The sequence below is a fragment of the Schistocerca piceifrons genome, chromosome 1, assembly GCF_021461385.2.
Source record: "Schistocerca piceifrons isolate TAMUIC-IGC-003096 chromosome 1, iqSchPice1.1, whole genome shotgun sequence".
NCBI lineage: Eukaryota > Metazoa > Arthropoda > Insecta > Orthoptera > Acrididae > Schistocerca > Schistocerca piceifrons.
The window spans coordinates 100,475,212-100,619,390 of record NC_060138.1 but is presented as its reverse complement, the minus strand read 5'-3'; the positions used below and the strand labels follow the sequence as shown (position 1 = coordinate 100,619,390).

The 144,179-nt window shown below is 43.3% G+C and overlaps 1 protein-coding gene across 1 annotated transcript; it reads right to left on the bottom strand.

The window, feature by feature from the left end:
* Positions 1-67,694: 67,694 nt before the first annotated feature.
* On the bottom strand, positions 67,695-114,730 carry LOC124798003 (class A basic helix-loop-helix protein 9-like). The gene is made up of 3 exons (XM_047261194.1): positions 114,064-114,730; positions 88,379-89,289; positions 67,695-68,028 (listed from the first exon to the last, which is right to left on the bottom strand). Exon 2 carries the CDS (start codon positions 89,182-89,184, stop codon positions 88,402-88,404), a length of 783 nt encoding a protein of 260 aa, XP_047117150.1. The 5' UTR covers positions 89,185-89,289; positions 114,064-114,730; the 3' UTR covers positions 67,695-68,028; positions 88,379-88,401.
* Between the last annotated feature and the right edge of the window lie 29,449 nt (positions 114,731-144,179).

Below are 144,179 nucleotides of genomic sequence, written 5' to 3'. Positions count from 1 at the left end.
GATGGACAGCAGTCGGCAATGGCGATCGAACCAGGTGCCTGTTGCGGAGGTCCATACGCAGCAATGTTCACTGAACGGTCATTGAAATACGCGGTTGGAAGTACGTTGGTTCGACTGGGCGGTCAGTTGCTCAACAGTTGCACGTTTATTTACCCGTATACGTCTCCACAGCTGTCATTCACTCCTGCCTTGTATGGCCTGTGGGTGCACCACAGTTGTCTTGGCGCCGGCTGTGTATAGCGCCATTGTGCCGTGCACAGTATACTTTAACTACTGCGGCGTGCGAACGGCTTACCAACTTAGCTGTTCCGAAAACTGTTTCATCCTTCACCCGAAAGCCAATGACCATATCCTATATATGCCCTTCTGAGCATATAACAACTTCCACATAAACTTCGTGTTCAACATTCTCACTTCCTGCTTCTTTGACTGACATGATTAGCGAAGGCATCAAGAAGCTGTAAGAGAGAACTTCCTGGAAGATTAAAAAGTGACTGAAACTCGAACCCGGAACCTTGCCTTTCGTTGGCAGCGCTCTTACCTGGAGAGCTACCAAGACATACCATGACACACCCTCACTGCTGTACTTCAGCTCCCTTTCAAATAGAGTTCTTCGTAGCTTCTGTTCCAGATACGGTTCAAAAAGACGTCTGCCGGCGGAGGTAAAGTTGTGATGGCATGTCATGAATTGCGACTAGATAATTCAGTAGCTAAGAGCACTGTTCCAGGGTTCGAATACCGATCTGGTATACGATTTTAATTTGCCAGCAAGTTTAAAAATAGCACACACACTCTTCTGCAGAATAGAAGATCATTCTCGACTGTAAAATAGTCCTCCAAAGATGCGAATGCATTGTCAAGTTGAACACTACCTATCGGCTTGCACGTGTCAAGAATCAACCCCATTGATATACACCGCAGAAAAAAGAAAAGTGGTACACCCTTTTGGAGGTTCCCATTTCATTCAAGATTTCTTATTACAACAGTGCGTATGGTGAACATGAAATGATTACATTTTCAGAGTCGTGGCACAAGCTGTTCTGAGGTACCAAGCATCGACCCATGCTGGCACTCCCATATTAGTGCATGTGTAGCCTCTATGGTCGGCAGTGGCTGCACTGACTCTGACATCCAGTCGATCGCACAGATGGCGAACACTGTCCTCGGATACCTTATGCCACACATGCTTTGTGTGTTGACATAGTGCTATAGGAGTTGTTGGTTGACAATCACACGAGTCACTCCTCGCCTGATAACTTCCCACATGTGCTCGGTTGGAGACAATGCTGGCTAGCATACTGGTGAAACTTTCCCGTCTCCTCTATATCTCTTTTGTTATGCAACCTTCCCTTCTACAATAACCTATGAAACCTTCCCTTAGGATTTCTATCTGTTGCTTAATAATAACAAATGAAATCTTTCCTTTGAAATTAATTCTCTTTCTCAATAATAATAAGAGCAATCTTTGCATACAAACTTAAATGCTGCTTATTAAAAGTGATTTGCTGATTATTTCGACGAAACATAGAATGTGTCGTCGTCGTAGCCCTCAGTCGTTATCTCCAATAAGCCAAAACTGTTCCTTACCTTTTTTACTGTTACTGGATCGCCATCTGACTGCTACATCGAACTGCGACATAAATATACTTATTCTGTTTTACTATACTCTATTAGCTGCTGGTGGGCTTTCATAATAAGTGGCTGTACTTATTAGCAAAGCTGACGTTATTCTTTAACAGCAAAGCTGACGTTATTATTTAATTAATTTGACTAAAGTTACGTAATTCATGGTTAAACTTTTTCTTGACAACAATAAAATTTTACAAAGTTTTACGTTGATGGTTTTTGGGATGGATTATAATCAGTAATCCAATATTGTTGGCAGAAAATTAATTATATTCTGAAAACGATTCTTCAAATATTTACTGTTGGTAATGAAATGATTTTACAAACGCTCAAATGGGACTTACTTTTTACAATAATCTTACAACTTCCTTCAGTAGTCTTGAGTTTTTCAAAAAAATTATTCAATAATATTAGTTCCTCTTATGATAATAGTTAGCTGATGTCTCTGTACATCCGTTTATAATCTCTTGTAAATCATAGCTGGTGGCTGGCAGACACACCGCTCCTCTCAACCTGTCGCTTCAGACCTGCTACCGACTCGCTTCACATCTCGCTTACTACTGACTTCGTACGAACGCTAAAGTGCGGTCTCTCCTGCCAACAATGCTTTCTGGTGCAGACAATCCCTGCTACCATTACAAAATGTATCAATGCGCGGTCTTTCCTGCTCCTTTCTTAAAATGTATCCATACGCGGTCCCTCCCGCCCTTTTTAAAATTATATCAATGTGTGGTGTCTCTTGCCAACAATACTTCGGTGCAGACATTCCCTGATACCACAATTATTTCCAAAATGACAAATATTAATTATTCCTACTTAATCCTATTAATAAAATATAAACATCTTTCATAAATTTTGGTTTGTCAATAGACAATAGAAATACACACGTCTTACACTGGCAAGAGAAGTTGTTGCGCATCTTGCAGTGCACGCTGAGTTTCACGGGCAGTCAGTAGGGGAGCATTATCCTGTTGCATCAACACATCACCTTCCTGCTGCAAGAACGGCAAAAGAACAGGTCTAATATGATTCTGCAAGTACCGAGTGCTGGTTAGTGTCCTCTCCAGGAGCGGCACGGGTGAACGAGAGTTTTAGCTACTCGCACCCCAGACTGTAAGACCTGGGATGGGCCAGTAGTGATAGACGAATGCACTCAATGAGATAGCGCCCACCAGGTCTACGTTGTACGCCCACACAGCCATGACGGGCGTGCAGGCAGAATCTGGTTTCATTGCTGAAGACCACATCGCGCCACTCTTATATTCCAAGTGATCCCCCAACGACCCCAGTCGAGCACGCGTGAGCGTAAGACGTGATAGATATGTATGTAGCCGTAGTCCCACTGCTAATAGCTGGTTCGCAACAGTTCGTGATAACATATCTGGGCCCACAAGTTCTCCTACGTGTGCTGCGGTAGATGTACGATCCGTCGCCGTTGCCCTAACAATACGACGGTCCTGGCGGGAGTCTGTGCTGCGTAGACGTCCAAAATCTCGTCTACAGGTGTGACAACGTTCACCTGACCACTGATAACAGAATCGTTGCGCGGCTTACACAGCTCGTCCAACTCGTGTGGCAATTCTCCGAAGGCCGGCCGGAGTGGCCGTGCGGTTCTAGGCGCTGCAGTCTGGAGCCGAGCGACCGCTACGGTCGCAGGTTCGAATCCTGCCTCGGGCATAGATGTGTGTGATGTCCTTAGGTTAGTTAGGTTTAAGTAGTTCTAAGTTCTAGGCGACTGATGACCTCAGAAGTTAAGTCGCATAGTGCTCAGAGCCATTTGAACCATTTGAACCAATTCTCCGAAAGGACCATCCTGCCGCTCGGAAGGCCACAAATCTGACCGCTTTCCAGCTCGCTCATTTTGCTGTAGAAAGGACAGATGCGTCTCCATAGCGCGGTTGTCTGCTTGCTGTACACTAAGCACCACACGGAGCCCTCTGGCTGTGAGCATTCCCTGTTAAATGGTAGAAGCCGCGCGGGATTATCCGAGCGGTCTGGGGCGCTGCAGTCGTGGACTGTGCGGCTGGTCCCGGTGGAGGTTCGAGTCCTCCCTCGGGCATGAGTGTGTGTGTTTGTCCTTGGGATAATTTAGGTTAAGTAGTGTGTAAGCTTAGGGACTGATGACCTTAGCAGTTAAGTCCCATAAGATTTCACACACATTTGAACATTTTAAAAGGGTTGACACTCTGGCAGCTGTGCCGCTACATTATCTGTTGGCAGACGACGTTGAAACCATTATCATTACATCTACTATCCCCAAGGTAGCATATGCCTTGATATGATCAAAGTCGACGTCGTCTTTCCAAGATTACTACCTTTTCTCCGGCAGTGTATGATGTAGCCTTCAGGCGCTGTGACAAATGTGATGGTAATTTATAAGAGCCGGCAGCCGGGACCGCGTTGTCGCCTACTTAGCGGCTATCGCCGGAGAGCCGCGACAGGAGCGCCCTAACGAGACGGCGCCTCTTTAACGGCTGGCTGCAGCGCCCGCCACGCCCTGATTACAACCGCTGCCACTGCCGCCGCTCCTGCTGCACGGCGCCTCATTACGGTAAACGGCGCCTGTAGCCAGGAGACGCCGCGTAATTGTCGTCGCTCACACGAGCCGTTGCTGCTCGCCTACGGGGCAAGCCTAGCTGCCTTCCGCGGTGGCCAGCTAGCGCTAGGCTACTACAACACATTCATCATCCACTCCGCCGTCTGGCTGGATAGCTCGCACTGATTCACGGCCACACATCCGAGTTATTCTCGCAGCTCCGGAATCCGATAATTTTTCACTTACGACGTGTGCTTTTTAGATTCCGAATATGTCGATCGAAGCTTGGTTGGCACAGCTCCATCGATAGATGAACCTAAGCATGAGCGATGCGGTATACTCACTCTTGGCTGTCTACGCTACCTTTTTGTACAGTGCGAGATTTCACACTTGCGAATTCCCGTGAATAATGAGACCACATCAGAGGGCAACATACTATCGTATTTTCCGCGACACGGACGCTTTATTCGAATTACGCAGTCGTTCGCATAATTTACACAAGTCTCTGGTAATCCATCGACGACATTGGGATTTTTTTTTCTTCATTGTGATTTTATTCCCCTGCCCCGTATGGGCAGGGGAGGGCTGTCAGCGGCACAATTCGCTGCTCTTCAGCCGAGTGGCATGACAGCTAATACAAGAACAAAATTTTACATATAAGGCGATAAAAAAGGGGGACATAAAACAGAGTAAGGGGAGATAACGGAGGTAAAAATACACTGACATGGAGACGTTCATGGGGGAGGAGGGGCGTATAAAAAGTCATCATAAAGTTAAAAAAACACAACTGGAGATTTGTAGAACACAAAAAAGACACTCAAACCACACACACAGGTTAAAAGTTGGCCACAGTATTAGAAACATTCCAGAACAACACACTTTAAACCCACTTGGAGCACACACGATGATGAATAGAACTTCCAGCTGGGACCCGCCGAGGGAGAGGCCTGAGAGGATGGAAAAGGAGGGGAGAGCAAGGTACAGCATGGGAGGGGGCGGGATAAAAAGAGTAGGGGCGTCAGCAGTCGTTCGCATAATTTACACAAGTCTCTGGTAATCCATCGACGACATTGGGATTTTTTTTTTCTTCATTGTGATTTTATTCCCCTGCCCCGTATGGGCAGGGGAGGGCTGTCAGCGGCACAATTCGCTGCTCTTCAGCCGAGTGGCATGACAGCTAATACAAGAACAAAATTTTACATATAAGGCGATAAAAAAGGGGGACATAAAACAGAGTAAGGGGAGATAACGGAGGTAAAAATACACTGACATGGAGACGTTCATGGGGGAGGAGGGGCGTATAAAAAGTCATCATAAAGTTAAAAAAACACAACTGGAGATTTGTAGAACACAAAAAAGACACTCAAACCACACACACAGGTTAAAAGTTGGCCACAGTATTAGAAACATTCCAGAACAACACACTTTAAACCCACTTGGAGCACACACGATGATGAATAGAACTTCCAGCTGGGACCCGCCGAGGGAGAGGCCTGAGAGGATGGAAAAGGAGGGGAGAGCAAGGTACAGCATGGGAGGGGGCGGGATAAAAAGAGTAGGGGCGTCAGCAGTCGTTCGCATAATTTACACAAGTCTCTGGTAATCCATCGACGACATTGGGATTTTTTTTTTCTTCATTGTGATTTTATTCCCCTGCCCCGTATGGGCAGGGGAGGGCTGTCAGCGGCACAATTCGCTGCTCTTCAGCCGAGTGGCATGACAGCTAATACAAGAACAAAATTTTACATATAAGGCGATAAAAAAGGGGGACATAAAACAGAGTAAGGGGAGATAACGGAGGTAAAAATACACTGACATGGAGACGTTCATGGGGGAGGAGGGGCGTATAAAAAGTCATCATAAAGTTAAAAAAACACAACTGGAGATTTGTAGAACACAAAAAAGACACTCAAACCACACACACAGGTTAAAAGTTGGCCACAGTATTAGAAACATTCCAGAACAACACACTTTAAACCCACTTGGAGCACACACGATGATGAATAGAACTTCCAGCTGGGACCCGCCGAGGGAGAGGCCTGAGAGGATGGAAAAGGAGGGGAGAGCAAGGTACAGCATGGGAGGGGGCGGGATAAAAAGAGTAGGGGCGTCAGCGGGTGCACCAAGAGACAGGAGACGGGGGGGGGGGGGGGGGGTCAGGAAATGAAAAGAGAAGACATGGCAGGAGGGAGTGCAGAGACACTGAAGGGGAGCATAGGAGAGGGAGGGGGAGGGGAATGCCACTCAGGAGAAGGGCGGTGGAGGAGTGGGAGCCCTCAGGAGGAGGCAAGAGGAAGGTAGGGTTAGAGTTGGTGGGAAGGGTAGATGTCAGTGCGAAGCTCATTATCTAAGAGGGGTAGGTGCTGGAAGTTGCATTGGGGAGGGAGGTGGAAGGTGCACAGATGGAGAGACGGTGGGACACAACAGTAAAGGCCCAGCAATGGGCTGGGAGTGGAGGCGGAGGGAGACACCAGAGGGTGAGGGGGAACGAGGCAGCGGACAGTATACAGGGTGCGGATGTGTTCAAGGAAAAGGAGAAGGTGGGGGAAGGGGACGAGGTAGCAGAGAATGCGCATGGGGGACAGAAGGTGGATGCAGAAGGTAAGGCAGAGTGCATGGTGTTCGAGGATTTGGAGGGCTTTATAGAATCTGGGAGGGGCGGAAATCCAAGCAATGCTGAGATAACAAGGGATGGGGCGGATCAAGGATTTTTAAGTGTGAAGGATCTAACATTCTGCATGGTGTCTGTTTGTTCTATATCGTGTCTCCCTACCACTTTCGCGCAACGACTCTCTGAGCGTGTTTTTTAGGAAATTGGCTAGTTTGAACCTGGGACCTGTTGCTGGTAAGGAGACGCCAGACCACACATGACATGTAAAGTTCAGAAGAGTTCAGTGAGACTAGCGATGATGTAACCAAATACTTAATGATTTCAGCGTCAGCTCCACTGCACTCCCTGTAAAAGAATCTTAATACTAACTAAATTTAGTGGAAGGGGTTCAAGGCTTTCCTATTTTTAGTTAGCTGGTAAAATAACGTCGAAAAAGCAGTTAAGTTTACCATTGGAAATTTTATTCTACTCACAAAACATTGTTTATAAATTGCACTATACAGGATGGTAAAAACCAACTGCATTCAACAAAAATGTGAACGAATATTCCCTGAATGGGTTTACAAGTTCTACAATGGATCGAAGGATGACCTATGCCATATCACATCTATAATCTAGGTTTAAATTAAGTTTCACAAAAGAGAAAACTTTCAAAATGGTCTACAGTGACCCTCAATTATCTTTAATTACTTATCTAACTTGTCGTAAATTACAGTGGCTGATGTGGCTTCTCAATAACTATATAACAGAAAAATCATCGTGTTTCAGACTTTTACTTCAAGTGGCAAATGTGAACACCATGAGCTTTAATTGACGATCGACACTAGTATTACACAAAAAGGGAGTGTAACAGATGAGACTTCTGCAGTTCTGAGTGAAGCTTTATGCGCTGTTATGCGGCATCGCGTGCGTTCATTACCTTGTCGGTGTTGGTCAGGGGGCGGCGGACAGCACAGCTCTGCTCACCTCGTCGTCTCGGAAGCAACTCTCTCCTAACTTCTCCTTACTACAATTTACCAAAGTTGGTTTAAAAAAACTATCTGGCTGTGTTTTCATCTGACCAATCAGGGTCTCAATGTTAACCTTAAGCTCCGCCTACAAAAATTCTGTCTGTCCAATGAGAAACGTTATACTTTTCATCCTGGGGCAATGTTTTTAAAGTTTGCAACGTAACAGAGACGCGAAAAAGTCTCACGCTAAAACTTGCGGCTGGGGTGTGGCCCTTTTTGTGTTATCGTAAGATCTATACTGTTCTTCTGGAGGGCTCTAGCTTTTAACATGGGCTGGGGGGTGGTCCTAGCGGTTAGCTGGAGACGTGAGTGTCCGTCCCTTATCGTAGGGCCTTCCAGCTTAACACGGTTCTGCTCTCGGCTTCTGTTCTCGTTTCTCCCCTCGGAACTGCGTCTGTCTCACGGTGGGAAGGTATGACATGCATTTAGGCATTCTTGTGTGTCTGTGGTATTCCATTTGCTCACTCGTTACTCGTATTACTTTGGTTAATTTAATGTCACGATTTATTCGGAGCAATGTGACGTACTATGGGATTTGCTTATCATGTCAGGGTTTTCATGGAAGGTGTTGGATTTGCCTGACACCTTACAAGGATGGCGGAAGGATGCAGACTCCATGTCTGGCCGGACAGGAGTTTCAGGAGCCGCAGTCGGCTGTGAGCTTTGTGTTGGATGGTAACTAGATGGGGAGTCTAGGTGAGGTGGCGGTCAAGGGTGAGACACTGGGACAGCAACCAAAGTACTTAAACAACGAAAACTGATACCAACAAGTTTCTAATTACATGAATGCCTGGTGTCTGTTCCTTTGGGCATGCTCGAAAGAACAGACACCACACATTCATATAACTGATTGGTCTCGATGGGCAATTCATCCATCACCTTCAGTGCGGATGCACAAGTATGTTAGACCTCCTCTGTGGGAAACTGAAAGCAGCGAACCTGAAAGCAGCGAGCGTGGGCGGTACGGACAGGGACCTGCGGATAGGAGGCGCCGGGTAGGAATGTGGGTCGGCCGAGAGGCGTGCAGAGACAATCCGCGCAATTGCGATAAATACTGTGCCACGGGCGTTGCAGTGGTTAACGCAACTGACCAGTGAGTAGTAAATCCCACATTTGAATCCTGGTCCGGCACTCATTTTCACTCATTGCCGCTGATTCCGCGTAAAGTCCCGATGCAGCTGTCATCAACAGTTCCTTCACTTTACTTTCCTTGTTTCCCCCTAGACCTTCAATTTACATGAAGCTGTATTGTCATTCAAACGTCGTTTATTCAAAAGATGCTACCCGTTTCGACGCCACGCGTCATCTTCAGGCCGTTGTATGTGGAAACATATATACCACGATAGTAAAGTGTAATGATAGTACTTACAACAAAAATCACAGTTTGCGGCTAAAATGAAGATAATCACATCAACATTGACAGTGGTTTGACAGTTGCGCAGTTCCGTAAGAATGGAACTGTCAAACTATTGTCATACCGTAATTAACATTTTATTTTCAATGTATTTACATCTCTTACCATCTTATTACAACAGTGACAATCATAAGAGACTTCGCTAACGACCAGTCTAGACGTGAGTACAGTATACTCACTTTAATATGAATGAAATTCACATTTATACACGGTCATATCAAAATTGTTTTGGCTGGTACTTGACAATGGCGGTAAATGCCGAAACAGTCTGTCGTGAGTAAATATTAGCTATTATAAGCAGCTAGTTTTGTACAGCTGTTCTAATAATCATGTTATCAGACTTACATTGCTTAATATTTTACATTAATCACGTACTACAACGACGTAATGTACGCGAGGGGAGCTCAAGTGCACAATGGATTACACCAGCAAAGCAACCGAAGTAATGTATACCCCTAACTGGAACACATACGAATTCGGGATATGCCCATAATAAAACGAAACAACCTATAACCAAATGGCCGGAGTGAACAAATGCAATAAAAATCTAATGAATAAACGTTCATTGGAAAAGGCAAACTCACTGAAATAAAATCATATATTCTCTAATGATCTACAACACATATATAATGTGAATCATGGTCTAAAATGTAGTATACAAATGGCGATGAAGTCTCAAAAAACTATAAATATATGCTCCATAGAAATTACTATACAGCAGTCATTTCGCCAAGGTCCATGAACATACTATCGAAGCAAATGTGCAACATGTGTACGTAAAAGGCCATAAATATGCAATATCTCCGAAGTAACATGGAAACAAGTCATTGATGTTTCTAATAATTCCAGGAAATGTAATGGACATAAAACAATGTTGCCAACATTAGTAACACCCAGAGTCACAGGGTTAAAAGTAACGTACATGATACACATCGACGAACAATTACCGAAGAACATCTCATGCGGTAAATCATCTATTTACATGTTACAACAGCCTCCAAAGTAACCTAGAAGAAGTCAGTCAGTTAAACCAGCAGCCACATATGTATAAATATACGCATACAGGACCACGAACTTAGAAACATACATTTGGAAATCCACCGGATTGAAACGAAGAGATACATACGTATTAACATACAAGAGCAAGACGGTGAACTCCGAAGGGGAACCCAGACAATAACATACACAAACGTGACAAAGGGCGAGTACATCCTTTCATGTCCTCGCTAATGCAGAAAAGGTGGTGCCGTCCATCCCACGTCCATTCGCAATCTATGAAATACGCAATTCCTTTTTTTAAGTCTCAAAGTGTGATTTTCGCTGTCAGAACTCACATTGTACTGTACTATCGTGCTATGTATGCTTCCATATACAGGGTCCTAAAGATGACGCTTTGTTGCATCGAAACTGTTTGTTTTGTTTTAGGGCGCAAAAAACAACTGAGGTCATACGCGCAGCGTCGAAATTGGTAGCATGTTTTCAATAAACGACGTTTGAATTATAGCACAGCTGTTGGTTTCAATTTTCATTATTCAAGTAATTTACGTGATGTGCGCAGTAGTCTCAAATGCTGAGATGTTTTATTAGTGTGTAGGTCGGCTATCCAGTGGCTCAGGCCATGAAGCGTTTGTGGGTAAATGCATAAGGCAACAGATTTTTGATGATATTCTCTTGCAGCGACGACCACCTTATTACCTCCGACGTCTTCTTCATTAGTCTTGAGGTTGGGTCGGGCGGCAATTTTCAGTTACACCTACGGACCGTTGGAGTGGGGGCCTTGTATGCTAAAAGACGCGACGCAACATGTAGTGACAGCTGTTGGCCTAGCATTAATAATTTTTGTGATTAAGCTGATAATACTGTACGAATGCATGTTCTCTCCGAGATATGACTGAATAAAAACTTCTCAGGCTTTCACCTACATGAAATGTCATACATCCGCGAGCTTTCAGCTGAGTGCCCATATCTTCGTCTTCTTCCTGAAACTTTTCTAGTTATGCAGGTCATTTACAGAACCTCTTCCAAGCTTCGCTTTTCTCGAACCGTCTATCATTTACCATCTCCTCCCTCACAGTCCTCTTCGGTTCACATCACCCTGCACTTGGGTCTTCATCTTGTTCATGGACTTCCGATTGGTCATCGCCCATATTCTGCCCATTTTAGGGCCATTCTCGGATGTTTTTCTGGTTCCATTCTTTTAATGTGGCCAAACCATTTAAGCCTATTACTCTTTATAGCTTCTTTTAGAGGCTTGATCTGCAGGGTTTTTCGTTTAATTTCGTTCCTTATCCTGCCCCTTTTCGATTTACAGAGGAATCTTGTAGATAGCTCATCTGTATTGATTGTATTCCGCTCAGATATTTCTTTGTCCAAGTCCAACATGTTGATCCATAGGTCACAATTAGCAGATAATACGACTTGTACGTCATGATCTTTGCTTTGGCAGATATTTTCCAATTCCTAATTTGTCCGATATACAATCATCAAATTTGGAATAGTTTTCTAACCACTCCGAGATTTCATTCTTGATGTCTCCTTCCTTGGTTAATTTACTTCCAGATACTTGAAAGCAACTACCTCTTTAATAAATTTTCCATTGCAAATAGCATCCTTCATTTTTTCATTTTTCTACTGATTTTCATTACTTCACTTTTTAAGCTTATTTCCATGCCAACTTCTTCAGATATTCTCTGCCAGGATTTTAGTTGTTTTTCCGATTTCTGCTTGTTTTATTCCCAGATCATAACATCTTCTGCATATGCTATGACTTTCATATCGTCTGCTGTTGATCCTTGATGAACGTTCCTTATGATGTTGTCCATGACTATATTAAAAAGCATTGGTGAGACTACACTCTCTTGCCGAAGCTCTCTGTCCATTATAAACCATTCCAACTTTTTTGCCTTCTATTACAAGACAGTTCAGGTATATTTGTACACCATTTTGATTCTCAGTTGAATTACTTTTGACAGGTCCAGTCCATTCAAACCTTGGTATATATCTTCTTTCTAGCAGTGTCGTAAGCCTTTTTTATATCTATGAATGCAACGAAGGTGTTTTTTCAAATTCCTACTTCTTTTCTACAAACCGTCTGGCTGTAAGTAAGGGCCGGCCGCAGTGGCCGAGCAGTTCTAGGCGCTTCAGTCCGGAACCGCGCCACTGCTACAGTCGCAAGCTCGAATCCTGCCTCGGGCACGGATGTGTGTGATGTCCTTAAGTTAGTTAGGTTTAATTAGTTCTAAGTCTAGGGGACTGATGACCTCAGATATTAAGTCCCATAGTGCTCAGAGCCATTTGAATTTGTAAATAATGCGTCTGTAGTCGATCCTGATTTTCTGTAAAATTACCTCTTCATAAATGCAGTGACACAGTAGTGCTATTCGTCTGTAATTCTCACTGATCGTCTTGTTACCCTCCTTAAAGATATGTACAATAATTGCCTTTGTTCCGTCATCAATAATCCTTTCACATGTCTCTAGTATCCTCATTATTATATACAGCCACTGAATTCCGATGAATCCTGTGGCTTTAATCATTGACCCTGTGATGTCATCTCCTCCAGGAGCTTTGCCAGTTTTCACTTCTAATACATCTTTCTTTACAGTCAACGTCTGCAGATCTTCTGTTGCTATTTCCTCTGTGATGGTGATATTTCTTCCGTCTCCCTCAATATCATCAGACGTATTTCTTTCATACTGTCATTTATATAGCTTTAGGAAGTACTGTTTCCGTACTTTCAAATCTTCTTCTTTCTCCCCCAAGGGCTTTCCTTTTCTGTTGATAATTTTTGAATTATTCTCTTTTTGTTTCCTACCGTTACCTAATACGCGGTACAGTATCTTCTTGTCATCCTTAAAATTTTCTTTTATTTCTTTTGTGAATTTTCCCCAAAACATCCTCTTAGCCAATGCTTACTTTTTCTTTGCTGTTCTTCTTAGTCGTTTCCATCATGTTCCATCATGTTCCGTTCTGTTTTTGAACCATTCTCTCCGTGCGTTATTCTTCTTCTTGACAGATTCTGCAATTCTCTCATATATGGAATGTCGTTTTGTTATAAACCTGTCATTCTCTAAGCGGAGCGAGCTGTTAGATTAATGATCCGCTGCAGAGTCAGAGACCACCAGACAATTACCTGGGGAGCTGGTAGCGGGACGGAGCGCTTCCCAAATGGAAATAAATGGGAGGCGATTCCCAGTGCCGACATTTGACTTACTGCCAAGGGAAACGCCCCGAAAATCGAATTCAGAACAGGGCCTCGGGAATTACTCTTAATTTAATTCTGAAGCATAATGTCACTGACAAAACATTAGAGCTTGGAGTTCTTACGCCAGAAGAAGAACCCTGACAGTTAAAGTCGGCTTGACGTTGCTGCTTTATGAACTGCCTCAACAAAGCACGTAGCGCTATTTTATGTACGTCTATATCTGAACGCCTCATGGTTGCCGCGGCTCAGTATGTAGCTGCTACATCTCTGTGATAACGCTACAATTCACAATTAAGTGCCTGACAGAGGGTACGTCGAACCACCTTCGTGCTGTTTCTCCACAGTTGCACTCTCGATCAATCTGGAGGAATAAGCGAACACTTAAATCTTTTCGTGCGAGCACTGTTTTCTCTTTTGTTAATACGATGTCATTTCTCCCTACGTAGGTGGTCCCCGTAAAATACACTCCTGGAAATTGAAATAAGAACACCGTGAATTCATTGTCCCAGGAAGGGGAAACATTATTGACACATTCCTGGGGTCAGATACATCACATGATCACACTGACAGAACCACAGGCACATAGACACAGGCAACAGAGCATGCACAATGTCGGCACTAGTACAGTGTATATCCACCTTTCGCAGCAATGCAGGCTGCTATTCTCCCATGGAGACGATCGTAGAGATGCTGGATGTAGTCCTGTGGAACGGCTTGCCATGCCATTTCCACCTGGCGCCTCAGTTGGACCAGCGTTCGTGCTGGACGTGCAGACCGCGTGAGACGACGCTTCATCCAGTCCCAAACATGCTCAATGGGGGACAGATCCGGAGATCTTGCTGGCCAGGGTAGTTGACTTACACCTTCTAGAGCACGTTGGGTGGCACGGGATACATGCGGACGTGCATTGTCCTGTTGGAACAGCAAGTTCCCTTGCCGGTCTAGGAATGGTAGAACGATGGGTTCGATGACGGTTTGGATGTACCGTGCACTATTCAGTGTCCCCTCGACGATCACCAGTGGTGTACGGCCAGTGTAGGAGATCGCTCCCCACACCATGATGCCGGGTGTTGGCCCTGTGTGCCTCGGTCGTATGCAGTCCTGATTGTGGCGCTCACCTGCACGGCGCCAAACACGCATACGACCATCATTGGCACCAAGGCAGAAGCGACTCTCATCGCTGAAGACGACACGTCTCCATTCGACCCTCCATTCACGCCTGTCGCGACACCACTGGAGGCGGGCTGCACGATGTTGGGGCGTGAGCGGAAGACGGCCTAACGGTGTGCGGGACCGTAGCCCAGCTTCATGGAGACGGTTGCGAATGGTCCTCGCCGATACCCTAGGAGCAACAGTGTCCCTAATTTGCTGGGAAGTGGCGGTGCGGTCCCCTACGGCACTGCGTAGGATCCTACGGTCTTGGCGTGCATCCGTGCGTCGCTGCGGTCCGGTCCCAGGTCGACGGGCACGTGCACCTTCCGCCGACCACTGGCGACAACATCGATGTACTGTGGAGACCTCACGCCCCATGTGTTGAGCAATTCGGCGGTACGTCCACCCGGCCTCCCGCATGCCCACTATACGCCCTCGCTCAAAGTCCGTCAACTGCACATACGGTTCACGTCCACGCTGTCGCGGCATGCTACCAGTGTTAAAGACTGCGATGGAGCTCCGTATGCCACGGCAAACTGGCTGACACTGACGGCGACGGTGCACAAATGCTGCGCAGCTAGCGCCATTCGACGGCCAACACCGCGGTTCCTGGTGTGTCCGCTGTGCCGTGCGTGTGATCATTGCTTGTACAGCCCTCTCGCAGTGTCCGGAGCAAGTATGGTGGGTCTGACACACCGGTGTCAATGTGTCCTTTTTTCCATTTCCAGGAGTGTATTTTCGCATTCAGGGAAGAAGGTTGGTGTCCGAAATTTCGTGAGGAAGTCCTGCCGAAACGAAAAACGCTTTTTTTTAATGATTGCCACCGCAATTCACGTATCATATCAGCGGAACTCTCTCCTCTATTTCTGATAATACTTTCATACCGCCAGCAGCCTTTCGTTGGTTCTGAGCACTATGCGACTTAACTTCTGAGGTCATCAGTCGCCTAGAACTTAGAACTAATTAAACCTAACTAACATAAGGACATCACATACATCCATGCCCGAGGCAGAATTCGAACCTGCGACCGTAGCGGCCGCTCGGTTTCAGACTGTAGCGCCTAGAACCGCACGGCCACTCCGGCCGGCGCAGCCTTTCGTGCTTCGCAGTTGAAATCTGGCAACGACGCTGTCACCTTACTGAATGTGGTGTTCCTGAAAGTATATTTGTTTTTGTATATACAGAGGACAGTCTATGACTAGGTCGATATGTGCAGAATGCCTGTATCAAGTCAACGCCGTGCGATTGCTGGCGTAGGCATAACAGGCGTGCTGCCAGCTCTGACGTCACTGGCGATGAGTCCGCCGCCGTAAAAGGCAATGTTTTCATTCCGTGTTTGCCGCACCAACCTTAACTCCGCCGTAGCCGGATTCCAGTGTTCTCGACTGAAAGAAGCCATATTTACTGCTGGTTTTATTGAATATTTTGGCCTCCGTTGCTGCTATTCCAAAAACAGTCTGCTCTCGTTGTGATAGAGCTTCCATCAAACGCAATTTTATGTCATTTTCTCAAAATACATCCAGCTACAACGGTTTTATCTGGATGGTGTAGCGTAGTGGCATGTAACTCTAATATTTAATTCGGATTTTCAATATTGCATAAACGGTTTGCCCACCTACAATGTGTGGTAAATGTCGCAAGGCTTTGAGGCCTCAGAACTCTGACGTCACTGGTGATGAGTCCATTAAATTTCATCATGACAGTGAAGAATTTATCACTGACAGAAGAGTCAGGCAAGGAATGCTGTACCTCCGAATTAATAGGGCAAAGTGAGAATGAGCTAGATTTGTCCATTGTTCTCCTTGTCTAAACAAATCGGTCACTTGTATTCTTATGTTTTGTTTATGTACATTTAATCCATGACCTTATTATCGTAATGAAGATAATGTACGACCCAAAATGCACACTCACACCCTCTCTCCCACCCCCTCTCCTGAATTTTCTTAATTCTTTCATTTATTGCTCAGAAAATATTGTCACGATTATCCAGAAACTTTATCATTACAGTGAATGATGATAAATTCAAAGAAGCATTATCCTTTTGGCAGAATTATGAATATCTTAATTACTACAATTTGTGTCAAAAATGATTGCCTAAGATTTTTCCTCTTCTTCCCACTTTTCTTAGCCAACATTGTCCTGATGGCAGAATTATCTTAATTACTATAATTTATCATCTAAAAATGACATCATGGTTGCTCAGGCACTGTAGATATGTAAAACCTGAGTAACATATAGCATCCATCTACCAACACAGCAATAATTCACAATTGTAAGTTTTTAAAAGAACTTAAGGAAGTACCACACTGCCTTAGAGGAGTCTAACTCCAGTTGTAAAAACCAGTGAGAAATTAAAAAAATCCCAGTATGTGTGTTTCTACAGCCACGTATGTACGCGGACTGCAGTTCACACATAACAAATAGTTATGTTACACTGATATGCCATGTTAAGACAATTTCCCACACTTGTGCTACTGCCACTACCACTGGGATACGATAGGAGCAATAACTGATGTCTTTGATACAAAGAAGCAAAACCGCAGAAAGGTACTTTCCATCCACACTATGCTGATGTCACCCGTTTAGACAGCACTTAATGCAGGGTCAGGCCACCACCATTGCCACCACCATCATTGCCACTGCTGTGCCTGCTGTAACAGCCAGCAGACACTACACAGCTGGGGGAACCACTGAGGGGCTACTGTAGGACTCCTGCATAAACAGGTCACCTCCACCTACCATCAGTGAAGAGAGGTAGGCCTTCGTTCTTGTCCAACATACAGGCAGTCCCAGGGACCAGTCATAGACAGTACCCAAGGTGAAAGCTAATCCCCAGAGAATGATGCACAATGCTTCATAAATACTTGTCTATTTACAAGATTTATTCAAGAAGTTGCTTTCAGCTTAGTGACATGCAATTTACATTCTGCATACACAGTCTTGATCAAATGTGTCCAGACACCTTCAGTAGACATTAACATGGTCTGTGTCTAACAGCTGAATAACAAAGTATTTAATGTAAGAAAATCATTTCTGTTAGTAGGAAACAGGTTATTTCATAAACAAACTCATATGTACGTGTGGTATCGATAGCCACGATGCCACGGCGTAGGTGCAAGTTCGCAGGTTGGCACTACGGCACCGACACAAACGACAGCGCCCTCTAGCAGGCGCTGTGCAGCTCTACGAGCACCGCTGCAGATTCTGCCCATTTGATTCCGAGGAGACGACCTAGCAACATCGTTTCTACTTCATAGGGGCCCATTACAGACTTTGTTACTTCAGTTACTTCAATGGTAGTTTGTCCAACTACTAGTAGCAGTTAGCATTGATACCTGTACAGCTTCGCACCTATGTGCTCATCTCAGCCAGAATTAAGTAAAACCACTTTTAATTGCATTGCCAAGTATTCTACCTCACCTGCTCCTCCTAGCATCCTACATTAGGCCTACTCTTCAGTTTTCAGGAGCAGAACCACGCGCCGCCTTCTAGATGGGATACAAAAGTACGTGTATAGGACTTGCTTCCATTTGTCTGTTACACAGGTCATCCTGAAAGAAGCTTGGATACACGTATATGCAATCCCTGGGTAGATTTCTCATTTCTGCAATAAACGCGTTGCCATGGGATGGTGACAACTTAGTTCTCACAAAGTCCTTTTAGGTGATTTTAGGGAACAGGCGTTTGAAGTAGACTGTGCAATAATTGCACCACCACCTTCGTATATGTCACATAGTGACCACAGGAATAAAATAAGAGAGATTAGAGCACATGCATACAATCACTGTTTTGTTGCTCAATATGCACATAGAACAGGAAAATCACTCAAATCTGCTCCATGCACTCTATGCTACATGCAGTGATCTGTAGTATTTACGTGGATTTAAATGGTGCAAAAAGTGGCTTTAATACTTCCAGCTCTTTATTGGCTAACAACATTAGACACAGAAGAATGGAATGTGTAAAGGTTTATGGGTTTGATACAGATATTCCTCATTTTTCACACATAATGTTCGAGACAGGAATTGCTGTGATGTTAGATTTGTGCATATCTCATCTGTCTGTTGCAGGAGCCTAGAAGTAATTTCTTTTGTAGGGATCTGCTTAAGTCTATACTATACATTGGCTAATATTCTTAAGACAGAAAGAGTAACAGTTTATCATACTTTTTGCCGAAGACCTAAGGAATAACATGGTACTCAGCATCCAGTCCACCACATACTAATACAATATAACCGTACCTCTTTTTAATGAGATTCAAACAGGAGTGTCATAATATTCATGAGAGCAAATAATCTAAAACAGGTCACCTACTCACCTACACTACGCCCATAAACCACAGTTTGGGATATTACTGCATGGTATTGCCCTTCCCAGTATTCTCGCTTTTAGCAAATTTTATATTAAAACTACAGTCTTCATCGTATACAACTTGTGTAACTCTCGTCATTCAGATTTTGAAATGCAATTTGCTTATTATTGTTGTGGACTGGCAAGACAGCCAATCCACAGTGACGGGTAACCGAAAGGCACGCGCTTAAACTCACGCAGGCTGGCGTGAGGTCTGAAACAGGATACGTAATGAATGCTATAAAGAAAAGTACGTAGCTGCTGGAATACTTAACTTTAATCCACAACTGGTGAACATTGGTCTTGTTACTGTACATGCTTCATTAGATACATAGCAAAGGATAAATGGCGCCTTGCTAGGTCGTAGCAATTGACTTAGCTGAAGGCTATGCTAACTATCGTCTCGGCAAATGAGAGCGTAATTCTCAGTGAACCTTTCCTAGCAACGTCGGCTGTACAACTGGGGCGAGTGCTAGTACGTCTCTCTAGACCTGCCGTGTGGCGGCACTCGGTCTGCAATCACTGACAGTGGCGACACGCGGGTCCGTCGTATACTAGCGGACCGCGGCCGATTTAAAAGGCTACCACCTAGCAAGTGTGGTGTCTGGCGGTGACACCACAATTATCATCACCATTTCTCTTTCTGTAATTGCAGCATCCCAAATTGGCAACCGTTCAATAGCATACAAACCCATTTTAATTTCTGTGGAGGGGTAAACTCGCTCCACAGTTACGAGTTTGGCTGGCTCCTATGACTTCTGCGACACAGTGACAGCAAAGAACCAATATATACTATAAAAGTTCATTTGCACTCCGTAGTAGCCACTTCATTAGAACCAAAGACAGACATCTCGAATAGGGCTATAGGTTATCCTTCTCTTAAGTTCCAAAATACTAACACCATCATTACTGTACTAAAGTTATGCTTATATCACATCTTGACAGGCACTCTGTATCCTTGACTAGTAAAGTGAAACATACTGCAAAGCCTCAGTCTATCTTCAATGTTTTTAACAGTCGTAATCGAATGCAGCAATCATTGACTAACTAACAAAGAGCGCTTGGGCAATCTCCTTGCTACAACGTAAGCGCTGTGTGGAATTCCGTGTCACAGATCCGTGTTCCGGCCTAACACATTTAAAAAGTAGTCACAACAACTGACGTAAAACATTCCCACATTGTTATTTACTGAGCAATGTCATTGATTCCTCTGCACAGAAAGAGAGTCACGCTTAGCTTCTCTTTAAAAAATCCTGTTGTGTACTTTCTATATAATGTACAGCGATGGAGGATGCGGTTATAATTTGCAGTGGCTGTAGTATTTTACCACATACCCATAAATGGCTCAAACGAAGAATTTTTTTTACTCCAATCAGAGTAGCTTATTACAACTGTTTTGCTGTAACATAGTAATGTCCGAAGTGTATTGTCCCAATTCTGTTTGATTTGTACTCATAGGAAAACACATCGGGTGCCAGCTGCAGGCCAGTTAACTACCATCTCGTAATTTGGGGGAATTGCTTGACCTGGCGCCATATCGTTCTGGAATCCCGTCAAGGACTTGCAGAATCCTTCCAAAGCGGAATCTCTGTTCTAAGTGTTCCAAAAGTGGAGCAACACGCTATTAAAAAGGTGGCTCATCGGTGTTTGTGAGTAGTGTCAGCACAGCTTGGTCCGAACAGACCACGGAAGATACCTTTCCACTTTTTTGCTTGTGTACAACAAATATGTAGTTATTGTTGCTATCGGATGCCAGTAGTGATGGTAGCAGTACAAGTGTGGGAAATAGTTTTAACGAGGGATATCAGTGTAACATAGCGATGTCTTGCACTTTAACTATGTTTGTACATACATGACTGTAGAAGCTTTCATACTTGGTATTTTTTTTAATTTCCAGCTGTTATTTATAAGTGCACCATGATCTTATAGTGCCAGACATCTCTAAACAAGTCTGATAGCGACGTTAGAGTGTATAAGATAGTTTTTTGGATCGTAAATTGTAGTAAATGCAGTGCAAAGTATTTTAAATTGTTGATAGTTTAAGGATAAGTTCCTCATACATAAAAAAAACTGTGCATTAGCAAATGGAAACCCAGCAGTCAGTGTGCATTATCAGCTTTGAATTACACCTAAGAGATTGAGAGATTTAATGAGAAAACCGTTTAAAACTGGAGGCAGCTTAGAAAGCATCAGAGAGATGCATGTGATGAATTACTAGAAGAGACACTGAAACATGCAAATGGGTAAGGGAATGGACAGGAGTGGCAGGGTTAGTTGTGAGCGTAATGAAAATGAGGTGGAGATGGGCAGGACATGTAGCCAGGCTAATGGATGATAGGCGGGCAGGGTAGCTCTCTTCCCTGGATTCCAAGAGATAACGAGAGACCGAGACGACGCCCCAGTGGAATGTAGGCAGACGAAGCAAGAGAAAATGATGGAGCAACGAGGATGCGTATTGCTGGAGACAGTGACGACTGGAAAGGCCTTTGGCAGCCTACGAATGTCAAATGGCTGCTGATAATGATGATGTTGTGGGAAGAAATTATATGTCGATTGACGTTGTTGGAATTTTAAGAGTTAGCTTTGTGTCTTATAGCTTCTGACTCTAAAACTGCACTCACGTCTCCAGAACATTCTTCTGCTTACTATACCAATTTGGAGCGGAATGCACCTTTGACATTCATAAACAAATGTAGTTATCAGGAACAGTGGCAAAAACTCATTACTGTTTCACGTCACACTATCAGTGATCAGTCACTGGGAGAGTCCCAACCAAAATTGAGTGTGGAAAATGTATAAGGAGGTGGCATCGTTGTTACAAAATTCCTACAAAATGAAGAGTGACTTGCAGATGAAAAATGGCTGGTACAAAAATTAGTAGCTGAACATATCTACGTACAAAGTACAGTAATGTGCGTAAATAGACAGAAAGATCCACTAATGTTTTATATCGAAGGCTTCTTTACGCGCATTTGTGTTTAGTTAATGTGTTGTCTGTAAATATATCTTATTATATCTACGTGCAAAGTACAGTAATGTGCGTAAATAGACAGAAAGATCCACTAATGTTTTATATCGAAGGCTTCTTTACGCACGTTTGTGTTTAGTTAATGTGTCGTCTGTAAATATATCTTATTATTTCGATTTCTCATTTTACTAAATGTTGTATTTTATATGTTGATAAAAATTGACAAGAGCAAAGTGTAAAAAACTTTCGGTATATTGTATGTATTTGTGTAAATTATAATTAATTTATGATTATGATGAATGATGCAAGCAGTTTACTTTGCAAGTTTTGCAATGTGATGGGTCAGTTAGGCATATTAATAATATTTGTAACATTTTTGTTAAAATGGCAGCGTTACTTCGTTTAAAACAAACGATCTCAAGTGGGGATGCAAGAGAAAGCGGATGACGTTAATTTCGCAAACGTTAATGCGGGTGTGCAAGGATTTGGGGTCAAGACTTAATTCGAACTTTGAATTACCTTGGCAGACATGGGAGGGAGGAATCTTGTGTTTTGCTGAAGCGAATAGACTTGGAGACTGTTCAAACGTAATGTAGTGCCGTACTGTGATGCAAATGGTGGAATCTTTCTTGTTGAAAGAGTTGAACATTAGAAAACTGCACTTCTGGAGGTGACTTTCCAACATAAATATCCAGTTCTGACACATTCTGTGGCAATAGAAACCTGACACACATTGGGATAACATCAGTATCAGCAGCTTTACACCACGAATCTACTTCAGTCTGAATTTTTCGAGTAGTTAAAATTAATTTGGTAAAAGAAAATGCGCCATTGCGACCAACCGCATCTTATTCAGTCCAGCACAACAAGCAGTTATTACACAACATCAGAGGGCAATCGCCGAACACAGATGCAGTAAGGGTGTATCTCTCTGCCGTTCCATAACTTCTCTGGATCCAACGATGTCAACAAACAAATAACATCTCAGCAACTATTTTTACGACGTTTATCAGATTTAAAACTGAAATGAATATTCGTTGAATCAAGAATTAGTTGAAACACTCATTCAGTTAAAAGCCTGTAATACTTTGCAGAGGTATTTTTTTAAGAAGTTGAATACAGCGAAACAGCTTTACTAGACTATGTCACGTCATACAACCGGAAAAGTTGCTTTACAGTTTTAATGCTAGTTGAGATTTTCCAGTGACACATTTGTCAAATTAACTGACTTCTCACACTCATTTATTCTCATGATACTAAGAGTGCAGAATGAACCCATATTAAAGGTAACAAGAGCTCGAACTCATACAGACACCGCCTGAAAAAAAAAATGAAAAAAATGAAGCACGCAGAAGGGGAGGAAGAAAAGAAGTGAAACTTAACGGACTGAGATAGTACATGATGTTACCTGAGTGTTGACAGTATAGAGTCAAATTTACAAATAACTTGGTAGTATAAACTTTCTTACCAGTATGACTTTACATTCTCTCTGCCTTGGACACAAACTGATTCGGTTGGGAATGGTTTCATAGATCCATTCCATCGTCCCGAGAGGCAAACTGACCCACAATTGTTGTGACTGATAACTGATATCCTCGGCAACGGCGGAGCTGAAGTCCGAGCTGCTCTGAGCTGGTCCCACACGCGTACTATCGGGAGAAGATCAGGAGATCTTGCTGGTCGCAGAAGTACCTCAAAACCACGCAGATAATCATAGAGATACGTGCCACGCTTGGACGACCATTGTCCTGTTAAAAATATCACCACAGTACTGTCACTTGATAGGTAACACATAAAGACGCAGTATGTCCGTGACGTACTGCTGTGCCTTCAGAGTTCCCTCAGTCGCTACCAGCCGAGAACCGAAGTCATACCCAACGGCTCCCCACACCATGGCGTCAGGATAACACCTGTGTGCCTCCAAAATATTGGAAGACTGGGATCTCTCCCCAATTTGCCGCCATACTCACCGACGACTGTCATCTTGGTCAGTGCAGAACCACATGTTATCACTGGACGTAATGTCACGCCATTTATCAGCAGCCAATGCTCTGCGATCACCTCATCACTATAAACGCAGCCTTTTATGTTGTGGTGTTAACAGCAGCCTACATACGGGCGTCTTTAATGCAATAAAGGAAATGAGTTTTAAAGAGATTTCTTTAAACACACATCGAATTTGTATGCTGCTATTATTAACATAAAACTTGTTACACGACATTTACATTTGAACGTCCGAGCCTCAAGACGGATGAGACGGAGTAATAAATTTAACAAACGACGTGCGCTCTAGAAAAGGTAAATGATTTGCAAAATGATGATATACATGAGTAGATTGTGGCTGTAATTTTATATTATCAAGTGTTTGCCACATAGTGCTTGTTTCTGCAGATTTTGCTCTTTGTACACGGTCACACGTGTATTACTTGTGCTTGATGGAGAAAATACGAAAAAAATTAAACAAAATAGACCCGCTACAACGCCCGATCCTACGTGAATAAAATGGACGTTATTTGATTAACGTTCCTATGTGAATGCAGCCATGTGGCTGTATGCATGCTGGTTGCTTGCCAAAATAATACTTGTTGTGCACCATTGTTTCTCTTGCAGGTTTTCATTTTTCTTGCAATACGGAAAGATCAATCATTCTTTTTGAAAATTGCGTTAGACCATTGGGAATACAATGATCCTTTTACTATCCGTGTCATTCTGTCCCATACACAAGTGGTCAGTTTGAGTTATTGTACAAAATGATGATTTTTGTGTCCAATGAATATGGGGCTTAAAATCATATTAATGTGCAGTGTTACACGCAAAGGAGAGAGCGGATAGGTGGAAAGAGTGCAAATGGTTCAAATGGCTCTGAGCACTATGGGACTCAAGTGCTGTGGTCATAAGTGCCTTAGAACTTAGAACTACTTAAACCTAACTAACCTAAGGACAGCACACAACACCCAGCCATCACGAGGCAGAGAAAATCCCTGACCCCGCCGGGAATCGAACCCGGGAACCCGGGCGCGGGAAGCGGAAAGAGTGCACTGAAGGCCTCTGTGAGGGGGAAGATTTGTCTGAGGCGATAGAAGTAGAAACCGATTTAGAAGAGACACGGATCCACTATTAGAGTAACATTTTAAAAGAGGTTTGGAGGACGTAAGATCAAATAAGGCAGAAGGGACAGATAAAATCAATAGGAACGTCTAAAATGATTGGGGGAAGTGACAACAAAACGCCTGTTGACATTGGTGTGTCGACTGTAAGAGACTGGAGATATACCATCAGACTTCCGGAAGAACGTCGTCCATACAATTCCGAAGACAGAAAGAAGCGAAAAGTGAGAGAACTGTCGCACAATCAGCTTAACAAATCATGCATCCAAGTTCCTGACAACAATAATATACAGAAGAATGGAAAAGAAAGCTGAGGATCTGATAAATGATAATCACCTTCGCTTCAGGAAAGCCACCAGAGATGCAAAAATGGTTCAAATGGCTCTGAGCACTATGGGACTTAACTTCTGAGGTCATCAGTCCCTTGGAACTTAGAACTACTCAAACCTAACTAACCTAAGAACATCACACACATCCATGCCCGAGGCAGGATTCGAACGCGCGGTTCGAGACTGTAGCGCCTAGAACCACTCGGCCACTACGACCGGCCCAGGAGACTGTTCTGACGTTGCGGTTGATAATGTAAGCAAGACTGAAGACAAATCAAGACACGTTCATATGATTTGTAGACCTGGGAAAAGCGTTCGACAGTGTAAAATGGTGCAAGATATTTCAAATTCTAAAAAAAGTATAGGTAAGCTACATAGAGTGACTGGTAGTATGCAATATATACAATGATGAAGACGGATCAGTAAGAGAAGGAAACCGAGGATGAAGTTCTCGTATTAAAAACGGTGTAACAGAGGGATGCAGTCTTTCACCTCTATTGTTTAGTCTATACATCGAAGAAACAGAGACAGAAATAAAAGATCGAATCAAGTGCGGGATGAAAATTCAGAATGATAAGATTCGCTGATGACATTGCTATGCAGAGTGAAAGTGAAGAAGAATTACTGGATCTATTGAATGAAATGAACATTATAATTGGCACAGAATATGGGCTGAGAGTATATCGAAGACAGACGAAAATAATGAGAAACAGCAGAAGTAGAGAACATCAAGAATTGGGAATCACGAAGTAGATGATTTTAGAGGAACGCTGTTGCGTAGGCAGCTAAATAACCCATGACGGACAGTGCAAGGAAGACATAAAAAAGCAGACTAGCACTAGCAAAAAGAGCATTCCTGGCCAGGAGAAGTCTGCTGGCATCAAACATAGGCCGTAAATTGAGGAAGAAACTTCTTAAAATGTAAAAGTTTGGAGCAGAGTATTGTAAGGTAGTGAAACATGGACTGCGGAAAAACCGGAAAGGAAGAAAATAAAAGCATTTGAGAGGTGGTAGAAAGTACAAAGTTGGCTGATAAGGTAAGGAATGAGGAGCTTTCCGCACAATCGGTGTGGAAAGGAATATATGGAAAACAGTGACAGGGAGAAGGGACAGGATGATAGGACACTTGTTAACATCAAAGAGTAGGCTGCATGGTAGTCGAGGAGCTATTGAGGGCAAAAACCACAGAGAAAGACAGAGTTTGGAATATATCCAGCAAATAAGCGAGGACGTAAGGTGCCACTGTGGACTGCAAAGGTTGGCACAGGAAAGGAGTTCGTGGTGGGCTGCGTCAAACCAGTCAGAAGCACGATGGCACCGGAGAGAATAGGAGAAAAAGCTTACTTTCTCGTTCTGTAACCACCTTGAATAAAATAAACCTCAAAAGCGGTTTTTGAGCTGTTTATTAGGTCCAGGCTTGCTTTTTATTACTGTAAGGCTGCTGTACTAGCTCGTACCTCCAATCAGTGACCTCGCCGGGCGAGCTGATGAACTTGTCATATTCGTAAAAATAAGCAAGCTGATGTATTCAGTCACACAAGAGGCAAAACAGAGTAGCAGACCTCATTCGTCCGAGCAGCTGTGGTATCTCTTTCAGTTGACAGATTATGAAGTGTGTAGTCCATTTGAGTCGCCGGAGCTGCAACTGTCTCGGCTCTGGCATGGCAGGCACCGCCGTTCGCTTCCCACGCACCGTTCCGTGGTCCTCAGCCGTGAGTCACGGCGCGCAGCCAGGCGGCCAGCCGGTGTTTACAGTGGCGGGCTGGCGGGCCGGGCGTTAACGGCGGCCACTGCCACGGCCAGGCCATATCCGGAGGTCCGCACGCAGCCGGCAAAGGAGTCGCTCGCCCCATTTGTAGCCGCAAATGCGCCGACACGTAGGCGCAACCGCGCGCTCCCAGATGTGCAGCGCCGGACACCAAGCTGGCTCACTGGTAGCCTAACCACCCAGGCGCGGACCCAGCCAGCAGTTCTTGGGGCGCCACTGCTTGTCACTGTCATCTCCCACCCCCTCCCTCCCATTTTAAATTGCTGTCAGCCTGCAGCGGCGCGGTTCCTTCCGTCCCTTTCGACGAACCTGCACCTACCTGTGAACATTGTCTCAGCAGATCATCAGTAGGGAAGCCGAGCAAAACCTACTGTACTTCGACATGAACCAGACTGCAATTAAAGTCACTAATCTACGTTTCGGGGGAAAGTTTTCACACGAAATGAAAGGTTGGAAATTTTGTCCTTAATTAATATATTCTGAAACTTAGGTGAACAAATATCACTGCCAAGCCCGTGCTAGTCTTAACACAGTCACAATTCCTTTCACTCACGTTAGCAAGTTTATGGTGTTGCATTTCCCGAAAACGTAGTAGCTACAAAAATACGGATTGTTTTTGATTGAGAATGCCTGACAAACATTAAGTCTGTCGGTACCTAATGCAGTCAGAGTTTTTAGCCACCGACCTGCTCAATACGCCACGCGGAATTTATGTCTTTTCTCGTCACAAACTTCACTTAAAACTTCCGAAATTTCCACACACCCATCGGAATAATTATGCCGTCACTTTACAACACTTTTGATGTATGAAACACTGCTAGATCCGCCAACTTATCATTTCCATCGGAACTACTACTACACACGTCCGAACTGTTCCATGGATAGGCTCCGACTCCTCTCTATAATATTCCAAGTCTTCTCTACCAGCAGAGAAAGGCGCTCGAAGAATATTGCTTTGCCATTGGTCAGTTTACTCAACAGACAATAGCAAAACAACATTCTCCAGCGTCAGTTCGCGCTTTTCATCAACAACCAATCGCAAAATAGTAAACCTAACGACTGCACTTTTTACCGACGTAATTATCTAATATGCTGAAGTTTTGTTTATGCATATAGTTATTTACTATTGTTATTTATACCTGAATTAACTTTCCCTTTACCATAAACTTATTTGTTCATGAGACCCAGAAAATATTAGATACAGGCTCCCAGGTAGATGCTATTATTCTTGACTTCCGGAAGGCGTTCGATACAGTTCCGCACTGTCGCCTGATAAACAAAGTAAGAGCCTACGGAATATCAGACCAGCTGTGTGGCTGGATTGAAGAGTTTTTAGCAAACAGAACACAGCATGTTGTTATCAATGGAGAGACGTCTACAGACGTTAAAGTAACCTCTGGCGTGCCACAGGGGAGTTTTATGGGACCATTGCTTTTCACAATATATATAAATGACCTAGCAGATAGTGTCGGAAGTTCCATGCGGCTTTTCGCGGATGATGCTGTAGTACACAGAGAAGTTACAGCATTAGAAAATTGTAGCGAAATGCAGGAAGATCTGCAGCGGATAGGCACTTGGTGCAGGGAGTGGCAACTGCCCCTTAACATAGACAAATGTAATGTATTGCGAATACATAGAAAGAAGGATCCTTTATTGTATGATTATATGATAGCGGAACAAACACTGGTAGCAGTTACTTCTGTAAAATATCTGGGAGTATGCGTGCGGAACGATTTGAAGTGGAATGATCATACAAAATTAATTGTTGGTAAGGCGGGTACCAGGTTGAGATTCATTGGGAGAGTGCTTAGAAAATGTAGTCCATCAGCAAAGGAGGTGGCTTACAAAACACTCGTTCGAAATATACTTGAGTATTGCTCATCAGTGCGGGATCCGTACCAGATTGGTTTGACGGAGGAGATAGAGAATCTCCAAAGAAGAGCGGCGCGTTTCGTCACAGGGTTATTTGGTAACCGTGATAGCGTTACGGAGATGTTTAATAAACTCAAGTGGCACACTCTGCAAGAGAGGCGCTCTGCATCTCGGTGTAGATTGCTCGCCAGGTTTCGAGAGGGTGCGTTTCTGGATGAGGTATCAAATATATTGCTTCCCCCTACTTATACCTCCCGAGGAGATCACGAATGTAAAATTAGAGAGATTAGAGCGCGCACGGAGGCTTTCAGACAGTCGTTCTTCCCGCGAACCATACGCGACTGGAACAGGAAAGGGAGGTAATGACAGTGGCACGTAAAGTGCCCTCCGCCACACACCGTTGGGTGGCTTGCGGAGTATAAATGTAAATGTAAATGTAAACTTACTTTACAAATCTATTCTACAAAAATACCCTTTTTCCACATCCATACTTCTTTGAAATATTCCCACACTAAATCCCACTACATAACTCGTTAAACAATTATCTTCATATTAACCTTAAACCACACTCACGCATCATTCATACTGCAAAAACACATTTACAACATTTTACATACACAAAAAGACATAATAACACTTTCTGAAAATACTACAACAGTTTATCAAAAACATTCTGTTACTTTAGTGCACTCTAGTGGGCACAATCGAAACTAAATCACAGTCCCTTATCCAATACTGTTCTCTATCGGCTGATACATAAACTACGTGCGCGTCCAGTCTCGCGCCACTATCTGTCACTATCCAGCTCTGAGACACACCTCCCACTTAACCGCCTCCAAGGCAGGATCGGTATACGGCGCTACGCCTCAAACCCCTACTTTTGATTCGTCGCTGCAGACTGCAAGGTTACTAATAACAACAGTTAATTATGACTTTTTAATATAATAACAGTAAAATATCTAATTATAATAAATATACAAAATGTTTTAATACCATAGTTGTAACGCTTTGTTCACATTAATGCTTTAACATACTTTCCAAGAAATTGCAATTCAAAGATTTTCAGCATCTGAAAAGAATTCGTACTATAATAGGACATTAAAAATTGAGAAAAAAAGTCCGCAGCCTCTCAAGTATCAGAAACTATTGACTTTGACAGTATTAACAGTAATATTTTCGTTATGTTTTTGTCTGAAAACATTTGGTACTCCCGACTTACTTCTACATCTGCATCTAAATACATACTGCGCAAGCCACTATAAGGTGCGTGGCGGAGGGTACCATATACCACTGCTAGTCATTTCCTTTCCTGTTCCTCTCGGAAATAGAACGAGCGAGAAACGACTGTTTATATGCCTCCGTATGACCCCTCATCTCACTTTATCTTCATGGTCCTTACTCGAAATGTACGTTGGCGGCAGTAGAATCGCTCCGCAGTCAGTCTCAAATGGCGCTTCACTAAATTTGTTCAATAATTTTCCTCGAAAACAACGTCGCTTTCCCTCCAGGAATGTCCATTTGAGTTCTTAAAGTATCTCTGTAACACTTACATGTTGTTCGAACCCACCGATAACAAATCTAGCAGTCTGCATCTGAACTGCTTCGATGTCTGCCTTTAATCCTAGCTTGTGCATATCCCAGACACTCGAACAATAATCAGTAATGGGCCACACAAGTCCTATATGTGGTCTCCTTTACAGATAAGCCACATTTTCCTAATATCCTCCCAATAAACCGAAGTCCACCATTCGTCTTCCCCACTACAGTCTTTACACGCTCATTCCATTTCATATTGCTTTGAAACGATGAGAGATTGCAGGGCACTCTCACTTCTGATTCAGTGTTATGCCACTTCATGTTCTTAGGGAATGTGATCTTTATTGTGATTTGAGTTCATGCATTATGATGAAATGGTGGGCAGTAGTTAATATCCTTGCTTGCGTGCTCTAGGGAAGGAATAACGAGCTTTACCTGCATTCAGAGCAATAGGGTGCCGATTTAAAAGACTGCAGTAAAAGCACGGCGATGGTGGATCGAGGGAAGCGCGTTCTTTCTGCGGAATCTGGGTGGAAACACTTCCGGACGGCCGAGTTCCATGGTCTCATTGTGCAGGTCGGGAGGCAGCCGAGTCCAGGTATAGTGACTAGCGCCGAAAAGTCGCCGCTGCAATGGCCAGTACATTTTAGACTGGCAATAAAGCAGGGGATGGGCTCTTGTTAGACAGGAAGCCGACTAACCAACTCTGAGCGTTCAGAGAATTTCAGTTGGCGCCCAGAAGTCCAGACTGTTACAAAACATATTTGTGAAAGCATGAGGCTTTTAGCGAGTTCATGGCCATTCTTTGGAAACTTTGAAATGGACGCAACAGGGGAAACAAGCTTTTTATGGAGAGGTGTGGTCCCATCCTGGTCATGTTCTTAGCAAAAGACACGGTGTAAACTCGCAGGAAAGAGGCTGCGAAGCTGAATCTTTTTTCCTTTTCCACCAATTAACTTTAAAGTCTCTGATTGGTCAAATCGGTGTATGCTGAACAAGTGGCGCTCTCCGAACTTGGAATGCTACGCTCCAGCTCGTGAGTGGCTTGTGCTAAAGTGGGCGAAGTCTAAGATGTAAATTGGCTTTTGCTACCGAGCTGAGGAGGAAAGTGGACAGAAAGAGAAGATCACTCTGGTACTGGCGCTTTGCTAGTAAAGCACTGCAGATCTCTACCTAAACGGTGAGACTTGTGTCCTTTGCTAGTGTACCACTTAGAGCCTGTGCCAGTCTCCTTCTGAACCGTCAGAGGTACTACTAATAGCATCAGGCACACAACGAGTGATGCGTGGGTGTACTTATTTGTCTTGAGTCGGCTGTCTAAACATTTGACATATTCCGACACGCATAGTCGTGGCACGGAGTTAAATTGGTTTGGCAGACCACTGGAATCCACCGGGGTTTCAGAGGCTCATACCTGCGTTCCGAATTAACTGAACGCGAGACGGCATACTTGCATTTTTCGGGCGCGCGCCATTAATAACAGATTGCGCCCGTCCATGACTTCAGTCGCCGAACGCATCGTGGTGTGCTGCGCTGACCAGCTAGAGGGTAAGGTATTCGCTACTACGACGTAGGGCTCCAATATATGTTTCTCAGCACCGTGTTCTTTCGAACTACACTCCTGGAAATTGAAATAAGAACACCGTGAATTCATTGTCCCAGGAAGGGGAAACTTTATTGACACATTCCTGGGGTCAGATACATCACATGATCACACTGACAGAACCACAGGCACATAGACACAGGCAACAGAGCATGCACAATGTCGGCACTAGTACAGTGTATATCCACCTTTCGCAGCAATGCAGGCTGCTATTCTCCCATGGAGACGATCGTAGAGATGCTGGATGTAGTCCTGTGGAACGGCTTGCCATGCCATTTCCACCTGGCGCCTCAGTTGGACCAGCGTTCGTGCTGGACGTGCAGACCGCGTGAGACGACGCTTCATCCAGTCCCAAACATGCTCAATGGGGGACAGATCCGGAGATCTTGCTGGCCAGGGTAGTTGACTTACACCTTCTAGAGCACGTTGGGTGGCACGGGATACATGCGGACGTGCATTGTCCTGTTGGAACAGCAAGTTCCCTTGCCGGTCTAGGAATGGTAGAACGATGGGTTCGATGACGGTTTGGATGTACCGTGCACTATTCAGTGTCCCCTCGACGATCACCAGTGGTGTACGGCCAGTGTAGGAGATCGCTCCCCACACCATGATGCCGGGTGTTGGCCCTGTGTGCCTCGGTCGTATGCAGTCCTGATTGTGGCGCTCACCTGCACGGCGCCAAACACGCATACGACCATCATTGGCACCAAGGCAGAAGCGACTCTCATCGCTGAAGACGACACGTCTCCATTCGACCCTCCATTCACGCCTGTCGCGACACCACTGGAGGCGGGCTGCACGATGTTGGGGCGTGAGCGGAAGACGGCCTAACGGTGTGCGGGACCGTAGCCCAGCTTCATGGAGACGGTTGCGAATGGTCCTCGCCGATACCCCAGGAGCAACAGTGTCCCTAATTTGCTGGGAAGTGGCGGTGCGGTCCCCTACGGCACTGCGTAGGATCCTACGGTCTTGGCGTGCATCCGTGCGTCGCTGCGGTCCGGTCCCAGGTCGACGGGCACGTGCACCTTCCGCCGACCACTGGCGACAACATCGATGTACTGTGGAGACCTCACGCCCCACGTGTTGAGCAATTCGGCGGTACGTCCACCCGGCCTCCCGCATACCCACTATACGCCCTCGCTCAAAGTCCGTCAACTGCACATACGGTTCACGTCCACGCTGTCGCGGCATGCTACCAGTGTTAAAGACTGCGATGGAGCTCCGTATGCCACGGCAAACTGGCTGACACTGACGGCGGCGGTGCACAAATGCTGCGCAGCTAGCGCCATTCGACGGCCAACACCGCGGTTCCTGGTGTGTCCGCTGTGCCGTGCGTGTGATCATTGCTTATACAGCCCTCTCGCAGTGTCCGGAGCAAGTATGGTGGGTCTGACACACCGGTGTCAATGTGTTCTTTTTTCCATTTCCAGGAGTGTATATTTTTCTTTTTGGAATGGTAGAATATAGGTGCTAGATGGTGGCGTAGTTTTTGTGCCATAACCCAGATTCACGTGTACGAAGTCGGATAAAGTGATTAGTCTTCCGGTTAGTGTCGTGTTTTATCCCCAGCTGATCACTTTGTCCACCATAGACCTGATGTTAGTGAAAGTGTTTGTGAAATAAAAATGATTGTGTGACCTTTCTTTAGTAATTTTTGCTGTCTTGTGATGTTAAGGATGAGTAAATCTATTGTCATTTAGATCACAACTTATCCCTGAGTTCTGATAAACAGTACCTTTCCATTTTATTATTAAAGTCTATATTTGAAACGTAAGTAGAAAGCTTTCGACGTTATGCATAGATATTCAATCGCCGTGACTGTGTCAAGCCAGACACTATTAATAGTATATTCCAACATCATGGGTTTGTTTTTTCTACTCATCTGTATTAACTTACGTTTTTCTGCATTTGGAGCTAGCTGCCATTCATCACACCAACAATTCATCTTGTATCCTCATCTCGTATCCTTGTATCCTCGTAAAGTCACTCATCGACGTCATCTCCTCGTACACCACAGCATGATCAACAAACAGCCACAGACTGCTTTTTCTCGTATCGCTTGTCTCTTGGTGCCTTATTTGTTTGCATGGATAGCAGAAACTTACGCTGTTGTGTAACTTGGACTAATTACACTTGACTTAAAAATGATGTAACGAGGTGTAATGTTATTAAAATTTCCTGTGATAACCTTGTTTTTGAATGTATTATCCGGAGCCGTAATCGTTAGAAGTTAACGCCGTTGGTGTTACTAACACAGTGATGCAATTGATCGGCAGCCCTTGCTGCGGTGCATACTGCATGATCAATAGAAGAACATGCCTGTTTGTTAATATTAATCTCCGATGCCTGATTAGTTTAAAGGAGTATCGCTCTTCTAAGCTAATACTAGCGTTGAAATACTTACATTACTTTCGACGGTCATGCATCACTTCTTTAGTAGCAGACTAACAATCAGAGATTGTGCTGATCCATGGAAAATTCGGTTTCGTCATTAAGATAATTCCATCTTGTTTTCTTACTTGCTAATTATATGGAACAAATAACATTTAATCATTTACCCAAGAGGGTGGAGGAATTGTAAGCCGAAAATTTGAGACCTACGTCTATCATTCAGCTGATTTAGAAACTATAATAGCAATAAATACATCACTTTGGCGACGTGACCAATTCACAGAATATATTACAACAGTGTGTACTAGTGATTATTAGTTTTGACTTAATACTACAATCATTGCGAACACATGTCCGCAGACTGTGTCAAGTAGAGCGTGTAAATGACTGCAATTCAAAGTGGTTCGCAGATGAACGGCCGGATCCCATTGTGCAATGGGCACAATATTTCGGCAAAAGAAGTATTGTGTCCGTTGACCACTGACATCCTGCCGTTCATTTCCGAACTGTTTCGTACTAATGTAGATGCAATGGCAATCACAAAGACCACAAGTTGCGTGTGAAATGTTTATTCATATCTTTACCTAGGTTTCGACAGTTATAAACCTGCCTTCTCAGAAGTAATAACACCCAAAAATAGGATATTTTGCAGCCCGTACACTTCAGTCATATGTGCAGCAAAAAGAAACATCAAAATGACATACAGTGGAAATATAAAATAAACTTACGTGTTACATATTGCATAAAAATAGAAATAAAGCAATAGGACTTAGTCAAGAATTAAATGATCCATAAAATGCTGTGGCATATCCATTTAAAATGTAAGGTAGACTTATATCATACACACAAACAAACAATATACAGGACAGAAGGGACACAGCTGGGAACTTACTCCCACGTGGCACTGACCTAAGAAGCGGTACCAACAACAAGAGACATCCCATATTTTCATAAAAATGTATTACAATAACATTACAGACACAGAAACATAATAAAAATTATAAAAACGCAAATAAACTATGCGGATGGTGCGCAAAACTATGACGCACATTAAATTAGGATAATGAGAATGCGTCTTTGAGGAAAGTAACATCATAAAATAGCGCAGAAAACCCGATACAGCTGCTATATAAATTTAAGAACAGCCCGAAGCCCATCCAAAAAGTTTCTGTTTTCGAACTGTAGTTTATCAATAAAGAGAAAGGCCACTATACTTGAAATTCTGCTTACAAATCTGAAATTCCTCCAGCAACTCTAGTCTAAAACCCCTCACTTCCCTATGTAAAATAACCTTGTCCACCCTATTTAATAGGAGAGTACGCACATTGTATAACATGCTCGGTCACGAGCCATACCGCCTCCTTTACCCAATAAATGTTCTTTGAAGCTAATTTTGACTGCGCTTCCTGTGTGCCCTGTACAAAGCTAGGGACAATCATTACACCTTATTTTATAGACGGAAGAATAAGAAAATCGTTCGTCATTATACTTTAAGGTGTGAATTAAATTTTTCTCGAGATCGTTGTTAGCTGAAAACGAAACTTGATAACTTGCTGTAGGATACACCGGGAGAAGCTGAAGAGTCGCCAGTGCAATACAGTTCCTTTCAGTCATTCTGCCTGCGTTGGTGAGGACAGCCTTTCTGACATTTTTTTCTCAGTCAAGTATCTTTCCTTTTCTGTCAGTGGACTCAGAAACCGCGCCAGATTTGCTGTTGACAGTACGAAAGTACGGTCGGTGTTTGTAACCGCGCCTTATACTTGGTGCAACGTTCTCTGCGGGCGGTCCGGCCACAAGCACTTCCACGTGGGCTGGCAGGCCCTCTCACAAGTGACTATGGAGTACTCCACATTTAACACAGCTCGTTACTTATAAAATTCCTGTCATTTTAGAGCTTAGTTTTTATGCTACTTCATTCTGTGTCATTTATGTGATAATTCTGCAAATTGGTATATGTAAAAATACAGTGTGATTCAAAAGTAACTGTACACAATTCGTGGGTGTAGTGTATGCGTCAAAATAAGAGTAAATTGTTAAATAATGTTTTATCCCAAATTGATTTACTTCAGAGTTATGCACTAGAGTAGGGATCACAAGAGCAACACAGGCAACACAAAATTAATTCTTTTCAGGAAGCATCAATACGAAAGACCCGAAATTCACCACAACTGCAAATTGTGCATTTACCCCAGAACATGTTCAAAATGATGTCCGTGTAGACGAAGATAGAGACGTGGTCTACGTCTTACCGCAGTTGGAACGATGCAGGCTCCGTTCATTGCATTATGCACAGTTGCACAGTCATTTTCAGTTCGCCCCTGTACTTGTGCTACATTCTCACTTATAACGCCATACACGAGCTCTTTGAGTCTACCCCAAAAGTAGAAGTCCAGTGGTTTATCACTAGAACGGCAGTTTCTGACATTCCTAAAACGGCGGAAATATTTTCATGTTTGACTTAAAGTACTATTTTTAGTGTTTGTTAATCCATACTTTATTTCTAGTAATCACAAGAATTATTTTCAATTATATATATATAAATTACTAATTTATCTGAAAAACAATGTATCATACAAATTTATTGTTGCTATTGCTAACAAGTTTCTTAACTACAGATTTTAATTTATTAACTTTTCATACAACCTTCTAGACCGATTTAGTATATTTGGTCCATTTTACTCTCACATGTGTTTTACAAACAGTTCTGTATTACTTTTCAAAAAAATGGTTCAAATGGCTCTGAGCACCATGGGACTTAACATCTGAGGTCATCAGTCCCCTAGAACTTAGAACTACTTATACCTAACTAAGGACATCACACACATCCATGCCTGAGGCAGGATTCGAACCTGTGACCGTAGCGGTCTCACGGTTCCAGACTGAAGCGCCTAGAACCGCAAGGCCACACCGGCCGGCCTATTACTTTTCACTCAAGTCATTTTAAGCTGCTAGATGCACTTAGCACAGCTGATTTTGTTTTACATGCTCATCTTCCACATAGGGTTTTGTGGCACTTTACACAGTTTTCGTTGGCCTTGTTGCCTTTGCAAAGGGTGATTTGGCACTTCCTCCGCTTTTTAGGTGATTTCAGTCCAATATCCTCTTCCTTCAGCTGATGTTCTTGCTCTTTCGTTCCCTTGAGTTCATTTGCCAGCTGAAGTATGAACCTCTTCCTTTCCATTTTCTTGTTCGTTACTATGTTGTAGATGACCCAAGCATTTATTGCCGCCGTGTCCAGTATGTTGTAGAAGACATGCATAGGCCATCGCCTACATGCAACCTTCGTAGTATATTTACAGGTCATTTGCTCAACCTCGTCCACCCTGTAAGTTGTTGCGTTGTAGAACGTTACTGTTTCAGGTTTTTTTCTTTCCTCCCTTCCTTATTGCTACTTCAGCACGTAGCGTATTCAGAAGAATGAAATTTTTATTCTTTTTCCTTGGTATACAGTCAAGGTATAGTCAATGTTGCCACTATTGTGCAGTATTGTGGTGGAGTGTATTTCAGCATTCGGCTTCTTGACTTCATTGGGGAGTTGACGGCGGATCTTGTTCATTATACCAACTGATGAAATTTTCTTTTCTTTGAGTTTTCTAGCATGTTGACGAGACGTAAAGAAGTTGTCTGTAGTCACATTTCTTCCTTGATTTAGAAATGGCTCCACGAGACGCAGAACGATATACTCTTCAAGTTGTTGTTTCTCTCTATGCGTGTGCTCTTTGCCGAGGTATGGGAAAGCATTACATATATACTTTGTCGTTAAATCAACAGTCAACCAGAATTTGAGACCATGTTTGTCTGGTTTGTTGCACATGAACTGAGTAAACCTGCATCTTGTTTTGCTTGGTAACAACTGCTCGTCAATGGTTACATTTTCTCCAGGGCAGTAAGCGTGGTACTGTTTTCAATGAACGTCCCCAAATTTCAGATACAAGACCGAATTTGCTGACTGCCAGGCATTCAGCCCGGGTTGATTTTTCATTAGAATGAAGAAATCTGAGAAGCTCCTGAAATCTGTCCCTTGGCATAATGTCCTTGGTAAAAGCAGGTTCCCAAGAGTGCGACCAGAGATCATCCACATCCATACCTTTTGTGCACAATACACCCCAAACATACATGGTGGCAATCAGTTTCTCCAGTTCCTCAAGTGACACAGTCTAGTTATTGTTTTTAGCACTTTTCGAGCATTTGACTCTGTGTATTTCTTCATGAGACATAGCATTGTTTCCTCTAAAATAGGACGGAAGGCACTGATTACAGAGCTGTCTACTCGTTGGCAAGCGTAAACATTCGGACCTCCACTCTTCTTCAGAACATTCACGGCTGACCCCCTTCCAGTCTACCACACGGGTCCATCCCTTGCAATCATCTTTGTAGACGCTTCCAACTGTACCTGCTGTGGTGAAAGGGGTGACGATTAACGTATATCACCATATGAATCATATTCCTCTAATCGCCTCTCTTTCACAATGTCTTCATCTTCACTTGAGTCATGAACATAATCGTCATCTTCATCAGCGAAGTCAATTTCCGATAGAACTTCGGAGTTCTCTAAGACATGTAACACTTCTTCATCAGAAAGTCCACGCTTACGACACACGTTCGAAAACGTGTTTCGCGGACAAAGACTGCCTGAGTGACACAACAAAGGCATTGGCGGACTCGAACGTACACGTGCCAGGTTGCAACAATGAGTAGCAACTGCTCTGCGTTACTGCTCACTGTTGCCACTATAATGTTATATTCAGAAGAGAAATTACAGTGGGGTCCAATTGACCCCTTCCGTCATTTTATGTATACAGAATGGAATGACGAAGAAAATTATAATATTTTGTAAATATTAAAACATCTCCAGAAAGAGGAGAAAAAATTAGAAAAGTCATATAATTTCATTAACGAATTAAATAAATTGGATATGACAATGAACGAAAAAGTATGTCAGAGGTCATTTTGACCCCTTCCGCCGTTCTAGTGTTAAGATCCAGTGATCTGCCGGGCCAAGTAACCGATCCAGCACGGCCTGTCCACTCAAGCAACTCTCTTGCCTCCCGACCGATATGTGCACGATTACCGTCGTGCACGAGCCATTAGTTGGTTCGTGTAGTGAGTGGGACACCAAGAAGCAAATCACTCAATTCATGTTCCAAAAACGTCGATAAACTCGGCCAGGGAGGCACCGTGGAATAAAACGCGGTCAGATTAACAAATTGTCCACTGTAGCACACCAAATGTTCACTGCAAAACGATGTGGATATCCTTGTACTGCAGTTACGCAAGGATTCTCATACGCCCACAAGGCTCTCGTCCGTAAACAGTACACGACGTCCGAACAGTGTATCAACAGCATGACGTTCGAGTAACCACTGACAAAAATTCTGACGCTTAGGGTAGTCTACCGGTGTCAGCTCCTGTACTTTCTGCAGATGATATTGGTGTAATTGCTGCCTCCGAAGCAGGCGCCATACAGTTCATTGAGAAACCTGTCCAGTAGCACTTATACGGCAGGTACCTATGGTCGGCTCTTCATCTACAATTTTCAGAATGTTCTCAACACCCACTCCGCCCAATTGACGCCGACATAACTATGGCCGACCACGAATGTCATGTTGACATAAACGCTTGGCCACAGCCGTGAATGTCTGATGTTTCGGTACTTTTCTGTCTGGAAATAATTCCATGTAGCGTCGTCTTGCTGCTCGTGCGTTACCTTCTGCTGCGCCGTATAGGAGGTGCCTATGAGCGTATACACCATCGTACCGTACACAACAACTGCAGTCTCTTACCTACGATCGGAATGAATGTAAGTAGTACTTCTGGTGCCGCAACATTGCAACAGCGCCATAGAGTACAACGGACCACACCGAAGCCAAGAAAAAGAAGGCATTTTGTGGCAGTGTAGAGGGCTGTACAAAGCAACATCAATAGATATGAGGGGTAAGACGTCACGCAAGAAGCCTGTACTGGCCCACGATGTAATGCGTACCACAAGTGAATTATGTATCACAACTCGGAAAAAAGTAATTTAAGATAAAACTTTACTTAAGATGTTACTGTTTATTTTGATGCATACAGTACACTCACGAAGTATGTACAGTTACTTTTGAATCACTCTGTATAAATCTTGTAGTAAAGTATTTTCTGAGCATAAGGGATGATGGCCACGAATTGCTCCCACGTCTGTTGCATGCCTCTCAATAGCCTTGAAGTCGAAAGGGCTCGAACTGTGAAAATGAATGCTAAGGTATCATTGTCCATTCCAGTGCACAGTAAAAAACCCCACACAACACAAAATATGCACAAAGAAATGTATTCCTGTTGTTGCAAAAGTACCAATCCAAAGTGAAATAAAAATTCAGGGCCAAAGACTGTCAGTGATAAGACTGCAGACCTCTGTGACAGTGAAAAACAATTACAGGGCCTTTTGAATGGAATGAACAATCTGCTGATCACGGAACATGGATTAAGAGTACACCAAAGTAAGATAAATGTACTGAGTGGCAGCAAAAATTGAGTTAGTGTTAAACTAACTCCAAAATTTGAGACCATGTCGAAGAACAAGTGAAAGGATTCCGTTATCTTGCAAGCAAAAAACGCACGAGGGAGGATATAAGACACAAACTAGTTCACGCAAAGAGAGCATTCCTCGCTAAAAGAACTCTGCTCACATCAAATAGAAGACTCAACGTGAGAAAGAAAGATGCTCATCTTGTTGCTTGATTTCGTTTAGTGTTACTTACTATCAAAAAGCAATTCCCACAGTCTACATTCGTCATTTACAGGTTGATGAATTTGTTTCTTTATAGCTTTATGTGTATTTTCATTCTATAATTATTGCTTTTGGCGTCGACCTCTTGATGGAAATAAGAGGAGTGTTGTATTCAATAATAATTTTACCCCCACGGACTTAATAAATAGATCACAGTCAACCAGAAAATCACAAGTTTCTTGATGTTTAAGTTCCAGGCTATATAAGTATACACAGTAAATTGCATTTGAGAAGAAACAGATTATCCCACGGATATGAGCTGTGTTCTAAGCTCAGAGCGATTCTGATTGACGGAAACATTGAACACGTTTGCTCTTCACAGCATGATTTGCTTCCGTGTAACGTAGGTATTTCTGTTCTCAACTGTGTATCCCATCTGTATGATTGTATAAATGCTGGATCCTGTCACTATATCATGATGTGTTACACGTCGTGTAGTGGGACGAAATTGAAGCGTCACCCATCCACCAGTGTCAGCCCAGTTTGCAGGTGAATATAAGTTTAATTTAGTTTTGTTTATGTATTTTTGTAATGCTTGTGAATTGTCTAAAGTTTTTGTATTTTTTTATGTTTCATGTACGGAGAGGGCGGCGCAACGAACGGAGACAGCATCTTCGCTGCCGGGACCAGAGAGAAAATTGCTGGCCACTATACGTCGCGGGTCGACAGCCAAAGAGCAACAGAAGATCCTGAAACCGAGTTGTTGCGTCGTGCTTCTAAAAATAAAATAAATGAGGATTTGTAATGTTTTGTACAACAATGATATCATAGGAAGTTTAATCTTATTGAAAATGTTAGGTTTGTCTCGTCAAGGCTCAGGTTCACGTCTATATGTAGGAAGATAATAAACTAGTGGATGCTACTAAAGTTGAAATACGTATTCCGAGGATTTATTTATGAAGAATTATGTGAAGGAATTAATAATATATTTGACAAGATTATTGAATTTTGACAGCGTTCATCGCGACTTTGAATCTCAAAAAGTTTATTCGATGTGGCTCTAATATCGATTAAATCAGATAACATGTATCAATATAATTTCTGAGGAGAAACAAACGACATCTAAAATTGAAAAAGTTTACGCAAACCAATTGGCCCGAGTGATGTAATTCTGTGCATACGACTCAAATGATGTTTTACAGTTTCGTTCAAGAACCATTCTGAGACAATTTAAAAAGAATATAAATAATTTTGAAGTGGGTTGTAACTGACGTAGGTGACGAAGTCTACACATGGTCATATGTCGAAAGAAAATCATTTCTAAGAAACTTACGTCGTTACACTACAGTCGACAATAATCATTCAGTTGTGGATAAGCACGTTGCAGGCTTCAAAGGAAAGCTTATATATGAAAGAGACTTCCTGGAAAACGTTTGTACAACTTACCTCGGGATATTGCTTACACACATCAGATCTGTAGCAGACAAGCTTAAAAAAATATCTCATGTTCTCAGACAAAGTATCAATAATGACTTGGGGTTGGGTATCCTGTCAACCTCTCATGTAAACATTCAATAACATGACACTTTCGCACTCTGGTTTAACAGTTAATGTTTTTGACTACTAATCCCATGTGAAAAACTTAGCACGGTGTGTACATATACCTCAAACTCTGATGGAATTATAATCCATCTAGGAAAATCTAATGTGGGAAGTTGTAATCGTAGGTAAAACTACATCAACTGTTGATTCATTTAGAACACATTATCATATTTTTCGAAATGTTTTTAAATAAATTAACTCTGATAACTGAAAAAGAACAAAAAATGAAATTTACCTGACCGTCGTCCAGCGGAAATAATTAGTTTTTCAAGAGAAAATGGGTGGTGACGTGCCGGAAGTAAGTGATGCCTTATTTGAAGTGGACGTACCTATTCGTTTTTACATTTATTTACTTTTTTGTTGCACTTAAGTGGCATTTTAATAAATTCACAAATTTACACTGAATAACACGCTGTGCTCGCCTTATATATCTAGGTTTTCCGCCATTTCCCTAAATCGTTTACAGCGAATGCTGGGCTGGTTCCTTTGGAAAGGACGTGGCCAATTTCCATCTCAAGCATAATCCATTCCAGGCCTTAGCTTCGCCTCTAGTGACCATGTCGTCAGTGGGTCTCTAAATTCCAATCTGCCTTCCTACTAGATAAAGATCGCACTTAAGGCGTACTAAATACTCCGCGATCGTAAATTACAAATACAAAAGTTGGAATATACTGCAGAGAGTCCTCAGTCTTCATTCATGAGACCAACTTTTCAGTTGGAAAATTCCAGATGACAAGTGACTGTCCCTTGAATTATTCTCTCTCAGCTAACCAACCGTTTCTTGCTGGAAAATGTGAAGCACATTCTAGTGTTGCAATGACGTAATTCTCTTTAGGGCTAATCAATAGTGAACAAGATTTTGAAGATGCACTAAATGTATAATTTCAGTAAGTATGTGGCCAACCTACCGGAAATCACAAGATAACTCTGTCCTTTTTGACAGATTGCAGAGGTCAGCAATAAATATTTTATTTCGGTGTTAAGGTCAGAGCTGTCCAAAATATGCATGTGGAATGTTAAAATTGGGGAAATAGGTAGGACATGAAAGAGAAAACGTCATTTTAAATACAAGGTACTGTGTTAAGAGAGACGGAAATGACTATAATCCTGTAACTGCTGAGTAATGGCAGTGCGTATTAACAGTATAACCCTGTATTAACGCGTGACGGTCATCCTGAATTCCTAATCGGAGGAGAGGTTATTAAAAATCAGTACTTTTATTAAGACACTTGAATAAATGTACAATACATCTGAATAATTCAAGAATAGAAACAAATGAAGTGACCGTGGCTTGGATTATATTACATTCAGAGAAACCAACTTGAATAACACAATTAGATTAACCAGGCGTATGTAACGTAAAACAAATACCGTTCGGCTTCACCAAGACAGCACTCTGCCGCATTGACAACTAGATGTGATATGAAACCTTCTGAGAGAAAAATGTTTCGGTGGAGAAGAGAAATCTGCTACTCGAAGGTACAGAAAAACCATTAATGCCCACGCTGAAATAGGAAATCAATAGGAGTCAGACTTTCTGGGAGAGTTTGACGAGACATCACTTGCTAGGGTACACTTTATTCCAGAAGTAGGTTTGTAAAACTTTGCAGGATTCTCTCGTCCAAAAAAAAAAAAAAAAAAAAAAAAATTTACGGAATCTGAAAATTTCGGAGATAAATAAACAGAATAAGTTGGATGAGGAAACACTGTGAATCCCAGCTGAAGTGCTTTTACCATTACGACTGCTGATGTCGGGGCTCAAGTCACGTTCTGGAGAAAGGGCGCTTTTTTATAAAGCAATTTTAGTCACTTGTCAGTCAGCTAATATTTCTCACAATGCACTGCTGAAGCATTGGAGGGGCCAGTTACAGTTTTGCTGTTGTGTAAATAATCCGTCAGGACTACAAAATGGGAATCTCAAAAAGCGTTGGGCACTAATTTCTATGACAAAAAACCTTGTTCGTCTATTATGGACAGAGCTTAGAATTTTTTCCATTGTATTCTTCGTAGCTTCGGCTCAGGAAAGTGACAAAATTTCATAGTTTCATAGAAGCTCACATTTCTCCGCAGAATTTGTTGCAGATTGCGCCTCGACATCGCCAGATTATGTGCTGAAATGTTCTTCCTCGCCCCGTTTTTACCAGGCGTTAACAAACGTAACTCCAAATGGACACCTGGTTCTTTCTAGTCGCGTTTTTCGTGAAGATCGCGGTACATCGTTTCAGTAGAGATGCCTAGAGCATAAACGACCTTCCGGACATCAGTTTTATCTATACCATGAACTATTTCAGTTCCAGAGTGCACTTTCTATGTTTCTAATACCATACAAAAACTCATTAATCCAGAAAGAGTCGTTACTAAGTTACAGTAGGGAAATCGCGAGAAAGTAATGAAATTAGGTTTCCTTATTATATCTGTAAAGCTCCTGAAATCGAATTGTTTGATAACAGTACGAAACACTATCTTTTTTTTAATTTTTTATGCCAACTTCCAAACTGATCTCTTCAGATAGCTACCGACATTTGAAACGTCCAACAATGTCATTACCAGAATCTTGTTTGCGATAGCCGGTTTGGTTTAACAAAATGCTTATTCTTTCATAACAAATTATAATTTCTTGCCATAAGATCTGAGAAAGTGTCAAAAGAAAAAGACAACAAGAAAACTTTGGAAAATATAGAATAAACGTATGTCGTTAACATTCCACTGTACCTACCGAGAAGGTAGTAGTTACTGAACTCGTATTTTTTTAAGGTAAAAGAGCGTGTCATACCGTAACAGCAGTTTAGTTGTTATGTTTGTCCTTTATTAATGCAAAATAATATTCATCATTTATTAAAACATGGTTGAATTGCGAACTCTGATGCCAGAATTTATCGATATATCGTATTTATCACTTAATATCAATTGCATGTGCATCAACGTTACTGCCTAGGCAGAGCATAAACTCTTGAAGGTCTCTGAATATGTAATGTATATTTGAAAAGGAGAGCACTGTTTGATTCCGCATTACTCTAGGTAGATATTACATTGATTCCGAGAAGGAGTATACATTAGCATTACTACGGACGCATTGGAAGATCAGTGCCTGGGGAGTTATTCAGTTCACCGTTTAAGCTATTGTGACAGGCCGCCCGTGATCTCATTAGCTTGCAACTTTGTTACGCCGTACAGAGCATTTAGAGTCGGTGATCGCATGCATCAAATTTCTCTGAAATGGACCTGCACAATTAAATCTGAGCTGTTTACACTCAAAACTTTTTATTATGAAGCGTCGTTTATACCAAAATTTAGGTAACATACGTGAGGTAGTAACAGAAGGCAGATACTATTACATACACTGAGGTGAAAAAAGTCACGGGACAGAGATATGAACGTATACAGATGGAGGTGGTATCGCGTAAACATGGCATAAAAGGGCAGTGGATTGGCAGAGCTGCCATTTGACCTTATGTGATTCATTTCAAAAGGTTTCCGATGTGATTATGGCCGCATGACGCTAATTAACAGACTCCGAACACGGAATGGTAGTTGAAACTAGGCACATCTGACACTCCATTTCGGATATCGTTAGGAAATTCATCATTCCGAGAGCCACAGTGTCAAGAGTGTCCCGAGAAAACCAAATTTCAGGCATTGCCTCTCATCACGGACAAGGCAGTGGCGGACGGCCTTCGCTTAACGACTGAGGGCAGCGGCGTTTGCGGGGGGTTGTCAGTGTTAACAGACAAGTGACACTGTACGTAATAACCACAGAAACCATTGTCGGACGTACGACGAAGGTATGCACTACGACTGTGGCGCGAAATTTGGCGTTAATGGGCCATGGCAGCAGACGGCCGACGCGAGTGCCTCTGCTAACATTACGACATCGCCTACAGAGCCTACTCCTGAGTTCGCGATCATATATCTGTTGCATCTTTTTTTTGGTCATCGGTCTTCTGACTGGTTTGATGCGGCCCGCCACGAATTCCTCTGCTGTGCCAACTTCTTCATCTCAGAGTAGCACTTGCAACCTACATCCTCCATTATTTGCTGCATGTATTACAATCTCTGTGATCCTCTACAGTTTTTGCCCTCTACAGCTCCCTCTAGTACAATGGAAGTCATTCCCTCATGTCTTAACAGATGTTCTATCACTCTGCCCCTTCGCCGTGCGGTTAAAGGCGCTGCAGTCTGGAACCGCAAGACCGCTACGGTCGCAGGTTCGAATCCTGCCTCGGGCATGGATGTTTGTGATGTCCTTAGGTTAGTTAGGTTTAACTAGTTCTAAGTTCTAGGGGACTAATGACCTCAGAAGTTGAGTCCCATAGTGCTCAGAGCCATTTGAACCGTTTGAACCAACTCTGCCCCTTCTCCTCATCAGTGTTTTCCACACATTCCTTTCCTCTCCTATTCTGCACATAATCTCTTCATTCCTTACCTCATCAGTCTATTTAATTTTCAACATTCGTCTGTAGCACCACATCTAAAATGCTTCGATTGTCTTCTGGTCAGATTTTCCCACAGTCCATGTTTCACTACCGCACAATGCTGTACTCCAGACATACATTCTCAGAAATTTCTTCCTCAAATTAACGCCGATATTTGATATTAGTAGACTTCTCTTGGCCAGGAATGCCCTTTTTGCCAGTGCTAGTCTGCTTTTGATGTCCTCCTTGCTCCGTCCGACACTGATTATTTTACTGTCTAGGTATCAGAATTCCTTAACCTCATCGTGACCATCAGCCGTGATGTTAAGTTTCTCGCTGTTCTCATTTCCACTACTTCTCATAATCTTCGCTTTTCTTCGATTTACTCTCAATCCATACTCTATACTCATTAGACTGTTCATTCCGTTCAGCAGATCATTTAATTCTTCTTCACTTTCAGTTAAGATAGCAATGTCATCAGCGAATCGTATCATTGATATCGTTTCACCTTGAATTTTAATTCCACTACTGAACCTTTCTTTTATTTCACTCATTGCTTCCTCGATTTACAGATTGAACACTAGGGGCGAAAGGCTACATCCTTGTCTTAGACCCTTTTTAATAAGAGCACTTCGTTCTTAGTCGTCCACTCTTATTATTCCCTCTTGGGTGTGTACATATTGTATATGACCAGCCTCTCACTACAGCTTACCCCAAATGTTTTTCAGAATTTCAAATATCTTGCACCATTTTACATTGTCGAACACTTTTACCAGGTCGACAAATTCTATGAACGTGTCTTGATTTTTCTTTAGTCTTGCTTCCATTATTATCAGAAGTGCTTCTCTCGTGTCTTTGCCTTTCCTAAAGCCAAACTGATCGTCACCTAGCGCATTCTCAATTTTCTTTTCCATTCTTCTGTATATTGTTCTTGTAAGCAACTTGGATGCATGAGGTGTTAAGCTGATTGTACGATAATGCTCGCACTTGTCAGCTCTTGCCGTCTTCGGAATTGTGTGGATGATGCTTTTCCGAAAGTCAGATGGTATGTCGCGAGACTCGTGCATTCTACACAACAACGTGAATAGTCGTTTTGTTGCCACATCCCCGAATGATTTTAGAAATTCTGATGGAATGTTATCTATCCCGTCTGCCTTATCTCATCTTAAGTCCTCCAAAGCTCTTTTAAATTCTGATTCTATTAATGGATCCCCTATCTCTTCTAAATCGACTCCTATTTCTTCTTCTATCACATCAGACAAATCTTCCCCCTCATAGAGGCTTTCAATGTACTCTTTCCACCTACCCGTTCTCTCCTTTGCATTTAACAGCGGAATTCCCATTGCACTCTTAATGTTATTACACTTGGTTTTAATGTCACCGAAGGTTGTTTTGACTTTCCCGTATGCTGAGTCTGTCCTTCCGACAATCATTTATTTTTCAGTGTCTTCACATTTTTCCTGCGGCCATTTCATCTTAGCTTCTCCGCACTTCCTATTTATTTCATTCCTCAAAGACTTGTATTTCTGTATTCCAGAGTTACCCGGAACATTTTTGTACATCCTCCTTTCATCGATCAATTGAAGTATCTCATCTGTTATCCATAGTTTCTTCGCAGCTACCTTCTTTGTACCTATGTTTTTCTTCCCAACTTTTGTGATGGCCTTTTTACATATGTTCATTCCTCTTCAACTGTACCGCCTACTGAGCTACTCTTTATTGTTTTTTCTATAACGTTAGAGATCTTCAACCGTATCTCGTCATTCCCAAGTACTTCCGTATCCCACCTCTTTGCTTATTGATTCTTCCTGACTAATGTATTAAACTTCATCCTACTCGTCGTCACTACTACATTGTGATCTGAGTCTATATCTGCTCCTGGGTACAGCTAACAGTCCAGTATCTGATTTCGGAATCTCTGCCTGACCATGATGTAATCTAACTGAAATCTTCCCGTATCACCCGGCCATTTCCAAGTATACCTCCTCCTCTTGTGATTCTTGAACGGAGTATGCGCTATTACTAGCTGAAATTTATTACAGAACTCAATTAGTCTTTCTCCTCTCACATTCCTTTTCCCAAGCCGATATTCTCCTGTAACTTTTTCTTCTACTCCGTCTCCTACGACTGCATTCCAGTCCCCCATGACTATGAGATTTTCATCTTCCTCCAGAGGTAATGTATTAACCTTTCAATATTCTGCTACACTTTCCCTGTCTCCTCATCTTCAGCTTGGGACGTCAGCATGTATACCTGAACTATCGTTGGTTTGCTGTCGATTCTAATAAGAACAGTCATGTCACTAAACTGTTCGCAGTAACACGCCCTCTGCCCTACCTTCCTAGTCATTACGAATCTACTCCTATTACACCATTTTCTGCTGTTATTGATATTACCCTATACTCATCTGACCAGAAATCCTTGTCTTCTTTCCACTTGCCTTCCCTGACCCCTACTATATCCAGATCGAGCCTTTGCATTTCCCTTTTCAGATTTTCTTGTTTCCCTACGACGTTCAAACTTCTGTCAATCCACGCCCTGACTTGTAGAACATTACCCTTTCGTTGATTATTCAATCTTTTTCTGATGGTAACCTCCCCCTTGGCAGTGCCATCCCTGAGATCCGAATGGGGGACTATTCCGGAATATTTTGACAGTGGAGAGATCATCATGACACTTCTTCAATTACAGGTCACATGTGTTACGTGTCTTTAATGCAGTGGTTTCCATTGCCTTCTGCATCCTTATACCGTTGATCACTTTGGTTCTTCCGCCTTTAGGGGAATCAAAGACGCTGTTCCTAGGCTACGTGTACTAAGGTAGCAAATGACAGCAGCATCTGCAGATAACCTAAGAGGGCTTCTCGGATTATCTCTTAAATCGTTTATCTAGATAGAGGACAGCAGAAGGCCTACAACACGTTACTGGGGAACTCCAGATATTACTTCTGTTTTACTCGAGGGCTTTGCTTCAGTTACTACGAACTGTGACCTTTCTGACAAGAAATCACAATTTCAGTCGCACAGCTGAGACGATGCTCCATAGGCATGCGATCTGATGAGAAATCGCTTGTGAAGAATGGTATGAAAAGCCTTCTAGATGTCTAAGAATATGGAATCAATTTGTCATTCCGTCTCAATAGCAGCCATTACTCCGTGAGGTGTTTGACAAGAACGATATTTTTTGAATCGTGTTGACTACTTGTCGGTAAATCTTTTTTTGTCGATGAATTTCATAATGTTCGAACACAGTATACCTGTGTGTTCCAAACTCTTACTGCAAATCTACGTTAGCGATATGGGTCTCTAATTCAACTGATTACTCGTATTTCTCTTCATGTGTACTGGTGAGACTTGTGCAACTTTCCAGTGTTTAGCTACGGATGTAACGTCGGGCGAGCGGTTGTATGTGATTGCTAACTATGGAGCTATTGTATCAGCACACTCTGAAAGGAACCTGCTTGGTACACAATTCGGGCCAGAGGCATTGCCTTTGTTGAGTGGTTTAAGCTGCTTCGCTGCACCGAGGATATCTGCTTGTAAGTTACTGATGATGGCAGTTGTCCTTGATTCGGACTCGGGAATATTTACTTCTTCTTGGATGAAGGAATTTAAGAGAACCGTGTTTAGTAACTCTGCATCACTGGCGCTGTCACCATTGTTATCTCGCGATGAAGGTACAGACTCCGTGTTGCTGCTAGTGTACTTTATGCATATGACCAGAATCTGTTTGGGTTTTCTGCTAGACTTCCATACCGAGTTTCGTTGTGAAAACTATTACAAGAATCTTGCATTGATTTTTGGGCTAAATTTTGAGCTTCAGTAAAACTTCGCCAATTTTTTAAAATTGGCATTCTTGTTTCGTTGCTTCTGCAACAGTGTTCTCGCTACAACAACCTTGTGGTCACTAATTCCTGTATCAGTCGTGATGCTCCCTATTTGCTCAGGATTACTTGTTGCTTTCGCAATCATACACACTTCGAGTGGGCTCGTGAACTAACTGTTCCAAATAATTTTCTGAAAAGGCATTGAGTACGATTTCGGACAATGTTTTATATCTGCCAGCGACTTTAAACATGTGTTTTCGCCAACATATAAAGGGTAGATTGAAGTTACCACCAACTGTAATGTCAAAAGTGGAGTATCTATTTGAAATGAGACTCAAGTTTTCTTTGAACTGTTCAGCAACTGTATCACCTGAGTTAGGGTGTCGGTAAAATGAACCATTTATCAATTTATTCCGGTTGCCAAGCATAACCTCTACCCAAACTAACTCACAGGAATTATCTGCTTCAATTTCACTACAAGGTAAACTCCTTCTGACGGTAATAAATACTCCACCACCAACTGTATTTAATCTATTCTTTCTGAACATGGTTAGATCCTTTACAAAAATTTCGGCTGGACTTATTTCCGGCTCTAGCCAGCTTTTCGTACGTATAACGGTTTGAGCTTCAGTGCTTTCTATTAGCTCTTGGAGCTCTGGTACAACATGGTTCGTGACACTGTGACCGCAGCCTAAATGGTGATTCAAACACTACGAACGTGCATTGGTGATTCGCCCAATGAGTATGTAAATGGGAAGATCTGTTTTCTCTCGCGGGTCCGCTAGTCGTTTTTCTTTCCATTGTAGCCAGACTTGCTACGTTTTGTGGTGTTGTTGCCTGTTGGTCAGTTCATATAGATTTTCAAATGCTGTAGTCGTTATCTGAGTGCTGGGTAAGTACCCTATTATGTAGAAACGAAGGATGAACCGAAAATCAGACTAGAAGAGGTATAAAGAATTCATAAACGAATGGCAGATGGATCTTGATTTGTTTCCTGTTTTCAGAATGTCAGGTAGCATAGGTATGTTTTGCTGACAATCAGTTTACAAACATGTCGTCAGTACTCACTTCTCTCACAACAGATACACACACACACACACACACACACACACACACACACACACAAAGCAATAGCGTTTTAAATATTGTGAACGTCTGTCTTCCTGTTCCCTTGCGTGAACCTTTACTTGATGAGTGAATGTCGTAGGTTGAGGAACTGGTTGTGGAGGAACGTCTCCATGCATCTTATGTGCAGCAAGAACTTCTTCGACCTCTTTGCTTAAAAAATTCGTGACACAGGAAGATTGTTTCCGGGGGTATTCTGTCTTTTTCTGTGGATAATCCAGAGCCTATAATTATCCTCTGTGAATGGCTATAACAGATTTGGTGACAACACACTTCCGTAAATGATTACGTTCCCACCCAGCGCTCGTAGGTTATGAATTCGCTTATAGCATCCAATATATGTAGCATTAAGTGCCTATACATTATCCGAAAGAGATGATTTTATCTTTTTTAAATATTCTAGAATAGACTGGTTTATCCTAATTCTCTCTCTATGGACCCAATAGGACCACGCGAGGTCAATCAGTCAATGTCGCTTTTGATGGTTGGCCTTCTCTTTCTTCCATCAGACCATAGTGTTATAGTCCGTTTTATAATTTCCCTCTGACCAACTTCCCATTCAAATATCTTTTGTCTGAATGTTTTCTATCTGTAACGTCTGCCTGATTCATGTCAGCTACTTTAAGGTCCTCCTTCGTCACACCGATCCATTTAAGCGTTGACAACTACACCCCTATGAAAGACGTACAAAAAGCTACTCTAGATTCTCGGAGCAGTTTAGCAGTTTACACTTTTTGTGGATGAAAACACTGCAGTGTCAACTAGTGATAAGCACTTACTCGTATTTCCACGCAGGTTAGTGACTCCGATACCATTTTTTAAATTCCACTTCTGTGCACCCACGAGGAAACACGAGTAAGTTCTCATCACTAATTGACACTGCAGATTTCATCTACAAAAACTGTAAACTGCTAATCTGCTCCAAGAATCTGGTTCAAATTGGCTCTGAGCACTATGAAACTTAACACCTGAGGTCATCAGTCCCCTATAGCTTAGAACTACTTAAACCTAACTAACCTAAGGACATCACACACATCCATGCCCGAGACAGGATTGAACCTGCGACCGGAGCTGTCGCGCGGTTCCAAACTGAAGCGCCTAGAACCTCTTGGCCATACGGCCGGCCAAGAATCTGGAGTAGGTTTCTTTATGTCTTTTTAGGGCTGCAGTTGTTATCGCACGAATACCATAGTTATTCCCACCCCTCGAATATGATCTTCCATATATGCATTTGGTCTTTAGAATGGCCTCCTTGTTTTTATCTGCACAATACTTATTCGTCGCTGAGTCAGCCGCACATTCAGTCGCTGCACTAAATCAAATAATATGATTAACCCCCACTCCTCCCCCCCCCCCCTCCCCCGAGATTGTTCTAAAAAATTTTGTCGCATTTGATCGTAAAGTGGTCCGTTTACTTTTTAATTTACGGAGAGAACACGGCAAACGTCATAACCATATTTCCCAGAAACTTTGCTCAGTGGAAGAAGGATCAATATAAGCGAACACGTGTCTTGGCTTATCCATAGATACCTCATCGTTTCTGAGAAAACGACAGCTAAAGTTATCGAGTTATTTTATGTGCCTTTTAGCGAGCCGGTAGTTCAGCCGAAGCGTTGGCGCAGTGGCTAGCGCTGCGATTTCACGTTTTGCATCCCGTGTTGGAAACACGATTACTATTTTTATTTTTGTTTTTCATTTATCTACCCATGTCCGCAGAAGAAGTCTACACGACATTTGCTCATCAAGTAAAGGCTGACGCAAGGGAACAGGAAGACAGAGGTTCACAATACTGTACTTAAGACGCTATTGCTTTTGTGTGTGTGTGTGTGTGTGTGTGTGTGTGTGTGTGTGTGTGTGTGTGTATTATGAGCGAAGTGGGCACTGACATCAGGTTTATGAACTGATTGTCAGCTAACAATATAAATTGGACAGACTAAAAAAATTGAACGATGTTTCCTCTCTCTCAGACCCGGAGATAGTAAAAATCAGTTATTCAAATAACGTTGTTCTTATTAGTCACCAAATGTACGTCTGGTGGATAAATTTAAAAAAAGAAAAAGGAGACAATAAATGGTTCAAATGGCTCTGAGCACTATGGGACTCAACATCTGAGCTCATCAGTCCCCTAGAACTTAGAACTACTTAATCCTAACTAACCTAAGAACGACACACACATCCACGACCGAGGCAGGATTCGAACCTGCGACCGTAGCGGTCGCGCGGTTCCAGACTGAAGCGCCCAGAACCGCTCGGCCACTCCGACCGGCAGACAATAAATGAATGAGATAATTATTTGAATTTGTTTTCTGTGAAATTCCGGTTATGTATCTTGATTCATAATCATTTACAAACCACAGTTTTCGGTAAAGTGATCCGTTATTCTCGGTTTGCCGCGAAATTATGGCAAACGCATGAAATCATCAGCAGTGTTAACGACGTTTCTTTCCCGACTGAGATTCATACGAAGAAATGTCACTTTGTCAATCCTGCTCATGGTGTTCGTAACTTCTACGATTAGAATGTTTTTATCATCGGTATAATCAAAGGGAAAGCACCAAATCTTCTGAAGAATAAACATAGTAACAAAATATAAGAATTAATACAAGAATTGATATAAGAATGAAATATAAGAATCTGAGAATTTAAAAAAGACTATTACCCGTGACAGTATGATGGTCACATATATAAAAAATGTATGACACTTATTGTGAAACTAAGTTGTAATGTTATGTATCGCCTATCTCGATTAGGAACGTTCGCGTTGTAGCTTCTACGTCGATGAAAAAAATATAAAAAATAAAATAAAATAGAAACAATCAGTGGATACCGAACAAAGGGCGCAAAAGTGAGAGACCGCAACCCCAGCCACACGACCACAATTTCAGCTGACTTTATCGGCATCTAAAAGGCATCGATATTACGTGGAAAACTTTGACCGTCGTTTTCTCAGAAACGGTAGAGTATATTCAGATAAGTCGAGACATGTGTTCGCTTATTTTGATTCATCTTCCACTGAGTTATGTTTCTGAGAAATCAAGTTACGGCATTTGCTGTGTTCTCCTCGTTAGTGCTAATTACTGCAGCCTCAACCATTGCGCGCAATTTTTATAACTGCCGCCATTAGAGTGTTTATAATCACTTTACAGCGCAAACCGCTGTTATTGCCAAGAGTCAGCTCTACAAACGCATACCTACAGGTATACATATGCAAATAAAAGTAAACTAACAAGCAACTAGTCTGCCTGCAGAAGTGATATATCGAATGCTGCGACTTACCTGTTTGCTGAGCGTAGTCAGAGACGTATTAGTAATTTTCGAGCTAGCAGTCTCTCGAATATATTCACTGTGGGTTCAAATTCTCTTTCATCCATTCTCTGCTGTCGTTCCGATGGCACAAGATTTCAAAATTTTAGATCTTTTAAATCAGTACCAGTAGTATTGAGAGAGCTAGCACAGAGCCACACAAAGAGCGTACATATATATACACTCCTGGAAATGGAAAAAAGAACACATTGACACCGGTGTGTCAGACCCACCATACTTGCTCCGGACACTGCGAGAGGGCTGTACAAGCAATGATCACACGCACGGCACAGCGGACACACCAGGAACCGCGGTGTTGGCCGTCGAATGGCGCTAGCTGCGCAGCATTTGTGCACCGCCGCCGTCAGTGTCAGCCAGTTTGCCGTGGCATACGGAGCTCCATCGCAGTCTTTAACACAGGTAGCATGCCGCGACAGCGTGGACGTGAACCGTATGTGCAGTTGACGGACTTTGAGCGAGGGCGTATAGTGGGCATGCGGGAGGCCGGGTGGACGTACCGCCGAATTGCTCAACACGTGGGGCGTGAGGTCTCCACAGTACATCGATGTTGTCGCCAGTGGTCGGCGGAAGGTGCACGTGCCCGTCGACCTGGGACCGGACCGCAGCGACGCACGGATGCACGCCAAGACCGTAGGATCCTACGCAGTGCCGTAGGGGACCGCACCGCCACTTCCCAGCAAATTAGGGACACTGTTGCTCCTGGGGTATCGGCGAGGACCATTCGCAACCGTCTCCATGAAGCTGGGCTACGGTCCCGCACACCGTTAGGCCGTCTTCCGCTCGCGCCCCAACATCGTGCAACCCGCCTCCAGTGGTGTCGCGACAGGCGTGAATGGAGGGACGAATGGAGACGTGTCGTCTTCAGCGATGAGAGTCGCTTCTGCCTTGGTGCCAATGATGGTCGTATGCGTGTTTGGCGCCGTGCAGGTGAGCGCCACAATCAGGACTGCATACGACCGAGTCACACAGGGCCAACAGCCGGCATCATGGTGTGGGGAGCGATCTCCTACACTGGCCGTACACCACTGGTGATCGTCGAGGGGACACTGAATAGTGCACGGTACATCCAAACCGTCATCGAACCCATCGTTCTACCATTCCTAGACCGGCAAGGGAACTTGCTGTTCCAACAGGACAATGCACGTCCGCATGTATCCCGTGCCACCCAACGTGCTCTAGAAGGTGTAAGTCAACTACCCTGGCCAGCAAGATCTCCGGATCTGTCCCCCATTGAGCATGTTTGGGACTGGATGAAGCGTCGTCTCACGCGGTCTGCACGTCCAGCACGAACGCTGGTCCAACTGAGGCGCCAGGTGGAAATGGCATGGCAAACCGTTCCACAGGACTACATCCAGCGTCTCTACGATCGTCTCCATGGGAGAATAGCAGCCTGCATTGCTGCGAAAGGTGGATATACACTGTACTAGTGCCGACATTGTGCATGCTCTGTTGCCTGTGTCTATGTGCCTGTGGTTCTGTCAGTGTGATCATGTGATGTATCTGACCCCAGGAATGTGTCAATAAAGTTTCCCCTTCCTGGGACAATGAATTCACGGTGTTCTTATTTCAATTTCCAGGAGTGTATATACTGTGTTCTCTTTGACACTGCAGTACGATCTCTGACTTCAAATGACAATACTGTCTATGTATCGACGAGTTGATGAGTTGATCACAGACGAGGCTGTCTGATTTCTTCTCAGTATCCGCATTGCGAGTACGTTGATTTCCAAGCATGATTGCCTATCGAACGCGCGGCCCCTAACGATCGAACGTGCGACTCTATGTCGACCGCACATCTCTGGCGGCGCGAATTGCGGTAAATTGTTAGTGTGTTGCCAGGGAAGATAGTTCATCGTCTTCGGTTCTGAATAGGAATGAGTGAAAGCGTTGCAGTTTCGAGTGCGGAAAATTCTCACACAGCGAAGTCTAATTCCTTGGTTATGTTGTGTGGAAAGTTGTTTGAAATTTTGGTGGACTTCGGATAACAGGAATTGTGTAGAATCTCATAGACTCAACTGCTGAAACTCCTCAAGAATGGTGCGAATGCCGATTTTCCTTTGCAGTTGTACGGCGCTCATTGTCACAAAGGAACATCTATGAGAAAGAGCACATGGTGTGATAGTGTCAAGTTTCCGTCGAGAAGAGCATCATTTTAGTTTCTTGTTGGATAGGAGACTGTACCTTACAAGCGACAGCTTCTTAAACACAGTCATCCACGAACACTGTGTGCGACTGTTACGGTTTCAGTCGAGAAGTCTGTGACGCCTTAGGCACGAACGAGAGTGTTCCAATCGGTGGACGAATCAAGGTTGGCTCTGGCTCTGAGCACTATGGGACTTAACATCTATGGTCATCAGTCCCCTAGAACTTAGAACTACTTAAACCTAACTAACCTAAGGACATCACACAACACCCAGCCATCACGAGGCACAGAAAATCCCTAACCCCGCCGGGAATCGAACCCGGGAACCCGCAAATCAAAGTTGTCTAGACAGACGAATCTCATGTATGTACTAAGATATTGCCACATAGAAGATGCTGTAATTAGACGAATGACGAACACTAATTTCACTTAACGAAGGTTTATTCACGCACTTTCATGTACAAGAGCGTGGAGAGAACTGCGAGAACTTCCTCCGGCCAGAACACATACATTTTACATACAGCTACAGAACATTCCAGTACAATGATGCTTGACATTTGTGGATGCTTCTAGAATGTACTCGATCCGAATATAGAAATTAAAATTGTACAGTCCAGGCGCGTTTTGAACTCACGACCCTCCATTCAACAGTTTAGTATCATAACCACTACAGCATGGTGCTACTCACAAGGGAACCTCCACATCGCACCCTCCCCCCCCCCCCCCCCTCAGATTTAGTTATAAGTTGGCACAGTGGATAGGCCTTGAAAAACTGAACACAGATCAATCGAGAAACCAAAAAGAAGTTGTGTGGAACTATGAAAAAAATAAGCAAGATATACAAACTGAGTAGTCCATGTGCAAGATAGGCAACATCAAAGATAGTGTGAGGTCAGGAGCGCCGTGGTCCCGTGGTTAGCGTGAGTAGCTGCGGCACGAGTGGTCCTTGTTACAAGTCTTCCCTCGAGTGAAAGGTTTAATATTTTTACATAATCAACTTCCCTCTCCAAAATTCCAGGACATGTTCCGATTTGCCAGGACATATGCAGGATTTGACCGTCTACACAGGGAAAATTTGAAAACGTTAAAAACATATGTTTTGACAGAGCACAGGGAAAACTGTGCGACTGTAAAACTCTTGCATTCATTTGTTGCAGTTTATGTGACAAACTGTTATGTTTTCATCACTTTTTTGGGAGTGATTATCACATTCACAAGAAAACCTAAATCAGGCAAGGTAGAAGAATATTTTTACCCATCCGCCAAGTGTACAAGTTAGGTGGGTCGACAACATATTCCTGGCATGTGACGCACATGCCGTCACCAGTGTCGTATAGAATATATCAGATGTGTTTTCCTGTGGCGGAATCGGTTGACCTATGACCTTGCGATCAAATGTTTTCGGTTCCGATTGCAGAGGCACGTCCTTTCGTCTACTAATCGCACGGTTTTGCGGTGCGGTCGCAAAACACAGACACTAAACTTATTACAGTGAACAGAGACGTCAATGAACGAACGGACAGGTCATAACTTAGCGAAAATAAACTTTTCACTCGAGGGAAGACTTAAACCAAGGACCTCTCGTTCCGCAGCTGCTCACGCTAACCACGGGACCACGGTGCTCCTGAGCTCACACTATCTTTGATGTTGCCTATCTTGCACATGGGCTACTCAGTTTGTATATCTTGCTTATTTTCCACATAACTTGTTCCTGTTTTCTCGATTGATCTGTGTTCAGTTTTTCAAGGCCTATCCACTGTGCCAACTTATAACTAAATCTGAGGGTGGTGCGATGGGGAGGTTCCCTTGTCAGCTGATTGTAAGAAAATATACCAGAGATGACAACCATTGAGAAATGAAGTTGAATGAAGTCGGTGGCACTGAAAGAGATTCCTGCAAGTGATTTATAGTTCGAGTTATTCAAAACTTCAGTCTCTGTGATAAATCATTTTATATTGCCAGGCACGGAAATGATAACGACGGTTTTAAGTCACACAACACCTTAAAGAAAGAAGGATTTCAGCACGAATTTGAGTTGAGAATCGTTCTATACAATTTGTGTTATTGGACGGTCCATCTGTCCACACAAAGCATATCGAACGCTTGTGGAAATCTCTCAAATCGTCGATAAAGAGATAGGAGTGTACAGCAGATATGGAGGAGCCCTACCTCCTCCAATACCTATATTTCCACAACTTGAGGTTGCGTGAAAAAATTGACCATCCTGATACTCTACTGATGTTTCTAATTGACGTAGAAAGAGTGTACCGGGTTATGGAAAAAGAATTCCTGCCGGTGACTTGTACAACAAAAGGAATAGTGAGTGAAGAAGACCTGACTGACGAGGAAAGTTACTACTTTCATTGGTAGTTAATTGGAACTTGGTAAACGTTCGTCTTTTGCCGTTGCTCTAGTGAACGGTGTACGGTATTCATAGCTCGCACCACCAGCGTCGTATGGTCACGTAGAGTCGCACATGGCGCAGTGTTTAGACACTGGACTCGCATTCGGGAGGACGACGGTTCAATCCCGCATCCGGCCATCCTGATTTAGGTTTTCCGTGATTTCCCTAAATCGCTCCAGGCAAATGCCGGGATGGTTCCTTTCACAGGGCACGGCCGACTTCCTTCCCCGTCCTTCCCTAAACCGATGGGACCGATGATCTCGTTGTCTGGTCTCTTTCCCCAAAACCACCCAACCTCACCCAGAGTCGCACGTTCGATATGAGTCGTTAGGTGCCCTTGCGTTCGACAGGCAGTAATTCTTGGGAATGGATGGAATTATATGATCGATATTCGGCAAATAGACGTGAACACAGTGGCTTTTTTGCCTTGTACCGTGCTTGCTGAATGGACAGCGAGGGGTGTGCGGAACCATATGACACAGGAGGCTGGTACGCTGTGACGAATCGCCGACTTGTTCCCATGTCCGTAACGGACTGTACACCTTCGTTCGGTGATGGCTCTAATACTGCAACAAGCGTGTACCAGTCTGCGTCGACGACTATAGTGACACACATACCACTCCGTTTGCTTCCCCTGTGCAGAACGAACAGTAGTCTTATATGGACCAGAAAGTCATCGTTGGCGTGCGGAATGGTAGAATGTACAGCTTTACGACAAATCATTTTCAATCTGCTACTTTAACATAGGACTGAAAACACCACGCAACGAGACTTTCATGGACAACTATTGTCTTATATTTCCCATAGTTAGATAAAAACAGGAACAGCCATAAAATTACCAGTGTACACTGAGTAGGCGATGTGGTGTCACCGCCAGACACCACACTTGCTAGGTGGTAGCTTTAAATCGGCCGCGGTCCATTAGTACATGTTGGACCCGCGTGTTGCCACTTTCAGTGATAGCAGACCGAGCGCCACCACACGGCAGGTCTAGAGAGACGTACTAGCACTCGCCCCAGTTGTACGGACGACGTAGCTAGCGATGCACACTGACGAAGCCTCGCTCATTTGCAGAGCAGATAGTTAGAATAGCCTTCAGCTAAGTCAATGGCTACGACCTAGCAAGGCGCCATTAGTAACATTGCATGTATCTATGGAGTCTGACTTGTATTGTCAATAGCGATATACAAATGATGGATTAAAGTTAAGTATTCCAGAAGCTACGTACTTTTCTTTATAGCATTCATTACGTATCCTGTTTCAGACCTCACGCCCATCTGCGTGAGCTTAGCGCGTGCCTTTCGGCTCCCCGCATTGTGTCTAGGCTGTCTTGCCTAGACACAACAGGTGATTTATCTTTCATCTTACACTCATGCTCATAAGTTAAGGAAAATACTGATACATGGTGAAACAATGCTCTGGTGGGCTGTTTGTGGGTTTAAGTCACCTCGGGGTATGACCATGCGATGCATTTGAGCTGCGGTCGTCGTACGGTGACTCTGGTGGCAGTCCACACACGTAGAGTTGTGTTGGTGCAAGTCAGAGTACAGTGCAGCAAGTGCGTGTGCAGACGTGCTAATGGTGTCTGTGTGTTCAAAATGGCTCAGAGAAGACATATTAATGACGTTATGAGGGGTAGAATACTAGGGCGACTGGAGGCTGGTCACACACAGCAGGTCGTAGCACGTGCCCTCCGTGTGCCACAAAGTGTGATCTCAAGTTTATGGAAACGATTCCTGCAGACAGGAAACGTGTCCAGACGCTACAGTACGGGACGTTCACAGTGTACAACACCACAAGAAGACCGATATCTCACCATCAGTGCCCGCAGAGGGCCACGGAGCACTGCAGGTAGCCTTGCTCGGGACCTTACCGCAGCCGCTGGAACAGGTGTCTCCAGACACACAGTCTACAGACGACTGAACAGACGTGGTTTATTCGCCCGGAGACCTGCAAGGTGCATTCCACTGACCTTTGGTCACAGGAGAGCCCGTAAAGCCTGGTGTCAAGAACACAGTACATTGTCATTGGAACAATGGTCCCAGGTTATCTTCACAGACGAGTCCAGGTATAGTCTGAACAGTGATTCTCGCCGGGTTTTCATCTGGCTTGAACCAGGAACCAGATACCAACCCCTTAATGTCCTTGAAAGGGACCTGTATGGAGGTAGTGGCTTGATTGTGTAGAGTGTGAGTATGATTGGTGCACGTACACCCCAGCATATCTTTGACAGAGGAATTATAACAGGTCAGGTGTATCGGGGCGTCATTTTGTACGAGTATGTCCGCCTTTTCAGGGGTGCAATGGGTCCCACCTTCTTCCTGATGGATGATAAAGCACGGCCCCACCGAGCTGCCATCGTGGAGGAGTACCTTGAAACAGAAGATATCAGGCGAATGGAGTGGCCTGCCTGTTCTCCAGACCTAAACCCCATCGAGCACGTCTGGGATGCTCTCGGTCGACCTATCGCTGCACGTCTTCAAACCCCTAGGACACTTCAGGAGTTCCGACAGGCACTGGTGCAAGAATGGGAGGCTATACCCCAGCAACTGCTCGACCAACTGATTCATAGTATGCCAACCCGTTGTGCGACCTGTGTACGTGTCCGTGGTGATTATATCACATATTGATGTCGGGGTACACGCGCAGGAAACAGTGGCGTTTTGTAGCACATGTGTTTCGGGACGGTTTTCTCAACTCATCACCAGTATCGTGGCCAATACCGTGGACTTACAGGTATGTGTCGTGTGTGTTCCCTACGTGCCTATGCTATTAGCGTCAGTTTTATGTGGTGCCACGTTGTGTGGCATCACATTCTGCAATTATCCTTAATTTATGAGCATGGGTGTGGTTTCAAACAAAGTTATGTGTAAAATTTACGTTAAAGTACTTAAATACACAACTTGCTGAATTAACAGATTTTGTTCCGCCTAAGTCTGCTACTTCTGCCCTCTCAGAAGCGCTCTTTCTCTAATAACTGGTGATCGATTCCATGCATGACTCTTGGCCTTCCAAGAAAAGGTTATCTTATTGAATAGTAACGATCTTCAATGCTAGGTCGAATTAGATGTAAACTACCATCTGTTAACCAAACGATAAAGATTTTCTTGCTTAATTCGCGAGTGCGTAGATTCATTGTCGTCAAATTACCATACTAGCTGTGCGAGAAGGTTTCGCTTACTAACCTCCGAAGATCTTTCTGTACTTGCTTCTGCTGTTGATACGAAGCTAATTTTTTATATAGTTTCTCAGCTCTAGTGTTGAATTCATACTTTTCTCAGTAAATCATTACTTGTCGCACAGTTAATGCGGTAATTTGATGAACAGTTAATTTACCCATATCGTTTCGTTGACACATGGCAGTTTACTTCTACTTGAAACATACAATACCCGAGTAATCCATTATTCCCACGTAATAAAAGTGAAAACATTGTACTTGATAAAGATGATGTCTTCGCAGCAAAGCGAAAGGTTGTTGAGGTGGTCCGGATTGGGTCGTATAAACAAATGGTTCGTTTCGCTTTGTCCTCTACCTGCGTTATGTCACTGATCTCTTACTTAATCAGATCACTGTGGCTAGTGAAATGAAAACGCATTCAGTTAACTACACTCAAGTAAATAACATACTTACATTCGATAACAAATGCCACGCGGAATTTGCCAAGCGGTCTCAGGCGCTGCAGTCATGGACTGTGTGGCTGGTCCTGGTGGAGGTTGGAGTCCTCCCTCGGGCATGGGTGGGTGTGTTTGTCCTTAGGATAATTTAGGCTAAGTAGTGTGTACGCTTAGGGACTGATGACCTTACCAGTCAAGTCCTATAAGATTTCACACACATTTGAACATTTTTTTGATAATAAATGAATTTATCATGCAAAGCATATTTATCGAAGTTGATGGTATTCTAGCCTTCCCATCTTCTCCATATTTGAAGGCTTAGGGGCACCTTTTCCCCCTATGTTGCTATGCCCATATTTCACACAGCTCCCTTTTACATGTAATTAGTCGAATTCAAGGAAAAATTACGAATAGTTTTAATAAATTACATACGAGGTCTGTTCAAAAAATTCTGGAACTTTGTCCACAGAATTTTTCTGCCTTTTACTTGTTGTGCATGGTATCCTTTGAAATACTTTTCTTCACAATTGATCCACCGCTCTCGACGCCGTGTCCACTTCCGGAAGCAGTCTCCGTACGCCTGTTGCTCGATCGCGCGAAGCGCCGTCCGCGAGTTCTCTTTTATCTGGTCTATCGATGCAAATCATCGTTCTTTCAACGGGGTATTCAAGTTTGTAAGTAAAAAAAAATAGTCTGCAGTAGCCAAGTCTGGATGAGGGAGCACAGTGATTTCACTTTTTGTGGAAGTTACGTACCGACACGAATGAATGTGTGGGTGCGTTATCGTGATGCAAGAGCCATGAGTTGTCTCGCCACGTTTCAGGACGTTTCCTTCTCACATTTTGTCGCAAGCGTCGCAACACATTCCGATAGTAGCATTGATTAACAGTTTGTCCGTGCGGCACGAATTCATGATGAACTAACCCTTCAAAGTCGAAGAAAACTATCAGCATGCTTTTGGTATCTGACCTGACCTGACGAGCTTTCTTTGGTCTTAGAGAACCTTTCCCGAGCCATTGTGAAGACTGAACCTTAGTCTCAACATCATAACGGTAGACCCTTGTCTCATCATCAGTTATGTTCTCTTAAAGAACATCACGTTCTCATTTGCGCGATCCAAAAGCTCTTCGCAGATTACGAGGAGAAGGTCTTTCCGGTCTTGAGCCGTGGGGCGAACTTGGCGGTAACACGACGCATTCCAAGTTGCTGTATTCAGGATTTCCAACTGCACGAACAGTTTCATTGACGTTCCCGGCATGAGCGTCGTTGATAGACGTCGAAGGGTGTCCTGAACGAGGGTCACCTTTAACTTCCGTTCGGCCATTTTAAAACCCTCTGAACCATTCATAAGACCGAGTACGGCGTAACCACTATCACCGTAGGCTTCCTGCATCATTTAGCGTGTCTCTGTAAAGGTTTCCTTGAATTTCACACAAAATTTAATGCAGACGCGTTGCTCCTCTAGCTCTGCCATTTCGAAATTCGCAAACTGTGCTACACAACATGCTACTCAGTATGGCATTTCGTTCCAACACACCATTGCAGCAAAATTACAAATGTTCTGGAAATTTTTGAACAGACCTCGCATGACAGACACTCTGATCGGACATATTGGCAGCAACCTTCTTTGTCTCGATTTCTAGCAACCACTGGTGATGTCTTCTGACTCGCACACAAATCGAAAGAGATCCCACACGAATAAAACCGGATTCTGTTTTAGCGCTTTGGATTGCAGCATGTTGAGGTTCTCACCATATTGCACTCTCGTAGTGTAGCTGTAACCATTTGTAATACATGAGATACATGATCTGTGTCATAAAATTAATAGTTTCAGTAACAAGTATCTTTGTCGCTATGACAGTTTCACAAAGTGTAGTTTCAGTAACGTAATGACAACTTAAATCTATGACTAGCTGCGTGAGTAATTCACATTTAGTATTTCGTTGATCACTGCATGTGAATGACACTCTTTAGTCGTTTCCATTTTATATGAGATCTACGATAACTGATGTGGCAAACCAAACACACAATATGAATTGTTTATAGCTATACCTGCTCAGAGAGCTATGTGTCATTCTTTCGTGAGTATTGGCTCAAAGTCAGTAAATTTTTGTCATGAAATAATTCCTTATAAACCAGGGAGTAATAATGTCTGCTGATTCATACTGATACGCATAATAAATTTTTTCTGTTCTTCAATAATAAACAGTACGTGAGTGGTCAGAATTGCATTGTAACGCCTTACTGTAACAACGTTAGTCACCATGGCAAGACCTTCATGTCCTCTATATCATACTATACCTACCCAACCAAAAGATATTCGATATAGGCAGTATGTTATTCGATGTCGCCCCGTAACGGATGGCCTGTATCCACAATTCATAACTGTGAAACACATGTGATTTTGCTGGCCCGTGGTTTCTCGGTATCGCCACCTAAGGGGCTATGAGGTACTTGGTTTAATTTTCTGCCACGAACTGTGGATCACGGGCAGCTGCTCCACCATGGGAGCCTATTTGACGGCTCTTCCAACCACATCTCCTCTTTCCTTTTTAAAAAAAAAAAAAAAAAAACAAATACCATCCTAAAACTACAGTAGAATTTAGAACTCTTGAAATCCTCTGTACCTCCGTTGCTCTGATCCGACCTGTCTTCCCCTTGCCAATATCAGCTAAATTTACACTCTCCCAAATTTGTAACGGTGGTTCCCAATTCTTGATATCCATGTAGTTCATTTCGCTTTCGCATCCGGTTGCGCACTTCTGCTAGAAACTTTTACCCGTTTGACAATTTTCCTCGCCGCCCATACCAGCCACCTACTTATCCTACTCGTCTCATACCAACCAAACCTCGTTTCTCTCGTATTTTCTGGTCTTGAAACTATGTCGCACCTTTATGGATGTATACTTCCAACTCTACAACTACGTGATCGGCGCACGCTCACACAATAAAATTTCAATCATATCCCACTAGCTGACAATGAAATTCGTCCTGACATATACCCACACTACCGCTATAATAAACCCGTAATTTCAGTAAAGCGTCACACTCTCTCACGAGAGTTGGTAATAACACTGAAGACCTGCGTTCCTGACCTGGTGAAGATGGTATGCGGTCAGATGACTTCAAACTATTGATGAAACGCAAATACGTGAAAGTAATATCAGAAATTGAGTCTGCCTTGATGCAAAACACCGTGTTATTCCTTTATTTCTTTATTATCCTCAAACTAGTTTCGGCGACAAATATCACAATCATCAGTGGTTTTTTTTTAATCTAAAACATACAGAAAATGGTATGGTTGTACAAACACAATAAAACAATATTATGTCACCTTTTAGTATTTGTTTACTAACAGCCGCTCACACGGTTGCAGATGACATGATGTTCGCTAAGTAAAAAGACGGCAACAGAAAAAAAGAGCACAGAAAATACGTCACAAACAGCGCCAATAATAGCTTAAAACATGCTCTAACATACAATAAATAAGGTAGTATGAAAGTATCAATATAAAACTATATTTCAAAAGACGATTTGTAAAAATGTAATAATGTTTTACTGTGTTTGTACAACCATACCATTTTCTGCATGTTTTAGATTAAAAAACCCCACTGATGATGGTGATATTTGTCGCCGAAACTAGTTTGGGGATAATAAAGAAATAAACGAATAACACGGTGTTTTGCATCAAGGCGGACTCCATTTCTGATATTACTGTTTTTCTATGCAAACACGGACCAAATGGAAGAGTTCCAAGATAATATTATTGCCAATAAGTGACTTTGGACGTTTTAATTTTTTATGTGTATGCGGTAATTTCTTCCATTACAAGGATTCGATCATAATATACCGGGTCAAACGGGACCGTTTTGCCGTCATCATGTCGACGAGATATCGCCTCTACGAAAATGAAGAATGATCGCCTCTACGAAAATGAAGAATGACAAAGAACTCTCATGTGTGAAGTTAAAAATGAAACTCTATAATCTGTATAGCATGACAACAGCATAGGGTTAAGAGTAACATTGCTCTGTGTTGAGACGTTTCGTAGCTCATAAAATTACTTTTGTATTCAAATTTATTTGGTTGAGTCGTTTCTACAAGCACTGAGGCGCTCACACAAAATCGGAGAGGGAAGTTCATATATTGTCTCAGAGATAAGGTGTTATCTCTGGGTCTGCCGAGAGCAGTCGTAATATGTCTTAAATTTTTCAGGTCGAACACTTGGAACTCAGGCAGTGGTACCACATACACATTTGAAATCTGTCTTGTATGGTGGATGTTTAGCGACAGCACCAACCATCACCCAGTGAAAGCGTCTGTGGAGACGTGTGGAATCAGGTGCCATTCGTCCGAGCTGTCGAAGAACCGCTCATGATTCTGCAGGCGACATCCTGGAAACAGATAGCATACATCAGTTACTGAGTTTGGTAACAAGGCTATTAATCATGCTAAGAAGGTTAGATAACAAACTCTACTGGAAATATTTTGAATGACTCGTAGAGATCATATAAAAATTTAACTGAAAAAGTTTGCTACAACTAGATACCAAGAAAATATCGTATAACCTCTGTGTGCACCTCAAGACAGGTAGTTCGTCAATTTACTTAGAAACCATCGTTGAGTACAAAGAGCAGGTGTTTCCGAGAAGGTGTTTAAGATAATAATTACCTTTTGCTACACTTAATATTATATTGTAATACACAATTCGCCGGTCCCTTAACCTCTTTAATAATATACTACCATACAGGGATAGTCCCCCCCCCCAATGAACCATGGACCTTGCCGTTGGTAGGGAGGCTTGCGTGCCTCAGCGATACAGTTAGCCGTACCGTAGGTTCAACCACAACGGAGGGGTATCTGTTGAGAGGCCAGACAAACGTGTAGTTCCTGAAGAGGGGCAGCAGCCTTTTCAGTAGTTGCAAGGGCTAAAGTCTGGATGATTGACTGATCTGGCCTTGTAACAATAACCAAAACGGCCTTGCTGTGCTGGTACTGCGAACGGCTGAAAGAAAGGGAAACTACGACCGTAATTTTTCCCGAGGGCATGCAGCTTTACTGTATGATTAAGTGATGATGGCGTCCTCTTGGGTAAAATATTCCGGAGGTAAAATAGTCCCCAATTTGGATCTGCGGGCGGGGACTACTCAAGAGGATGTCACTATCAGGAGAAAGAAAACTGGCGTTCTACGGATCGGAGCGTGGGATGACAGATCCCTTAATCGGGCAGGTAGGTTAGAAAATTTAAAAAGGGAAATGGATAGGTTAAAGTTAGATATAGTGGGAATTAGTGAAGTTCGGTGGCAGGAGGAACAAGACTTCTGGTCAGGTGACTACAGGGTTATAAACACAAAATCAAATAGGGGTAATGCAGGTGTAGGTTTAATAATGAATAGCAAAATAGGAATGCGGGTAATCTACTACAAACAGCATAGTGAACGCATTATTGTGGCCAAGACAGACACGAAGCTCACGCCTACTACAGTAGTACAAGTTTATATGCCAACTAGTTCTGCAGATGACGAAGACATTGAAGAAATATATGATGAAATCAAAGAAATTATTCAGATATTGAAGGGAGACGAAAATTTAATAGTCATGGGTGACTGGAATTCGAGTGTAGGAAAAGGGAGAGAAGGAAACGTAGTAGGTGAATATGGATTGGGGTTAAGAAATGAAAGAGGAAGCCGTCTGGTAGAATTTTGCACAGAGCACAACTTAATCATAGCTAACACTTGGTTTAAGAATCATGAAAGAAGGTTGTATACATGGAAGAACCCTGGAGATACTAAAAGGTATCAGATAGATTATCTAACGGTAAGACAGAGATTTAGGAACCAGGTTTTAAATTGTAAGACATTTCCAGGGGCAGATGTTGACTCTGACCACAATCTATTGGTTATGACCTGCAGATTAAAACTGAGGAAACTGCAAAAAGGTGGGAATTTAAGGAGATGGGACCTGGATAAACTGAAAGAACCAGAGGTTGTACAGAGTTTCAGGGAGAGCATAAGGGAACAATTGACAGGAATGGGGGAAAGAAATACAGTAGAAGAAGAATGGGTAGCTTTGAGGGATGAAGTAGTGAAGGCAGCAGAGGATCAAGTTGGTAAAAAGACGAGGGATAATAGAAATCCTTGGGTAACAGAAGAAATATTGAATTTAATTGACGAAAGGAGAAAATATAAAAATGCAGTAAATGAAGCAGGCAAAAAAGAATACAAACGTCTCAAAAATGAGATCGACAGGAAGCGCAAAATGGCTAAGCAGGGATGGCTAGAGGACAAATGTAAGGATGTAGAGGCTTATCTCACTAGGGGTAAGATAGATACTGCCTATAGGAAAATTAGAGAGACCTTTGCAGATAAGAAAACCATTTGTATGAACATCAAGAGCTCAGATGGAAACCCAGTTCTAAGCAAAGAAGGGAAAGCAGAAAGGTGGAAGGAGTATATAGAGGGTCTATACAAGGGCGATGTACTTGAGGACAATATTATGGAAATGGAAGAGGATGTAGATGAAGATGAAATGGGAGATACGATACTGCGTGAAGAATTTGACAGAGCACTGAAAGACCTGAGTCGAAACAAGGCCCCCGGAGTAGACAACATTCCATTGGAACTACTGACGGCCTTGGGAGAGCAAGTCCTGACAAAACTCTACCATCTGGTGAGCAAATTGTATGAGACAGGCGAAATACCCTCAGACTTCAAGAAGAATATAATAATTCCAATCCCATAGAAAGCAGGTGTTGACAGATGTGAAAATTACCGAACAATCAGTTTAATAAGCCACAGCTGCAAAATACTAACACGAATTCTTTACAGACGAATGGAAAAACTAGTGGAAGCCGACCTCTGGGAAGATCAGTTTGGATTCCGTAGAAATACTGGAACACGTGAGGCAATACTGACCTTACGACTTATCTTAGAAGAAAGATTAAGGAAATGCAAACCTACGTTTCTAGCATTTGTAGACTTAGAGAAAGCTTTTGACAGTGTTGACTGGAATACTCTCTTTCAAATTCTAAATGTGGCAGCGGTAAAATACAGGGAGCGAAAGGCTATTAACGATTTGTACAGAAACCAGATGGCAGTTATAAGAGTCGAGGGACATGAAAGGGAAGCAGTGGTTGGGAAGGGAGTAAGACAGGGTTGTAGCCTCTCCCCGATGTTATTCAATCTGTATATTGAGCAAGCAGTAAAGGAAACAAAAGAAAAATTCGGTGTAGGTATTAAAATCCATGGAGAAGAAATAAAAACTTTGAGGTTCGCCGATGACATTGTAATTCTGTCAGAGACAGCAAAGGACTTGGAAGAGCAGTTGAATGGAATGGACAGTGGCTTGAAAGGAGGATATAAGATGAACATCAACAAAAGCAAAAGGAGGATACTGGATTGTAGTTGAATTAAGTCGGGTGATGCTGAGGGAATTAGATTAGGAAATGAGACACTTAAAGTAGCAAAGGAGTTTTGCTATTTGGGGAGCAAAATAACTGATGATGGCCGAAGTAGAGAGGATATAAAATGTAGACTGGCAATGGGAAGGAAGGCGTTTCTGAAGAAGAGAAATTTGTTAATATCGAGTATAGATTTAAGTGACAGGAAGTCATTTCTGAAAGTATTTGTATGGAGAGTAGCCATGTATGGAAGTGAAACATGGACGATAAATAGTTTGTACAAGAAGAGAATAGAAGCTTTCGAAATGTGGTGCTACAGAAGAATGCTGAAGATTAGATGGGTAGATTACATAACTAATGAGGTAGTATTGAATAGGATTGGGGAGAAGAGAAGTTTGTGGGACAACTTGACTAGAAGAAGGGATCGGTTGGTAGGACATATTCTGAGGCATCAAGGGATCACCAATTTAGTATTGGAGGGCAGCGTGGAGGGTAAAAATCGTAGAGGGAGGCTCAAATGGCTCTGAGCACTATGGGACTTAACATCAATGTTCATCAGTCCCCTTTAACTTAGAACTACTTAAACCTAACTAACCTAAGGACATCACACAACACCCAGCCATCACGAGGCAGAGAAAATCCCTGACCCCGCCGGGAATCGAACCCGGGAACCCGGGCGTGGGAAGCGAGAACCCAACCGCACGACCACGAGATGCGGGCGTAGAGGGAGACCAAGAGATGAATACACTAAGCAGATTCAGAAGGATGTAGGTTGCAGTAGGTACTGGGAGATGAAGAAGCTTGCACAGGATAGAGTAGCATGGAGAGCTGCATCGAACCAGTCTCAGGACTGAAGACCACAACAACAACAACAGGGATAGTCGCATGTTAATAACTTGTAGAGCGCAGTTCTATTGCCAGACATAAAAGGTATGATGAAAGGTTAAGAGCGAAGTGTGTAGTCTTTATTGATATAGTTCAGCGTTGCGGTAACTGAGGTGGAAATACTCTGACAGAATACATTTGCCTAGGTAACACATTTTAATGAATAATATTGCAAGATTATAAATTAATGCAAATTTGAAATGCTGGTGCATTAATAATTCCCATGCAATTCCTGGTGCAAAGAAATATGGTACGGGTGCAGTCGACGTTGATGTAGCATTCTCAACACCAACGTTTTTGAGATTCCCGATTCTGGCGCAATTTGTCTGTTTCTAATGTGCGGATTAGCCGCGACAGCAGCTAAAGCACCTACTTGGGCATCATCATTTGCTGCAGGTCGTGGTTGACGTTTCACATGTGGCTGAACACTTCCTGTTTCCTTAAATATCTATCTATCGGGCCAACCATAGGGCAATGTGGTTTCACCTTTCATGCTAGACGAGTTTCGTTCTTTGTAGTTTTTTAGTTTGATGCTTATTTCGTGAGATATTTGGCCCGGTCGCTATCAATAGACCACCCTGTATACAGAGCAACTGACGAACACTTTAAAATGTATATGGTTGCTTTAACAGCTATCTACGTGGTAAATTTCTCAAGTTCATCTCTTTCACTGCTGACAAACCATGTCTCCTACACGGGGATGAGAATGTGATTGCAGTAGGAATGCAAGGTAACAGCAAGAAAGCATCTAAAGACTCGTGATCAAACCATATAAGCTGGAAGTGGCCTATATTAAAAATGCTTATTTTTTTCCGGCCGCTGTGGCCGAGCGGTTCTAGGCGCCTCAGTGCGGAACCGGGCTGCTGCTACGGTCGCAGGTTCAAATCCTGCCTCGGGCATCGATGTGTGTGATGTCCTTGGATTGGTTAAGTTTAAGTAGTTCTAAGTCTAGTGGACTGATGACGTCAGATGTTAAGTCCCATATTGCTTAGAGCCATTTCAACCATTCATTTTCTTAGAATTTCAAACATCTATTCACCACTTCCTCGGAAATCCACCCTGCTGACAGCGATTGTGTCAGATTCTTCCCACCTCTGTAGGAATGCGAAGGAAGATCCTTGATAATGGTCATATGCTGGAAGAAACTGTGAGAAGCCATACCAGAAAATATAAAACTCTTAGACCTTTCAGAGGTAGCAGTATAGGGGTGGATGAAGGCCAGAAATAGCATGTCTCGTGTAAGTGTATGGGAAGTCGAATGTGAAAAGAATGCTAGAAAAAGTGAAAACACTGTCTTCCGTATTAACAGTTGAGCTGTTAAACTCCACCACGTGTAAAATTTGGTAGCATGAAAGCATCTAAAGACACGTAATCAAACTATATAGGTTGGAAATGGCTGACGATAAAATTACTATTCTGATGGAGCAGCTGTCAGGAATACTGCATTATCTACCAGCTCGTGCAATTGTTTTTCCTATAGCTTACGCTTGTCTTAGAACTTCAAACACCTAATCACCACCTCATCGGAAATATACTGTCGTGGCAGTGACTGTGTCGCGGAATCTTCCCGCTTCTGTAGGAATGTGATAGGAGGATCCCTCCGTTACAAAGAATCTAGTTTTTAAGCTCCGATTTAAAACTATGGAAATGGATTGCTCGCGTTTGATCCTGTCTGAATGCTAACGATGCGGAAGAACATTTCAAAAATCGTTATGGAGTGTATATATTGCGCAGGACCGTAGTTTTGTTGGAAAATTCGTTACTTCTGAAAGGGAGTAGCCTACATAACTTCACTGTACTTAAATAGCCCAGACAGTCGTTTGAGACCTATGTTACACGCGATTGATTTCTGGGTATTTTTTTCTTCGTAGGCGAATTTCATTTCGTAACTAGAGTGGAGTCTATTTTCAATTAAACATTTGTTAATAGCGGGAGGAAGTACCACACATAGCATAACTGTACTTAAATATCCGTGACAGACGTTTGGAAGTTAAGTTTCACGCATCCCATTCCTCTTGGTCACTGGATACTTCTTTTGCTTCCTAAGCAAATTACATTTCGTATGGACGTGTATAGCGTGGAAGATCGTAGTGTTAATGGAACATTTGTTAATGGTGGAAGGGAGTACAACACACAGCATAACTTTACATAAATAGACCCGTCAGACGCTTGGTAACTATGTTACGGACATCTCATTCCATTCCTTGGCTTGATGGGCTGTATTTTCATCGGAAGCAGATTATATTTCGAAACCAGGATGGCGTCTGCATGGACATATATAGCATGGAAGATTCTAGTCTTAATGGAACATCTGTTAATGATTGGAGGGACTGACTGACGTTTGGAGAAAATCCGACAGTATTTCACTAATAACATTTTTTGTATGCTTTGAATTCCACATTTATCGCATGCAACACCTGTCGGAGTAGGTACACCATCTTGCAATGAACTTTCGTTGATCTTGAGTGACCGAAATCATGACCAGCACATCTCCATAGCAATGTTCCCACTATCTTAAGCAAAAAAATAACACAGATCTACTCTCGCTCCACTGAAGCACATGCCACTTCCTGCAGACCATGTGTGTTCACGGCACTTGGTTGCTTTATAAATATGTCCTGTGACGATCCCTGAGCTGTTAATTTTAGCGTAGCACCAAGCACAGTGGGAATTGATGCACTGACGGTGCTGCTCTCGAGGACAGGAATGCTGAGACAGAATGTGTCGGACAGCTGTCTGCTGCCCCTCGCTGTACACGTCAGTTTGCTGCGCAGCTTCCCCCACTGCACTTGAATGTACCATACTATACATTCTCAATTTGCACTATCTCTCGTACCATACTATACATTCTCAATTTGCACTATAACTTTGACGACATTGTCAGCTGCTATCCCAACATTAACATACTTAACCGCATCAAATTATCAGAGGACTGATGACTCAAACAGATTATAATAGAAAGGTTCTACCTCATTGTGTGAGTCGTATTTCGTGACGCACCTGTTGATGAATTTTATGCTCCGGTTTGAAATTCCTTGCCCGAGATAATGATGCAGCAAACGCAAAATTTGCGTTGGTCGTATACTGAAGAGTTGCACCTGCAGCCCACTGCTGGAGTATTCTAGTTGTGACGTTCTCGTTAAATCGATCGAATATCCGCTTATTTATTGTCAGGTATTTGTCATATTAAGTCTCTCCTTTAAAGATATCGGTTCCTACAATATTATTCCTTTTCGGGGCTTTGTTGCTGCCTTCTGTGTCAACAGCAGGGACCAAGCCAGACGGGGACGAAGGTCTCTCGTTCGGAGTTACAAAAGACGGGACAGTGAGGGGTTGGAGAACTGATGGTCCATTCCGAGCCGCCATTTTCGCTGCTCCCTAGTACTAAAAAGAACCAGAAACGAGTGCTGTTCTGCTTGTTACTACTGTGTAGACGTACATCAGAAATAATTTCTTGGCGATATAAATTCTTATTGAATTACGAAGGCTGACCCACATTCAAAAATGAGCGGCCAATAAATTGAATCAAATTATCTTATCTTCTAAAATAAAATGTACTTCTTTATTTGATAATCATTTGCACAACACCCCTTTTTAGACGATAATACTACATTTTCTTTTGCCTCTGGACCGATAATGCCTGTCAAGAATAACTCAAAGAAAAAAACAAAATGGATTTTAAATGTATCGTTATTCGATAGCAAAGAAAAATGAGAAGATGTGCGACCGCAATTTTTGCTCTATTGTACAGGGTGGAACCACTACCGACCGTGCAATACCACTGGTCGAAAATTTGAACAGCACCCAAAGCAACAAAGAGTACTTAAGCTTTCAGCCCTCCTGTTTTGCGTTGTCTGAATCATGATCACAGAGGGATGCGACGTTGACACATATGTGAATAAAATGTCAGAGCGTTCTTTTTGGACCATGCAGTTCACCAACACCATCAGTGGCACCCAAGAACCATTGTTGAGCGCCTTAAACATGTACCTGTACACACAGAACCGGTGATGAGAGTCTTAGGCACCTGCAGGCAGGCAAAGCTGCTGTTCTTGCGCCTGCTAATAGGCCATCCAGAATCGGAGTGGTGTCAAAGGAGTTGCCTGTCTTCTAGCGCATAAGACTTCATTACAGGTCGTCCCTGTTCAGCTACACTTTTAAAAGTGCTGAACAAAGGTGGAAGGGTGGCACAGAGGGTATTGCCAAACTGGGTGGTCTTGGAAGAGTACTTAGTCATTTTTTTCACGCAATTGTTAGCGTCATACACCACCATGATCACCCCACAGGAGGGCGCTAAACAGGGGGACTGAGAAAACATAATCACTCTTTGCTGCCACTGATCCCTTTCAAATTTCGTCGAATGGTTTTGAACGGTCTCTAGTGTTTACACTCCATACACTATAACAAAAACTGTGGTCATACTGCGCTACAATGTGGTGTGACCACGTTGACTGGCGTTGCTGGCCCACGACGTCCTCCGAGAATGGTTGAATCGTCCAGAGGGGTCAGCTGTGTCAAAGGTTGTCATAACATCGTTCTGTCGCTCGTCACACTGCGAACTGTCGTTATGTGGGAATTTACACCTCTATGAAAGGGGTGGTTTCACTGACGTCCTTTGCGTCAGCTCCTAAGGTCTCTTAGCGTCCATTCTGAACGGTGGTGGTGTGAAATGTTTTCCTCGGTCACTCATAAGAAAACAGCGTGGTTTTAACGCTAGGCGTGGCTGTCCTGACGTCCATCGCAGTGGCGTGAAAGGAAGGGGTGAAATATGGGAAAGAGGGGGTGATACGTCGATGGTGGTGTCGGCAGTATTGTGATAAAATTTGGTGGCAGAGTGGGGACCTTACACCCCACAGAAGCTAAGCTCTGACCTTTCCCGCGTAAGTGTCGACACCTTCCTGTTTGAATCGTTTGTGAACCCGAGGGTGATATCGCAGGACGCCACTCTTTTGCTGTATTACAGAGGAAGGTTGTATGCATCTTTGGGCCAAATTTCAAATGCATGCGTCGCAATGGGAAATAATTAGGCGTTTCGAAAAAGTGATCCTGTAATTGTGTTGCGCAGCGAAGCTTCGTGGTCCGTGGTTTCCGTCTTATACAGTGCAGAGCTACACAGTTTTCAAGAAACCCATTCTCCATACCCCATTCATACAAGGAAAATTCCTAATGGAAATTGCAATGTGAAGCAAAGCTGACTGATGTCGATTTTTTTCTGGTGCAGTCCGATAATCCTTAAGAAGACTGCTTATTACTTGCAGAGTTGCTTAGCTCAAAGGGGACCGTACGAACATCCCCCACCGATTTGGTACACTTGACAGGATGTGTAGGGCATTACTAGAACATATATAAACAGGAAGACGCAACTGATAACCGTTTTCTAGAAAATCGAGTTTTAAAATTTAAAGCGCGCTTGTATACTTCGTATTGTTGCCAGTAATCTAGGATTCGGCAGCCGAGCGAGTAAGCTTTCTAGTTTCATAAGCACAAGGTCTGTGGATCGAATCTCACTGACAGTACTTTTCTTTCAGTCCCACTTAATTATAACGACAGATAAGCGTGGCATTCCCATGAAAATGATTGAGAACCACTTACAAATGTAAGCCAAATTTGTTTTGCAGTTGACACATTAAATAAATAATGCATGTGAAAAGTTCTTCGTTCATGAAAAGTGCTATATATAGCAGTAATTACTGTTTTGCGTGTTTCGATGACCAGTATCATCCTGATTGGATAATAATATAAATAAAAACACTGCACTGATTTGATTGAAAGTTATTGTGTATCCTTTTTCTATTTCTAATCTCCTTACGAAATTTTTCCCCTGTTTACAGGATAAAGATTATGAAAACAATAAATGAATCTTTAATCGCGATTACTTGCACAATCATAATAAAACTTATGTTAGAATTACGTGGGTTAGAATTACGTGGGGACGAAAGAAAAAAAAACAAGTGGCAAGAGGAGATTCGAGTCATGGCCCTCTGGCTTCTGAAACTAAGCGCTTACACGCTGGGCTGTCTTTTTTTTTTTTTTTAATAATCACCTGACAACACTATGATACAATGACTTTTCATTTGTGTGAAATATGTAGGTGTTGCTGTAAGTCCGGAATATACATAAAAGAATCGTATAGGAATATCTCACATTCGGGATTGTAATATAAGAGACATAAAAATAAATGCATCCGCTGGGAATCGAACCTGGACCGACAGTATGACAGGTGAGCATTTTACCCCTGGAAAAGAATGGACTCAGTCATTTTCAAATTGGGTGGAGTTCAAATGGCTCTGAGCACTACGGGACTTAACATCTGTGGCCATCGGTCCGCCAGCCGCTGGTGGGCGAGCGGTTCTGGCGCTTCAGTCTGGAACCGCGCGACCGCTACGGTCGCAGGTTCGAATCCTGCCTCGAGCATGGATGTGTGTGTTGTCCTTAGGTTAGTTAGGTTTAAGTAGTTCTAAGTTCTAGGGGACTTATGACCTCAGCAGTTGAGTCCCATAGTGCTCAGAGCCATTTGAACTATTTGAGCCATCGGTCCCGTAGAACACATCCATGCCCGAGGCAGGATTCTAACCTGCGACCGTAGCAGTCGCGCGGTTCCGGACTGAAGCGCCTAGAACCGCAAGGCCACAGCGGCCGGCGTTTTGGGTGGAGTCAAAGTGGGCAGGGGTCGATTCCCGAGGCTAGTCACTGAGCTGGTCCCTCACGTGACATTGGCCGTTTTTAATTTTTAATTTTTCTTTTGTTTATTTTTCCTTTGAAACCTTACAACGTGCTAGTCAAAAAAGAACGAAACAAAGTCGACGTTAATCCTACATGGCTTCCGCCACTGAAAAGCGAAAAAATATCGTTTCCAAATGTTGCGTGCAGCATTTTTTTTTAGTTTTTATTGATTAAAAAATAAGACAATGAGGGCCACAAAAATTAACTATGTAACAATACACCTGAAAAGGGACCGTGACGAAAATACCACAAAGACCTATTAATTCACCAGTTTTATTTGGTTGTTACCAAAAGCAGGGTAACAGGAACGAAACATCCGAACAGATAAGAGATTCCACACGTCATCCAGTTCCTCGACGATTAAATACAAAGTACAGCATATTTGCAGAAAGCGCATGATAGCGTGGCATCCATTGCCATGTCCAGTGAGCCGTCACAGGATACTGGTAAAAGGAAGAAGGGTCCGAGTCATACCATCTCTCCACCGCGTAATACCCGACAAGTCACATAATTTTACTGTTCTTCGTGCTGGGAAAGAATGTTGGATCGGTACGCTGGAGAATCTCACCCGATATTGCCATTTCTGTCATCCTGGTAACAAAAGGCCAATTGACGGCGAAGCCAACTCTAATATCTGTGTCCGCAAGCGAACAACCGATGATGTAATGTATTTGTTTCGTGGCAACGACTGCATAGGTCAAGCTCACTAAGGCCAATGCGAAAAAGTCGAGAGTTGGTTGGGACGAGATTATGAATGACTTGGTACCATGAGGACGCCACTTCCATCGAAAGTGGCTGCCGTTGGACCAAACAACCTTCCAGTCTGTCTCTGCCGACAGGGACTCCAAGGAGGTAACGCGATTTGTAAGTGATTGGGGGATGTGAAGATACTTTAAAGTAGTGCCTCGCAGAAATAAACCAGAACCCTTGGTCGTGTAGCGGCACCACCGTTTAGGATAGGGAAAGTTAGTTTTGTGCGATATTCTGAGCACAAGTTACAGCCAGGTGCGGGCCAGATTGCCGTAAGTTACGCTGACCAGCGGTTGCGAAGTGGAATGTAGGCCACAGAGGCCATCTAACAGCTGAAAAGAGTAAATGCAGCGGTTCGCATGTCACAAGCTATAGGCAGAAGGGGCCCACTGGCGCAATTGTGGTGTGGGGTGTACGTGACTCGGAGCAATGCGTTAGCGAAACAGAGCCGCGGAGCCGAGTATATATAGGTGTTGTTTTCTAACGAGATTCATTCAAGCGTGGCAGCTCTCCTGGACGGCAGGGCGTGTCACACTACCGGCGACACACGGCAACAGATGGGGTGACAGCATCCCAGCCCATGGAGGGTCGTTGGTTCGACCCTCTGAGGCTGACGCGGGGTCCACAGCCAACCAGAGAGGGCCACTCTTCGGGTCGCTACCGTGGGCAATCGTCTCAGTTCCCAACACACGCTGGAGACTTCCCGAGGCGTGGGCCGCAAATTTGGACGCCAGAGAGTAGGTGTGGTCGTTCCCGCCATGTTCCCAGCTACACCAGCCAAGGAAGAAGCAGCAGCACGGCCGGCCGGCCCACGGCTCCCGGTGGAGCACAGTCAACGGGGATGGTGGCCGCTGAGTCGGCTGCTAGCGCAGCCGTCCTGACGTAATTGGAACTCTGCAGCTGGCGTACAAGGCCGGCTCGACACAGTGCATTGCCTGGGCCACTGGGGTGCTACCTCAGCAATGCGGGGCCGTTTGCAAAGCTCGGACGAGTTTTAATACGGCACCTCCTGGTACCCATCCACTACAGTACGAACATGAGTGAGGCTCAAAACCTCATAGTACACCCTAAAAATAGAGTTTCGCCAGATAAACGTGACCTATAATCGTAACTTTCGGGATATCGTTGCAGGAAGCGGAAAATTTGTGCAACAAAATAGGATTTACTCAACAAAAATGGTTCAAATGGCTCTGAGCACTATGGGACTCAACTGCTGAGGTCATTAGTCCCCTAGAACTTAGAACTAGTTAAACCTAACTAACCTAAGGACATCACAAACATCCATGCCCGAGGCAGGATTCGAACCTGCGACCGTAGCGGTCTTGCGGTTCCAGACTGCAGCGCCTTTAACCGCACGGCCACTTCGGCCGGCAGGACTTACTCAACACATAAGTTTGCAAGGTCCGAACCGTATGAAGTAACGAGAGGGAGCAACCATTGTGTTCGAGGATCGCTCCTTGAATCCTGTCCGTGATGAACTTCCAATTTAATGCAGCCAGCTTTATCGAACAACGATCGATAACAATACCCAACGATCGATGACGTACGACCGCCACAGACCATGAAATCTTAACCGCGTCAAATCCCCGGAAACTGAGTAATTGAGATTTCCGATTGTTAACCTGCACTCCCGAAAGATGACAAAACGCTCCCAAAACGTCTCTAAGCATCGGTATGTAGTCATCATAATCACGAAGGAGTATCATAACGTCACTGGTATACGCGCGGACGATAAACCTTTCTCCCAATAAGGACCAGCCGCTCAATCGAGCAACTATGGACTGCAATAAGGATTCCATAAATAGCACGAATTACGACATAGATAGGAGACTTCCCTGTAGGACACCTCGACACACTTCTATGGGGGGAGTAAGACGACCATTCACGTCAATAGACGCCTGAATGCCAGAAATTAGGTAGGTGAACATCTGTCGTGCATCACCACTAAAACCAACAGCAGTCAACACCCGCAACAGAAAATCGTGTCTAACTCGGTCAAAAGCATGATTAAAATCAATAAAAAGTGAAGATCACTGCGCAGGAATAGAGGAAGCAATCGAGATGAGATCACAACATTCAGCAAAAGCTTGAATATTAGGGGCCGCACGAAATATATAAGCACGCGTGAAATTTTCAAACTTTATTTTCTGGAAAACGTTTGAGAGTTACGTCGTACGGTCCCCTTGATAGACAAGAGCGGCGAAGAAATGGTAACAAATGAGGAACTATACTGGTATAAATGTATGACCAATTAGGGAAGCCACGAAACACATGAACGACAGCGAATACATCACCATTCACCGTCCATTAAGATACAGTGGTCTTCATAAATTATGATTTATTATAGAAAAAGTCAAGGAGATGATAAAAAACCAGTTGCAAAAGTTTAGTGCTCTGCTGCCACAATAATGCTGCATAGAGCTACCCAGTCTTTACCAGTGACGCTATAATGCTCTGGATTCATATGCACATAGTCTGTATCTGGTGCTATCAAAGTAGAACAGACAACCGGAACAGCCAGAATGGTCGAATGACTCCTATAAGGACGAACTGTTACAATGGATATTTGGCGCCTCAAATTCCTAGGTGTCCCAATGACTAAAAGTTAAAAGGTCGTTGACGTGTTATTGATATATGATTAAGACCTCAAAGACAAAGTTTGAGGATCAGCAGGTCACTTACATAAGAACAGTTTTTTCTAGAACATATCGTTTTTATATGAAATGAGGTATTCGAGACCTTTAAAGACGACTGGTAATCTTGATACGTAAGTAATCGTAGAATAAAATACAATCTGGCCAAGACTATTTTGGTCTTGGTACGCAACAAACCGTAGCCAACTCGTCGTCTCTTCTTTTCGTTTTTGTTGTTGTCGGTTACATACAGGATTCCAGTATGGACTACAGATTAAGCTCGCTGCCAGTGTTATACGATACTGAAAAGAGAGGGGCGACGGAGGAGACTCTTATTGAATAAATAAAGAAGAAAGATTAGGGTTTGCTGTCCCGCCGATGACGAGATCATTAGAGACCGAGCACAAGCTCCAGTTGATCAAAGACTGACAAGGAAGTAGGCGGTGTCCTGTCAAAGTACGATACCGGCATTTGTCCTAAGTAACTGGGGAAATTAAGGAAACTCTAAACCTGGATGGCTAGACGAAAATCTGAAACCCCATCCTCCAGAATATGAGTACACTGCCTTGCCCCTAAACCAACGGGTTTAGATTTTGTAACAGAACACTTCGGAAATGTAGGACTTTCGCTGCATCGATGCCCTTGAGAGAGAAGCATTTACCTGAACAATTTGGCTCAGATCTGCTGTGAGAGCAGTGGAGATGTAGACTTCCGTGATAGACAGAAGTATGCGTGCTGTGGTCACAGGTCTTATGACCGATGGAGAGTGCTAAAAGAGAATAATCAATATGTGTGTAGGTACAAGACACTAGCTCTTGCACCGTCTGGTTTTGCACCTCGAATGGAATCTGTGCAGTGAGTTGTTTATCATAGTGCTACTGAAGCTGTCTTACTCTCTTTCCCTCTAACACACACACATAAGGCTGCATAATCACCACAAACTGGAATGTATGCTCTGCAACGTGCTCCCGTCCTGGCCACTAGTTTGGTACGTAGTTCTTGTGCCATTCCGCCATGATCGCTGCTGACAACCGCTCGGCGTTCGTTGATGATTGTGAACGTGCTGCAGTATGTGTTCCCAACGCATACGACACGTACTCGATGAGATTTAAGTCAGGCGAACGAGCAGGCGTTCGCTGAATATCCGATCGTTGCGAGAGCTCCTCCACCTGACTTGTTCGATACGGTCGTGCATTGTCATCTATAAAACTGAATGGACGCCTGAACGACCACACATGAAGGAGTACAGTGTCACGATAACATTGTCCGGTGAGAGTACCCATACTATAACACCTGGACCTTCAAACCGATCATGTCCGGTTGCATCAAGCGCTTCCCCCTCTTGGCAAATGAGGATGCAAAATGCACCCGAGAACACTGTCGAATTTGACGGTTTTGGTGGTCCAGGCTTTAAAGTGTGGGGATGCATGATGCCACATGGGCGCATTGACCTCCAGAGCTTTGAACAGTGCACACTCAACGCTCAACGTTTTTGTGACACTGTACTTCTCCACGTGTGTACCTTTTCAGGGGTGCATTCGGCTCTGACTTCAGTTTTATGGATGACATGTTCGACCACATTGAACAGCGCAGGTGGAGGAGCTTTTGGGATGAGAGGATGTTCTTCAAATAGTCCGCACGTACCCCCAACTTAAATCCGATAGTGCGTGTGGGACTCGTCGGAAAAACCGACTGCAGTACGCCCACACGAGCAAACGACCGTCCAGAAGTTATAGATGAAATGAACGCCCCACCACAAGCACACTCTACCAACCTCCTAGCCAGTGTGGGGGAACTTTGAGGCCATCCACTGCCATCCGTGGCGACCACCCACCTTATTGTGAATCTTTTACCGCCTTTTGCATTGTCCAGGGAAACAACACAGAAATGTGGTGACTTCAGTGTAGGTTTTTGCTTGAATAGAAGTGTCACTTGTCTGTTTCAATGAGTATTTCAGTTACCTTCTCTACTCCCCTGTAGCAGTTCTTTCTACGTGTGATCCAAGTTTCATCGACTTAAGTTTTGCGTACTAGTATCTTAGACTTATTGTGTCAGACATTTAACGTAAAATGATATCTCTTAATGAGCAGATTATGGTAGGATATTAAAATTATAAATTCGGCAAATGATTGTCTGAAATATGAAGATAGTAACTCTTCTCTAAAGAACAGATACCATTGATGACCGTGCAGTTTCTCTAGAATAAACGATAATTTATTAAAACCCTCAGCGGCCGACGGGTGTTGTAGATTGGATCCGGGGTTCGGGTCCCGGTCGGGGTACACATTTTCAGCTGACCCTATCGAGGTATATCAACAACATCTGTCAGTAGGTGAGGGTTTCAATTAATTGTAATTTATTCTAGAGAAGCTGCACGGTCATCAGTGGTACATGTTCTTTCAAGAACAGTTACTATCTTCATATAGGGTGTTACAAAAAGGTACGGCCAAACTTTCAGGAAACATTCCTCACACACAAAGAAAGAAAATATGTTGTGTGGACATGCGTCCGGAAACGCTTACTTTCCATGTTACAACTCATTTTATTACTTCTCTTCAAATCACATTAATCATTGAATGGAAACACACAGCAACAGAACGTACCAGCATGACTTCAAACTGTTACAGGAAATGTTCAAAATGTCCTCCGTTAGCGAGGATACATGCATCCACCCTCCGTCGCATGGAATCCCTGATGCGCTGATGGAGCCCTGGAGAATGGCGTATTGTATCACAGCCGTCCACAATACGAGCACGAGGAGTCTCTACATTTGGTACCGGGGTTGCGTAGACAAAAGCTTTCAAATGCCCCCATAAATGAAAGTCAAGAGGGTTGAGGCCAGGAGAGTGTGGAGGCCATGAAATTGGTCCGCCTCTACCAATCCATCGGTCACCGCATCTGTTGTTGAGAAGCGTATGAACACTTCGACTGAAATGTGCAGGAGCTCCATCGTGCATGAACCACATGTTGTGTCGTACTTGTAAAGGCACATGTTCTAGCAGCACAGGTAGAGTATCCCGTATGAAATCATGATAACGTGCTCCATTGAGCGTAGTTGGAACAACAAACTAAAATGAGCTCTAACATGGAAATTATGCGTTTCCGGAGACATGTCCACATAACATCTTTTCTTTATTTGTGTGTGAGGAATGTTTCCTGAAAGTTTGGCCGTACCTTTTTGTAACACCCGGCATTACCACAGCATGGACGTAGTTCAGTCCAAGGAAAAAGTGGCGAACGTAAATCAGTAGTAGGCTGGTAAGACACATGGGACTAAGGTCATGTGAGAGCCAATGAAAAGGGCTACCTCTCTGTCAGGGGCATGGTACAGACCTAAATCGTCCCTGCACTGTGGGAGAGTGAGGGTTTCGTATTTTATCTTGAACAGCAAGCCGCAGCAAACAAACGAACCCAATGCCGCTAGCATGCGGCGTGCCTTTGATGCCGGAATAGGAAGTGTCTGTGCTGCGTGGGGGATACGTGACGCCAAATATACATATACGTATTGTGTGCGTTGCAGAAAAACGAGTGCTCGTAAACGGTGGTCTAAGAGCCTAACTCGTAGCTGGGAAAGTAGACGCCGGCAGCTGAGGGCAACTGTCCGCCGCAGATCACTTGCGAAATCAAGCATCGGAGAGTATCAGCTACACGCAAAGTGGCAGCACTGTCCGTCGGAAGTACCGCACCCGTAGCCATGGCACTCGATATGCGGACGTTAAGGCAGCTGCCAGAAGCTTGTCCGTGCCAGAGACTCGTTGATCTCAGCACCGCTACGAAGAACCATGATGAGACAAGATCAGTGGTTACCGAGATATATTCCAAAGGGGCGTTGATGGAGGCCGCATAGCATCGGTTCCATGGTGAAAGCATACAACAGTGCAGAGAGCGGACATCCTTGACACACTGATCGACGGATCGAGAAGAGAGGAGCAAGACGGCCATTGTAGAGTACACGAGACGTGTCTTCGTGAAAGAGACGCATTACTACGTCGACGGTAGTATCAGGGTAGCCCATATTGTGGAGCAACCCATCCAGGAAATCGTGGTTGGTTCTATCGAACGCCTGGCTGAAGTCAAGAGCTTCCAAGAGTCCAGGCACACGACGAGCGTGAGCGAGAGCGATTATGTCCTGATAGCGACAGAGGGCACTGCGCAAGTTGTTGGTACCTCCCAACGAAGTTTGATCGGGGGAAGCCACGTACCGCGCTGTCCGTTTAAGCCGCACAGCCAACAGCCGGGTAAAGACGTTCGTATAGCTGTTGAGTAACGTTAAGGACGGTACTCGCATATACGCGAGGTACCCTGAGGCTTGTGTATGGGAACGAGAAAACCATCGAGGGAACCGTCTGGTACCGGCAAGAAACATGACATAAGGTCCTGACAAATTTCCGTCCACACTGGCTAAGGAAGGGGACGAAATGTCCGATAAAACTCCAGTTGGAGGCCGTCAGGGCCAGGTGACCTGTTCGTAGAACCCGCCTGGAGAGCGCCGTGGACAACGTCCTCCGTGACGGTAGCAATCGGATCCACCGTCGCATCTTACTAGGCAGGTGGGGTAACCACTGTGCCATCAGGGACACAGCGTTAGCGCAACTGCACGGACTGTCTCGGTACGCCTCACGGGCGATCTACACTCCCACCGAGCGGCACCTATTCGCAATCCGTGTCCATTAGACTCCTTCCGCTTAATGTCCCGCTGCAGCTGATAGCAGTCATCCCCCTTGAATTTACATAATATATAGAACATATAGTGTTATGAAGTCGCAAAAAAATGTTTTTGGAATACCTTGTATATTGAAGGCAACAGGCTTGAGTCATCAGGTGCAAACGGAGAAACATTAATTGTGAAAGAATTTAAATGAATAAATAAATACACTTCTGGACATTAAAATTGCTACAACACGAAGATGACGTGCTACAGACGCGAAATTTAACCGACAGGAAGAAGATGCTGTGATACGCAAATGATTAGCTTTTCAGAGCATTCACACAATGTTGGCGGCGGTGGCGACACCTACAACGTGCTGACATGAGGAAAGTTTCCAACCGATTTCTCACGCACAAACAACAGTTGATCGGCGTTGCCTGGTGAAACGTTGTAGTGATGCCTCTTTTAAGGAGGAGAAATGCGTACCATCACGTTTCCGACTTTGATAAAGGTCGGATTGTAGCCTATCGCGATTGTGATTTATCGTATCGCGACATTGCTGTTCGCGTTTGTCGAGATACAATGACTGATAGGAGAATATGGAATCGGTGAGTTCAGGAGGGTAATACGGAACGCCGTGCTCGATCCCAACGGCCTCGTATCACTAGCAGTCGAGATGACAGGCATCTTATCCGCATGGCTGTAACTGATCGTGCAGCCACGTCTCGATCCCTGAGTCAACAGATGGGGACGTTTGCAAGACAAAAACCATCTGCACGAACAGTTCGACGACGTTTGCAGCAGGATGGACTATCGGCTCGGAGACCATGGCTGCTGTTACCCTTGGTGCTGCATTACAGACAGGAGCGCCTGGGATGGTGTACTCAACGACGAACCTGGGTGCACGAGTGGCAAAACGTCATTTTTTCGGATGAATCCAGTTTCCGTTTACAGCATGATGATGGTCGCATCCGTGTTTGTCGGTATTGGAAGCGTGTATTCGTCATCGCCATACTGGCGTATCACCCAGCGTGACGGTATTGGGTACCATAGGTTACACGTCTCGGTCACCTCTTGCTCGCATTGACGGCACTTTGAACAATGGACGTTACATTTCATATGTGTTACGACCTAGGAGGATAAAGCACGACCGCATGTTGCAGGTCCTGTATGGGCCTTTGTGGATACAGAAAATGTTCGACGGCTGCTCTGGCCAGCACATTCTCCAGACCTCTCACCAATTGAAAACGTCTGGTCAACGATGGCCGAGCAACTGACTCGTCACAATACGCCAGTCACTACTCTTGATGTGGTATCGTTTTGAAGCTGCATGGGCAACTATACCTGTACATGCCATTCAAGGTCTGTTTGATTCAATGCCCAGGCGTATCAAGACCGTTATTACGGACAGAGGTGTTTGTTCTGGGTACTGATTTCTCAGGATCTATGCAACCAAATTGCGTGAAAATGTAATCACATGTCATTTCTAGTATACTATATTTGTCCAATGAATACCCGTTTATCATCTGTATTTCTTCTTGGTGTAGCAATTTCAATGGCCAGTAGTGTAAAATTTCATTAATTTTCTAGTAGAACTGTAGCGGCGGGACTGTTTTCCAAATGATATTACAGCATGTCCTTACATCCAGTGAAAGTGGATCACGTTAGGAGTACAAGTAAGGTGTAGGTTCAACAGTAGAACCAACCATATTTTGGAGAACAGTGGGTGTCACCGCGGTTCGAGGCACAGGTCATCGAGGCCGGGAGGCGGCGTCAGACACAGCGGCAGCGGCAGCGGCAGCGGGCTGTCGTCGTCCCGCAGGCCCGGTAGCGGGCCGGCAGTCAGCGTGAGCAGCGACGAGACGGGCGGCAGCGCCCTCTGCGGCCCGCAGTCCGGCTCCTCCGGCAGCTGCGCCGAGGACACGGCCTCGAGCGCGCGCGTCAGCTCGGCGATGTAGCGGATGGCGAGCCGCAGCGTCGCGATCTTGGTGACCTTGTCGCCGGCCTGCTCCTGCAGCTCCTGGGGGTGGCCGGGCGGCAGCGCGCGCCGCAGCGCCTCGAACGCGGCGTTGATCTCTCGCATGCGCTCGCGCTCCCGGGCGTTGGCCGTCCTGCGGCGGTACCTGCTGAGCGGCTGCGTCTGCCGCCGCGCCCTCCTGCCGCCCCCGCCACCCCTCCTCCCGGCGCCGCCCTCGCACGGCTGCGACGGCTCTTCCCGCTCGTCTCCGCCGCCCCCTGCTACCGCACACTCGTCGACGACGTACTCGGTGATCTGCGGCCTGAGCAGAGATCGTGGCCTCAGAGAGTACCTCCCTTTCCGCCCCTCTCCGACCCCTGCCTCCTCGGCAACCGAATCGGAACCCGACAGTCCGTTCACCAGTTCTTTCCCCTCGCTGCAGGTAGTCTCCGGGCAGATGAGGTTTTCTGGGGGGTTGTTGTTCGAGTCCAGACTCGACGGCGTCTCGACGCGTATTAAACTGTCCATGTCACTGCCAGTGGCGCAGGGGGGCATGGCGGCGGTGGCTCCCGCAGAGCCCTCTATCGTCAGATGCTGTCCTCACCGTCTCCATCGAAACTCGTCTACCAGAACTCGCGGTCCCCCGGTGAAGAATCACATCTGAAACAAAACAGACGTAAATCCTATTTACAGCGCACGCGGAACAGAAAGAAATAACTTCGTGTGCTGGGAGATTGCGAGTGGTAAGCTCAGTCATCTAATCCGATACGACCCTGCCGAAGGAACATCTGAAACTGAATATTATAGCAGAGGTTGAAAATACCGCTTCAGTTGCAAGCGTGAGTAAAACACGACTGGTTTCGGGCCCTTACATGCCCATTATTAGATTTTATACTGAAAAGAAACAAGTGACCGGAGCTAATAGAAGTTTTCACACGCAGTAGTACATATAAGTATTATATGTTTTTAATGCTTTATCCTATGACTACTGGCCATTATTGTGCGTCATTACCTGTGTCCTCACTCAAATTTAAACGCAGCCAAAACCTCTCGGACAAACAGAAGGTAAACGATGTCAAAGTTGGCGTAGGGAGGGATATGCGTGAATTCCAAAGGTAAACGATGTCAAAGTTAGCGTAAGGAGGGCTATGCGTGAATTCCAAAGTAAAATTCTATGTATCCACTAGACAGAAAATCCTAGGAAGTTCTGGTCTTACGTTAAATCAGTAAGTGGCTCGAAACAGCATATCCAGACACTACGGGATGATGATGGCATTGAAACAGAGGATGACACGCGTAAAGCTGAAATACTAAACACCTTTTTCCAAAGCTGTTTCACAGAGGAAGACCGCACTGCAGTTCCTTCTCTAAATCCTCGCACGAACGAAAAAAATGGCTGACAGAGAAATAAGTGTCCAAGGAATAGAAAAGCAACTGAAATCACTCAACAGAGGAGAGTCCACTGGACTTGACGGGATACCAATTCGATTCTACGCGGAGTACGCGAAAGAACTTGCCCCCCCTTCTAACAGGCGTGTACCGCAAGTCTCTAGAGGAACGGAAGGTTCCAAATGATTGGAAAAGAGCACAGGTAGTTCCAGTCTTCAAGAAGGGTCGTTGAGCAGATGCGCAAAACTATAGGCCTATATCTCTGACATCGATCTGTTGTAGAATTTTAGAACATGTTTTTTGCTCGCGTATCATTCATTTCTGGAAGCCCAGAATCTACTCTGTAGGAATCAACATGGATTCCGGAGACAGCGATCGTGTGAGACCCAACTCGCTTTATTTGTTCATGAGACCCAGAAAATATTAGATACAAGCTCCCGGGTAGGTGCCATTTTCCTTGACTTCCGGAAGGCGTTCGATACAGTTCCGCACTGTCGCCTGATAAACAAAGTAAGAGCCTACGGAATATCAGACCAGCTGTGTGGCTGGATTGAAGAGTTTTAAGCAAACACAGCATGTTGTTCTCAATGGAGAGACGTCTACAGACGTTAAAGTAACTTCTGGCGTGCCACAGGGTAGTGTCATTGGACCATAGCTTTTCACAATATACTTAAATGACCCAGTAGATAGTGTCGAAAGTTCCATGCGGCTTTTCACGGTTGATGCTGTAGTATACAGAGAAGTTGCAGCATTAGTAAACTGCAGCGAAATGCAGGATATCTGCAGCGGATAGGCACTTGGTGCAGGGAGTGGCAACTGACCCTTAACATAGACAAATGTAATGTATTGCGAATACATAGAACAAACACTGTTAGCAGTTACTTCTGTAAAATATCTGCGAGTATGCGTACGGAACGATCTGAAGTGTACTTCAGCAAGTACATCAAGTATATCAATGTTGTTTTTCGAGGTAGCTGCACTGAAAGGTCCTATACAGTGGCCTGGGAGGTCACCTGACCTGAATCCCCTTGATTATTCCGTTTGGGGATATCTTAAGTCACTTGTGTATAAGACCCCATTGGATACGGAGATGGAATTAGTTCTTAGAACTGTATCTGCCTGTGATATGATTCGAAACACACCAGGGACATTTGGCAGGTTGCATCAGAATCTTGTTCGCCGACGTCTTGCTTGCATTGGATAGATGGCCGTCAGTTTTGTAAGAGCAGCACACATGGTACGTTCATTGCGTCATTGATGGTATTTGCAGTTAACTGCAACTAATTTAAATAAAAAGTACAAAGTACTGTCACTTGATTCCTGTTCTCTCCTTTAGCTGGCTTCCTCGACCCCAGATTCCCTACCTCAAATTGTTCAGTGGAACATCCTCTATGTCCTGTTAGATTTTTGCACGCTCTTACGGAAACACCCTGCATGCACACAATCAGTGACTACGTAAATGGAGTGACTGGCAGGAAGGCCAACATGGTACATTAGTGTTGTTCGCCAACATTTGCACTCTCCGATAGCTATGAAAGGTAGTAAATAATAATAGTGCGGATTTAACAAAAAACACTACTCTGTGAGACAGAAAAAGTGAAGCACCCAGGAAGGTTATCATAGCTATCGGGCAGTGCAAGAGTTGGCGAACAACACTAATGTACTCTGTTGGTCTTCCTACTCACTCTGTTCACATATCTCTGTTGGCGTGTATGTGTACGTAATTACAAATGGCTCTGAGCACTATGGGACTTAACAGCTGTGGTCATCAGTCCCCTAGAACTTAGAACTACTTAAACCTAACTAACCTAAGGACATCACACACATCCATGCCCGAGGCAGGATTCGAACCTGCGACCGTAGCACGTAATTACAGTCACATCCAACCATGCCTTCTGGGTGTTCCACTTCTTTTGTGAGGCAGTGCCATTTCATGATGGTCTGCACATGGTTTAATGCGTAGTCATGTCCAGATGCTACTATCTAACTGTGAGTATACTGAGAATTCAAATCGTTGTTACCAAGCTAACTAGGAAATAGAGGGTGTCGCAGGGGGAATGGTCAATATTCAGGAACATGAGAGGAACATCCTTTTAAGAAAAATCTATATGTGAACGTACGAATTGTTTCCGAGATAGAACACATTTATAAGGAATAGGAATGGACCCAAAATTGAACCCTGTGGGATTCACTTTGTGATTTTTTTTTTTCACCAGTACAATTAACTGGCCACAACATCGCAGACATTATGCAGTAGATTTCTGATTGCGGTGCTGGATGAAATCCGAGAAATTGATAAATGAAAGGTGAATAAACGAGTTGAACTGTTCGGTTGCGCTATGGACGTTGCTGACCTCATTGGGGAACGTGTAGAGGCATTCAGACATGCAACAATTGTTTTCTAAAGAGTGTAAAAATGAACTGCAGATGACGGTGGGGTATTCGAACATTTGCTGTCAACTGTACAATACCTCTAATGTTATGCGTATGCTAATGCTTAGAGCAGAATGTGCATTTTTCAACTGATGCTTTGTCCGCCCCTCGTACCTGAGTGGTCAGCGCTGCGGAATGTCATACCTAACGGCTCGGGTTCGATTCCCGGCAGGGTCGGAGATTTTCTCCGCTCAGGGACTGGTGTTGTGTTGTCCTTATCATCATCGTTTCACCCCCATCGACACGTAAGTCGCCGAAGTGGCGTCAACTCGAAAGACTTGCACCAGGCGAACGGTCTACCCGCCGGGAGGCCCTATCCACAAGGCATTTCCAACTGATGCTTCGTGGAACGTTTTTTGTAATGTTTACTAACTACTGTAAATGCGTACATCGTAAATCTGACAATGTACTGATTAATAAAGAAAATAAATAAAAATGTATGTTAAACGTTCTCTACCTCGAAAAACATTCGGAATAAGACATATGTCTATATGAAGCTTTTTGCTTCAAATGAGTGTTTCTGTCGTATCCCTTAATGTCAACCACTCTTCGTTGGGCACCCTATATAAGATGCGTAAACAGCGCCAGATGCCTAGTGATCACTGTGAAGAACACAGAGATGCCACGTACTCGTGTGGACAATATTATCAGCACCTGACAGAGTTTGAAAGGGGCCTCGTTCTGGGTCTCCGTTTGGCCGGCTGGTAAAATCGTGTAATTTTCAAATTTTTGGGGCATCAGAAGTGACATTGGTCTGATGTTGGACCGCAAGGGAACTTGAGGGCAAGCATGCCCGTGTCCAAGTTTCATGTCGAACACGGCGGAGCATCACAAAGAAAGATCGGCGTATTGCGCACATCGTAATACCTTTACATGGCTGCTTGCCATCTGAGAACATGTAATGGATTGGCTACAACATTTTGTGACATTCCGCACCCTTGGTGGGAGACTGGCAGCAGCCCAGCTAGTAAATTCCTCCTCATGCGTAGGGTGCCGATAACACAACAACACAAATGGCATTTTTTGCAGCGGTGACATGACGGGGAAGCATTCAGTGCTGATGAACGACATCGCATCGTGTTCAGTGAGATATCATGCTTCTGCAGTGCCTGAGATGACCGTCATCGATGAACATGGTGGCGACTTGGGGATACATTCTTCCAATGATTTCGAGAGTCACAGCGCTATTACTGCTGGCGTCGTGGTGGAGGAGGCGTTGGGAATGGCATCAGGTCACGGCTGGTAGCGGCTGAAGGAACTACGACAGCACAACAGCAGGTCGCGGATATATTGCGCTTACTCTGTTACCTCTCATGCCAAAATATCGTTGTGCCACTTTTTCAACATGATAAAACTCATCCACATTTGGGACGTGTCTCCACGAACTGTCTGCGTGGTATTGAGGTAATCCTGTTGCCTGCAAGATCTACAGGTCTGCCCCAACAGATCATGTGTGGGATCAGCTCCGACGTCAACAACATCCCTGTCCCAGATTCGGTAAACATAGGATGAATTGGAAGAGTCGTAGGTCATTTCGTCTCAAGTGAGGATACGATGGCTTTATGACATTCTTCCCAACCAAATTAGTGCATATATCCAAATGCCAGAGGCTGCGATGTCATACCGATAAATAGGCTTAGACTGACAAGTTCTTTGTAAACTTTACTCGATATTGTAATTATCAAAATGACATCACACACCCTCTCAACCCGTGAAGTTCCCTCTTGCCTTTCTGGGTGGTTCACTTTTTTTGTCTAGCAAAGTGGTAGTGTCTTTTAACACAGCACTATCATTATTTACTACCCTTTCATGGCTATCGGAGGATGTGGAGGGGCCGGGCGGAGTGGCCGTGCGGTTCTAGGCGCTACAGTCTGGAGCCGAGCGACCGCTACGGTCGCAGGTTCGAATCCTGCCTCGGGCATGGATGTGTGTGGTGTACTTAGGTTAGTTATGTTTAATTAGTTCTAAGTTCTAGGCGACTGATGACCTCATAAGTTAAGTCGCATAGTGCTCAGAGCCATTTGAACCATTTCTGATGTGGAGGGAGCGAGAGACCTCATTTCACAAAAATCCTTACAACAAAATTAGAACAATAATATGCCTCAAATTTACGCTACACTAAAGGCAGATTCTAAATGGGAACCGTTAATGAACTGAACTAGTTCGAAGAACGTTATCAACCGCACACTTCATAACCGTCCCTAAAACTGAGATTTCAGTAATTTTCCTATTAAAAACGCTTCCATTCCCATTCGGTAAATTGTTATTACTTACAACATCTGTAAAGTATAACAGTCCGAGCTGGTGAATTAAATGTCGGTTGCATTGTTGTCCAGTTTACTTTAGACTGATTCTGCACAATAACTGTCGTTAGTAGTTAAATAATGTTGTCTGTAATTACCCGTATTTTTTAAACTAAGCATACTCTAAACCCATGAACGTGGTAAAATCGACGTAGTTACTCAACTTGCAACGGAAGATTTTTCCAAGTCACTGCTGTATTGTTTAAAAAGCACGTGTCTAGTACTGGCGCGTACTTCTCAGTATTAACCATTATCTATCAATGACCCTTTTCGGAAATGACTTGCTACTCGTTGACGCGCCAGGACCTTGTTACCGACCGGTACAGAGTCATCCAAACTAAAACTGGACACACATCACTGAAAGAGCATGTACACCAGCAACGAGAAAGCATTCGATTGCATTACCTACACTATGTTATCAAAAGTATCCGTACACCGACAAAAAAATACGTTTTTCATATTAGGTGCATTGTGCTGTCACCTACTGCCAGGTACTGCATATCAGCCACCTCAGTAGTCATTAGACATCGCGAGAGAGCAGAATCGGGCGCTCCGCCGAAGTCACGGACTTCGAACGTGGTCAGGTGATTGGGTGTCACTTGTGTCATACGTCTGTACGCGAGATTTCCACACTCCTAAACATCACTAGGTCTACTGTTTCCGATGTGATAGTGAAGTGGAAACGTGAAGGGACACGTACAGCACAAAATCGTACAGGTCGACCTTGTCTATTAACTGACAGAGACCGCCGACAGTTGAATAGGGCCGTAATGTGTAATAGGCAGATATATATCCAGACCACTGGAAGTACTATGACAGTTAGGCGGGAGGTGAGAAAACTTGCATTTCATGGTCGAGCGGCTGCTCATAAGCCACACATCACGCCAGTAAATGCCAAACGATGCCTCGCTTGGCATAAGGGGCGTAAACATTAGACGATTGAACAGTGGAAAAACGATGTTTGGAGTGAAGAATCACGGTACACAATGTGGTGATCCGATGGCAGGGTGTGGGTATGTCGAATGCCCGGTGAACGTCATCTGCCAGCGTGTGTAGTGCCAACAGTAAAATTCGGAGGCGGTGGTGTTATGGTGTGGTCGTGTTTTTCATGGATGGGTCTTGCACCCCTTGTTGTTCTGCGTGGCGCCACTATCACAGCACAGGCCTACAATAAAGTCTTAAGCACCTTCTTGCTTGCCACTGTTTAAGAGCAATTCGTGAATGGCGATTGCATCTTTCAACACGATCGAACGAGCACTTTTTTATAATGCACGGCCTGTGGTGGACTCGTTACATGACAATAACACTCCTGTAATGGACTGGCCTGCACATTGTCCTCGCCTGAATCCTATGGAACTCCTTTGGGATGGCCGGCCGCGGTGGTCTCGCGGTTCTAGGCGCTCAGTTCGGAAACGCGCGTTGCTACGGTCGCAGGTTCGAATCCTGCCTCGGGCATGGATGTGTGTGATGTCTTTAGGTTAGTTAGGTTTAAGTAGTTCTAAGTTCTAGGGGATTGATAGCCACAGATGTTAAGTCCCATAGTGCTCAGAGCCATTTGAACCATTTGAACCTTTGGGGTGTTTTGAAAAGCCGACTTCGTGCCAGGCCTCACCGACCGACATCGATACCTCTCCTCAGTCTGGCACTCCGTGAAGAATGGGCTACCATTCGCCAAGAAACCTTCCAGCACCTGACTGAACGTATGCCTGCGAGAGTGGAAGCTGTCATCAAGGCTAAGGGTGGGCCAATACCATACTGAATTCCAGTATTACCGATGGAGACCACCACGAAATTGTAAGTCATTTTCAGCCAGGTGTCCGGATACTTTTGATCACATAGTGTAGATACGCCTATCGCTTTTTCGTCTTCTTTCACAATTCAGTCATCGGAAGAATTCCCGAGGCATATCACAGAAGTGAAATAGTGGCGACGCCGATGTCGCTGTTTCTGTGTAGCAGCCAACAGGATTTTATTTGTAGCGTCAACGTTCGTGAAAAGGCTTGCAGACTTGCTCTTTGTTTACGAAGTAATACTCTGCAAGCTGCCACTGCCTGGCAAAATGGCTGCCACAAGATGAAAGTTAATTTACAGAAAAATTTTCAAAGCCGTAACGTATGCCTTGTTTCTCCTCAATTTGCACCATTTAGATGTAGAGAATGTACATAACAAAGTTATTGAAGAGGAAAACATCACATATGTGGCAAGTGCCCACGTATTTGTTTCGGTAGTACTGGTTCAAAAAATGGCTCTGAGCACTATGGGACTTAACATCTCAGGTCATCAGTCCCCTAGAACTACTTAAACCTAAGTAACCTAAGGACATCACACACATCCATGCCCGATGCAGGATTCGAACCTGCGACCGTAGCAGTCACGCGGTTCCAGACGGAAGCGTCTAGAACTACTAGGCCACCGCGGCCGGCTCGGTAGTACTCTCTGTTTTAGTTGGTCACTAGTGGGCCACACAGCATGTATCGACTAAGAGTGAATTAATTTCTTCCACATTCGCTACAATTAGGCGACATGGTGTAGAGGTTAAAACAAACGTGGGAGATAGGCGATTCAGACACCTCTCCACTCATACACAAATAGTTTACGGCAAAAGTCGCGGTTAGTTCTCTGAAAAGGACACTGATGACTTCCGTCCCTGTTGTGGTGAGACGGAATTTAGCGACAGGTACACGAGGATTCTTACCGCCCCAGCGTGTGCGAGTAAGACGATAAGAAAATGGTAGACTAGGTATAAACTTATTGAATTCCGAATTTGGTTTCTTATTTAAATTTGTTGTTTTGACAATTTTTGTACATAGTTTTTTCTTCTGTTTGTTTCTCGTCCTCAGGAACAGAGTAGCACTGCGCCGACTGCAGCATCTTTGTCGCTGACGACAGAGATATTTCGTCGTCCACCGCCACACAATAAGCGACGGCAGCTGGGAGACGGTCATGCAGGCGTCTGTTGCCGATTTCTGGCCTAAATTGAATTACTCACGAAAAATATTGTAACTGAAAAATAAACGAATATCGTTCTGTTAATTAACTAACATCTAATGGCATTACGTGTCAGTATGTCGATCCAATTCTTACTTTCAAGAACTGTTACGCACTTGAGTCTAACAGAGTCCACAAGGAGTAAAAATTAGTTGTTTGACTTGTCTTCAAGAAGCACACATTGGTTGGTCATTTACAATATCTAACAGAAAGTTAATCGAACTGTGTTGATTGAGAAGTACTGTGGTGAATTAAAAATAGTTTGAGACCGATGATTTACGCTAATATTACAGTTCAGCCAGAGATTAATAACGGCTTTATAGTCTTTATCATTGACAGTTTTCGATAAAATTAACGTTTTTGATAGTGTGGTTGAAAGAGCTTTTGCTGAAGTTAGAGCTTTTCGACGTTCGAATCTGCTAACAGCTTATCAGAAAACTAGTTGTGGCTTACACACTGGGTAACACAAATCCAAACACGGTCAAGAAAGATTAAATCAAATATTTAGTTGAGCCCAGGTCTGGTAACTGAAAATCGAACTTTTGCTGTACTTAGACATCTGAACCAGGCGCTGTAACGCCGCACTACCCTCCCCCAATCCAAGCTGATACCCCGTCTCTTATGACCCGGTCGTCGGCGTTACGTTAAACCCCAACTTTCCTCATTCACAATCGAGGGACCTGAGTCAGACACTCAGCTGCACCTATTCTTTCAGAGTTGCAACACAACACGAATCTTGTTTATGGGAGGATTTTTGTAGTGCTTATAAGTTACGCGCAGGAAGAAAACACATACTCAGACATAAATTGATTAGTGATACGTGCTTCGATGGGCCAACCTGACGAGCAAGATTTTCAAAGAGCATGTATTCGATATGAAATCCATATCTGCCACACATTTTAAACATGTCACACATGACGAACATAATAAATTCCGTTTTGGTGTTTTTCTTGTAGATCCATCGAAGAGTGTCAGTACAATTAGAAAACTTTTTTTGATAAGGCCTATTGTAGTACGTTCCCGAATAGACAGGATATTAAGTAACATGTGGAAAATCTCTGGGGAATGAACAGACTACATTTAATCAGTTTTTTGTACTGTCTTAGTTACAAACACTTTTTTGTTTTCAAATTTCCAGCATGGTTCTACTGATAGTTTTTCGTCTCAACTGTTTTCTTCTGATGGTAACTGAAAAATTCATAATAGCAACAATTAGCCTTAATACAAGTATCTACACGCTATATCTTACTCACTCCCACATACCAGGGGTCTGCTTTATACGCTGAAATCGTTCTTGAACACGCTGAAGAAGAATGACAACATTCACAATACGTCCTGAATACACTACGTCCTTTAAATGCCCCTAAAAAATCCAGTGGATTGAGATCAGGATATGGAGTCAGTGAAGACTTTGCTGTCCCATGACTTACTCTTTTATTTGGGAAATGGTGATTTAAAATGGTTCTTGGTTGCAAAAATGAGATGGCGCTCCATTGTGCACCAACCTCATGTTCAGACATAAGTGTAGTGGAAGGTATTTGAGCAAAACATTTAAACAAGCCATTAAAAATTCACTGTATGATGCTTTTGTCACTATTCCATGGAAAAGAGAACGTCCTGTTAATCTGTCTCCAGTTATATACGCCCATACATTAAAGCTAAGCTGTAGTGGAAAACAAAACGACAGAAATGAAGGTATCATCTCAAAACAAAAAAAGTGTATGGAACTAAACAAATAGAAAAGAACATTGACCATAGGTGTATGAGAAATCTTTAGATTCTTCTTACGTCCTCTATTCGTTCACCGGAGGTTTCTCACTCATTAGTTAACACCCTGTATGTACAGAACGTACCTCAGGAACAATTTTCCTTACGAAGTCTTGTTGTCCGTAACGTATCTGTTGTTTGTACCTGCTGGAATACCACTGCGTGACTCCGCGAGATCCATTCATAGATTGTGTTTCCTGTATAATCTTGTCTTACATACCTCACTTCACCATTCATTAATTATTGTTAATTTTCTTGTAATCTTTTTCTAGTGGTTACTTTCCTATTGGCAGAGCTCTCCCGGAAATCTGGATGGGGATGAATCGATAATCTCTTTCCAACGGAGAAATCATCATGATACCTTTTAATCACAGGCCACATCTTCAACAAACTAGCACTCTGCCCATCCCCGGTAGAACAAGAATTGAAAGGAAAACGATGCACGTTCACGCTTGGCGATAACGACTTTGCCAAAAATTGTGACTGCAGGTAATTGGCACAATAAAAGTTGTCCTATGGGTGCGTCGCTCAGTTTTATCACATAGCGGATTTGCCCGGAATGCTTCATATGGACCTGACTGTCAATTTTTTTTCTGCCAACGACAGCGGCCCAGCATTTGTAGAGTCAAAATTGTGTGGTGAAGCAAAACGTTCGAGTTTCTGTTGGTAGTGCCAAGCACCGATTACGTCAGCATTTCCCCTCACACGTCTGGGCCCATCGCAAAGATCAGTCTTGTCATTTAGATTTTTGTTCATCATTTTCAGCAACTGTTTTCAATGAACGCTGATGTGAAGAAACAGATTTTTTAACGCAAGTACGTCCTGTTTCTTTACAACGGAAATCTTGTTATTCCATTCCCTCCGTCACCACCTAGTGAAATGGGGCTTCTTATTTTGTGCCCATATACTTGCTTCACACAGTCAAAGAGGAAGACTGGGCGTGCTGAAAGCTCAAAAAGTAGTAAAACTTCTTTACACAGTAAAAGTAAAATTATGTTCTGGTACAATACTATTTCAAAATAACTATTTCAAAATGTACCATAAATTGTGAATAAAATGTAATATGAAAGAAAAATATCAGCACTCGATATTGGCATTCTAATATCGGTGTATCGATTTATGGTATGAGAAAACTTCCCCGACATACACTGAAGAGCCAAAGAAAGCGGCACACTTGCATAATATCGCGTAGGGCCCCCGCGAGCACTCAGAACTGCCGCAACACGACGTGGCATGGACTCGACTGATGTCTGAAGTAGTGCTGGAGGAAATTGACACCATGAATGCTGCAGGGCTGTCAATAAATTCGGAAGAGTACGAGGGGCTGGTCATCTCTTCTGAACAGCACGTTGCAAGGCATCCCAGACATGCTCAACAATGTTCATGTCTGGAGAGTTTGGTGGCCAGCGGACGTGTTTAAACTCAGAAGAGTGTTACTGGAGCCACTCTGTAGCAATTATGGACGTATGGGGTGTCGCATTGTCATGCTGGAATTGTCCGTTGGGATGCACAATCGACATGAATGGATGCAGGTGATCTGACAGGATGCTTACGTACATGTCACCTATCAGAGTCGTATCTAGAGGCAACAGGGGTCCCATATCAATCCACTTGCACACGCTCCACATCATTACAGAACCTCCACCAGGTTGAACAGTCCCCTGCTGACATGCAGAGTCCATGGACTCAATGAGATTGTCTCCATACCGTACACGTCCATCTGCTCGATACAATTTGAAACGAGACTCGTCCGACATCAACAGCCCAACGCCGGAGTTGATGGACCCAGGCGAGAACTAAAGCTTTGTGTCGTGCAGTGAGCCCATATCGATGATGCTTCGATGAATGGTTCGCACGCTGACACTTGTTGTTGGCACAGCATTGAAGTGTGCAGCAATTTGCGGAAGGGTTCCACTTCTGTCACATTGAACGATTCGCTTCAGTCGTCACTGGTCCTGTTCTTGCAGTATCTTTTTCCGGCCGCAGCGATGTCGGAGATTTGATGTTCTCCGGATTTCTGATATTCATGATACTCGTGAAATGGTCGTACGGGAAAATCCCCACTTCATCGTTGCCTGGAAGATACTGTGTTTCACCGCTCGTGCGCCGACTATAACACCACGTTGAAACTCACTTTAATCTTGATAACCTGCCATTGCAGCATCAGCAACTTATCTAACAAATACGCCAGACACTTGTTGCCTTATATAGGCGTTGCCGACCGCAGCGTTGTATTCTACCTGTTTACATATCTATGTATTTGAGTACGCATGCCTGTACCAGTTTCTTTGGCACTTCAGTGTATATCGACACCTTTTGGAAGTACTTTAGATATATTGATATTTTATCCACGGCCCTAGTTCTGACGCATTGTGTATGTTCTGTCTTTAAGGGACTGAGGATGTCAAAGGAGCCTTAATGTGATCACTACGCCAGAAACATCGCGTGCCTACCGATGTAGTTACGCTGTTAGAATAAAAAACTGCTGCTTCTTAAAGTTATCCAACAGTAACTGAATGTTATAAATGTTTATCAATATTTTTGTCTATAGGTCCACGTTCTGAGATGCCAAAATCTTCTCAAGTTTGTGAAATAAGGTTTGTGGCAGTAATCATCTGACTATTGTATCATATATATATATATATATATATATATATATATATATATATATATATATATTTATATATATATATATGTGTGTGTGTGTGTGTGTGTGTGTGTGTATTTATATACCACATCAGTCATGCATCACAAACACTGTTGTTGTTGTTGTTGTTGTGGTCTTCAGTCCAGAGACTGGTTTGATGCACCTCTCCATGCTGCTCTATCCTGTGCAAGCTTCTTCATCTCCCAGTACCTACTGCAACCTAGATCCTTCTGAATCTGTTTAGTGTATTCATCTCTTGGTCTCCCTCTACGATTTTTACGCTCCACGCTGCCCTCCAGTACTAAATTGGTGAGCCCTTGATGCCTCAGAATATGTCCCACCAACCGATCCCTTCTTCTAGTCAAGTTGTGGCACAAATTTCTCTTCTATCCAATTCTGTTCAATACCTCCTCACTAGTTATGTGATCTACCCATCTAACCTTCAGCATTCTTCTGTAGCACCACATTTCGAAAGCTTCTATTCTCTTCTTGTACAAACTATTTATCGTCCACATTTCACTTCCATGCAAATACTTTCAGAAACGACTTTGTGGTGTCACCGCCAGACACCACACTTGCAAGGTGGTAGCTTAAATCGGCCGCGGTCCATTTAGTACATGTCGGACCCGCGTGTCGCCACTGTGTGATCGCAGACCGAGCGCCACCACAAGGCAGGTCTCGAGATACGGGATAGCACTCGCCCCAGTTGTACGACGACTTTGCTAGCGACTACACTGACGAAGCCTTCTCTCATTTGCCGAGAGACAGTTAGAATAGCCTTCAGCTAAGTCCATGGCTACGACCTAGCAAGGCGCCATTAACCGTATCTGAAGATAGTCTTATTTGTATTATCAAGAGCGATGTACCACAAGGATAGAATAAAGTTAAGTATCCGAGGAGCTGCATACTTTTCTTATTAGAATTCACTACTTATCCTGTTCCAGAATTCATGCCCGTCTGCGTTAGATAGCGTGCATTTTAGGCTTCCTCGATCTACAAGGTGTTGGCACATTTACCAACACATCAGACTTCCTGACACTTAAATCAATACTCGATGTCAACAAATTTCTCTTCTCCAGAAACGCTTTCCTTACCATTGCCAGTCTACATTTTATATGCTCTCCGACCATCATCAGTTATTTTGCTACCCAATTAGCAAAACTCGTTTACTACTTTAAGCCTCTCATTTCCTAATCTAATTCCCGCAGCATCACCCGATTTAATTCGACTACATTCCATTATCCCCGTTTTGCTTCTGTTGATGTTCATCTTATATCCTCCTGTCAAGACATTGTCCATTCCGTTCAGCTGCTCTTCCAGGTCCTTTGCTGTCTCTGACAGAATTACAATGTCATCGGCGAACCTCAAAGTTCTTATTTCTTCTCCATGGATTTTAATTCCTACTCCGAATTTTCTTTTGTTTCCTTTACTGCTTGCTCAATATACAGACTGAATAACACCGGGGATAGGCTACAACCCTGTCTCACTCCCTTCCCAACCACTGCTTCCCTTTCATGTCCCTCGACTCTTATAACTGCCATCTGGTTTCTGTACAAGTTGTAAATAGCCATTCGCTCCCTGTATTTTACCCCTGCCACCTTCAGAATTTGAAAGAGAGTATTCCAGTCAACATTGTCTAAAGCTTTCTCTAAGTCTACAAATGCTAGAAACGTAGGTTTGCATTTCCTTAATCTATTTTCTAAGATAAGTGGTAGGGTCAGTATTGCCTCACGTGTTCCAACATTTCTACGGAATCCAAACTGATCTTCCCCGAAGTCGGCTTCTACCAGTATTTCCATTCGTCTGCAAAAAATTCGTGTTATTATTTTGCAGCCGTGCTTATTAAACTGATAGTTCGGTAATCTTCACATCTGTCAACACCTGGATATTTGGGATTGGAATTGTTATATTCGTCTTGAAGTCTGAGGGTATTTCGCCTGTCTCATACATCTTGCTCACCAGATGGTAGAGTTTTGTTAGACCTGGCACTCCCAAGGCCGTCAGTAGTTCTAATGGGATGTTGTCTACTCCTGAAGCCTTGTTTTGACTTAGGACTTTCAGTGCTCTGTCAAATCCTTCACGCAGTATCATATCTCCTGTTTCATCCTCATCTACATTCTCTTCCATTTCCACAATATTGTCCTCAATTACATTGCCCTTGTATAGACCCTCTATATACTCCTTCCACCTTTTTGCTTTCCCTTCTTTGCTTAGAACTGGGTTTCCATCTGAGCTCTTGACATTCATACAAGTGGTTCTCTTTTCTCCAAAGGACTCTTTAATTTTCCTGTAGGCAGTATCTATCTTACCCATGTATATATATACGCTAAATAAATAAGGTTTGTGGCAGTAATCATCTGACTATTGTATCGGTGGCTCTGATGGCTCTGATATAGTACGTCTGCTGGAAACAATAAATGACTAACTATATGTCTTTTAGTCAATTACCTAACCTAATCTCCAGGTATTTCAGTGTGATATATCAGCTAATGGAAGGGTAGAAGTTACTAAGGCGGAATATTCAGATGTGTTCCTTAGAGACAGATTTTTACAGTAGCGACGAGCTTTGCCAGAGTCGAAAGAGCTGTGAAGAGAATAAAATTTTATTGCATTTAAGCCTAAAATAATGCTATATATCGAAAAACCTAAGACAATCATTATGAGCCTTACACTGCCGTTAGAGCGTCATGGTCTCCTTAACCTTGTTTCCAGTAAGAATTTCACAAGATTTGCAAATGCCTACAAAATTACTTCATGATGTCTCTCAGCATCACACTGAATAGCCAGTTTGTACAGTCTTGCTTTCCCATCAGCAGCTTGTCGAATTTCGCAGCGGTGCTCTCAGCGTGTACACGTGATCTACATCTACATCTACATACATACTCTGTAATCCACCATACGGTGCGTGGCGGAGGGTACCTCGTACCCTGTTCCACTCCCAAACAGAACGAGGGAAAAATGACTGCCTATATGCCTCTGTACGAGCCCTACTCTCTCTTATCTTATCTCTGTGGTCTTTCCGCGAAATATGTTGGCGGCAGTAAAATTGTACTGCAGTCAGCCTCAAATGCTGGTTCTCTAAACTTCCTCAGTAGCGATCACGAAAAGAACGCCTCCTTTCCTCCAGAGTCTCCCACCCGAGTTCCTGAAGCTTTCCGTAACACTCACGTGATGATCAAACCTACCAGTAACGAATCTAGCAGCCCGCGTCTGAATTGCTTCTATGTCCTCGCTCAATCCGACCTGATAGGGATCCCAAACGCTCGAGCAGTACTCAAGAATAGGTCGTATTAGTGTTTTATAATCGGACTCCTTTACAGATGAACCACATCTTCCCAAAATTCTACGAATGAACCGCAGACGACTAACCGCTTTCCCTACAACTGCCATTACATGCTTGTCCCACATCATATCGCTCTGCAATGTTACGCCCAAATATTTAATCGACGTAACTGTGTCAAGTGCTACACTACTAATGGAGCATTCAAACATTACGGGATTCTTTTTCCTATTCATCTGCATTAATTTACATTTATCTATATTTAGACTTAGCTGCCATTCTTTACACCAATCACAAATCCTGTCCAAGTCATCTTGTATCCTCCTACAGTCACTCGACGACGACACCTTCCCGTACACCACAGCATCATCAGCAAACAGCCGAACATTGCTATCCACCCTATCCAAAAGGTAATTTATGTAGATAGAAAACAACAGCGGAGCTACCACACTTCCCTGGAGCACTCCAGATGATACCCTCATCTCCGATGAACACTCACCATCGAGGGCAACGTACTGGGTTCTATTACTTAAGAAGTCTTCGAGCCACTCACATATTTGGGGACCAATACCATATGCTCGTACCTTAGTTAGGAGTCTGCAGTGGGGCACCGAGTCAAACGCTTTCCGGAAGTCAAGGAATATGGGATCCGTCTGATACCCTCCATCCATAGTTCGCAATATATCATGTCAAAAAGAGGGCGAGTTGCGTTTCGCAGGAGCGATGATTTCTAAAGTCGTGCTGATGCATGGACAGCAACTTCTCTGTCTCAAGGAAATTCATTATATTCGAACTGAGAATATGTTCGAGAATCCTGCAACAAACCGATGTTAAGGATATTGGTCTGTAATTTTGAGGATCCGTCCTTCTACCCTTCTTATATACAGGCGTCACCTGCGCTTTTTTCCAGTCGCTCGGGACTTTACGTTGGGCGGGAGATTCGCGACAAATGCAAGCTAAGTAAGGAGCCAAGGCAGTAGAGTACCCTCTGTAAAACCGAATTGGAATCCCATCAGGACCTGGCGATTTATTTATTTTAACCCATTCAGCTGCTTCCCAACCCCAGGGATGTCTATCACTATGTCCTCCATACGGGAATCTGTACGAGACTCAAACGGCGGTATGTTTGTACGACCCTCCTGCGTGAAAGATTTCTCAAATGCTAAATTTAAAATGTCAGCTTTTGTTTTGCTGTCTTCCGTTGCCAGGCCAGACTGATCAGTGGGTGACTGAATGGAAGCCTTCGACCCACTTACTGATTTTACGTAAGACCAGAATTTCCTTGGGTTTTCAGCAAGATCTTTTGCTAAGGTATGACGGTGTTAGTGGTTGTATGCTTCACGCATCGCTCTTTTTACAGCAGCACGAATCTCTACTAACTTTTGCCTGTCCTCATTCTCCCGATCTTTCTTGTACCGCGCATGCAACTGTCTTTGCTTCCTGAGCATTCTCCGAATTGCGCTGTTAAACCACGGTGGGTCTTTTCCGTCCGTAACCCAATTTTTCGGCACATACTTCTCCAATGCGTGATTTACAATGAGTTTAAAATTTGCCCATAATAAGACGTTAGATGTTTCTCATAGCACTCGGACTTTAATGCCAAATTATTATATTTCCGTCAGAAACACAAAAAAAAATTTGAGACTAATTTATTTCTTTGTTGACGTCATACTTTTGGTATACATGAATGATAACAACTCTTTTCGAATCTCTAATATTTTAGAAAATTTCTAGAGCGCTTCCAGAAACAAAGTTGCTTGTGATTTGGTTTCTGTTCAGATACAGAATCACAACATTAGGGGTACAACATTAGTTTCAATCTCTCAAATTTCAGCCGTACAGTTTAAGTGTGGTTGTGTGAATAAATGGCATGAAGGAATTCCCTCATCTGGCAACACATCACGCGAATAGAAAACCTCAACAAATAAAGAAAAGGCCCTGGCTCAAATACAAAAACAAAGATGTACTACTTTTTTAGTTTTGTTTATTTCAGATTATAAATATTATTGTAATTAATATTAAATTTGTCGTATCCAATACAAACAAAATAATGAGAGGAGCCAGAACGTAAGAAGCATGAAAATGATGAGATTGATGTAAATTTATTTCGTTAATTCGTTAGTTATTCCACTTTAAAATAACAACAAGAGAAAACACAAGTAACAGTATAAGACGTTTTATTAGATGAAGTATTATATTTTAGATAAAATTATGAGGTCAGATTGTTCAACTTAATAAAATAAATGGCAGTGATTCTTCGTTTAATACGAATCACCGATTTGATATAAAAGGTAAACAAAAAAATTGTCAAAACCTTTTTAAATTAACAATCGTCTTCATAGAACAATATTTCTATTGTTTACGGTCGATGATACATATAAATAATCTATGAATGAGAAGCAGTAATGAATGAGAAGTAGTAATGAGGTGTGAAGCTTCACATGGGTGGAGGGGGAGGGGGATAGCTCTGAATAGTCTTGTGTTTCATGTCCTTACACGTTAGTATCATAAAGACATGTCTGTGCAAAAAATTTACTTCCTTCGAGTACACACTTCATTTTCTGCAGGTCACATCCAGCTTGAAGTAAACGAACTAGTCTTCCCAATGTATTTGGCCGCTTCGGTACAGCAGTCAGGCTGTCTAAATGTCACCTTACGCCTTGTTAATAAACACCATTGTTAATTTGCTTTACTGTATGGCGTTCGGAAGTGATTTCTATGCAGCATGTATTTCAAAGAACCGACATTTCTCAGTAAAAATTGCCAATCTTTATTTCTTGTTAATTGGCCGCTGCATTAACAAGGAGGATTTAAATCGGCAGCACTTAGAACGGGAAGATGTTCTTCGCGATACTATTTTTCGCTATTTCTCAACACTTCGTTGACTGGTCCTTACTCTCCCTTATCTTGTGACATACAAACCCGAGTAGTGAATCCGTTTGCAAAAGCTGCATATTTATGATGCCTTCCTACACCTTACATGCTAATTGGAAACAGAATTCCGAATAAATCGTGATGCCACTCGCTTGGAAAATGCTACTCTGCACTATGAACGTCGAGTAATACGTACAAATACTTACATGCTTACAGATTCAGTCCATTTCTGTGTCCAACTTCGCTAACTTGTGCACGTCTTATCCACACCGTTTTCACTGTCAGATGGATATCGCACCCCTTAACGCAAGTAGATTACATTGCCTTCATTAAAGATGCGAATGACTAGTTGTTCGTATTTTTCTGTAGTTGATTAATTCATGCTGTTGTGGATTAATTCGTTTAGCCTCATCTTAGGCAGGTCCCCATAGACTGCTGTTTTGCTTTTACTCTCCTTTGGGAGAGCGTGTTAATTTCTGCATCCACATAGATAATCCGCAAGCCATTGGGCAGTGCATGGCGGTGGAAACTTCGTAGCAATATTACAGTTTAACTTTCGCATTCCTTTCGCATATTGATCGATGGAAAATGGCTATCCACCTACCTCTGTACGCTCTCATCCCCCTTATCTTATTTCATCTCTACGGTAGATATACGATGGTGCCAGCATAATAATCGCACTGCACTTTTGTTTTTAAATGTAGGTTCTCTGCATTTATCCTAAAGACTTTCAAGAGATTTAAATCGACTTTCTTTCAAGGATTTCCATGTAAGGACACCGACCATTTCTGATTCTCCTTCGCATGGGCTGTAGCGGCCTGTTACGAACCCAGCAACGCATTTCTGAATTGTCATGGCTGCTTGATGAGGACTGCAAACACTGGAATAATACCCTATAACTGTTCGAATTGGCGTCTTCTACGCAATTTTCTTTACTGATGCACTGCGCTTTCCCTGAATCCTTCCAAGAAATGACTATTCTTCCTACTATCTGTCCATGATTAGAACTGCGGGCAAGCGCAGTGCATCTATAAAAGTGTTACCTGTAAGACGAAATTCTTATTACCGGAAGCCACAGAGAAATAAGAAATCTAAGAATGGGTTACCTATAGCTATACTATAAAATTTACTGTACCCTTATATCCTGAAATTGGAAATGTTAATATTAGATACAGCAATATAGATCTGTTCCAATAGTTTAATTTTGCTAACTATCCAGGTAAATGTATACATTTTCCTCGAAAACTCCAGTACACATACAGCGTACTGCAATACCAACTGTTATCTTGCAGATAAACACAGCATTTGTGATACAGAGAGGCGGACAATGGAAGGAGGCGTGTTGGAAATAGTGATAACACACAGAAAGTTAAGTAAATGATCAAGAGAAAGACAGGTGCAGAGCGTGTCACAGTGATATTTGTTCGAAGTGAGCTGGGCTTGTAAGATTGCCTAAGTACCTGATAATGGATTAAGGAAATGTTTTGCCGGATGCTCGGGATTAAAAAATGCTGTAGTGTAGTGCGCTACGGACGACGGATAGATGACATCCAGAGACCGTCAAGTCATATTCGATTGCGTAGAGCTGATGATCGCAAAATTTGGAAACAGCACACACCTCAATCCAGCAGCAAAAATATAAAAAAGTGACTAAAACAGATTGATGTGTTAGTGATAAGACGAATAGCATTGAAAAAATATTGGTGGATGATCAACATGAACAACCACACGAGATTGTTTGTGTAAAAGTAGTGAATGAAGAGACAGGATTTTTACATGTGAATGCTTGCCTGCGAGATGCTTTTGAGTTAAGTGTGAAGCTCAAGAATTGCCTGTCGGCAGTTGTAGAACTACTATACACCTACCATGTTCGATTCATACAAACAAGCGTGGAAATTGTCACGAATATATAGTAAAATGTTATGAATTCGGCTTCTCCAACACCTGAGACTTAATGGTGGCACTTCGCAATATTTATCAAGCATATTTCTGGAAGATGATACCATATCAGTCGTTCATAGAATAACACGTTGTCGGCTCTGAAGTGAGAGGCTTAAACATTGAACTGCTAGTTTTCAACAAGCGCTTGTATGAACAGGAAGTGTGAAGAACAAAAACAAATCATGGTTTCAAACAACTGTTTACTTTATTACATCATTATCTTATTTGCTCCTGGCAACATGAACTTTTAGAAACCCTCTTTCAGATAAGACGTGAATCATTCAGAAAATCAAAAATTCTGACTCCTTTCACTATATATGCCTCCTTGGTGACAATTGTAATCATCTGTATTGCTAATCAAACTTCGTAGTAAGAAATTGCACTTTATTTTGCTTTTACATTGAAGGGAAATTCTTTGTAGAATGTTTCCATATGATTGAAATGCGAAAGTAATTGATCCGTGAATATTATTCGACAGCAGAAGGCCACCTGCCAGCAATGGGTTTCGTCTTCTCTCTTCCTTTCATTCCGTACCTAACTCAAATACAAATATTGGTCAAAGCGTTCCGCACGAGTCAGTAACACATCTGACATTTTGCCAGCAGGCCGGAAGAGAACAGCGAAAAGTCACATCTACTAGGACATTCCCATCAACGCTTTGTGGGCTACTTGACTTCAGTTAGAGGGTATATGGAAGCAGCTTCTGTAGAAAATAAGCCCATTTGTATGGTTTTTTTTTTTTTTTTTTAGGAGATCTGCACAGGACCGAGAAAGGTAGCTATATGTCACTACACCAGTCCCAGTCTGTCCATCCAAACTCTAGTTTTACGTGCTTTCTCTAAATCGTGTAAGACAGAAACAGCCAGAGTAGCTCTGAAAAATACACGAGCGATTCATTATTCATTCTTGTCTAATACGAGCTTGTGTTTCGTCTCGGAGACTAACACACTTTAATACGCCTTCATTCCTTCCGTTTGTGATAGCAATAGCAGTTTTCAGTTGCCTGCCCGAAACGGTTCCGCCGACCTTGTGACCGAGCGGTTCCAGGCGAATCACTCCAGAACCGCGCTGCTGTTAGGGTCGCAGGTTCGAATCCTGCCTCGGGCATGGCTGTGTGTGATGTCCTTAGGTTAGCTGGGTTTAAGTAGTTCTAAGTCTGAGGGACTGATGACCTCAGATGTTAAGTCTCAGTGATTGGAGCCATTTTTGAACCATTTGAATTTGAAACGTTTCCAGGGTATTTGATGTTATCGTAAATCCTATGCTGATCTCAGAAGTTTTGGTTTCTGACTTCCTCCCAAGGACTCTGCGTGCAGATTCTTACAGTATGAATATGCTCTCGACACATAAAATGAGCATAAACTGCCAGTATGACCATTAAGGTCGGCCAGCGCTGTGTGTCGATTGCTACCAGGAGTGTGGTTACAATCTCGCTGTCCGATGGACCAGTGAACTTTTCAGACTGCCCCTGTCCAGTATACGTCATTTGCTAAGAACGTGAAAATTTCATGCATTCCAATATGTCTGACTACCAACAGGAGTCATTCATATGAATTTAACATTTGTTAAGCTATGCAGGAGTGTCGCAAACAGCCTGAAATGCTTGTGAGCGTGTTGCAGTGTACGCTGTGATGGGAAATAATTATTAAGGAAAAATGTCCTACTTTGCACCGTTTCCGAGTTAATTAACACTGCAGTTAGCCAGTCAGCCGTAGCGCGCGCAGATTCAAGCGGCCCGCCAGACACAATATGTGTCAGTTGTTCTCGCAGAGCACATGACAGCACACGAGACTGCTCTGCCTTTGGTTCGGGATCGATCCTGACTACCATCTTAAATCCAGTTTTTCTGTGCTCTCTTGTTCGGTTTTAGCTAAGCAAACAGAGAACACGCTTGGCGACACCGTTTCTATTGGGACGCTTGAATTTGCGAGCGCAACGGTATGACTGGTTAACTTGAATTGTAATTAACTCGGAAACGGCGCAACAAATCTAGAGTTTTTCATAACAGTTATTTCTCAAAAATACGTACACTACAAAACACTTACAAGCTTTTCAGATTTTTCTGACCACCCTGTATAATATTAAGAGTACGTAGATATAACGAACATAATATATGAAGAATCCTGTTGGTACATGTCCCAAACAATTGTGACTCTGGACAGGCAATATGGAAAACTGAGTTCGTAAATAAATACCTAAAATAATTTTACTCATTTTGACGCTGGATATCCATATACTTGAATGAATCGAAACAACTTCACGAAGTCTTTTAAAGCAGGAAATGCTGTTGTACAGATGTCCTCTCCTAAGCCTCCTCCCCCCCCCCCCCCCAATCTTCCTTATAATGTTTGGTTGATAACGTTACACATGAACGACTAGTGCACGGGCAAATAAATCTATTTTGGACACTTTAAAAGTAAAAACGTTCGTGATATGCTACAATACTTTAATGTGAGAGAAATCATGCACTCGACTACATAACTCAATAGTACAAACAGTGGCACAGTGAGGTTGTCTTGATTAGTTCTTATCTTTGTATGACTGATTGTACGGAAAATTTCGCACCAGGATTTGTGACCGAATATATATATTTGCTTCGTATTATTATCGAATAGCGTATGTCAGACACTGCTTAACATACCTTTAAATGCGGCAAATAGATACTGCGAATTTTCCTTTTTTTATAATTCCGAAAGGTCACTGAAATATAAAACACAGACAACAGCCCAAGTGAGTTCTCAGTACTACTGCTATTACTTGAAAAATATGATCGGTGCAGATTCGGAGATTTCTTCTACGTCTTGAGGGAGAAAGGAACAAGTATAAATTTGTGGAGGTGCTTTTTAAGTAAATGTCTGAAGTTATTTTTCCGTTGAGGTACTTTTCCTTATATTCGTACGCTTTACGTACGTTCCTTCTCAACCAACAATCTGTAAAATCATTTTACTTGAGATACCTTCCTGAGGCATTACTGACTTTTTATCCTCAGACTTTAGTAAGACTCTTCAAACTTTTGTCATAATAACGATTCTTTCGTCTACTTTCACATTAGTAGAAGTGCTTCCCTTCAGAGAGATGCACCTGAACAACCTTATCAGAAATCCAAAAAAAAAAAAAAAAAAAAAAAAAAAAAAAAAATAAGTACATTTGTCGGTAAATTCACTTAAAGATGTGGATTACACACTTTATTTATATTATTTTAATTCTAATACTGATTCAGTGAAGCATCAATTCCTGCCGTAGTGGTCCGACAGGAGTAAACAGCACGACTCTTACGTGAGAGTTCTTGTTACACGCAACAGAAGGAGATGTGAAATCGATTCATAATTTTTTACGGTGAGTAACTCCCTATGCGTAGTTGCGTGAAGTGAAGCACTTATTGCTAATTAAGATGATATAATTCTCTATGGATTCGTCAAACAGTGTGTCTAATTTACAGTTATTCAGCAGTTTTTGACTAAAACGATCGGTGATCATGAGTCCGTAGTTTTTCATATTAAAATTTCGTCTGTAGTTTTCATTCTATTATAAGTTAATTTTTTTATTGTAACCTTATTTAACTGTTAATCGAATTTTTAATATCTTTTTAGTATCAAAAATATTTTCGTAGATTTACACACACTGGAAACTTAACTTTATTCTGTGTTTTATAGAGAGATTTTAAAGGTTCATTGAGCAACTAGGGTATTTGTGCGTTGTAAACGACGTTTTCTTTAAGAGTAAATGCAACATCGTTAGAAAAACGATACTACAGTGTAAATACTGTACAATACAGATGAAATGAGAAACTTGTGTTATAAAAGAACACTTACCTTAAAATGATTTCGCTGACTGCCCTGGCCACTACTACACATGAAATGCGACAGTAAGTGGCGGAATGTCCGCGGTACAGTTCAGATATTTTTGGTGCGTTCTTGTCGGCTACAGTACAAATTCGATTCAGACTGGTCGCTGATCAGTTACCATGGCGGATTGATTTTATTAACAAGTACTCTTGGCAGCGACATTACAGTAAAGCACGTCATACACAACTCTTATAACGGATATTGAGCAGGCTGTGGAAGACTGTACTTTCCAATGTCAATCATATATTTTTGACTGCTGAGTACTGACACATAGCAAGCGTTCCGTAGAAGTTATCATTTGCATGGTTTCTAGTTTTCAGATTATACGAAAAAAATTTTTTTCACCATGAATGTCAATAAATTCTTCGTTTGTTGGTCTCATCACATCATTTTGGAGTGAAAAAGAGCTAAGCCAAATGAGATCCACAGTTCGCTGACGCAGGAACCTGTAATCCGATTGTCAGTATGATTAAGCGGGTGTCATGTCGATGATTCCGTATTATTGAAACGTAAATGGCCTTGTACGAGAGTTCGTGTTCTAACCACGCATAGAAGTCTCCAAGTGGCACCTGCGGCCCTCCGCAACGCGACGCACGGGCGCTCCTGCGACGTCTGCAGCACGTGTGGCCGTGGCGCCTGCCCCAGCGGCACTGCCGGCCGGCCGGCCCGCCGCACGCGCCGGCGTCTGCCCGGTCCAGGGAGGCGCGCCTCCCCACCCTGTCCAGCGGTAGAAGAGGCTGCGCCTCCAGCCAGCTGGAGCTACCAGCTACCGGCCGCTGGGCACGAGCCGCGCAGGCTTCGCCGCCGTTAACTGTTACCGTTACGAGACTGTTAAGCGCACATAGACGACCACTCCGTAAAATTTATCGCTCTTGCGTTGTATTTGATTTTCAGCGTTTCTTAACTTGGCAGAAAAAACACCGAATACTCATTTCCTCGTCACTTTTCTGTAGTACGCTCATAACTACGTTTTCCAATCTTTGACGTATCAACTGAGACCACGTAACAACTTCAGTTTATCTTGTTTCTTTGTCGTTTCCAATGTTTTTCAGTAGTCCTTTATTTTCTACTGGATTTGTCTTTTCATTTCTAGCGTCCATCTTGTCCCTGATTTCTTGTATTTTCGCCTTCTCTTATTTCTACCGTTTCTATCCAACAATTATCGTTTTAAAATGTCAGTGGTATTCATTATGTAAACTACTGTCATACTTATAATCAATAATATTTTGTGAAGTTATCAGCGAGGGATTTCGCTATTTATATTTCACGCGTTGCTGTACTTTATACTTTTCTCTTACTTTCTTCTGAAGGCTTAAGGTGGGTAGGACATCAAACGGGCCGACTTGGAGCAGGAGAGGCATCACAGGACATTTTAATTTCCAGTGTCTATACTTTTACAAATAAATTCATCAAACTTTGTCAGCATCACCAGGAAGGATTCAGGATTCACACCCATTACAGTGGAAGTTCGAAAACATAACAAATTAAATTTTTTTACGTGCGAAATTTCATCTTTTTTTTCTCTTTCTAATGGCTGCATTTGTTGCTATAAGTACACTTTTCTTCATAAGATAGAGAGGTTCTTCGATGAATTTTGCACAGCATACATACCATACTCTTAGCTGTATGAAACTCTAGAATTTATTTAATTTATGAAAAAAGAAATGAGCTGTTATATTTTAAACTTCATGTTTAGAAAAAACACAAATTTTATAGTTAATTACCACAATTTCTACCACAGTTTTTAATAGATTTGGAAAATTCCAGAGTTTCATACACCTGTAAGTATGGTTTGTATGCTGTGCAAAATTCATCGAAGAATCTCTCTTACTCACGAAGAAAAGTGTACCTACAGCAACAAATGCTGCCATTAGTTAGTGAAAAAAATAAAGAAATTTCACATGTACAAAAAAAAAAAATATTTCGTTTGTTTTCGAACTTCCACTGCTAAGAGTGTGAATTCTGAATCCTTCCTGGTCATGCTGACAAAGTTTAATGAATTTATTTTTAAAAGTATAGACAGTCGAAATTAAAATGTTCGGACCGTTTGACATCCTACCCCCCTTAACTCAAGTTAGGTATGTGTTTTTACCGTCGTCATTCAAAGAACTTAAGGCAATGAAGTAAGTTTTTCTCCTTACTGGAACGCAATATCCAGCACAGAGAAAATCTGCACGATAGAGGAACAGAAACGCGTTCCCTGTCACAGATACATCCGCTGATTCAGGTGCCCGTAACGGTTTTATGCAACCCGCAATGCCTTCAAAACCCACAAATTATTATTAAAAATGAACAGGACCTTTTCGTAGAAACTTTAATCTAGTTAAATTCTGTACTGGGCAACGGCCTTGCCGCAGTGGATACACCGGTTCCCGTGAGACCACCGAAGTTAAGCGCTGTCGGCGTGGCCGGCACTTGAATGGGTGACCATCAAGGCCGCCGTGTGCTGTTGCCATTTTTCTGGGTGCACTCAGCCTCGTGATGCTAATTGAGGGGCAACGATCGGGAGAGCGGTGTGCTGACCACACGCCCCTTCCATCCGCATCCTCACCTGAGGATGACACGGCGGTCAGAAGGTCTCGATGGGCCACTTGTGGCCTGAAGACGGAGTGATTCTGTACTGGGATACGTTGCATTTTCTTCTTGAATAATAGAGTAACAATGGCCTCAAGCGAAAACGTATGCCAGTGCAAAATTTAACTGCTATAAACTTCCTGCAAAAAGAATCTATTCATTTTTTTCTGAGGGACTAATACACTGAAGCGCCAAAGAAACTACTATAGACTTGCATATTCAAATTCAGAGATATGCATAGGGGCAGAATACGGCGCTGCGGTCGGAAACAACTATATGAGACAACAAGTGTATGGCGCAGTTGTTAGGTCGGTTACTGCTACTACAGCGGCAGGGTATCAAGATTTAAGGGGAGGTTTACTACCTTTTGGTTCAAAAAATCTGTTTTTTTTAATTGCATTTTTGGATCCATAAAAGTGTTTAGAATCCACCACTGAAACGGTTTTTCCGAATATGGAACGGAAATGTTTGTTATTCGTGGTTGAACAAAGAAATGCACCTGCCTGAAATTGGCCTTTTTCAATCACCAGTTTTTTTCTTTCGGAGGACGAGTTATTGTACCGGTGCTTGGGAGGAAACGGAAGTTTGAACGCGTGTGTCTGGGAGTTAGCCCCCAAGCATTTGCATTCTCGTGCAAAGACTGTGGAGAATGCGACTTTCCTGGCAGTGAGCAGCTTCAACGAAGGGTATTCATAAATTATGAAGACCATGGCAACGATGGACGTCACCCTGGGACTCTAATTCGACGCAGTTCGCCAAGCACTCGGACGACCACCGGTTTCAATGGGCCGAAAACCGCTTGTCACCGGCCGTGCGAGCGGCTCTGGAGCAGCGCAGGATGGCCCAGATCGACCAGAACGACCTCTGTGAGGAGTAGGAAGGACTAGTTCATGGACCCGGAATAGCATATTGAACGCAAGAACGCGTTTTTCTCGAAATGACTTTATTTATCGAGCGGTATGGTAACTTCAAATCTACTGAACCGATTGGCATGATTCTTTGTTTCCGACGAGGTTATCTAAATTGTCTAGGAGTTGTACCACTTTTATTCCGATCCACCAAATATAAATATTTTTACTTGGGCGACGAAGTCGAAAAATCGATGAAAAAAACATTTTTTCAAATGGTCGCCATTTTGTTTCCTATGGTCCAAATAACTTAAGCGAGGTAGAGCTCCTAAAGAATCTTATATACTTATCTAACGTCAACTCAATTTTGATTTCAGACGAGCCGGCTGACCTGTGACAAACCGCGCGTGGAGGTATACATCGAAATTTTGTACCGTTCTGACGGAACTTCCGCCTTTGCTCTTCGACAAATGGTTCAAATGGCTCTGAGCACTATGGGACTTAACTTCTGAGGTTATCAGTCTCCTAGACGTAGAATTACTTAAACCTAACTAACCTAAGGACATCACACACATCCATGCCCGAGGCAGGATTCGAACCTGCGACCGTAGCGGTCGCGTGGAGCGAGACTGCAGCGCCTAGAACCGCTCGGCCACAACGGCCGGCTCGTAGCGTCTTGCTTCGCTGTGTTATACAGGGTGCATCATAATTAATGGCGTAAACGCATACAGTTGAAAACACATGTTACTGGAAGCAAAAAGGTTTCTGTAAACATACGGTCGAAAATACATACCTTAGGAGCTACGAGAAATTTTTCATCTTCGATACTGTGAAAGAAATCTCTTTTACAGCATGTTCTTTGCTTTCCATACTTCGAGAACTAGTAGTATGGACCAAAACAAGGAAAAAATGTCCAGTAAACATGTGCTCTAAAATGCATTCGTTAAGACCTATGAGCACTTGTTCATCTTTGAACTTTTAAGGCGTAGGCTTTACAGCATATGTTTGCTGGACATTTTTTTCTTATTTTGGTCCAAAATATGGAAAGCAAAGAGCTTGCAGTAGAAGAAATTTGTTTCACAGTATCGAAGATGAAAAATTGCTGGTAGCTCTCAAGGTATGCATTTTCCATCCTATGTTTACTGACGCTTTTTTGCTTCTAATATTGTATACTTTCAACTGTATGCGTTTACGCCATTAATTATGATGTACCATGTATACGAATGTTATGAACGGCAGTATTGTATCCAAATCTCTATGTTCGACGTCAACGTGTCTGCCTACATCACACTAAAGCGTACTGTGAGGCCATTCGTCTATGGGCAATAGGCAGTTGACATCATGTGGGTGATGTCGAGACGTGAAATCACATTTAATAATATATTACCGGAGAACCCCACACAGGCTGCGCGCCGGCCGCTGTGACCGAGCGGTTCTAGGCGCTACAGTCTGGAACCGCGCGACCACTACGGTCGCAGGTTCGAATCCTGCCTCGGGCATGGATGTGTGTGATGTCCTTAGGTTAGTTAGGTTTAAGTATTTCTAAGTCTAGGGGACTGATGACCTCAGATATTAAGTGCCGTAGTGCTTAGACCCCTTTTTGAACAGGGTGCTCCGTTCTTCATATTGATGTCTTCTGCAAGGAACAATGCAATTTCCGGAGTTTTGGCAGTCAGCACAGTTGCTGACAGAGAAGCGGACGAGATGATCGGCGAAGACTATTATCCCTCTATTCCCATTTGTTGACTTCGGGAACCTCCCCTAGAGGCCGATTCCAGTTCGTTGGGATGGCGATAAGGTTGGTACTGTATACTCTGGAGGTAACTGCGCCACGTTATCCTACCGCTGGCATTCCCTGCAGTGGCTCACAACCATGGCCAGTGATACCTTTGTCTGATTCTGTTTAGAGTCTTATGTTCCGTTTAGTTGGAATTCTCCTTTGGCCGGTTTCTCCTTCTTCAAGGCTTCTGTGGTTTCACCAGTGCTGGATCTCCCCTCTGGAATCCCATTTAAACCTAGAACACTAAAGAGGGGAAAATGTTGCAGTGTTACTAAACTGCCGTAAATTTTACTACACCTCAATTTATTCCAAGGAAGTCATACTTTATAGTTTATTCACTACTTAAATTACAGTTATAAGGTCTGCAGTGGTATTTCACATAAAAAGTAAGTACAAAAGTCCTGTTTTACACTCTGTACAGAGAATACCAGATTGGTGGGAATCGCGAATCGGTACAAACTTCAGCTGTAAATTTTACAAGGGTTTAGTAATCAAGGGTTACCGCAATGATGACTGAGATTTCATCCACTACACTTTGTCCCGCCAATGGATTCCCTGAAAGCAGTCGGCGTCCTTGTGTCCACTTTATCACTGAGACGTCGCACTCCTGAAGTCTCGGTGCCCGTGTAGCTAGTCATCTCGACGGATCCGTTGGGCTAGTGAACAAGTGTAGATTCTGGTGGTCCGTCACAATGGTGAACGGATTGAAAATAAATATGGCCGGAACTTGTTGATGACCCAAACAACTTTGGTAAACATTTTTGGAATGCAGTGATCAATAAATTGTTATATTTAGATTAAAGTTCAGTCTTGATCACGTTATGTCTGTTTTAATGAGTAACCGGTTTCGGTTTTTTCTATAAAACCATCATCAGACCTGTGAATAAATTTTAAGAAATACTAGATACCAATTTTTAAATGAATGAAAAAGTCTAATGATGTCAAAATTTTTAACAAAATAAAATAAAATTAGTTATGCCCATTGGTCCCTTGGGTTGGTAGGTGGAGCTCTCCTTGCTGCTGTGCAGTCAACTGATGGTTATGAGTGCTGAGCACGAGCTTAAATATGCAGAGGCTCCGCCTACTTCCTGTCACACTACTTCATAACTTCCAATCAGCGTTCATAATATGACGCCATCGTCAAAATATAAAAGTAGGAAATACACTAATAACATAAAATTGATTCATTTAAATATCTGATTAACATATAATAGTTGTGTCTACAACTTATTTCTATTTTGGATAAAAACAGTAAATTACGATGTGTGATAGCTGTGCCCTCTATGGACACCCTTAATATTATTACAGTGTCAGTTACATCAAAGATGTAAAATCCTTGGCGTTGTGGTATATATCGATTGTACCAAGTCGCCTACATCACAATTGCATCTTTGTTGGATGCTGCAGAATCGTCTTGTTTTAACTGTAGTTTTTATGGCAATGTTCTTTATAGCATTAGGTTAGCAGCCAATAGTACGTTCCACATTATGTATATCTGAATAACTGATGAGACTGCTGATGCAGCATATTTTACATACATTACTTTTGCCATGGGTATAACTAATCTTATATTTTTAAAAAACAAAAGAGTAGATGCTTTTATTATAAAATTTCGTCAAAAAGGTCGTAATAATATTTTTCGCGAAAATCTAATTGTTCATTGAGCAGCATTGATGATTTGGTTTTCAAATGAGCATATATCTCGATTTCTTCTAGGATATTCATAAGTAAGCCTTTATTTGCATAATGAAGAACTTGTAAATTCTGTTGTACAGTCCCCTCAGCATGATTATTGAATGTTATATGATGACCAAAAACAGACTTTGTTCGTGAGGTACCTGAAGTATGTTCTTTGTACCTTACTGCAAAATTTCGACCTGTTTGGCCGATATATATTTTCTCACAGTCTCTACATTGGATCTTGTACACTCCTGATCTGGTAGATTTTCCATTATCTTTATTTACGGTATGTCTTAATTTTTGTTGTAAGGTATTGTCAGTTGTAAATGCTATTGTTACTCCAGAATTTTTGAATAAGTTAGTGATTCTATCTGATATGTTTCCCATATATGTCATCTTCATATATTTTGGATTACTTGTTAGTGGAGTACTTTGTGATTGTTGTACTTTATTAAAAATGATATCTACCTGTCGTGTGTCAAAAGAGTTGGTTTTTGCAATTTGTTTTAAGATGGTCATTTCCTTTTTGATCTCATTAGCTTCTAGCGGTAATTTTAGTATTCGGTGTATCATAGACTTAAAAAATGCTTTTTTATACTTGTCAGGATGACATGATGTAGCATTAATAATGACATCAGTGGTTGTAGGTTTCCTGTATATGGTGAATAAATGTTTCCCGTTGTTATTAGTTATAGTGAGATCTAGGTAGTTAATAGATTTTCGATTTTCATGTTCAACTGTAAATTGTAACTTCGGATGCATAGAGTTTAATTTTATAGCAAGTTTCTCAATTTCGTCTTTTGAACCATTATAAAGTAATAATGTATCGTCTACATATCGCTTGTAATATATGATTTTATTTGCGATATCAGGGTTATTTTTCATGAATTGCGTCTCAATGTGGTTTACGAAAATGTCTGCCACTGTCCCAGCCAAAGAATTTCCCATTGCTAAGCCATCTTTCTGACAATAGATTTTAGTATTAAACGAGAAATAATTGTAATCTAAAGTGCATTCAAGTAGTTCTATAAGTTCGATTATTTCGTCTTTAGTCATATTTTTGTATTGTATTAAGTTATCCCTAATTATATTAATCGTCTCAGTAATTGGTATATTTGTATATAAATTTTTAATATCTAATGAGGCGAAATTTGCAATAGTTGGAATGTCTATATTGTGGATTTGTTGCGTTAGTTCATAACTGGCTTAGCAATGGGAAATTCTTTGGCTGGGACAGTGGCAGACATTTTCGTAAACCACATTGAGACGCAATTCATGAAAAATAACCCTGATATCGCAAATAAAATCATATATTACAAGCGATATGTAGACGATACATTATTACTTTATAATGGTTCAAAAGACGAAATTGAGAAACTTGCTATAAAATTAAACTCTATGCATCCGAAGTTACAATTTACAGTTGAACATGAAAATCGAAAATCTATTAACTACCTAGATCTCACTATAACTAATAACAACGGGAAACATTTATTCACCATATACAGGAAACCTACAACCACTGATGTCATTATTAATGCTACATCATGTCATCCTGACAAGTATAAAAAAGCATTTTTTAAGTCTATGATACACCGAATACTAAAATTACCGCTAGAAGCTAATGAGATCAAAAAGGAAATGACCATCTTAAAACAAATTGCAAAAACCAACTCTTTTGACACACGACAGGTAGATATCATTTTTAATAAAGTACAACAATCACAAAGTACTCCACTAACAAGTAATCCAAAATATATGAAGATGACATATATGGGAAACATATCAGATAGAATCACTAACTTATTCAAAAATTCTGGAGTAACAATAGCATTTACAACTGACAATACCTTACAACAAAAATTAAGACATACCGTAAATAAAGATAATGGAAAATCTACCAGATCAGGAGTGTACAAGATCCAATGTAGAGACTGTGAGAAAATATATATCGGCCAAACAGGTCGAAATTTTGCAGTAAGGTACAAAGAACATACTTCAGGTACCTCACGAACAAAGTCTGTTTTTGGTCATCATATAACATTCAATAATCATGCTGAGGGGACTGTACAACAGAATTTACAAGTTCTTCATTATGCAAATAAAGGCTTACTTATGAATATCCTAGAAGAAATCGAGATATATGCTCATTTGAAAACCAAATCATCAATGCTGCTCAATGAACAATTAGATTTTCGCGAAAAATATTATTACGACCTTTTTGACGAAATTTTATAATAAAAGCATCTACTCTTTTGTTTTTTAAAAATATAAGATTAGTTATACCCATGGCAAAAGTAATGTATGTAAAATATGCTGCATCAGCAGTCTCATCAGTTATTCAGATATACATAATGTGGAACGTACTATTGGCTGCTAACCTAATGCTATAAAGAACATTGCCATAAAAACTACAGTTAAAACAAGACGATTCTCCAGCATCCAACAAAGATGCAATTGTGATGTAGGCGACTTGGTACAATCGATATATACCACAACGCCAAGGATTTTACATCTTTGATGTAACTGGCACTGTAATAATATTAAGGGTGTCCATAGAGGGCACAGCTATCACACATCGTAATTTACTGTTTTTATCCAAAATAGAAATAAGTTGTAGACACAACTATTATATGTTAATCAGATATTTAAATGAATCAATTTTATGTTATTAGTGTATTTCCTACTTTTATATTTTGACGATGGCGTCATATTATGAACGCTGATTGGAAGTTATGAAGTAGTGTGACAGGAAGTAGGCGGAGCCTCTGCATATTTAAGCTCGTGCTCAGCACTCATAACCATCAGTTGACTGCACAGCAGCAAGGAGAGCTCCACCTACCAACCCAAGGGACCAATGGGCATAACTAATTTTATTTTATTTTGTTAAAAATTTTGACATCATTAGACTTTTTCATTCATTTAAAAATTGGTATCTAGTATTTCTTAAAATTTATTCACAGGTCTGATGATGGTTTTATAGAAAAAACCGAAACCGGTTACTCATTAAAACAGACATAACGTGATCAAGACTGAACTTTAATCTAAATACCCAAACAACTGCAAGGCACTCTTTCTCTAGTGTACTTCATCTCCAACCTGGAGAGTACTCTGAACGTGTCTTGCTACAGAAGCCTTCACGGTTTGCCGGTGGTTTGAGCATACGCCGAGAAAGTTTGGCACATTGCGAATGTGCTGAGCAGTCCGAACACCTGTGACTGCTATTATTTTCTCTGGATGAGGGTAAACTTCATCGCCATTAACTAAATGACCCAATATTTTGATTTCCTGGCCGACGAAGAGGCACTTTTTAGGATTTAGACGGAGGCCACAGTCTGAAAACACTTCAACACGGTTCTCAGCAGCTTACGTAGTCTTCAAATGTCTCAAAAAACACAACAGTATCATGCAGATGCCAAAGGGATGGAAGCGGGAGCAGGTATCGGAGAAGGTTGACTATCATATACTTACGTCCGAAGGTGGCTGGAGAGATACACTATCCAAACGGCGTAGTTTTCAACACACAGAGATCGTCATGAGATATGAAATCTGTCTTCCTCTGCTCGCGAGAAGATAGACCTCACAGTAGCTTGTCTGCATGCCCATGGTTGAGAAATACTTTGCTTCTTTCAAGCAGTGTAGGATGTCGTCAATACGCGACAATGGACAGAAATCCTTCTCGTGATTTTATTCAGTCCTCAGTAGCCTGCGCAGAAACGCTATCTGTCGTCCTTCTTCTTCACAAGGACTACAAGAGGGAACCGAGGACTCTCTGAACGTCTAACAGTGTCATCTTACAGCAGCTTCTCCACGCCCTCCAGTATTAACCGTACTTCAGCCGGCGACAACATCTACACTACCGCCCATTAAAACTTCTATACCAAGAAGAAATGCAGATGAAAAACGGGTATTCATTGGACAAATATATTATACTAGAACTGACATGTGATTTCTCAGGATCTATGCACACACAGATCCTGAGAAATCAGTACCAAGAACAACCACCTCTGGCCTTAATAACGGCCTTGATACGCCTGGGCATTGACTCAAACAGAGCTTGGATGGCGTGTACAGGTACAGCTGCCCATGCAGCTTCAACACGATACCACAGTTCATCAAGAGTAGTGACTGGCGTAGTGTGACGAACCAGTTGCTCGGCCACCATTGACCAGACGTTTTCAATTGGTGAGAGATCTGGAGAATGTGCTGGCCATGGCAGCAGTCGAACGTTTTCTGTATCCAGAAAGGCCCGTAGAGGACCTGCAACATGCGGTGGTGCATTATCCTGCTGAAATGTAGGGTTTCGCAGGGATCGAATGAAGGGTAGAGCCACGGGTCGTAACACATCTGACATGTAACGTCCACTGTTCAAAGTGCCGTCAATGCGAACAAGAGGTGACCGAGACGTGTAACCAATGGCACCCCATACCATCACGCCGGGTGATACGCCAGCATGGCGATGACGAATACACGCTTCCAATGTGTGTTCACCGCGATGTCGCCAAACACGGATGCGACCACCATGATGCTGTAAACAGAACCTGGATTCATCCAAAAAAATGACGTTTTGCCATTCGTGCACCCAGGTTCGTCGTTGAGTACACCATCGCAGGCGCTCCTGTCTGTGATGCAGCGTCAAGGGTAACCGCAGCCATGGTCTCCGAGCTGATAGTCCATGCTGCTGCAAACGTCGTCGAACTGTTCGTGCAGATGGTTGTTGTCTTGCAAACGTCCCCAGTTGTTGACTCAGGGATCAAGACGTGGTTGCGCGATCCGTTACAGCCATGCGGATAAGGTGCCTGTCATCTCGACTACTAGAGATACGAGACCGTTGGGGTGCAGCACGGCGTTCCGTATTACCGTACTGAACCCACCGATTCCATATTCTGCTAACAGTCATTGGATCTCAACCAACGCGAGCAGCAATGTCGTGATGCGATAAACCTCAATCGCGATAGGCTACAATCCGACCTTTATAAAAGTCGGAAACGTGATGGTACGCATTTCTCCTCCTTACACGATGCATCATAACAACGTTTCACCAGGCAACGCCGGTCAAATGCTGTTTGTGTATGAGAAATCGGTTGGAAACTTTCCTCATGTCAGCACGTTGTAGGTGTCGCCACCGGTGCCAACCTTGTGTGAATGCTCTGAAAAGCTAATTATTTGCGTATCATAGCATCTTCTTCCTGCTGGTTAAATTTCGCGTTTGTAGCACTCCATCTTCGTGGTGTAGTAATTTTAATGGCCGGTAGTGTAGATGTATACCTTTTTGTGAGCCTCAGTAGGTTTTTGCAACGGAAAAAGGCTTCACAGTTGAACAGTTTAACTTAACGTATGGAGTGACGACTGCATCTTGTCTCCTTAATGAGGGTGAGATGCCGCGCGTGATTAGCCGAGCGGTCTGAGGCGCTGCAGTCATGGACTGTGCGGCTGGTCCCGGCGGAGGTTCGAGTCCTCCCTCGGGCATGGGTGTGTGTGTTTGTCCTTAGGATAATTTAGGTTAACTAGCGTGTAAGCTTAGGGACTGATGACCTGAGCAGTTAAGTCCCATAAGATTTCACACACATTTGAACATTTTTGAGGGTGAGATGACAACGTCTTCAACGGCGTACAAATGCCCAGATTTTTATTACGTGTGCTTGGTGGAACAGACTCGTCATTCTGGCGCTCTGATCTTCCACGGTCTGTAACTGCTTGCGATGCCTCCAAGAAGCTCAATCCGAGAATAAAACTATGATTACATTCTATTGAAAAGATAAATCAGAAGGGATGTGCTCTGTCACTGATTTTTATTCTTGCAGAAGATGTTGCTTTCGGTTGGTCGTGTTTTCCGTTTGGAACTTTCAGCACAATCTGTTTCGCGTCATGGAACATAGTCTTCTTTAGCTAATGTCAATATGTAGCCGAAAGGACAGAAACCACATATTCATGTTATTTATTTACCTCGAAGGGCAATGAGTCCATCACCTTCAGGACAGACGGACAATTACGTTCGACTTCCTCTCAAAGTAGCAGACGTGGAGTACATGGACGGGGACACTGAATAGATGGTGCTACGTGGGAATGTGGATCGGCGGGGAGGTGTGTCGAGATAGTCCGTGCTGCTGCATTAAACACTGTGTCCGGGTGGTGCAGTGGTTAACGCAACTGCCCAGTAAGCACGAGATCCTGGATTCGAATCCCGTTCCGGCACGCGATTTCACTTGTCGCCGCTGATTCCGCATACATTCCACCCTTTCTCCTTCTTCGCCCTTAAATTTACAAAACAATAAAGGAGGACCCTGCTGGGTCGACTAGTTCCCGAACAGATTGTCCGTCGATGTTGAAGTCAGATTTCCTGAACTCTTGGTGACTGTCGTCTATGGAGGGTTTTCATCTGTGGCGCCCTCACCTCCATGGATGTTCGCCCCGCGTAGTTTCTCCGAATTCGGTGGCTAAACGAGTGGTTGGTGTCCCACCTACGGCGACCGGGAACGTCTACAGCATGTTTGGGAGCGACCTCGTTCGGGGTCTGCGCTATGGGCTTCGTCCCACAGGTCGACTAAGTTAGTACACAGTTGACTGGCGTGAATACGACTGTTCTGTTGTGGTGGTTGACGTCTTGCGGAGGATTAAGTCGTCAAGGAAAACAGCCCGTGGCGTTGTTCCCCTTCCTCCAAACGCCCGTTTTTCTGATGGGCGTTGAACTTGGCGGAGGATTGGTGCCTAAGATCGATACACTTCGACATTCTCTGTTACCTCCTGATGCATGGGATCGATAGCAAAGACATCTCTTGTGTGCTCGGTTCGACATTTCTGGCTCCAACACACTGGTGTATCTCTTCTCTTAGTACATGGCGTGTGAGAGAGGCGAGATGATGGTGTTCTTCCACAATTTCCGAGATTCATTGTCACCAGTTGAAGAATTCCTCTCTTTTTCTGACATCCGTCCTTGGTACAAGTCTTTTGCCACTCCTTTAATCAAGTGCGAGATTTTCTTCTGCTTCTGTCATATTCGTTTCACGATGTGGCATTGTTCCAAAACATTATGTGCGACTGTCGTTTCCCCATGACGTTGGCCCTGTTCTTCAATTGTTATTCCTCTAAATAGTCTTCCTTTTGACTATCGCCAAACGTTTGCTTCAGTTCAGCCTGGAATTTGGTCCACCTAACACCTGCTGGGCTGTGCCGTACAAGTAATAAAAGTGCATATTTTCCCAATAGATCATGCCTTCCCACCTTATATTTATCTTGACCACACTAAATAACTGTTTGTCCAGATGCAAATTAAAAAATGTTTCAAGCAAATGACCTTTAGCCGTCAGGGGGCATCAATTAGCATGATTGCCTTCGTTGTAGCTTTGATTTTTACGGCTGTGCGGTTAAAGGCGCTGCAGTCTGGAACCGCAAGACCGCTACGGTCGCAGGTACGAATCCTGCCTCGGGCATGGATGTTTGTGATGTCCTTAGGTTAGTTAGGTTTAAGTAGTTCTAAGTTCTAGGGGACTAATGACCTCAGCAGTTGAGTCCCATAGTGCTCAGAGCCATTTGAACCATTTGATTTTTACTGACGATGGTTGACGGAACGACGGGTGTGCATTCTACTTATGTTTACATTTGTCCTCTCTCAGCGTCAGCACGTGGATGTGTTCCATTACCCCGAGTACCAGTTCTAAGCGCTGGAAGCGACAACGTCAACGTCAATGTTGTGTTTCAGTGAATGGTACACTACGATACTTTTTGAATAGGTGTTTAGGAGAGGAAATGAATTACCGCATATATTTATATATATATATATATATATATATATATATATATATATATATATATATACTCCTGGAAATGGAAAAAAGAACACATTGACACCGGTGTGTCAGACCCACCATACTTGCTCCGGACACTGCGAGAGGGCTGTACAAGCAATGATCACACGCACGGCACAGCGGACACACCAGGAACCGCGGTGTTGGCCGTCGAATGGCGCTAGCTGCGCAGCATTTGTGCACCGCCGCCGTCAGTGTCAGCCAGTTTGCCGTCGCATACGGAGCTCCATCGCAGTCTTTAACACTGGTAGCATGCCGCGACAGCGTGGACGTGAACCGTATGTGCAGTTGACGGACTTTGAGCGAGGGCGTATAGTGGGCATGCGGGAGGCCGGGTGGACGTACCGCCGAATTGCTCAACACGTGGGGCGTGAGGTCTCCACAGTACATCGATGTTGTCGCCAGTGGTCGGCGGAAGGTGCACGTGCCCGTCGACCTGGGACCGGACCGCAGCGCCGCACGGATGCACGCCAAGACCGTAGGATCCTACGCAGTGCCGTAGGGGACCGCACCGCCACTTCCCAGCAAATTAGGGACACTGTTGCTCCTGGGGTATCGGCGAGGACCATTCGCAACCGTCTCCATGAAGCTGGGCTACGGTCCCGCACACCGTTAGGCCGTCTTCCGCTCACGCCCCAACATCGTGCATCCCGCCTCCAGTGGTGTCGCGACAGGCGTGAATGGAGGGACGAATGGAGACGTGTCGTCTTCAGCGATGAGAGTCGCTTCTGCCTTGGTGCCAATGATGGTCGTATGCGTGTTTGGCGCCGTGCAGGTGAGCGCCACAATCAGGACTGCATACGACCGAGGCACACAGGGCCAACACCCGGCATCATGGTGTGGGGAGCGATCTCCTGCACTGGCCGTACACCACTGGTGATCGTCGAGGGGACACTGAATAGTGCACAGTACATCCAAACCGTCATCGAACCCATCGTTCTACCATTCCTAGACCGGCAAGGGAACTTGCTGTTCCAACAGGACAATGCACGTCCGCATGTATCCCGTGCCACCCAACGTGCTCTAGAAGGTATAAGTCAACTACCCTGGGCAGCAAGATCTCTGGATCTGTCCCCCGTTGAGCATGTTTGGGACTGGATGAAGCGTCGTCTCACGCGGTCTGCACGTCCAGCACGAACGCTGGTCCAACTGAGGCGCCAGGTGGAAATGGCATGGCAAGCCGTTCCACAGGACTACATCCAGCATCTCTACGATCGTCTCCATGGGAGAATAGCAGCCTGCATTGCTGCGAAAGGTGGATATACACTGTACTAGTGCCGACATTGTGCATGCTCTGTTGCCTGTGTCTATGTGCCTGTGGTTCTGTCAGTGTGATCATGTGATGTATCTGACCCCAGGAATGTGTCAATAAAGTTTCCCCTTCCTGGGACAATGAATTCACGGTGTTCTTATTTCAATTTCCAGGAGTGTATATATCCCAGGACTCCTGTAGATAGACGTTGACTGCGGATATTGTATCACAAACACATTACCTAACCCACCCAAAGACGTAAACAACCATGCATGAGTAGCGGCTATTAGACGGAAGGAGTCCGACAGGCGATCAGTTCCAGTCATTTTTCCAGGAAGGAGGTACACGGCTCGTGTTGTCTATAGTTCAACCATGCCTAGACGGTCAATACCGCGGTTCGATCGCATCAACATTATTAATTTGTGCCAGGAAGGGCTCTCAACAGGGGAAGTGTCCACGTGTCTCGGAGTGAACAAAAGCGATTGTCGATGAGTTGCCTATCTGAGGCCGACCAAGGGCTACTACTTCGGTAGATGACCACTACCTACGGATTATGGGTCGGAGGCACCCTGACAGCAACGTCACCATGTTGAATAACGCTTTTTGTACAGCCACGGTACGTCGTGTTATGACTCAAACTGTGCGCAATGGGATGCATGTTGTACAACTTCACTCCTGACGTCGATAGCGAGGTCCATCTTTGCAACTACGACACCATGCAGTGCGGTACAGATGGGCTCTACAATATGCCGAATGGACCGCTCAGGATCGGCTTCGCGTTCTCTTCACCGATGAGTTTCCATATGTCTTCAACTAGACAATCGTCGGAGACGTGTTTGGAGGCAACCCGATCAGGATGAACGCCTTAGACACACTATTCAGCGAGTGCAGCAAGGTGGAGGTTCCCTGCTGTTTTGGGGTGGCATTGTCTGGGGCCGACGTACGCCGCTGGTGGTCATGGAAGGCGCCATAACGGTTGTACGACACGTGAATGCCATCCTCCGACCAATAGTGCAACCATATCGGCAGCATATTGGCAAGGCATTCGTCTTCATGGACGACAATTCGCGCCACCATCGTACACATCTTGTATACAGCAATCTGGACCACCACATCTGAAGGTCTCGCTGTATGGCAGTACAACATGCAATGTGCTGTTTTCATAAGCAATAAAAAGGGCGGAAATTATGTTTATGTTGATCTCTATTCAAGTTTTCTGTGCAGGTTCCGGAACTGTCGGAACCGAGGTGATGCAAATCTTTTTAGGCGACGGTTTTTACATTGTCTAGCTGGAGCCTCTGTGATATACATGTAATGAAGCAGCCTCCATCTCGTCGAAACCATAATCAAGTCCACAGTACTGAAAGCACTGAAAGCACATTTATTAATAACAGCAACGCACAGTCAGAACGCGCTGATCTCCTGGAAGGCTGATGATGATGATGATGAGGTCCCATACTGCATGGAGCGTAGGGAACGATGCGGGAGACCCGCACCGCCGACTAGGCAAGGTCCTAGCGGAGGTGGTTTGCCATTGCCTTCCTGGAAGGAGACTCCCGTTTTTGTTCAAACATTGATAATTCCAGAATGCTGCTACTTATAGAAACATCAAACATCCCATAATGTAAAAACATCACACACAGAAGAACCTTCGAGAAATGATAAATACTAAATAACAGATAATTGCAGGCAGTCGAGTTTGAATTGGCGACCATGGTAAACCACACCGCGATCACCGCAACGCGTGGCACAGTGAACAGAGTGAAGTTCCTGGGGAGCGAATACGTGCGCAAAACCATAGCAGAGTCAGTGTCTGTAACCAAAGCTCAAACATCAGGGAATCACAACGACCAGTTTGCATGGCAAACTAGCAGAAAAGACAAGGTCTATTAAACAAAGGTCAATACGCGTGGTAAATTTGACGATGGTGCCCTCCACTAGACGCATCTCCACACCGTTGTCCGGCACGGATACAACAAATTTTATTTGCATTTGCGTATTCCTTTTACAGCCTATTACACTTTCTTTCTGCCTTTCTTTCTCGGGTCTTTGTCCCGCTCCAACGCGCGGTCGGCTTTGTTATGACGGATTAGGCAGCGTTAATTGCAGAGGGTGGCCGGATGCCCTTCCTGCCGCCACCCCGAACCCCTCGGGACGGAAGTAGTGTACCCCAGCTGTCTGCGTCTAGTGTAAGTCATGAAATAGTGCGAACGTTTCCATATGTCTGTGAGTCGTGTAACTGAGGCGGAACTTGGGGACCAGCCCGGTATTCACCTAGCAGGATGTGGGAAACCGCCTAAAAACCACATCCAGGCTGCCCGGCACACCGGCCCTCGTCGTTAATCCGCCAGGCGGATTCGATCCGGGGCCGGCGCGCCTACCCGACTCCAGGAAGCAGCGCATTAGCGCTCTCCGCTACCCTGGCGGGTTTACAGCCTGTTACACTATACCTTACGAAAGTGAATGTTAGCAAACTGTACTGTTCATGCTGCAAATGGAATCTCGTAGGTCTTTATTCGTTACCAATAGACACCCAATGCGAGCATCTGATTATTCAGTACGGAATATTTGTAGCTTTAGCGTCACGCAAGCCCTTTGGATATTTCATATTGCTGTACGGGGACGTGAAGGAGTTCTTACGTTGAGATATGAAATAAAAAATTATATTTTGCAGGAATACTTACTTTCATCATTTCGTTTTTTTGTGTGCGTGTGTCTGTACATTGCTATATTTCAGGTGAATTTTCTTAAGTTTTCAGTTTTATTTTCTGCTTTTGAAACACATTTTCAAAATTAGAATAGTTTCAGTAATTATATTTTAGAGTGAACCATTGTTACGTCTGATGTGTTGGCAGAAGAGCCAACACCGTGTTGCTAGAGGAGGCCGAAATGCACGCGTTTAAGCTCACGCAGACTGGCGTGAGGTCTGGAACATTTAAAGGAGTTGAGTCTACTAAATAAAGTACAGAGTTGCTTGAATACTTAACTTTAATCCATAATTGGAGAACATCGCTCTTGATGATACATAATTACAATCTCAATATAAACTAGTAATGGCGCCTTGCTAGGTCGTAGGAAATGACGTAGCTGACCGCTATGCTAACTATCGTCTCGGCAAATGAGAGCATATTTGTCAGTGTAGCATCGCTAGCGAAGTCTGCTGTACAACTGGGGCGAGTGCTAGGACGTCTCTTTAGACCTGCCGTGTGGTGGCCCTCGGTCTGCAATCACTGACAGTGGCGACACGCGGGTCCGACGTATACTAACGGACCGCGGCCGATTTAAAGGCTACCACCTAGCAAGTGTGGTGTCTGGCGGTGACACCACAATGTCTATTAGCCAAAATCACTGAGTTAACGGACAACGATATCTGATACTTCGCTTGCTCATTTAGTACAAGGTGGATTCAAGTTCTAAGGCTTCCGATTTTTTTTTCTAATTAACTACTCGCCCGAAATCGATGAAACTGGCGTTACTTCTCGACGTAATCGCCCTGCAGACGTACACATTTTTCACAACGCTGACGCCATGATTCCATGGCAGTGGCGAAGGCTTCTTTAGGAGTCTGTTTTGACCAATGGAAAATCGCTGAGGCAATAGCAGCACGGCTGGTGAATGTGCGGCCACGGAGAGTGTCTTTCATTGTTGGAAAAAGCCAAAAGTCACTAGGAGCCAAGTCAGGTGAGTAGGGAGCATGAGGAATCACTTCAAAGTTGTTATCACGAAGAAACTGTTGCGTAACGTTAGCTCGATGTGCGCGTGCGTTGTCTTGATGAAACAGCACACGCGAAGCCCTTCCCGGACGTTTTTGTTGCAGTGCAGGAAGGAATTTGTTCTTCAAAACATTTTCGTAGGATGCACCTGTTACCGTAGTGCCCTTTGGAACACAATGGGTAAGGATTACGCCCTCGCTGTCCCAGAACATGGACACCATCATTTTTTCAGCACTGGCGGTTACCCGAAATTTTTTTGGTGGCGGTGAATCTGTGTGCTTCCATTGAGCTGACTGGCGCTTTGTTTCTGGATTGAAAAATGGCATCGACGTCTCATCCATTGTCACAACCGACGAAAAGAAAGTCCCATTCATGCTGTCGTTGCGCGTCAACATTGCTTGGCAACACGCCACACGGGCAGCCACGTGGTCATCCGTCAGCATTCGTGGCACCCACCTGGATGACACTTTTCGCATTTTCAGGTCGTCATGCAGGATTGTGTGCACAGAACCCACAGAAATGCCAACTCTGGAGGCGATCTGTTCAACAGTCATTCGGCGATCCCCCAAAACAATTCTTTCCACTTTCTCGATCATGTCGTAAGACCGGCTTGTGCGAGCCCGAGGTTGTTTCGGTTTGTTGTCACACGATGTTCTGCCTTCATTAAACTGTCGCACCCATGAACGCACTTTCGGCACATCCATAACTCCATCACCACATGTCTCCTTCAACTGTCGATGAATTTCAATTGCTTTCACACCACGCAAATTCAGAAAACGAATGACTGCACGCTGTTCAAATAAGGAAAACGTCGCCATTTTAAGTATTTAAAACAGTTCTCATTCTCGCCGCTGGCGGTAAAATTCCATCTGCTGTATGGTGCTGCCATCTCTGGGACGTATTAACAATGAACGCGGCCTCATTTTAAATCAATACGCATGTTTCTATGTCTTTCCAGCCCAGAGAAAAAAAATCGGAGGCCTTAGAACTTGAATGCACCTCGTATGTTGTGTGTTGTGCCATATCGCAAAGCTGCTTGGTGAAGGATAGATCACCATATAACTCTAGGCTTTCTAGCCTTCTTAGTGTTTCGTGATATGAACGTTGTTCTTTTTTTACCTCTACACGTACGTGAAGACTGCATAGAGTGTACAGTTACCCTATAATGTGAGTGGTGCCGACATCCTACGGAAGTAAGTAACGTGGCACTATCGTTTACGCAGCTTTGATCAGTGGCGCAACTTCTACGAACTCTGCCACTCTACCGGATCTACTGCAACGCAATGTGGGCTCTACACCGCTTCGTACCAGCAAATTCCGAACAGGAATGCGGCGCCTCGGTTTCTCGGACGCTGCCGTGGCACGCTTAATTTACGTCACTGCGCTTAGGTGGCGGTGTTTACGGCGCGCTTGACGAGATAGGCAATTTAGCATAAGAGTCCTGCGGGCTGGTTTACAGTCTCATTTCCGAGCTTAATTATCTGTAATTATCCAGTAGCAGCTCCCAACAGACGAGTAACTAATGCACAACCAGCAGACAAAATACAGAGGCATGTTAGCCGGCGTGCTGGCAATCTCCTTAAGCGTAGATAATGTCAGAAAATATCAACTGTGTTCCGCATTGAGGATCGTCTTCATCTTCTCCGGTAGCAAAAAATCAGCCGTGGTGAGTGAATGCTAATGAGTTACGTCGTGCGACAAAATGCATAGCTCGAAACATCCCTTCTAGTTAGTTAGTTTGGTACGGAAACAAAACAGAAGTAAAACCGAAATGTTAAAATTGTGGTGTGCGTACTGTAAGACCTTCCGTACACACACCATCAGATTATTTGACTTGTCACTCTAGCGAAGTAGGCGAGTGTCAGCAATATGTCTCGTGGTCTTATCGTGGCGTGTTTATCTTCTGCCGTTAGGTCAGACGGTAGAAATGCCACTTGCACGCTTAGAGTAGCAGACTGACGGTGACCAACTTTAAACAGAACTTGATTAATTTTCACACACATTTATTAAAATAATAACAAGCATAAACCTTAACTTGATTCTGGATGCTATTTACAATTGACAATCTGAAGTTCCTTTGGTGTTGGTACGTTAATCTTATTCTCACATATCTCTGATACTTGACAAAGTGTCTATACATTTCTCTTCATGGCTATGTACAGGAATACGATAATCTTATTAGGCGCAGACTGAAACTTGACTATAGACTGGTACAGACTAATGCCGACTGGTACAGACTAATGCAGATTAATGCAGACTAAGGCAGACTGACTAATCGGAGGTCTGTACACTCGTTATAATACCTCGAGCGTTCATGTATCACTGGGCGAGTGTGATCCGCGAGGAGAAAAGGTTCTGCGTTAGCAGCGATCTCATTGACTGCGTTACATATTAATACACGGATCGGCGGAAGCAGAATTTGGTCCGTCTCTAAGACAGTGCCATCTCGTAGTGCGGAGACGGACGAGCGCTGCGCCTGCGCTGTTGTGCTTAGCGGGGCGCGCTCTATTGGGAAAGTTGTGTACGCACTGACTACGCGGAACTATGTACACAACAAAAATCTGCAGTTAAAATTATTTGAAGTGCGAAGGCGCCACAGCTACCGTTTGACAAGAGCACAAGCCCATTAATTTGTTATAGTGTAGTGAGTCTGTATAAGGTTTAAAACTTGAGATAATATTTTACGGCTGTTATTATAGTCCGACTCGCTTGAGCTGCCGTGATTACAGGGCTAAAATTAGAACCCTATGGAAATATTTTCGGCTGAAGAGCGGCGTACTAAGCTGCTGCCAGCCCGCCCCCTTCGGGGGGAATTGAAATTCAATAAATGAAAAAAAAAAGAAATATTTAATCACGAGCACAAAACTAATAAATGAGGCATTAGAACATGCATCTGAATTTGTGAATAACGTTCCGTGCCTCCGGGAGTGACTAAACCCAAATCGTACTGACGTTCTTCACTTTACCAAATAAGAAGATGCTTGGAAATGTAAAGATCGTGGACTCACTGGTCTTATGAACCACCCCTTGAACAGTTTTTGAAAGTCGTCCATTAAAGGTCATACGAAAGATGAGAGATACTCATTGGTGAGATACAGTCTGAGGTCAGAGCAGGTTTAGATAAAAAAATGGTTCAAATGGCTCTGAGCATTATGGGACTTAACATCTGAGGTCATAATTCCCCTAGAACCTACAACTGCTTAAACCTAACTAACCTAAGGACATCACATAGCCATCCCCGAGGCAGCATTCGAACCTGCGATTGTAGCGGTCGCGAGGTTCCACACTGAAGCGCCTAGAACCGCTCGACCACAACGGCCGGCTTTAGATAAAAGAGAATCAATAACTACAGTACAAGTTCTAGTAAACAACTACTGTGATCAGGATAAAAATTCACAATTTATGGAAATTCTCAAAAAAATGGATATTGACCAGAAAGATAACCACTGCGTGGATAATTCATAATTAGAAAGCGCAGGTTAAATTTGATGATGTCATCGATTTGGTTAATATCATAGGTGTAATATCACTGGGTTACAGATAGTAATTTTCCAAGACTTTGCTTTTTAATAAGTACAATCGAAAGAAGGAAGCGTTCTTTCAGTTTGTACTCAGAGAGTATTGTTGGTAGTTGGTGATACAGAAAATGACATAAACGTTTATGGAGTATTCATTAATAACATTTGCTGATGATACAGTATTGATTGCTAACAACTTAGATCATCTTCAACAGCTCGTCAGCGTAGTAGCAGATTAGGTTTAGGTATGAATATTAGCACCAAATAGACGCTTTTAATGATTGTCCACAGTCCGATTCCTTCACAAATTTAAATCTACGATTCAGTGGTTCCTAAATAACATGGATTGACGGGTTTAGATACCTTGGAACGGGGCTCTGTGTTGATCGGAGATCAGCCATAGGCATAAAATGTTGCATAGATAACGTTCGCAACGTTTTCATAAAATTAAAGAAAATTCTCACAAGTATAGACGTAGGCCTAAATCTTACAGTTCGATTTCGATTATGCTATATCACGTCTGTACTTCTATTTAGTTCTGAAGGACGGACACTAATGTCACAATAGCAAGGAAGATCGAGACCTTTTAAAGATGGATACACTGGGGAATCCTTATAATGCAGTGCACAGCAAGAGTAACTAACACCAAAGTATTGCAAAGAATGCAGAAACAGCGATAAATGTTAAGAACATCTAAAAAGGAGAAAAGCTGCATACATAGGACATATCTCATACTTATCCAGTTGATAATAAAAAGAAGATTGAAGTTAGAAGAAGAAAAGGATGAAAAAGAGCATCTTGCTTAGATATCGTAAACCAGTGGTCTGAGTGATTACTTTCGTATAAATTGACTAATGTTCCGGATTAAGTACTATAAAGTCTCAAACAAAGAGAATCACTCCAAAAGCGATAAAAACTATTTTCATTTGCAATTGAAACTGTTGTGAACACTGATTGCCTTTACTGTAAATGAAATTATATTCACTGACTTAAATAGAACGAATAAAATCGAGGTTCAGGCCAGAAAGTCGTTGTTGCTCAGCGGAACGCTTGGTGACAAATGATTGAGTATGTACTTAATGTTCGTAGAAAAGAAATTATTTTGTAACATGTTGATCGGGGTTCGGTTTAAGATGCAGGCTCGAATTTTTAAGAATAAGAAAATAAGGAAAGACAGAGAGCTTACGGCGCTCGATCATTGCGTAAACGAACAAGTCGCTCCCAACCTAACTCAAACGACCAGAAATTAATTGGACATTTCAGTTAATACAAAATGAAAACAACTTTGAAATATAGTGGCCCAATTATTGTTGGCAAAAAGATACATCAAGTACATTTACATGCATATCATGGAGATGCCAGAAGAAGAAAAAGAAGACAGCTAGGTCTCGCATTTTTTCAGACAGAACAGCTGCAACAAGGATAGGTATAATATCACTGGGTTACAGATATTAATTTTCCAAGACTTTGGTTTTTAATAAGTACAACCAAAGGAATAGTTTTTTTTTCGTTGAATGTACACTCCAAGAAGGAAAAAAAGCGATGCACCACGAAGGAGTTATCCGAATAGGACGGAAATCGATAGGTGTGATGTGCATGGACGGACAAACAAACGCCTACAATTTCAGAGAAGTTGGATGATTTATTCAAGAGACAGTGCTTCACAAATTGAACACGTCACTAATCTATTGGTTCACTTCTGGCCCTTATGCAAGTAGTTATTTGGCTTAGCATTGATTGATAGCGCTGTTGGATGTCCTCCCGAGGTATATCACGGCAAATTCTGTCCAACTGACGGGTTAATTCGTCGAAATCCCGAACTGGTACCAGGACCCTGCCCATAATGCTCCCAAAATTCTCAACTGGGGAGAGATATGGCGTCTTTACTGGCCAAGGTACGATTTCGCAAGCATTAAGATAAGTAGTAGAAACTCTCACTGTGGGCTGGCGGGCATTATCTTGCTGAAGTGTAAGCCCAGAATGACTTTCCATGAAGGGCAACAAAAGGGGGCGTAGAATATCGTTGACGTACCGCTGTACTACAAGAATGCCGCAGATGACAACCAAATGGATCCTGCTATGAAATGTAATGACTCCCCCGACCTGGCTATCGCGGCTCTTGCGGGGCTACAGTCAGATTGGCATCTCACCTCCGTCTGGGGCGTCGCCAGACACTTTTTCGGCCTGGAATCTCATTGACTGGAGTTGAATTGTCTTCGGTGATGAATTTTGCTTCAAACAGAGTCCAGATGAACGGCGAATGCGTGACCACACAGCAGTGAAATACCAACTGGACCGTCACCCGCCATACGGGTACTATGGGACTTAACATATGAGGTCATCAGTCCCCTAGAACTTAGAACTACTTAAACCTAACTAACCTAAGGACATCACACACATCCATGCCCGAGGCAGGATTCGAAACTGCGACCGCAGCGATCTCGCGATTCCAGACTGAAGCGCCTAGAACCGCTAGGCCACAACGACCGGCCTAACCAGGAGTGATGGTCTTGTATATAATTCCCTTTCATAGAAGGCCCGTTTTGGTTGCCATTCGTGACGTTCTTTTTTTCAGCAAGATACTGTCCGCTCTCATACAAAGAGAGTTTCCACTGCTTCTCTTCGTGGTTGCCAAACCCTATCTTGGGCAGCAGCGTTGCCAGATCCCTCCCCAGTTGAGAATGTTTGGAGCATTATTGGCTGCACCCTCCGACCAGCCCGGGGTTCTGATGATTTAACACGCCAATTGGATAGAACCTGGCACGATGTACCTCAAAACGACATCCAGCAACTCAATCAATGCTAAGCCGAGTAACATCTTGCATAACCGCCAGAGGTGGGCCAATGCCTTATTTGCTTGCTGTACCTGTGAAGCTCTTCTCTTAAATAAGTCATCCGATATTTCTGAAATTTTAATCATTTTTCTCTCTGGACATGTAAATCACACGCACTGATTCCCATTCCACTCAGATTATTATTCCGTGGTGCGTCGACTTTTCGTCTTAGAGTGTATGATCATCATCAGAATTTATTTCCATGCTGCGGGATTGCTTTAATAAATTAGACCTTCACATCTTGACAATACTTACCATGTTTGGCTTTAATTTTTAATAAACCTATACCAATATTCTCTTCCAGCAATATATAGGTAGCATTTACCATTAGTGAGGTATAATTTGATGTAACTGAGCAGTGCACGGCTCGTGTTCATGCCCTTTATTGTTTGCCACTTTCTATTACTCTACTGCCGCCTCGTTTTCTTATTCCATTTACTGGCATCACTAACTTCCTGCCTTACTTACCCATGAGCGGCATCAGCAGCGCATATCGACAAGCGCACTGTCGTACGATCTCTGAAGCGACCGATAGTGTTTCCGGGTCGTCATATGTCTGACTAGCCAGTTGGAGACGTATAAGCAGTGCAGTAGGGACGCAGCAGCAGTGAAGTCGGGGACGGAGCGCCGGTGAGGCGCCGACAGCCAGTGCTCGCCGACCGCTGGTGACACACGTGAACTGTCCGACGGAGGGAGATTGGAGCGGGACGACCGTTGGTTGGTCGTTCGGTTGGTCCTCTCATCGGCCTTTCACCGTTTGGAGTTCGTTGTTGGCTGTTGGGACATTCTCGCGAGCAACAACGTGTGTTTTCAATTTGGCAAGTTTTAGCCACCCTCTGGTGGAGTTTAACTGTACTTGGTTATTTTGAATTGAAGTGCACAAGCGGAATCTTCTGCCTTGTGGCCGTTAACTTCCGGTAACCTGCCCTGGCCATCGGCGTAAGTTTAGACAGTGTATGTTCCTCATCGTGTTGTCGCTGTCCAGCACGGTGTGTAGTTTGACAGTTCAATGTATAATTGGTTGTGGGCGTCAATACCCTCTACGTTGTTCCATTGAACTTCGTGTGGTGTGCTGGTCGGATGAAGCGGAGGTTTTCTTGCCGGTGGGTCTGTTGACTGTCTGTCGGTTGGGTTGTCGTCCGATCGACAATGGTTGAGCCGACTGCCTGTCTCACCTAAGAGAGAGTTAGTGTTTGAATTCCAGGCCGACCCTCGGAACTTCTGAGCGCCCTTGGCTGTCTGTCTTTCCTTGTTTGTTGTTGTTGTTTGTACTTGTATGGCTGTTATGGATTTTTAGAATAAGGTTGTTTTGCCCATAAGGCGTCAGATGGTTTGGGCCTTCGGCCTAGTTTAAGAACTGTTTTATGTAAAACCTTTAGCATCTTTAAAATTAATGTTATTGAGTCTCAAGTGTTGGGCCTTCAGCCGATTTTGAATTTAAGTTGTTTTGCTCTTAAAGTGACAGATTCTTGGGGCGTTAAGCCGATTTTGAATTAAAGTTGTTCTGCTCTTAAGGTGTTAGATGGTTTCGGCCCTCAGCCTAATTTAAGAACTGTTTTACGTAAAGCCTTTGGCATTTTTAAAATTAATGTCATTAAGAAGTGTTGGGCCTTTAGCCGATTTCAATTTAAGTTGTTTGCTCTTATAGTGTCAGATGCTTTGGGCCTTCAGCCTAATTAAGGAACTGTTTTAAGATAATGCTTTGCCTTTTAAATTTCTGATTTTGGTTGAGCTTTAAGTTATTGGCTTTCAGCCGTTTTTAAATTAAAGTGGTCTTTCCCTTAAGACATGAGATTGTAAGGCGCATTCAGCTGCTATTTAAGTTCCAAAAGTAAAGCTGTGTTCTTTTTTTTAAATTTCTTGGCTCTTGTAATGTTTTATCAAATAAAAGGTTGTATGTTCGAGTGTAACTGACTGGCAGTTATTTTGTCCCGTTTCCACAACTTAGACTATCTGTCCTGTCCTGCGGGTTTAGAATGGCGTCTCAGTAACTCTCTCGTAAAAATTAAGTACCAAAGATGCAATTCGGAATTACACCTTCTACGGTTAGGAATATGCGCCTAAGTGCTCCATTCCCTAGGATTACACAGTTGTGTTTGCAGCTTAACACTGCGTACCACTGCACCGATAATTTTAAGTTATGAACTGACAAAGTGATTTCATTAAGTCTAATGAATAAATTTCTGGGCATCACATTAGCAGTACTCCAGTATTAGCACTATAATAATTGGTAAGTTTCTCTTTACAAGAGTTAACAGCAGCCTGATCTAGATTTTCCTGTCACCCATTACCAATTTTGAGGTCAGTACAAAACTTGTCTCTAATGTAACGCAACAGTACAACAGAACTGGCATCGTTGCCCTCATCCTATCCCACGACCGACATTTGAGGGCATAATGAAGTCGCTTTAGTTTGCTGAGTTAAACATAATGAGGCACCATCTTTTGCAGCTGTAGCTGTAGCTGTTAGATTCTGACTGTGCCAGTTCATTTCAGAAGTGCAGTTTTGCACTTGATTATTACCCTAGTGAGTATTATTTACCTTTGGCTGACCACGATTTTTTAATTTAGGATTCCACCGATTGCTATAATTATTTACTGATTTCCCCCCTTTAAGAAAGTATCTGGTATTGTACCTACAATCATAGACTTCTTCTTTCATTTAGGTTCACCTGACTCTGTTTCCCTTGTGTACGGTTAGTCATCAGACGTCCTACAAGAGCCCATAACACATCGCAGTGTGACATCAGTCTATCCCAGTATTGTCTTTTGTTCAGATACTTCTGGAAGTATTTACCTGAACTACATTGTTGGCTAAGGAAGGGCTTAGGATTAAAATCTTACTTCACGGGCCATTCCTGTACCCAGGTAGACCAGTATTTGGATAACAAAGGTTATTCAAATTGTTCGTATCATTGACAACACTAGGCAGTTTCTGCCAGCCATAGCTCTGCTTCGCCCTATATAAATCCTGCAGTAAACTTTTTTGTAAATAAGACCATATTTTATGTAAAACTCCTTTAAATGATTTTATGAAAAGAATTGGGTGTGAGCCCTTTTTATCAGGTGAAGGGACTTGGAAGTGTATATGCTTCAGCAGACTTTCGTGCGAAGAACAGATGATAATGTAGAAGCTGTCCCCATCCCCTGCGATGCACGGTTACTTCACAGATGCTATGTATCTCATCAAACTGACTTTGAATGCGTTAGCGCTAACCTGCGGCGCATCATACACAATTCCTTTAACTGTAGACAACTCCCTCCTCACATCATTAATATTTGCAACAACGTTGTTACCTAACGCAGGGAGGTCCTTAATTGGTGAAGTTCTAATTTCACAAAATCTAAATTGAATTAGTTTCCCTGAAGCATCTCGTTCTTATTATGCTCCGCTATTAGACTCAGAATCCAGCTTTTCATTAATATGTCCACCTTTCTCAAATGTCCATTTCGTAAATTCATCAGAAAAGTTACAGCTCTGCACACTTAATTTTTCTTCTAATTTTACCTCCTGTTCAGCAGCAAAGTTATTTAATCTCTCAGTCACCTGCTGAACAGTTCATTTTAGGTAATATTGTTCCGACTGTATCGAACCCTCTTCATCTGATAATTTTTTATAGCATCGGGAGTGGCCTGGTAAGAACCCTTGAATTCCAAAATTTCGTATGTTAGTACATCCTGTGTGGACATAAGCGTCCTGTTTGGAATGAATTGCGTTTAGTTTGGAAATAAAGGAGTCCTGAGTAGACTTAGAGGCATCCTGTTTTAACGATGAGCCACTGACATTTGTACTCATACTTGCGTCTATTCTTTGGTACAGCTGCACAAACGGGTCTACAGTGTGACTAGTTTGTGGAATAAACTCCTCACCCTCAGTCTGCGATTCGATCTTGCAAACTGAATGCTCTTCATTATCAGTTAGTAGATCAGCAAATTTCTCGGCCGTCATCATGTAGTCCATGAACACTGTTTCCTTTAGATCCCACATTCATAGTGTTACTTAGATTTATAATGCCGCATACGACTGACTGAAATCGTTTTAATAAATTTCATATAACCATTTTAGACAGCAGTATAAAA

Coding starts and splice junctions, on each gene's coding strand:
- LOC124798003 (XM_047261194.1), bottom strand. CDS start 89,184: ATGCCCCCCTGCGCCACTGGCAGTGACATGGACAGTTTAATACGCGTC.